The sequence below is a fragment of the Theobroma cacao genome, chromosome 2, assembly GCF_053813885.1.
Source record: "Theobroma cacao isolate CCN51 chromosome 2, ASM5381388v1, whole genome shotgun sequence".
Classification (NCBI taxonomy): Eukaryota; Viridiplantae; Streptophyta; class Magnoliopsida; order Malvales; family Malvaceae; genus Theobroma; species Theobroma cacao.
The window spans coordinates 11,083,226-11,224,181 of record NC_142640.1 but is presented as its reverse complement, the minus strand read 5'-3'; the positions used below and the strand labels follow the sequence as shown (position 1 = coordinate 11,224,181).

Here is a 140,956-nt window from a genome sequence, read left to right as displayed (position 1 = left end):
ATTTCCACTGAAAACCAAGAGCAGAAACAGCAGCAATGTCCTGTATGCAAAGCTGAAGTCTCACATACCACACTGGTGCCGCTTTATGGCAGGGGCCTGACAACTAAGGCATCAAGAGGCAAGACTCCCCAATTTGATGTAGTCATACCAAAGAGGCCTCTTGCTCCTACTCCTAACACTACCAATAGTTCGCAGTTTGCACAGCAATTACATCACCGCGGCTATTCATATCAACCACAAATGTCCTACCCTCAACATGGCAGTTATCCAGCTTCACCACTTCTTAGTCCTGGTGGCATGACGATCAATGTACTGGATCCAGTGACCCGAATGTTTGGTGAAATGGTGTACACGAGGGTATTTGGGAACTCGATTACAAATTTATATACTTATCCAAATTCATACAATCTTGCTGGGAGCACTAGTCCGAGGATCAGAAGGCACGTAATGCAAGCCGATAAGTCACTCAGCAGAATAAGTTTTTTCCTCTTCTGTTGCATAATCCTCTGTCTTCTTTTGTTCTGATCTGTATTTCTCTGCTTCATTCCCATTTTATACTTGTATAGAAGACAAAAGTTATACAAATTCAGCCGGATGTACTAGTACCTTATGAGATGTTGCATCTCCTGTGCTGCGAAATATCATATATGTAATTATGAGTTCTGTGCACCTTTTGTTCTGATATGGTATGATTTCTGTTTCGAGCTTTAAAATCAATGATCTCGTTGGATAACATATTCAACGAATATGTGTCTTGTACAGTGTGGCCAGCCAAACTTGATTCAGAGCTTAAAATTGCCTATGGAATATTTCGATGACCTTTTGTATTGATGGGCGATCAATAAAAGAGACATTATGCTCCTGCCTTGGATTTTGAAAGTAATCAAGACCACATTACATTCAAAGATCCTAGTTGTCACATTGAAGAAATACGTATCTACCGAAAGGATTCAGGTTTGGAATTGCTAATTAAATTTGATATGAGGTTACTTTACCAACACTCATTAGTGTGATGTAGTTTCTTCAATAGGATTGGCACGTTGCTGTTGGGGGGCCAGGATATTGAATATTGGGGTGGCTAAATTCCAGAAGGGTTCTCCTGTCCCTTTGAGTTCTGCAAATAAAAATCAATGGTGGTGGGATTCGGTAGCGGCTGCTATGGGCCACTTGCGGAGAAGCTTCCAAAAACTTTGAGCTTGTTTTTAATTCAATCCTCCTATCGGCTATCGCTGTTAATTTTTGACTCCTCCAGCTAAGATATGGGAAGGGGCCAAAATAGCTCGCTGCCCCCCAGACCATGCCTTCCAAGTCCAAATCGGTCACGCTTTCCTTTAATACGTTACCGTCTACTTCATCTTTCCTCTCTCTCTCTCCTCTGATCTTTCTTCAAGCATGTTTACTGCCAATGAAATCACTGTCCAATTTTGTTGTTTGCTAATTTGGCAGTAAACTTGATTGAGAGGTGAGAAGGATTTGTTACCTTTCAAATATAAATTTTACAAAGACCCTAGACTTGAGCTATTTAAGCTTATTTCCTCACAAGCTTAGCGTCTTCGTAATGCTAAATCAAAATGTTCTTTATATGATATTCCAATTTGATTTCTTCCATAAATTGCACTACACTATGTGCAAAACAGAGTAAATCAACGTCAATTGTCTACGTATAAGTAAATTAGAAGATTTATTTGCAATTATTCACCCTGCTTCTTTTTTTTTTTTTCAGATTTATCACTTAATGAAAATATAATAAAAGATAAGTTTTTAATTTTTAGTTAGAATGAAAGATAAGCTTTAATTGTAAAATTTAAATATCTCCTTTTCAATCCAAGATGATAAATAATCCACTAGACTAAAACTTTACTGACAAAATGGTACATTATATCATATGCTTATCCGCTATCATGGCGTACCTGCTTGGTTTAAAACGTTCCTGTGCCTGCCCATAATATGTTATCCTATTACATAGATATAAGTGGAATAATATTAAAAAAAAAGTTAGCTTATCCCGTGATGGGTCTTATCAAGTTTCTTGGTTGGTAAATGTTCTTGAGCCAGTTGATAGAGAGAGAGACATTACTTGTTTCCCATATCATCATAATGGAGATGATGTGACATGATTTATTGATGGAAGTGGCATCTTCCATCCAGGCGGGTTGGTGGCCTCTCATTTTCTACAGCAGCTACTTAATTTTGGAATGGAGCCAATCGGCCGAGCAAGGGCGTGATGATCCTTTGCTTGCATATTGTTTGATTGCCAACCAGGGAAAGAGAATGGATCAACTGGGAGGGAGAGTACCCATTTTCTGATACGTTACAAAGAAGGATTCCCATTTAAGATCTCATCACAAGGAAACGTGAAGCGGATCACAACGGAAGCATAATGGTTGTACATAATTCATACTGATGCAGTACATTGTGAGATCTTATCTCCTAAGCTGAGTGAAATACAGTAACTACTCCATCCTACCTAAATAAATATCTTCACGGTTGAGGTGCACTAATTTGAAATATATTGAGCTTCTTGTTGATTGAGAATTTGTTGGCATTTCAGCCTTCTTTTCTCCTCCTCGTCAGCTTCCACCTTGTGGAGCGTGGACATGGAGATCATGTTAATTAACCAAGCAAGCATATTTGCATTTGAGCATTACTGCTAAACAGGTTCGGAAAATCAGAATGAACAATTTGGCAGAACTAAGACACTTCACCAAACCTGTTTGTAATCGGTAAGCTGATCGCTTTGTGGCTATAAAAGAAACATGGGTAGATTGGGTTTCGGTAAGTCTGGATGTACAGTTTACTCAAGTCATGCCAATTGCCAAACCAAGTTTTATCAGGATGGGTCTGCATTACTTTGATAAACCAAATTCATCTAACCGAGCAGTTAATCAATGTTCCATTTAATTCTAAATTTATGATTCTTTGGTCAGAACTCAGTAGCCAGGGCTCAAAATATAGTCAGAACAAATTTTAAAATTTTTCTTCATTTGATGCTGAGTGTCGGGACACCAAATTGAAACCAAAATCATAAAGGGTCAAGCTATGTAGGTCCTCGATTTCATTGAGCTTGATTTCAGTAAATCCATAAGAGAAGCATTGCAGTCCTATGGGCTACAAAAAACCAGAGTAGAATGAGTAAGTAAACCTTTCATAACAGCTAAAATCACCTACCTCTTAAAAAGGTTGAGCTTGAGAAGAGAATGCTGAAATGGCCTGGATGGCTGTGATTACCCTTCTGAGCAAGAGTACAATTATGCTCTCTGCAGCAACAATCCGTCCCAACCTGCCCAAAAGGACCACCAAAACATGGGCTCTTTGTGCATCTCCGAAGAAAAAAGCATACACTTGGCACTCGTTAGATGAAAGACACAGAGATTGATGATTGCATAGATGTAGTATGCTTCTGTGATGCTTGTTTCCAACTGCTAGAGGTCTTTCAGTTACCACATTTCATTTCTAAATAAGGGTTGGCACCTTCTAAAATTGGTCAATACCTCCATGAAGTCAACACTGATCGGACATCCTGTTGGGGAAAAAATTGAAACCGTAATTGTGCCAAAATTGCTATTTCTGACATACTAGACATAGTAGAATTTCAGTCACTTGAACAGAAACTTAACAAAATTTTTCATTAAAAAGGCCGCTCCAATGGGGCCATAAACTTGTTATACTTTCAAGGATATCATGTGTTTCTTTGTCAGCAACAAAACCTTCCACTTTCATCTGATCAACAATCTCAGAAACTGTCTGGATGCGACACCTCAGCAATCTATGATACATATCCCTTGTCAAAGGCCCTGAGTTCTTCAATAAACATATCATCTCCTCCATTCCTCTTCCATCTCCTTGCTCTTCCAAGTAATCCAGACAGGCTGCAAATACCATGGACCTTGGCCTCCACCCTCTTCTTCCAACGGACATTGCCTTCTTCAACATCTCAACTGCCTTGGGCATCTGATTATGCTCCATAAACCCCATAGCTCAAACATTCCATGTGCTGGCATATGGCGTTCTTCCTTCCACAGCCTTGTTTACAACTGAATTTGCCTGTTCAAGAAGGCCCTTATTGCAATAAGGAACCAGAAGCCTATTTAATACCCGTAAATCATAAATGGTGCACTGTAACTCCCACTCCCCAAATATCTTCTCAGCTCCATCATGATCATCCAGCTTCGCTAGAGCAGTAATCATGTGGCAATATGATGTATCCACTAGTGCATCTGATGGCTTGTATGTGTTCCAAATTCTGTAAAGTTCATTTTTATTGTTAGTTTTTGCATAAAGATTGAGAAGAACTCAAATGCTAGTTTCCTTCTTTGAAGGGGCATCACATTCTCCATCTTCTTTAGCATCAGCAAAGCTTTCTCCATCATCCCAACATTCAGATACCCACTTGCTGCAATTGAATATTCTTTCCATTCAACCAATAAATTTGAATTGTCTTAGATCTAATTCAAGATCCTTTCCATCTCAGATATGTCAGATGCTGCAACAGCAGCAGCCGTTCTGTTTCTCATCGTGTACTTATCTTGTGGAATTCCATTTCTTGAACCCATATGTCAATCTTGTCATATTCTGCAGTCACTTAGTACAGGTTCATCAACACATTGTAAGGAAAAGATACGATTGCTGTTGGAACGTGGGTTTACCTTTTCAATAGAATATTTTACTCTCTTTCGGATCGAAGAAGTTTACTTTACAAATTTTCATTTGTGTACAATAATTTTTTCACTCTCGTTATTATGAAGTAGTTATTAAAGTCCTTTACAAAGAATTATATGTTTCAAAACTCTCTGATCTTTGATGGTGTCTCAAGAATGAAACGAAAGAAAAAAAGAGAAAAGAAACTTTTTTATTTTTCTGACTTATAGAAGAATTCGCATTCATTCTTTGGCTGTGTGTTAAAATTAGTACGTCTATTCACTATTTATAAACGTATTAGGGATATAGATATAAGATATTATATTTAAAATTAAATAAATTAAATTTAAATACAATGGAAAGATAATTTAAATTTAAACAAATTAAATTTAAATTTATCCTATCTCAAACATTTTTTATTAATTATTCAATTAAGTTATATCAGAACAATATCTAATATTAATCAATTGAATATTAGTTAATTATCCACAAATAACTAATAAAGTTGCATGCTATGTGGATGCACCACATTTAAATGCAACATCTCCTACTTGTACACATTGGCATCAACTTATACCATTCTCAATTTAACTCATTCTCCATTCATTGTCATACAGAGAAAATGGAACGTGTGACCAACGAGAAAATAAAGGTATCGGTGAGTAGTGAGATATTAAGTTACCATCTTACTAACATAACACCGCTCGAGTTCTCGTCATGCCCCAAATCATTTTAATCACATAAGATTTTACATCTCTGATCCTTCCTACATGTAAGAGCTATGCAGAATCTCTTTATGTGTCTAAACTCATGGTTATATCTAAAAATTAATGTTTTTTTTTATAACCACCTGAGCAATGAGTTATAGACCATGTATGTGAGATGTATAATGACTTTTCCTTGGATACTCATGTTAATCCATTAAGATCTGATTGCTTTCCTAGTTATGTTTTGCTAGATCGTAATATTTTTGACCCTTGGAAATCATGCTAAAGTAGTAACACCAAATCTCAACTTCATATCTTAGATCTAAGTCCAAAGGGTATAAAATTTGGACTACATAAGTCCTTAGGGCTCACACAGTGATGAAGTAGGGATCTATCCAATCAATCCTTTCCATCGGTCGACTAATAACACGTACAGTATGAAATGTACGTTATGGTGGATCTTTCATTTAAGGTTTGTCACATCAAAACCACCATACAAATCTTAGTCCAATCCTTACAAAAGGATTGACTTGAATCCCCTAAGATTCAAATTCGACTATCACTGGTTCCATGGAATATGGATAATCTCCATGTTTGACTCTTATGAGCCTTAACCTAACTCTAAGTCAAGGTGACATTGCTAAGATCCTTGCTCACAACTCATGTGACAAGGAGATCACAAAATGCTTGGTACCTTGTGATCGTTTAAGTCTCATCCCACACACTACTGAAGTGTTGGGACGATTATCCCGTGTGAGAGGAATAATCTATAAAGCCAGGTGACAATAATTACCTTAGATATGTGCCTTAATTAATTAACATTTGATCAAATGATTCAAAATAAACTTAATTTATTAATTGTTCAAAAACATTAATACATGAATATCAAATGCGTAATAATCCTAAACCTCTAATATGCTTTTGAAAAGTATTTCGAGCAATATGTTTAGTGAATGGGTCTACTAACATATCAGTTATGGAAATGTACTTCAACACAACAAGTTCTTGTGCAATGATGTCACGAATGTAGTGATAACGAGTATCAATGTGTTTGATTTTTTCATAATACTTAGGATCTTTTGTATAAGTTATGGCAGCTGTGTTGTCATAATAAAGTACAATAGCTTCACTAAGATGCCTAGTAATGTTCAAGCTTTGTAAGAATGTTCTTAAACAAACTACCTTTTGTACTGCAGCACAACATTCTACATACTCTGATTCCATAGTATATAGAGCAGTACAAAGCTGCTTCTTGGTACTCCAGGAAATAGCTCTGCCTCCAAGTATAAAAACATATCCTAAAGTAGACTTTCAATCATCTTTATCACCGGTGTGATCAGCATCATTATATCTAACTAATTTTAGATTTCCACATTGATAACACAAAGCCAAATTAGTGGTTCCTCTTAGATACCATAGTATCCTTTTGACTGCAGCCTAATGGCAGTCCCAGGATTACTTTGGTACCTACTAACTATACCAACCGCAAAGCATATGTCCGGTCGAGTACACATCATAGCGTACATCAGACTTCCAACAGCACTTGCGTATGGTACGTTCGCCATTTGTTTCTTTTCTTCTATGGTTTTAGGACATTGTTCCATGCTGAGATATAAACCTTTCTCCATTGGAGTGTCTATAGGCTTGGAGTTTTGCATACGAAATCGTTTTAAAACTCGTTGAATGTAATTTTCTTGAGACAAACTCAAGAACTTTTTAGGACGATTTCTCGAGATCTTAACCCCGAGGATGTATTCAGCTTGTCCCATGTCTTTCATCTCGAAAGTGGAGGACAACCACTTTTAAGTGGTGACAATTAATTCCATGTCATTCCTAGCTAATAGGATATCATTCGCATATAATGAAAGAATAAGGAACTTATTTCCTAACTCTTTACATATACACAATGGTCCTCTTCAATCATCACAAACCCTAAAGAAATGATGACTTGATGAAAACGAAGATACCATTGTCGGGATGATTGTTTCAAGCCATAGATAGAACGTGTCAAGCTACACACCTTGTGTTCCTTTCCTTTGACTTGAAAACCAATTGGTTGATTCATGTAAATCTCCTCATTGATTTCTCCATTGAGAAATGCAGTTTTCACATCCATTTGGAACAATTCCAAATCTAGATGTGCCACTATAGCCAAGATAAGGCGAATTGACATAAATCTTACCACAGGAGAAAACGTCTCTTCATAATCTACACATTTTTTTGGGTATAGCCTTTTGCCACTAAACGAGCCTTATATTTTTCAATTGATCCATCCGCTTTGTGCTTTACCTTCAGAACCTATTTGTTTCCGATTTCTTTGCACCTAAGTGGAAGGTCAACTAACTCCCATACTTGATTTTCAGTCATGGATTTCATTTCATCTTCCATAGTAGTTAGCCACTTGTCTGATGATGGTGAATTTAAAGCTTCCTCATAGGAAGATGGTTCATCAACATCCACAAGAATACTTAAGAAAGACTGACCTTCTATTTTGAATTGTTTACCGGGTATTTGCCCACGTTCATTTTTTCGTAACTGTGAATCTTGGTGGAGCTCAAACGGTGTACTCCCACTGACCTCAACAGTCTCTTGAATTGGATGTGTTTCCACATTCATTTCTTCATGTTGGGATACATTTTCTTGAGGCTCTTCCATCTCATAAAACTCAAAGTTTTCTTTAACTTCACCTATGGTTGGGAAGTCATCTTCTAGAAAATCAACATCACGAGATTCCATTGCAGTTAGCCCTCAATCAGGGTGTTTCTCCATACATCACGTAGCCCTTTGAATGTTCTGAATATCTAATAAATACACACTTATTAGCTTTAGGACCAAGTTTCCCATACTTATGAGATGAGTGATGTATGTACCCAGCTGATCCCCAAGGACGTAAGCTTTCCAAATTGAGCTTACTTTCATTCCATAACTCATATGGAGTTGTGGGAGTAGATTTTGAGAGCACACGATTGAGGATGTATATTGCAGTCAGAAGGGCATCTCCCCAAAAACTTATTGGAAGGTTGGCTTGTGCCATCATTGACCTAAACATGTCTAACAAGGTACGATTCCTTCTCTCTGCAACATTGTTTTGTTACGGAGTTCCAAGTATCGTTAATTGTCGACGTATTCGCTTTTCCTCACATAATTCTTTGAATTGATTAGATAAGTATTCACGACCTCTATCAGTGTGAAAAACCTTAAGTTTCCTTTCTTTCTGATTCTTAACCTCTGCCATAAAGCGTTTAAAATAATTCAAAGCTTTAGAATGGTGAGACAACAGAAATATGGATCCATATCGTGAGTAATCATCTATGAATGTACTGAAATAGGATGCGTCATTGAGTGCCTGTACATTCATAGGCCCACAAATGTTTGAATGGACAAGTTCTAGAAGATGAGTGGCCCTTTTAGCAGTCCCAAAAGGCTTTCCATTGGACTTACCAACAAGACATGGCTCACATGTAGGAAGCTTAACTTTGGTGATTGAGCCCAATAACCTTTCTCTAGCCAATCTGGACATTATATTTTGCCCAATATGTCCTAATCTAGCAGGCCATTTCACAGAATCATTTATAACATCAGAAGAAGAATTTGAAACAAAAGCAACATCATTATTAGAATCCAAATCTAACATAATCAAACCATCTTTAAAATAACCATGGCCAAAAAACATATTTTCAAGAAAAATAGACAAATTATAATTCTCGAAGGTAAAATTAAATCCTAAACCCATCAATGTTAAAATTGAAAGTAGATTACATCGTACGGATGGAGTATAAAGCACATCATGTAGGAGCCATTTTCGCCCATTGTGCATTATGAGTTGGTAAATTCTTACTCCTAGGACCTCTTCCTGTTCTCCGTTCCCTATCATGACAAAGTGTCTACCCGTTGGTAAGCGATGGTAATCTACATATTCTGCATGATTGCAGGTTATGTGCTTGGTTGCTTTTGTATCTACAATCTAACCAAGGAGAGAATAAGCTATAAACACATGAGAACATACATAAATTCTAAAGTGATTTAAAGGATGAACCTTCTTAGGCTTAGTGCATTCCTGAGCAAAATGTCCCTTATTACCACAGTTAAAGCATTTCAACTTGGACTTATCCTTTTTCCCACCACGCTTGCCTTTTTGGCGCTTGGTGACTCCATCACTTTTGGGCCTTAGATTTCTTGTCATTCCTTTCTTTTGTTGTCTTTTTCGTTAGGGAACATACCCTTTGCAATTTCAGCTTGAGCTATTAGGGAAATGTCACGAATATCTTCTCTACGGTCTGCCTCAAGCTCTAAATGGTGAGAAATATCATTAAAAGTCTTTATCCCTTCATTATGTGTTAATACAAGTTTAACATGTCTCCATGAGGACTCAGGGAGTGACTTGATGACAGCTAAAACCTGCTACTCATCTGTGAGATCATAACTAGCTCTTTTTATCTCTCTTATCATGGTTGACATAGCCCTTGAGTGCTCAGCCATAGTGTGCTTGGAGTCTATCACATATTGATTGAACCTTAGTGTCAAGGCATGAAGCCTCGTAACTGTGGTTCCACCATATTTGAATTTTAGTTGTTCCCACAACTGTTTGGTAGTTGGGAAGTTCTCAAACTCCCTAATGAGATCACCATGCATGCAGCTTAACATGGTAAAACGTGCACTACGGTCTCTCTTATACCAAGTGTCATAGGCCTTTTGGTCACGGTGATGCAGGGTTATGTTTCCAACTTCAGGTGGGTTCATTTCTTTAGTTAGATGATCGAGCAACTCTTGCTCATTGAAAAGATACTGAACCTTCTTATGCCAGATATCATAATTTTTTGCCATCAAGTTTGGCACCTTTGGTCAAATCAGTAATAATTTGTTTTGAAGCCATATCACTACATCATTGTATAAGATTTAATTAGGCACATATCTAATTTTTAAATCAATTAAGATTAGACATATTTAATTTCTACTTATATTACTAGTTCGAAAATTTCGCATGCATGCTAGAAATCATCACCAATAGTATAAGCATAAATTAAAATGTCTAATTTAATTTAATCTTGGATTATGGGAACAACTCCCACTATCTTTAAGCATGGGAACAACTCTCACGTACCACATAATATAATGAGTTCTACTAAGAAACCCTTATGATATGTATAGGTGCCCATATCCAAAAAAATATTTTGCACACAAAAATAGCACTAAATAGATCATATTTTCAAATGCTTCCAAGAAAGACTATAATAGTTTCCTCGACAAAGCACTCTATTTCTGCAGTAATTTTCAGGAAAGGCTAGAAGAGTCACAAACGCTCTCTCTTAAAACCCAATCTCCTTTGACAAAACTATTGAGATATATAATCACCGTGCTGTCTGTTTGCATACAAGTTTACTTAACAAATAAGTAAAATAATTACATCATACATTTTATAATTACATCATGCATTTTATAAATTTTATGTAACAAATAAGTAAAATAATTACATCATGCATTTTATAAATTTTACCTAACAAATAAGTAAAATCATACAAAATATATTTATATGGTACATAATATTTTATAGCATATGTAAAATAATTGAATTAACAAACATTTGCTAAATTCATATATATATTTATATGTTTTGGAAGAAATATAATTTCTAATATACAACATATAAGAAAAAAATGTGGCTAATTAACATATTAATTAACTATATTTATAATGCATGTGAATTTAATAAAATAGTAACATGCTAAAAGCATAAATAATATTCTGAATTTTTTTTAAATTTACCAAAAAAATTTTGGGTCATTTTGTAAAAATAGAAACTCATGGGGCAAAAATGCAATTAAGAAAAATATATCCTTTGGTGTCATGTGGCTGCCACATGAGGCCTTTTATGGTAGTATCTGGACCATTTTGGTCTTTATTATTTGCCGCACTCTTATCTCAAGGATGCTTCATTCGTGTAGCAGTTGAAAGATATTTTTAAAATCTTAATGACCTTTTTAGTGAAGGTTCGAATCTTGCTAGTTGCATTTTCTTTTCTTATTTTTTTTTTTTTTGCCATCCAGAAGGTACCACATGGCTTTAGATCAATGCACCTGTTTGCACTGGATTAAAGCCTACTCCTTTTCATATCAGTTTCAAAATTAATCAGTATCGATAATCATAATCAAAACAAGCTTTCAAAATATATACAAATTAATAAGATGAAAACAAGTCAAAATTTACTCTGATACCACGTTAGGATGTGGGCTTACCTTTTCAACAGAATATTCCACTCCTTTTCGGATCGAAGAAACTTGCCTTACAAATCCTCCTTCTTGCACATAACAATTTCTTCACTCTCATTGTTATGGAGCAGCTACTAGAGTCCTCCACAAAAAATTACATGTTCCAAAACCCTTTGGCCTTTGATGGTGCCTCAAGAATGAAAAGAAAGAAAAAAGAAGAAAAGAGTTTTTTTGGTTTTTTTGACTTACAGAAGAACTCACATTCACTCTTTGCCCGTGTGTTGAAACTAATACGTCTATTCACTATTTATAGACGTATTAAGGATATAGAGATAGGATATTATGTTTAAATTTAAACAAATTAAATTTAAATATAATTAATCTTTATTTAAATTTAAACAAATTAAATTTAAATACAATGGATAGATAATTTAAATTTAAACAAATTAAATTTAAATTTATCCTATCTCAAACATTTATTATTAATTATTCACTTAAGTTATATCAAAACAATATCTAATATTAATCAATTGAATATTAATTAATTATCTACAAATAATTAATAAAGTTGCATGCTATGTGGATGCACCACATTTAAATGCAACAGTTGCCATTTCCATCTCTCTTATTTTCTCCATAACATATTCCACCTTCTCTACAAATTTCTCTCGCACATAGCAACTGAGAAGAGCACCATATAGGTTATATTTTTTTAGATTATTTGAAACATTATGAAAGAAAATCTCTGTATGCTATATTCCATGAACTCTGTGGATTAAGTCCAACATAATTGCTATGTCAGCCAGTGATAACATAAAGTACTAGTGACCAGTCATTCATTGAGAAATTTGAATGGCATGATCATGAAAACAAAAACTATCAGCTAGTTAGTGTAATATAGCAACTATAGGTTGAAATTTTACCTATGACAAATACTACGATTCATCAATTTGCAAGATTACCGCCACTAAGTGAAACATTAAAATTTAATTGAGAAGAGGGTTGTATATGCATCCACTGATAGTGGATGGAATTGTAGTCTCTCCCTCCACATATGACATACCATATCTTGTCTGAATAGTATAGAAGACTTAAATTAAGTCCTTGTGCTGCATAGGCTGCTAAAATATAGATAGATTACATATGAGAGAGATGAAGAATAAAGGAAAAAGAATGAGAAGGATGGCTAATTTTGAAGAGTTTTTCTTGTATGTTCTTCACATCAGGATTACAAGGTTTATATAATAAAGTCGGAGAGGTGTTGCTGTAAAATCTTCCAACGGTCACCATAATTATGGAAACAAAATCAAATATTTTAACATCACGTTGATTGCTTTTTGATTAGTTGCCAACGTTCTTGTACTGACTTTCTTGCTGAAATTTTGCACATTTGCTATCTTATATCTTTGATTCACATTTGTTGTTCTTTGTCTTTGATTCAATGCTATTGTGCAAGTCTTGGCAAGGTTGAGTTATTTCCACACTCCCCCCAAAACTGGTCAAGGGAGGCTTCCATAGACCAAGTTTGATTCGTAAGTTTTCAAAGGTAGATCTAGACAAAAGTTTGTAAAAATGTTAGCTATCAAGGCAATTGATAAAACAAACTTTGTGACAAGGGATCCCAAGACTACTTTTTCTTTAACAAAATGATAGTCGATTTCAATAAGTTTGTTTACAGCATGGAAAACAAGATTGACAGTCATTTGTAGAGCAAAAAGGTTCATAACAAGAGAGTTGGTTGCAATTTATATAAGCCAAGGTCTCAGAGAATGTAAGATATCCATGTAAGTTCAACAACTGTGGAGGTTAATGCCTTGTATTTTGCCTTTACACTTGATCTAGCTATAGTTGATTGTTTCTTTGTGCTCTAAGAGATGCAACTACCACAAAGGAATGTACAATATCTTGTTATAGATCATCTTGTTAGTGGACAACCTGCCCCATCTGCATAAGAATAAGCAGACAACAAGAGTGAATCGGTTAAGAATAATCTAACACCATATGTAATTGTTTCTTTAACATATCCGAGTATTCTTTTTACAAGCTGAAAATGATATTGTGTAGGGGAATGCATGAATTTCACATAATATGTTATGTCAGGTCTTGTAAAAGTAAGTTATTGTTGTCTTCTAACAATACTTCTATCATGTTTGCTATCTAGAAAAGGTTATGTTGAAGTGGGTGCAATTTTAAGAGGTCAAGGGGTGGCACTAGTCTTGCAATCTATTATATTAGCTTTGGCAAGTAATTCAGATGCATATCTAGCTTGATTAAGAAGAAGACCTCAAGAAAATTTATGTACCTCAATACCAAGAAAGTAATGAATGTAACCAAGATCTTTCATAGAGAATTCATTGCTTAATGCATGAATAAAGTCATCAAGATAATGTAAATTACTACCAGTTATAATGATCTCATCTACATATACAAGTAAATATATTGTGCCATGCAAATTTTTTCTAACAAAAAAAAAAAAAGGTTAGCTATGCTACAATTAAAACCAATAGAGAGAAGACAAAGGTTGAAATGGTCAAACCAGGCATGAGGAGCTTGTTTGAGGCCATATAGAGTTTTCTTAAATTTACAAACATAGTTTGTCTTGATGTAATCTTGAAATCCAAAAGGTTATTCAAGGTAGACAAGTTCTAAAAGATAACCATGGAGGAAAGCATTTTTCACATCCAGCTGCTTAATACTCCAATTGTTAGCTAAGACAATGGTGAGCACAATACAAATGGTGGCATGTTTAACAACTGGGGAAAAAGTCTCTGCAAAGTCTAGGCCTTGTACTTGATAATATCCTTTAACAACAAGCTGAGCTTTCAATCTTTCTAAGGACCCATCTACCTTGAGTTTAGTTTTGTAAACCCATTTACATCTAATAACATTCATGTCTATAGTTCTTGGAACAAGGTCCTAAGTGTCATTCTCATGAAGTGTTGTAAGTTGTTCCTTTATTGCTTGTAACCATCTTTGGTGTTAAAGAGCTCTTTTTAAGGTTTTAGGTTCTGTGGCTATTTATGTTAAGAGTGCCTAGGCTAGGGATGCATACTTGGGATTCGGTTTAACAATACCACTTTTAGATTTTGTGGCTATTGTGTTAAATTGCAATTGAGGTAGAAATAACTACTTTTCTTTCTTGTGATCATGTGATGATTGTTGACTTGACATGTAGGTGAGGAAAGGGAATTAGTGTTTGGTGCAATGATACCATGAAGAATTTTGAAGAATTTTAGATAGATTACAAAAGAGAGAAATGAAGAATAAAGGAAGAAGAATGAGAAGGATGGTTAATTTTGAAGAATTTTTCTTGTATGTTCTTTACATTAGGGTTACAAGGTTTATATACACAAAGTATGAGAGATGTTGCTGTAAGATCTTCCAAAGGTCACCATAATTATAGAAACAAAATCAAAGATTTCAACATCACGTTGATTACTGCTTGATTTGTTGCCAATGGTCTTGTGTTGAGTTTCTTGTTGAGATTTTGCACATTTGCTGTCTTTTATCTTTGACTTACGTTTATTGTCCTCTGTCGTTGATTCAATGTTATTGTGAAAATCTTGGTAAGGTTGAGTTATTTCCATGAAGCCAAGAGTTCCTAGTGCAAAAAAGCAAGGTGACTAGAAAACCTTCATAGTCAATAGCCAAAACGAATTGGAAAAGTACACTAATCAAATTTCCAGCACTCTAGGTTTTCATTGCCTGGTATGCCACTATGTTTGCTTCAAGAAATGGGGAGCGTTTAACCCAATTCCATAAATACTTTCATCACTCAACGAAAAACTAGCCATAACCACCCATAATTCATTGATATATCATATAAACACACATTTATATAATCCAAAAACAATTGAATAATCACGCTTCAGGGACTAAAGTTAACACTTAAATAAGAACCCAAAAACCATAGAGCTATTCCTAATCACCCAATAGCTTTAAAATCTAATAAGTTTAGTGTAAGTACTATACATTCATTATAAGAAAAAGAAAAAGAAGGAAAAGAAATAAGGGAGGTCGGAGGAAAAAAAAAAAAAAAACCTCAAGGGCATGGTTATAGCATTGAAAACCCTTTATCTTTTGAACAAGGTGTTAAAGTTCTAGTTTTTCTATGGTTCCTCCTTCCTTAACCCATTGTTGGAGTATAGGGAGAACGAAGACTTTTGGGTCTCTAATGAAGTTGATCTGATCAAACGGAGAACATTTTGACCAAGAAAAAGAAGTAGATAAAAAAGAATGGAATGGTATGTTAGTGGAAAAGAGTGCAATTAAAACGTGAGAAGAGTTATGGTGTTGATTTCGACGTAGAAAGGGAAAGAATTTGGTGGAGAAAAGGAGCTTTATTATAAATTCAAGTTATCTAATATTGTCTCATCCAATTCTCACTGGGTTTACGGTACGCTGAAGTCTAAGCCTTTTTTTAAAATAATCCAATTTTAAATTAGTTTTTGAAATTATTTTTCCATCCAAAAATTGAACCAAACAATTAAAGTTAACATATAGTAAAAACCCAATAAAATTTTTTAGTAAAATACCCTCACCATCCTAAGTTTTGATCATAATTCCACACAGGTCAATTAGTATTGAAAATAGACAATCCATCCCAAAAGAATATCTTTTGCTGGACATTTAAGTCTAGTAGTTGTCAACCGTTAATGTTTCCGTTAGTTTGATGACGTGGTAATTTTTTTGGACAAATTTACCTTTCATTAAATTTAAAGATTACTATTATATAAATTATAATTTTTTATTTTTAAAATTTTTTATTCATAAAAAGATTCTATCTATTGGCCGGTCATTTTTCAATCGGATCTAGTCGAGGAATGCCAAATCTAACCAGATGATCGGCGCTTCCCTAGGGAGCATTGATCTAATGCTCTCTTGAGGAGTCGAGCAGTGCTCCCCAAAAGAGCACTGGTCTAGTGTTCCCTAAGGGAGCACCAATGAGCCTAAACTGGTGCTCTTTTGGGGAGCTGATTTGGTGTTAGCCAACGGAGCACCGATCATGCTTCATTGTGGACCTGAAACCAATGCTTCCCAAGAGAGCACCATCGAATCTAGCATTCCACTACCAAATCTAGCATCGACCAACTTGAAAAAATTGAAAAAAAGGTATTTTAGATATTTTATAGTTAAATATTAACGTCGTTTACTCATTTGGAGCGGAGTGTCTATTTTAAAAACTAATAGACCCTTGTGGAATTACAGTCAAAACTTTGAGAGGTCGGAGTATTTTGCCCAAAATTTTTTATTTCAATAGTCCAATAACAATCTTTTTATTTATTTTTTTCTTTTAACTAAATGAAGGAACTCTTCCCATCACATAAGTTATATAATCTATTGACTCAAAATGTAGATTTGAAACGTTTTTAACAAAAATAAAAACTAATTTTAAGTTCTACTTCTCTTCATAAAATATGGTAACATTTTATTTTTGGGTGACATTGAAGATAAGGAGATGTAAGCTTATTTCTTTTTAGTATTATAGTTAAGCAATTCACAACTAGCCTTAATTTCAACAGTTATTTTACCTTTATTTTTTTTCAAATTTTTTATCTCATAAAATGCCAAATAACTTGTGTTTATTGTTTTTTTATTAAATCACTTTAGGACAATATTAATATAGGAGATTCAAAACTTGGACATCAACCTTATTGACTTGTATTAGAATATGATGTTGATGTAATAGTAGTATATATTAAATAGTAAATAAGATCAAAGTTAGTGAGAGTAGAAAAATTCAACTCAAATCTTGCCAAGTTACTTAGTATGATGAATGCTATCCATTAGGGGAGGCAAGAGAAGATGGGGCGCCATGGCCGCTTGGACCTTCTACATGCATATCCTCCATATAATTATAACCTCTTCTATTCACTTCTCTTTAAAATTTTAGTGGGTAAGTACATGAACATTTTACATTTCTCTTATGATCTTAAACCACAATGTAAAACATGAATTAAGCAAAGATGGTTCTTCTTTCTAAGAAAAATGAATATCAAAACACAGTAAGGAAGATGAACATCATCAGGGAGAACATGGCATGCGTAATGAACACGGCAATGAATGAATGGAGTTGCTTGCATTAACGTTCAAGCGTGCATGTAGAGTTAACGTCTCATCTGATTAGTGCCTCTCATTATTTACACGTTTAGGTTTAGTAGTGACAATGTAAACATCAGCATTCTTCAGGAACTATTTGTCATGATTGATCAGCTAAAACCAAATGTAAGAAAGCCCTGTTTACACTAACAGCCAATCCAAGTAAAACAAATGAATAGAAGAAAAGAACAAAGGATTTATCGAGAAAACAAAAAAAGAACCATAACAGGCTCTGCCCTCAGACCTCAACTCCATCATGACTTCACCCTTAAGTACCTGCTAAACAACCAAAACTATTCATCGGCATCTTATTCTTAAACAACCGTTTTAGTATACATCACCTCTTTTTACTACACAATGCAAATGGTCATCAGTTTATCAGGGGACTAGGTCCGGATGGAGGTACAGGCTGACCTTTAGGAAGCATGGTTCCAAGGGTCCTAAAGCTCGAGTCAAATGTATTCTGAGTTGGAAATCGGGAAACCTTAGCCATAGACAAGGGCCGTGCATGATACTGTGAACCTCCCAGGAGAAAGAGAGCAATCGCTAGAACAATCAGGAAATTCACCAAGGTCTTGGATTGGTTCAAGTTGCCCATTTTTGAGTAGCTTGTATTAGATGAGTAGACTAAAGGTTTATATATAAGGTTGCCAAGCTTTTTTCGTGCATGAAAAGGTGGGCCGGCTTGTCAACTGGGATTTTTGTACAGCCTGTATAGGCAATTTTTCGCTGGATGAATCATGAAATTGCCGGCTGATTTTCTGGGATTACTTATAGTATTTTTTTAGCTTAAAAATTTGTGCGGAATTTCTGTTGGCCGGCTACTTGTTGCTGTTAAAATGGAAGACCCTGATTTTCTTTAGAAGAAGGGGCAACTGTGCTGCGATAGAATTGTATTGGCATTGGCAATGTAGTTTGACAAATCTAAATTCCAATATTTCAGAGTAGGTAACGGGTCACATCCACTTGGAAGTCATTGACTTGCTAAGTTTCACATTTACCTTAGCATCTGTTAAAACCGCCCTCTGTTTCTTAGGTGTTAGTGCTGAAGCATTGTATCAGCCTTCCCCCAACCCCTCAACATAATAGACTTGATCAAAGAAATGCACAGTATCTTGTTCATACAAGTGTTACAACTAGGAAGCAAAATTCTCATTCATCAATTAAAATGTCAGAAAGTAGAGTAAAGGCAAAGACAGGATGTGTTAAAAGTATTCTTCATATCAGGGTCAATACAGCATTGAGTCATTGACTGCCTGTTCATTTACAATGCAGACAGGTGTCAGCAATGTACAACAGGTATTTACAGAGCCCCTTCGGCGAAGGGAATATCCTATTCCACAAGTACTATTCATGGTTTTCATGATGACCATGGCCTTTCACAGGTTACACATATTTGACAACAGAACAACCTAAATGCCACCATCAAGACAATGTGAATTGCCGAATTCATCCAACTAAACTTGTGCCGGATTCATACTTGTCAGCACTGTAGAAATGCAGCAATTTTAGGGGCAATATCTTCTCCTGCAACCAAGAAATCCAACATTAAAATGAATCTAAAGTTTCTTAGTTGTCAATAATATAAATGAAATGGTGAGCAAAAGTCTGGAAACCTGAACCATCTCTCCAGATTGAGAACGAAAATGAAAGCCTGTAGAACAATTCTCCAACATTTCAGGACTTTTCATCCATGCTCTACGAGCATCACTCACTTTAATCTTATATCTGAACATCTGAAAGGACAAGAGAAGCCATGTTCATCAACATAGAGACATGCTGCATAATTTGGATAACATATACGTACTCAGTTCTACTCATTTTGAAAGAAACAAACCCCAGCAAGTTTCCTTGTACAACAGCACCTAATTGTTTTAAGATCCGAAATGCACACCTGAGAAAGAGAGACATCAGGCTTCTCCAGCTCATCACCTTCAACATCAATACCGGTACCTTGACACTCTGGGCAGAGCACAGAAGAAATCAGGGTCCCTGTGGCTTTAGTCTCTCCATCCTTACCCACGTCATTGGATTTGGCTCCATTTTTTCTCCTAGATCTTCGTCTTACTTTTGGATTAACTGAATGGTTCTCAATCCTCTCAACCTCACAAAGAAGTATCCAATGTATAAGGCATGAAGTATGAAATACATGGAATGCCTACATGTGAAAAACAAAATGATAAATGTAAACAAAACTTTAATTGTTTGCACACAACTTAACATGTAATCAATGCCTCAAGCTCAGACTCAGAAATAGGCTACGTGTCAATACGATGCAAATTTAAGGTGCTCCTCATTAACTTAGAAGGTAATCCAGAGCCAAGTTGACTAGAGAATCATACCCCATTAACATTTCTACTACTGCAAACAAGTTTTCCAGTATTCAAGTTCACGAGTGTTGCTACATCTTTCTCAGGAAGCATCTTTTGCTGACAGATATCACACATTCTTTCAGCAGCTATACGTTGTTGGCGCCTCAACTCTCGCCTTATAGCCTTACTTGATATAAACCTTGTGAGCAGAAGCTGATCATCATATCGATCTAATGCCAGCCTTGAAGAAGTAATATTTGAAGCTGAAGAGTCTTCCCCAGATGAATCATACTGATTGCTCAAAGATTCACTTATATCCTCTGGGTCGGAAAATGACTTCTTCCTTTTCCTAGTAGCAGATTCACCATTCTCCAATCCTGTGGGAGACCCAGATGTTAGTAGTGATTTGACATCATCGAGCAATCCCTTTCTGCCTAGATCGCAATTATAGACAAAAGTAACAACAGCAAAGCCATGCTTTGGAACCTTCAACTTGTCATCATTTCTTGGAACCTCTTTCCCCAACCATTCACACCATATTCTGCTAATCTCATTTAAGACTCCATCCTTCTCGCAGAACCTTGCTGCAATTTTCCCAAAACCAATAAATCTCACTTTCAGGTCTGAGATTTCATCCTTGATTAGCACCCCTGGAATCAGCAGATCAGAATCTCCTGCTCTACAGTTCACATTCTTTCTATAGGAACTAACTTCACTGCCAACATATTCCACTATAGCAAGGTTGTCATCATTGTTGTGAAACTCCAACAACCTATTTTCATTACCATGTAGACCTGCTAACCGTTTCTCCTTTTCATTCAACTTACCAAAGAACAGGACACCATCATTGAAAGGCCATGGATTAGTTCCTAGCAATGTAACTTTAGCAGCAGCTAACCTCCCCGAGTGAAGGCTCCCCTTCAGATGATCAAGTAACACCGAATCACTATAACACGGTGCAAGACACAAAGTGCAGAAGAATATGAACCGCTTCCCATCCTCACGGAGCTCTATATATGTATGCCCTTGCGATCTTACATTGTTAAGAGTGGTTCTTGCTAACTGTTCCTTTAAACTACAAGCACTTGTCCTTGGCAGTCCTAACTCCCTCCTTTCCGCCATTCAAATTTCCCCACCAAAACAATATGAATAAAACCCAAACCCTAGTAAATCCTGCAATTCCACAAAATAACCCAAAACTGGAATGCAAATTCAGTTTTCTCTTTTTAGCTTTTCACAAAACAAGAAAAAGCCCCTAACAAATTCAAATCACAACAACTTCGTTAAAAGCCCTAACCTTAAAATTTCTAAGGTTCCTCAACTTCTTCCACACTAGAAAGCTTAAGCATTTTCAGCAATTACATATGAAATCCTAACAAAGGGGCGGTAATTCCACAAAACCCTAAAAATTCAATTCACCGATTCTTTCAAAACAAAAAACTCGTAAATTCTCATAGATTTTATCACAATCACCAGATATCTCTACTTCAATTCTTAGTTCTAGGTTTGAAGCAAAGAAATAGTTAAAAAGTCAACGCAACAAATTTCGAAAAAAAAGACGCTAAAAATAGAAAAACGCTTTAACAAACTCCAACCACAGATATTCGTGGCGTACTAGGTATCGGGTTCTTAGTAAACCGTCGTGTTCGAACAGCGGCAGACAGAGTCTCGAAAGCCACGGAGTGAATAAGATGCGAGCTGCTCGAGCGCGAATACTCCATAGCCATCTCCATTTCTCAAAGCAGCGAAGAGAGGGAAGGAAAAATTAAAGAAGAAGGTGGTTAAGAGGCTGTTTGGATAACGAGAAAAAAGATTCTGTTTTGAAGGAAAAAAAAACCAAGAAAAAGAGATCACAGAAGAAAGCTAGAGAAGATCAGAGTGGGAATTGAAAACAGAATAGAAAGAAACGACTTTCTATCTTAACAGATTTTTGAGAGGATTGTTTTTGAAAAAGGGTATTTCGATTAATTTTTCGAGGGTTTCGAGCCGCGAGATTCGCGTGTCGTGAAATTAATCGACTAAATCAAAATCATGATGTACGGAAACGAAGATGTTTGTAAGTGTTGCTGTTAATTGTAGACCGTTGGATGACTAGGTGTGAGAGTTGTTGATTGTGATGAACGGCAACGATTCAGGTCGTAAAATTATTGAAGTAAGCGAGAGGGACGGATAACGGGTTAGATGCGAATTTTCGGGTAACCGGATACCGCGAACGAGGATATGTGTATCGCTTAGGACAATTTTTTCTTTTTCATTTTATTCAATAAGTAAGGGTATTTTATATTAGGGAAGGGCGAAAGGCTGCTGGCAATTGTTCGGTTGGTGGCTGGTGAGTATTTTGTGAATTTTCATTTCATGACCACTGAAATTTCCTTAATTGAGATTTGGCCCCAACTTTTTTTCTTTATTAATATATACTCATATTTTCCCTTTGAAGTTAAGAAATGAACCCAAAAAAAAAAAAAAAAACCAACACAAGTTGGTGCTGATATTTGTATAGGTTATTAACCCAAACATCTACCCTTTAGGAATCGACTTTTCGTTTATGAATGTTGACATTTTTCTCTACTCGTGAATCAATACTGACATAATCTTAATTTAAACAATTTTGTTTTTCTTTTTCTAGTTAACAAGGTTAAAGGCAGAAGTGACAACTAATTCTAAAATAACATACTGTAGGCTGTTTTGCAAGTGCAATCCCTATCGGTGCCAGCCAATGGAGTGAGATTTGGCTTGTTAATTTACTCGCTATGCTCTTACATCTTGATTAACAATTTTGCGAGGGTTTTGTAAAAACTTTGAACTCTAAGCTTTTGCCCAAGAAAGTGAAGAGGAAATAAACATATATAATTTGCCTGTAGAAGCATGACCAACCGATGAAATGGCCAGCTTAATGACTTAGTCATATCATATATCAACCTCACTAAAAATTACGGAATTATTCTGCTAATTTCCACTCCATCTTTATCTCTTTAGTTTATGTTATTGTTTTTGGTAACCTTTCAATTCATGTAACATTTATATTTGGTCACATGTTTGATACCAACTTTTTTATATTATCATGAAAAGGGATCCATTTAGAAAGAGGGTAATAGAAAAACTGAAAAGGGATGGAAGAGGAGTGATTAATTACATGCAAGAATCATAGAGAGAGCAAGAAAACAAACTAGCTGTTCTTATCATGTTAACTACGTGTTAACGTAACAAATGTCACAATGTGCGCTCTAAGTAAAGAAAAATAGCAATCAATATAACTTTTTTATTTGAGGAAATTGTGGAAAATGAACGTTATAGTAAGGTGATTTTAAAAATAACCGTCTCTATAATTTTAACTGTTTTTAGCCAATTTTTGGCACAACTTGACAAAATACCCTTTAATCCAATTAATCCAAATGAAGACGTGTCTCAGTTTCTTTCTTTCTGCTCTCCCGTCATTCAACTTAAAATTCTAAAATTAAATTCGATTTTGATTTAGCTATCCCTCCGTTTAGCTCTCCAACGCCATCGAGGTCTATATTGGTAGCTAACTTTCTCATGATCCCAAAGTGCAGAGATGACATCAAGATATTTGTTATGGGTTCTTGCGTTTATTTAGGGTTATTCATAGAACGAAAAAATTGATGGGTAAATTATATGAGTTTGAAAACTTAAATCTAGATGGAGGTAGCGAAATCAATCAGTTTATAGGCGATGCGTGAATATTTGTTAGGCATTGAGTCACTGGATATTAGGGTGTGTGACTGGATATTAGGAATTGTTACCTGTTTATTTGGCATTAGGTGCTTGAATATTTGTTGAGCATTGCGTGAGTTCTTTATAGGCATTATGTGACTGAATATATGTTGAGTGTTGCGTGACAGGTATTACGTGACTGAATATTACCTAATTGAATATTTGTTGAGTATTGCGTGAGTTCTTTATAGGCATTACGTGACTTAATATTTGTTAAGCGTTGTGTGACAAGTGTTACGTGACTAAATATTTATTGAGCATTGCGTGACCTGTTTGTAGGTATTGCGTGACTGAATATTTGTTGAGCATTGCGTGACTTGTTTGTAGGCATTGCGTGACTTTAGCTACCTAATGCTGAAGGTGATTATCTACTAATTTAGCCTACTTAATAACAAATTGTGTAAAATTATAAGAGAAATAGGCTAAAGTTGTTTGGTAAACTGTTCAACAAAACAAATTATATAAGCTGTAATTTCGATTAAAATTACCATAAAAGGATAATGAGTGTCATCTTCAATAACCTAATAAGCTCTAACGTAATTCTTAAAGTTTATATATAATTTCAGACTTGTATAGTAGCAATAGTATTAGATTTTGGTTGGTCTACCATGATGCTTAAATTAAAAAAAAAAAAAGAGAAAAGAGGAAACGATAACGAATTTCTTGGAAAAGAGAAAAGAGGTAACATTAAAATCCTTTTTGATTAGTGAAAAAGAGACAAAACCTTTAAGCTGCTTTTTATTAAGAATTTCTTGAAAAATGATGTTTGGCTTGGCTTTTGCTTTTAAAAGGTAGATAAGATGAAAAGGCAAGCGAAACAGGTACTTAATAACCAATTCAGCCCCCTTTTGTTACACTGATATGGGTGTAGAAAACGAAGAGTCAGCTTTCATGCCTATAAATAAAGGGAACCATTAACCATTTGAATCAAATTCAATTATCTTAATCAATCTCAGATAATTGAAAAATGATGTCTAGAGATCCAAGAGTCGAGAAGGGGAAAGAGGCAACCTCCGAAGAGGAGGAGGTGCCTTTGAGTGTGAGGGACCAGTTGCACATATTCCAGCAAGAGATGCAAGTCCTCATTGACAACCTAATGCAAAGGACTTTTGACCTGGAGGCTGCCATCCTGAGCAACGAAAAGATTCTCGCCGAGATAGAGTTCAAAGTAGATGAACTTATGAAGAAATGAACTACAGTTCATTTTTTTGTATCATCTTCTTGTATTTTCGGGGGGGTCTTTTTAATAAAATTTGAATAAAATTTATAGCAATTTTTATTTTCATTGAGCACATATTTTCTTGAGTTATTTTCTTCATTTAAGTTATGTTATGCTGAATAACTTCGTGAGTGGATGTTAGGCATTGGGTGACCTATTATTTGGTATTGGGAAAGTGGGTTATACGCGGTGCGTGAATTGTGTAATGCATATCTTTTGTTAAGATATTGCGTGAGTGGTTTGTATGTATATGAATAGAGTACCTATGGTGACGTGTTGTTATGTATTGTGTGACGTTGGGCCAGTACGTGACTGTTTAAGTTGGCATAACGTGAGTGGATATTAGGCATCGATTGACTTATTATTAGGTATTGCGAGACTGGTGGTGCATGACTTGTGCAATTCACCTCTTGTTTTGAGGCTTATTATTCATTGAGTGACCTATTCTTAGGTGGTGCAAGCCTGGCAGTACGTGACTGACTTGTGCAATTTATGTGTTATTTTGGGGCTTTTGTTCATAGTTTTTTAGGTAGTGCGTGATTGGTTTTTATATATTGCGTTACCTGTTGTAATGAGAGTGGTGGCGTGTGACTTGTGTAATTCATGTGTTATTTTGAGGCTTTTGTTCAGTAGTTTTTTAGGCTTGCGTGACTAGTTTTTATATATTGCGTTACCTGCTGTTATGTATTGCGAGAGTGGTGGCACGTGACTTGTGCAATTCATGTGTTATTTTGAGGCTTTTGTTCAGTAGTTTTTTAGGCTTGAGTGATTGGTTTTTATATATTACGTGACCTGTTGTTATATATTGCGAGAGCGGTGGCGTGTGACTTGTGCAATTCGCTTCTTGTTTAGGGGCGTTTTTTCACTAGTTATTAGGCATTGCATTAATGTGTATTAGACATTACGACACTTAATTTCTGTTAAATTTCTGCAGCTAACCAAATGTGACTTAGGCATTGCGTAAGTGGTTTCTATGCATTGAGGGGCTATTTTTGATAAACTGACTGATCGTGACACTTATTTTCTATTAAATTTTAGCGATCTGCCAAATGTGAAGCTTATGATTACATACGATGGTCATTGGGTCGATGACACTTACAAGGGTGGTGAGTCATGAGTGAGGGGTGTTGGGAGAGATTTGTCATTTTCGGGACTAGTGAAGCTGGTTGAAGAGGTGGGTTTCGCGCGCAGTTATCAGGGATGATGAAGATGTAGCAAGTATTCTACGAGATGAGAGGGCAGTTGTTGTGTTTGTGACAATTAAGGTAGGAAATGCAAACGATATTCCACATGAACACGGTATCCAACATAGTAATAACCAAGAACATAATGTTAATTATTATGACATACCACACCATGCATTTCCTAACAAACAACCATGGCAATCACGTTTGATGTATCCTCATGAGTTTTAGCAGCCCGACGCACATGAGGTGTCTACAAATGATGTCTGCACAATTTCGATCAAAATGTGCATCGAACGAAATACTTGGTACTTTGCAACAAACACAACTGTCGCTGGGAAATGCATTGGGTCTATTGTCATTAGCAAACGACATTGTGATGGTTGTGAGTGATGACGATGCAGCTGATCAAATTGAAGATGATGTTGAAGAGGACAACATGGCGGATCAGAACGATGAGTTGCATGATGACTGTGAAGACGATTACGTTGGTGGACATGAAGACCATTCAGAGGACGACAAGGTTGAGCAGACCGACATTCCTGATTACAATCATGCAGATGGTGGTACAGGTCATACCACAATTATTGTGTTAGAAGAGGTTGAGTTAGACGACCATGGCAAAACTGTTGAATTAGAAGATGTTGAAGGTGCGAACCCTATTTACAAGAACGCCATCGCACTTGAGAACGACATTCGTTCGCCTGATGACAGTAATCAAGAGAGGGTAAATACAGGGGTATCTCGTCAATGGATTATTCCCGGGCTAGATATTATATCCTTCCAAACAGTTAAGAGTGAGGAATCCGGATCAATGGACGACCACTTATATTGCGAAAAAGTGTTTCCATCGAAGGCTGAATTGAAATGAGCTTTGAGCATATTGGCACTAAAAGAGCATTTTGAGTTTAGAGTTAAAAAGTCATGTCACACTCGTTTTGAGGTTGGTTGTAAGGATAAGGCATGCAAGTTTGCTTTGCATGCAACGAAGTTGCCTGAGGGAGAATATTGGTAACTTCGGATGTTGCAGAAGGTACACACGTGTATTATCGATGGTTTGCAATGTAGGTATTGAACTACGAGAGCGAGGGTAATTGGTGAGCTTATCTCCAGCAAGGTGTAAGAAAATTGTGTAACCCCATTGAGACCAAAGGAAATAATGGAAGAGATGAATCGCAAGTGGGGATTGCAATTCCTATATGGTAAAGCCTGGCAAGCGAAGGAGTATGCGGAGAGTCTTGTGTTTGGTCCGCCGGAAGAGTCATTCCAACTTCTCCCCTCATATTTTCATATGTTGGAACTTGAAAATCCCGGTACTATCACATGTGTCGCTACTAATGGGGAACAACGATTCAAATATTGTTTCTGGGCATTCGAGTCATGTATTCGAGGGTTCAGTGCTGTAATGCTCCCTGTAGTCGCTATCGATACCACACATCTGAAAGGTAGATTCAAAGGTATTCTGTTTGTGGCGGTATGCAAAGATGTGAATGTGCAGATATATCCACTTGCATTTGGCATTGGCCTCGTCGAAGACGAAGAGTCTTGGTCGTGGTTTCTTAACCAATTGCATTGTGCAATTGGTTATCTTGAAAATGCAATGTTCATTTCTGATCAGCATCTTGGCATTAAGAATGCAGTTGAGAAAGTGTACAAGGACGCTCATCACAGTCTATGCAATTACCACTTAGGGAAAAACATTAAAAATAGGTTCAAGCGCGAAGATGTTGCAGTGATTTTCACCATGGCCACCAACTGATATAGGGTCATCGATTTTGATAGACATATGAATCAACTAGCTTTGCAAAACCTGTTTATGACAACCTTATGAGATTAGGCCCTGAGAGATGGGCACATGCACGGTCACCAGTAAGGCGATTCAAGCTAATGACATCGAACATTACGGAGTGTATTAACTCTTGCTTAAGGCAAGCAAGAAAAATGCCAATAACGGTGTTGATCGAGTGCATCAGAGGCATGTTTCAACATTGGTTCCATGATCGGCACAATGAGGCATTGAATTTGACCACGCCCCTCAGTTCTTGGGCTACCGATCTATTGAACAGGCGATTCAATGAAGCATGTCACTTTTCCATACAAGCAATCGATCGGGTGGAGTTTCAAGTTATAAGCGGGAGTAAGGACAGAGTGGTGAACCTCTCCACCAAGGAGTGTTCATGCGGTGAGTTCCAGTCCTATCTACTCCCCTGCACGCATGCCATGGTGGCAATAATGTATGAGCAATCATGTTTTGTTATATTGTGCATGATGAATTGAATTTTTACATTGTTCACCAACTGTGATTTCATTGCCTTGGCAGTAAGTGCAAACGTCCAGCCATTGAATTCTGCTCGGACTATTACAAGACTCGATCTTGGGTGAAGGGATATGCGGTTCCCATTCGCTCGGTTGGGCATCCTAATGAGTGGGACATCCTCGATGACATTCAACAAATTATCATTTTGCCACCAAGTTGGCGAGGTTAAGCCGGAAGACCTAGGAGGAAAAGGATTCCATCAATTAGGGAAGGTAGCGGACAACGTAGATGTTCACAATGCAAGAGCTATGGTCATAATAGACAAAATTGTCAAACTCCGTTTGCAGCTCCACCGACAAACGGGGAAACATCATCTACTCAATCGACAGCTCGACAACGACTACCCAAGGGATGTACAATTTGCAAACAACCTGAGCACACACGAAACCGTTGTCTAATGCCCTCTACAAACTCTGATAACGTTATAGGTGTCGTACTTGAAGATAGTGGCCCTTCAAACATTAGTTGTTAGGGATTGTTTCGAACTGGCCATTGATATTTGCATTCAATGATACTATTTCAACTTGAGTTTGACAGAGTCTGCAGATGATATTTGCAACACATGATGTTGCAGCAGCTGTGACCAGAACAACGAAGCAAAATGACTGTTGTGATTGGGGGACAAGCAAATCTAAAACACAAGATGTTGTAGCAGTTGTGACCAGTACAACGAAGCAAATTGAGTGCGGTAACTGGGGGACAAGCAAATCTAAAACACAAGATGTCTCTCTCAAAGTGGATGGAACTTGTATGAAAGAGCAAACTGAACTATCTGATTGGGGAATGAAAAGTTAGATACACAAGATGTCCATATGTATGACAAAACCTTCAAGTTTAATGGTGGGAATGGTGGAACTAGTTGGGGAACAATGGAGGAAGAATGTGAAAAAGCTTATGCTAGTGATGCACTGCCACAGTCTGGTTAGGGAACAGAAGATGTCATTCTTTCGAAAACCTTGGACTACTCTTCCAAATCTAGTGGCTGGGAACAACAAAAGTCACCAGAATGTTATGAAGGTTAGGGCTCTCTTGATGAGTCAAATCAACCAACAAGTTCAAATGGTTGGGATACACCAAATGGTTTGGGTAGCACTCAAAGTGAAAAACAGCATCAGTCACGTGACAATGTAGGGGCTCACGTCGTTGGGCTTCAGATGCTAGTAAAAAGAATCATCCTCTGAAGTCATCTAAACTCATGAATGATGATTCCAATATGACGGCAATGAACACTGCTACAACACAAAGATTAGACATGTTTACTTCTGAGCAAGAAGATATATTATAAGGCGTTTTTGAAGTCACCTTACTACGAAGGTCATTTATCACAATTTCCATAAATATATCGATAGTTGTCGTTCCATCTTCGAACCGTTCCAAACTTAGTTTAAAGGTGAAAAAAAGTTGAACCACTAAAGTTGAGGAAAGCTTGAGGGTGACTTATTTTCGTTATTTGACATCCAACTAGTGAGAAAAAGTATTGAGAAAAGACTTTTGAGGATCTTTGAGGTGAAAAAGTGAAAGAACACAAAAAATCCTAAGAAAGTTATGGAGGTTTGAAAAAGTGTACCAAAGCATGAGAATTGAAGTTACTTTGAGAAAGTTATGGAGGTTTCAAGGGATGGCTTCCATGTAATATGGAAAACGTTTATTGAGGAAGAAGGATGGGAAGAAGAAGAAAAAGCTATTGGAAGTGAGGAGAAAGTGCTGGAAAAAATTAGATATTTATCCTATAGTTGACTATAGTTCCCCTTATTTATAAAAATACCATTGCATAGTTGGATCATCGAATTCCAATTATAGTACTTAGCCCATTTGTTGGATCATCAAATTCATTGTACTCCTTAATAATTTGTTTTTCTTTGTAAACCATTAAATAAAGCACAAAATATTTAATAATATTTGCGTGATTGATTTTGGCATCTTGCATCATATTTTTGCCCATAAAATGATATATAATAATCGTAATAGTTGTTCTAATGTCGACCGCTGTAATAAAAAAACATAAAGGGCATAAGATAGCTTCCAACCGTTTCTTTCATATTCCAATCTTCCAAATATCTATCAATAGCTGTCGTTTCATCTTTCAACCGTTCCAAACTTAGTTTAAGGGTGAAGAAAAGTTGAACCACAAAAGCTGAATCGTCCTACACTGTCTTAAGCAATGGCTGCATCTTCGAGCATACCTAATGTCTGTGGCGATGGCGACCAAAGTATGGGTGATGATGAATACTCTAGCCAACGATCAAGGAAGAAATGGAAACTAGATCTTCAACTGTCTACCGCATCAATTGGTTTATCAATTGAACCAGGTAATGATCTGTGCTCTCCCTTATGGTTTAGGGACATATCACATGGTGGCAGGTATTGGGTAATAGAGAATGCCATGATATCGTGCGAGAAAGTGACAGATTAGGAAAGCTTAAAGGAAAACATATACCTTGAGGGTGACTTATTTTTGTTTTTTGACATGGGTAAACTTAAGGGTCTAAGTACCTTTCCATATTTTGACTATAGCCCGACTCTTGTTAGGGAATTTTACTTCGGCATTCGCCTGAGTGAAAATGAATTTGAAAATTCTAGAGATTTTGACTCATTTGTTTTGAACATGTTTTTGGGATGAATAAAGTTTACAGTGACTTCTTTTGATATTGGAAGCTCTTAAAAATGGAGTATACACATGGATAATACAAACCTCCCCCATCATATGACCCATCCCACATATGGGCCCAAGTGACAAGCAGAAAAGAACCATACACCACAGAGTCATGTTCTGCTTGTCATTTGAATTCTACACCAAATAGGCTGGTACATAAGTTTCTTGCGTCCACATTACAAGGAAAGATCAGTAGTTTAAAACATGTTAGCGCTGAGGATCTGTGGATGATGGAAACAATTGGAAGCTAGTTTGGCGTTAATATTGCAGAATATATGATCATGAGAATGAGACAAGTTGCCATGCAGAAAAAGACGACCCTTTCATACGGGAACATCATATCGACTTTAGTTAAGAAGAAAGGGATATGGAGTAATAGGTATCTAGCTGATTGGACTAGTCGCAGGCCTCGTACTCTCTCCTTTCGATGGCTCGTGAAAAGGGGATATGACTTGAGTCTTGATGAGCCATTGAACTCTATCAAAGGTAGCCCAGTTCATCTTGCCCATGATACTCCATCTAGACAACCGTTTAGAGTTCCTGTTTCTAATGATGTGATGTATAATATGCTTTTGAGGATTGATGAGAAACTCAGTAATCAAACTGCTACAATGCAGGCATTAGAATTGAGGATACAGAATGTTGAGAATCTTCTAATGCAAAGAACAGATACAGCAGTTCGGGCAGCAGAAGCGAGGCAGAATTGACTGTCCTCAGATGAGTTTCTTCAACATTAACCTTAGAGAAAAAGAAAGTCAGTTGTCATTGGTTCTGGCTAAGTCAACCATACTAGATGAACATTCATATTTGAGAGTTGTTTGTATAACTGGATTATGGATGCTGTAGTTTGTATTTCTCATAATTAACTTGTGGTATTTTGTTTTCTTTAAATTCCCTCAACATGTGCTTTAACTTTCATATGGTTGAGGGTTTAGGGTGTTCAACTCGATTTTTTGTTATGATGGTACTTGAGGTTGAGTTCTAGTTTGATATTGTCCATGATAATTGGCTTACCCTTATTCGAAGAACATGACATACAATAGGTGAGTCATGCGATGCAAGCTCAACTAGTCACGCGATTCAACAAGAATTCGTAACGCCATTCCATATATACTACTCATGCGACTCCACATCAACTAGTAAAGCAATTCCATAATATCCAATCATGGGACTCCATTTTTCTACTCATGCGATTTTAGAATAAAAACTCATGCCACTCCATAATAACTAGTAACGCCACTCCACATATATTACTCACGCGAGTCAATATCAACGAGTGATGCGATTCCACAAAAAAGTCATGTCACATTCTTCCATATTAACTAGTAACGCTACTCCATATTTACTACTAACGAGAGTCAATATCAAATACTCACACGATTCTAAATCTTAACGGTTCATGCAATCCATATTCACTACTCACACGATTCCATGTGGATTAGTGACGTGATTCCATGTTAACTATCGACGTGATTCAAAATTTAGTACTTGCGTGACTCCATAACAAATACTCTCGCGAATCAATATCAAATAGTGACTCAATTCCATATTAACTACCGATGTGATTCAACATTTAGTACTCGCGTGACTCCATAACAAATACTTTCGCGAATCAATATCAACTAGTGACGCGATTCCATATTAACTACCGACATGATTCAACATTTAGTACTCGCGTGACTCCATAACAAATACTCCCACGAATCAATATCAACTAGTGACGCGATTCCATATTAACTACCGACGTGATTCAACATTTAGTACTCGTGTGACTTCATAACAAATACTCTAGTGAATCAATATCAATTGGTGACGCGATTCCATTCTCACCATTCATGCAATTCAATAGCAACTGCTTACAACCCTATGTCACGCAATGCAATTTAACATGTCATATAGGCTATAAAGTAAAGAAGTAAAAAGGGGTTGGCATATGCAAACGAATGAACGCTGTCATGTAAATTGTGTAAAATACTAACAAACTTTACAATATGAATAAGAAAAAAATAATGTCGTTTTTATTGGACCCGTATGCTTATCACATGAATGAATACAAAGAATAATATGTAAATGATACAATAAAGAATAATATGGAAAAGATACAAAATAATGTTAATTTTATTTACAGATTGAAAAAGAATAAACAAATTAAAAAATTTAACAACTTAAGCTATTAGCAAAAATCTCAAGGGCAAACTTTGTTTGAATGCCTTCTATGGCGTTTGCCTTCAGCGTCTGATCCTCCGAGCCGATCAACCACTGCAACGATGCTATAACCCAATCCCCACAACTGTGCGAATCTTGCTGTATCGGGGTCTTCTCATTTAACCTATATTTCATCCGCGTCAAAGCTCACTTTTGACGGCATGAGCTGACAAAGTACCCCGCCTGGTGGCATATAATGGGAAATAATAATGTTAGTGGACTCATCTGTGTATCACGTGCTTCTTTTCGACTGTACGATGAGTCCACTAACATCATAGTCCATTTCAGCAAGTTAACATGCACTACCACCCAATGGCCGTCGAAAAAACATAGTACAAGAATTGAGTCAACCTCATGCCATGGCAAACCCCACGGAGGTCTCCCACCCTTTGCATAAGCAAACACATCGTCTGGCAAAATCACCTCACTCAGCTTGAATGTCTTCTCGATGAGGGAAGGCCGCATTTCTTGGTTCAGATGGAGCAAAATAAGCTATCAATTACGTTATGCACAATAGTTAGATGCAATAAAGTAACCCTAAACCCCATACATTTGAATAATTACAACTCAGTAAAATATAATATACTTACATAGAATGTGGTGTCAACAATGCATATTCTCTGCTCGTAGTGTTGTGGATGGTGCTCATGCACCCGCTTACACAACACACTGATGCATGCATCAATCTGTTGGGTGTCCATCAACTCTGTCGGCATCTCCAATTGCCGAAAAAAATCAGGGCCCTATTGCCCTTCGATGCCCAGAATGTTAACCCTGCATATTTAAAATAGTGTTAAATTTAAATTATAGTGAAGTTACCTTACTACCAAGGTCATTCCTCACGATTTCCACATAATAATACCCATGTCAAAAGGTCTATGTATGTAATAAATACCCTAGAACTGTTAACCCTAATATGGTCTATTGTTTTCATTTTACTTGTCTTGGTCGTTTTTCAGAAAGGACTCATACATGTCCTTCAAATAGTCCTTCGCTTTGCGCTGAACTAATAGCGGGTTAACGTACGGGCTTCGAAGGTATTTGCTGGCCAAGATCACACGTGCATCTTTGGGCTCAAGTGGAGGTGGAGCCTTAGCAAAAGGTGTGATCTCACCATGCAGAGAGGCCTCTGCTGGAGTTGGGACAAGAGCAGGACGTGCGAAAGTTGTAGTTCCACTACTCAGAGGATGAGGTCCCTCTTCGAGCTCAGACGGAGGAAGTGGAGCCTAAGTGTGGGCTGAGAATGCTGGGCTACCTCTACCGGAGATGGGATAAGCGCAGGATGATGTTTAATCGAGCTACGAGGAGGTGAGATTCGACCCTAAACGATCAAAAAAGTCAAACACATTAGAACAGTGTATACATCGTGCATGTTATAACTCACACAATAAATAATATAAAACCTCATACCTCAAAATGATCGATCAATCGATCGATAATTCGATTCTCCAGCCCTTGCAGTGAGTGCTGGATATGCTCATGCAGTGACTGCGTCTGCATCTGCATCGCCCGCTGGATCTTCAACTACATTGACTGCTGGATCTCCAACTGCATTAACTGCATTTGCATCGCTTGCTGGATCTCTAACTGTATTGATTGCTGGATCTCGAATTGCATTGACTGCATCTGTATCTGCATATTCATCTGTAATGATTGGAGGTCTTTCTTCCACTGTGTCCGCATATTTTGCAGCTCTTGCTTAATGCTAGTAGTCATTTGAGGACGTAGTGCCCATTTGCGCGGCTCAGCATAAAGGGCAACACTTGAAGCAGAAGAAGGGGCAACAGTAGAAGTAGAAAGAGGAGGAGCAGGAGTAGCAGCATGATGAGCAGCAGGAGAAGCACCATGAACAGCTGCAAGAGGAGAATGAGGTGCCTTAGCAGCACCAAAATCGGAATGGACCTCCTCTTCTACTGTGCGTCTCCGCTTAACGGCTTATCGTACTGGACTTTTCCTTTTACGGTCCATTATTTTCCTCCTTTGCTGAGGATCGAATTCTGGGCGACCCTCCAACTTTCATAATGGAATGTATTGCTACCCCTCGAAGATATTGACCTCAATGTTTGCCCATTATGCGGTCAACATTTCCTCTGCCGTTGGCTCCAATGTTCTCACTGCCCACAACTTCACCAAAACATACATTGCCATTAGGTATAAGCCTCGTTACCCTATGACAATAAATATAAAATTTAATAAAAAAAATATGGTTTCTGTACTCACCTTGCCGTCTCTCTCCAAACTTGCAATATTGGCATGGAAACTTGTAGGCCTCTCGTCACATTGCCATTTAAGCATTCTTGGCCAAACCTGTCTGGACTGCCGCTGCCTTTTCAACAAGCTTCTGATTTCAGGTATTGCTTCCAACGCCCAAAACTGCACATCAATTGTGTAACATTTTTACTCACCTCATAAATTCTTATGCGAAAACAATAATGATAATGATAAACATTAGGCTATGGCAGACTACCTGAAACGCCCATATGAATCCATAAAGGTGGTAGCGCTTCTTATCTGCTTCACCTGCAGCAAGAGGTTCGAAACCCCTCAACAAGTAATCCACGGTCAGACTCCACAAGTATGTGTCCCATGAGAATGCATTCCACTCGTCCATGTTCTCGACCAGCGACAACAACCATGGAACCACAGATCATCTATAGTCTTGACCAAATAAAACATTGATCGCGATCAAGACGAGGGCCGTCTTGCTTGTGTCTCCCTTTTGCTGAAACTGCGCTCCCTTGAAGGTATCTAAAACCTGTTGGATCTTCACCTCCTTCCCAAGTCCCCAATATCATAGGTGAATTCCTCTAGGGAGGGCCTTGTAGGGATTGACAATGAAGGTCGGTAGGGGACCAAACTTCAGTCCTGTCACCAGACAAAACTCCCTCTTAGAAAAATGAGCCTTCGTTTTCCCTATTGCGAACCATAACTCTGCCTCCGTGGTATCAGGTTTGTTGATTTTGCGCAGCATTAGAATGTGCACAAGACTGACGCAGAATAAACTCTTGTTTGCTTCGACATCCAGCATGTGCCCGAAGCATGTTCTCTTAAAGTTTTCCAGCTCGTTCACTTGACACAGCATCTCGCGTATCACGTGCAGATGCAACCACTTATAGTGGATGTTAACGCCCGCATTGAACCCCCACCGGTGCCTCAGCACACAAAGCAAGGACTCCACTTTTTCCTGCTCTGTTTCTGTGTTGGCCATCTACAACATAAAACAGAAAACATTCTCATTTTAGTCATGTCAATACCATCATTGTAGATTAACAAAAAAACGACAAGAATTTCTTAGAAATAGCCCTCCTTATAAGCTCACTCAAAATATAACCCTAATAATATTTTTAATTATTTTTAGACAACCTTGAAACAGAATAATTAATCCAAGTGTGGAGCATGGATTATTAAGTAAATCAACATATACACATTAAAGAATTACAGTTGACCCAAAATAATACAGAATGAACCCATGCAGATAAATTTCATACAGTTATGACACTCGTGCAATTTCCTACAACAATAGTCACGCAATGCCTAATCAATTAGTCACGCAATTACTAACATTAAATCATGCAATGATTTACAAACAAGTCATGCAATTCTAAGAACAACTAATCGAATCACGCACACACTAACCGACGTCATGCCTGAACAATATTCACGCAATAACCTAGAAACCAGTCACGCAATGACCTATCAATCAGTCACGCAAAGTTAAGCCTTTTTACAATCACGCAAATCCTACGTGACCCCATGCAAAAATCCACTCACGCAAAAAGTGCCAACCACCTAAGCACGCCCTCACTCACGCAATATCTAACAAAGGGTTATAACACATATATATCAACCAGTCATGCATGACCGGTCACTTTTCCATCCAAACAACACCAACAATACCACTTTCATGTTTATATTAAAAAATTTTAAACAATAACAATATCGATATGAACAAGCAATATGTATAGGTTTATGCTCAAACCTTAACCCTAAACATGAACAATAGCCATTCTATCAAAAACCTCCATATAGTTCAAAATAAAATAAAAAATTCATAAAAAAATATTATACCTTTCTTAACGTAATGTCAACTTCTTCATACTGCTCAATATGTGAACTACCTTTATGCAAGTAATAACCACTTCAAAAAGCTCTTACCATTGCCAAAATGCTCGGAAGTTGAACTGTCTATGAATGCTTTTGACAGACTTGCTTCTGATGATATGTACGGTCTCTCGATGAAAATCGAAGAGTTGTGATCCATATAAAAGACATACTTGACCCGTTAATAGATTTCGGATTGAGGCGCGAAGCCTAGCAAATTGATCGGTTTCATTAAGGATAATTTTGTTCAATTTTTTTTTCTCTTGGTTAAAAACAGATAAAATTATACGAAAGACTATTATCAAAAACGCCTTATACCTGAGACCCATTTATAAAAAATACTCTTTTTATTTAAATGTGATTTCGCACTCCATTGAATTTATCATTTTTAATGAATTTGATTTAAATTTATTAAAAAAAATTCTTATCCATAAAATAAATTTAAGTTTATGAATACGATTATATGTGAGAAAGGCATTAACACTACTCTTGCATTGTCCATTCAAATAAACCTACCAATTAGTCATGTATTACCTTATTTTTATCATTGACAAAATAGTCAGTCACTTCTTTTCTTTCTCTTCCCATTATTCAGATATTGAAAACCTTTTCTAAGTTTTCCCAACTTTTTTTATGAAAACTGAGGAGAATCTCCTTGTTTAAAATTAGAATATTTAAGAAAATAACTTATTAACTGCCTCCAACCATTTGCACGGTATGCTATCAAATAGGTACCTACTCTACTCCCCATATATAAAGGGCAGAACACATTCCAAAAGGTATGATCTCACACACTCTCTCTCAGGATCTCCTCCTTCTTCCTCAAGCGTTAAGGAGAAAATCATCGAAAACCATCAAACCAACTAGAAGAACCAGTCAAGCCGAATAGAAACCCTTTCAATCGATCCAGTTCCTCTCTTCTTATTGACCTCTACACACGACACACCTGAACTTGTGAGAATCATATACCCCATAGCAATTAAGTTATTTGATCTCTAAATCATAATCATTGCAAAATTCCTGCAATTTGCACTGATTAGAACAAGGCTAGTTTTGCTAGTTCCTGGTAGTGCATACAACAGGTACCCTTTTTCCGAGCTCTTCCAATCCTCTTGTAAAAATCGTGCATGCTAATAAACTTTTGCAAGTCGTCTCCCCAACACAAATCCTGTTTTAGATTTGGAAAAAGTAAAATGTAGCATAGCATTGATTCAGAAATAATTTGTTAGTTAGTTTTAACCATGAGCCTTCTACTAAAGAACTTCACCTGGATGGGCCTATCAAGGCAAAGCAACCAAACAACCCAACGCAATTCAGACTTTAAAACTATAAAAAGTCAATTTGAATACATGCAAAAGTATGCAAAATGCTAGTATTTAGACAAAGAAACTTGCTTAGAAATGGAGTAAAGTATAATATATTATAATAAAGATTTGAATCAAATGTGGTGCTCCTAATTTATAAATGCTATAGCTTACATTCATCGAACAAGTTAAGCCACTTTAGCTACTTTACTAGCTCTCTCGACGCTCGAGCTTATTCTAATACTATATATGCGTCTATGCCTTTGTATATAGACAGTCTACAAGTTTGACAAAGTTGTGTGGTTAATTTCTCTATTCACACTGAGCTTACGGAATCAAGACTTAAGGGTCCCAACTCTTCCCAATCAAATGGTAGAGTACAGCTCAAGCCAATTGGTAGAAGAAGCGTCAATGCGTCATATTCCCTGAAAGTTGCAACGTTGCCAGGAATGGACCCAATGGTTGCCCTCTTCTTTTAACCAGCATTTTCGATAATGACTAAATCTACCCCGAAAAGTAAAACAGAGAAACGACTAGGTAATGCCTAAGCAGGAATTATTAGCATTATCCTATCGCAGAAAGACAAGTTATCAGTTTATTCAAACTCACGGAATTTTTTTTTTTTTTTTGGGGATAATCCTTATAAAATTGTAGGAAAAATAAAGAATTGTACACTCCTTTACATTTTAGAGCCAAACAGAAACAATAACTAAAATCTCAAAATAATCAGAGATGTAATCGACAACAACAACAACAAAGATTAACTCATGAAAAGCTAAATCAGATTAAAAGAAGACGAAACAGCAAACAGAACCAAACCCTTTAAAGTTTTAAACAAAAACCCCCCCAACAAAGGACAATGACTGAGATCTTTACATGAGAAAACTCAAACCTAAAAAACCAAGGAAAACGCGAATAAAAAAAAGATGTGGGTATTGAAATATAGATCAGGATCAAACATGGTGGAGCATATTCATCAGCCTCTGATATGCTTGACCTTGTACCAGCCTTTCTTGCATGAATCTCCCACGATCTTCACACCCTTCTTGAGCAAAACCTTGAGTTCCTTGGCTCTCTCCTTTACTCGCTGCTCGAACCCAGCCATTGAGAGAAAGACGAAGAGATGAATGGGAGTTTAAAAGCTGTAGTAGGGATTTGCGTAGATTAAGGTAGTCTGTTTGTTAAGCTGTGTGTGTTGTGTAAACCGCTGGAAGTGGGAACAAACTCTAGGCTCCTTTTATGCTGACGAGGAGCTGAGCTTGACCTCGTGGGATCCAACGCATCAAGGGACGCGTGGCGGACATCTAGTGGCAATGTCATGGGTGATCAACACGTTTATTACGGGATAAGCATGAGATTGAGATGGCTACGTGAAGTGTTGATTGGTCCTTCGGTTTCCTGTGGGCCCAGACTGGAGAGTATTTTGTTTCAAGTAAACTGGCTTTGGACCAAACCCATTAAATAAATCTGGAGTTTACTAATGTTAAATTGTTGAAAATTATTAGAAAATTAATAACACTTAGATGGGCCTTTGACAGTTGGCTAAAAGTTAAAGCCCCCCACAAAGGGAGTCTATTACAGAAGTAAGGGCGCCCAAATGGTTTAAAATTAAACTTTGAGACAGTGTTGATTACCAATAGTTGGCATTGATTAAGCCAAACGCTGGCACAGCTCATGGCATGTTAAAGTGATTAACCAGCTGGACTTAGCTAAAGGCCGCAAGTATGTACGATTATATATGTATATGTATATGTATATGAGCTCTCTTATACTTGCAAATCAAATGCTAACATGAGTCTAGTTTTGGATTACTGGGAGCCAGCCAGCAGGGTTAAGGCGGGCCCTAGCTCAAAATTGCCGGGACTGTTTTTATAGCTAATCCTGTTTATTGTTGGAAATTTTAGGAATTTTCTCAAAATATTGACAAAAATCCTAACACTGCTAAACGTGCCTGTCAATCCAACATGCATACCATGCTTTTGAAGATTTGGGGACCATAGTCCTTTTTCTTTTTTTTTTTTGAGTATTCATTTGCTATCAAGTTTTACGGCATGATTGCTAGTTGGTATCACACAGAAAATGACCTCAACATTTGAGGCAAATGTCGGGAACAAAAGAAAGAGAATGGGATTTCTATGGCAGAAATTCTGAAAGAAATACTAATTGTGTCTCCTTAAAATCACCAAGTCTTCATGTGGAAGCTTCATCAGTGGCACACGTTGCCCTTTTCATGGGGAACTTAAATAATGAGCAGCTTCCCTTTATTAAAATATCTAATATAGAATCCCCATGCAATTTGAAAATGTTTATATTTTGCAAGAACTCTTAAAAGAAACACCATGCACAGTTAACCACTCAGTGTACGCTGTCATTTTTGGAATGCCGAAAAAATATAGATTATAGTGATGTGGTTTGCATATGCAAGGGATAGTATTATCAAAAGCCTCGCAGACTCATATATATATATATATTACATATTTAAAAAGAAGCCCCATACCACGGCTCAACTTAGACAGAGGTCACGTTTCATGTTGGCTTCCCGATGCTTTGCTTCTCCATGTTTTAACAAATGGAGTCTGTTGGGATGAGCTCTGCAATCAATTGGAATTGATTGGAGTTTGATTCCAATCATGCAATAGTGTCATTCATATTGAATGATTAAAAGTTTTTTTTCATCAATAAAATATTAATTATAATGAGTTATAAATCTAATTGGATGAAGTTTATGAGATTAATATGCCTAACAAGAAAACTGTAATGGGTTACAGTTGTGAGATTCATATACATCAAAGCATAATTTCAAAATGTTCTTGGTCAATGTATCATTGAGACTGAACATCAATGATGCTTAGAGACTGGTATATTTTATGTTCCTTACTTTGAAAGTAAGCAATCGATCTCGTAGATTGAAATATAGAGATACTTGAAACTATAATATAAGTGCTTGCCTAAGAGAGCAACTTTACTGAACATGACCCGCCATGAGAAGTGCATTTGGTAATACAATCTAGTGTATATGCAACACTTCTCATGTGTCAGTTGTGTAAATACTCCATAGACTTGAGACACCAAGTTGTCTTATGTGTAGAGTGCTATACTTTGATTTCATCCTTATGGGTGCCTAACCAAGGATTCCAAAACAAGATGTTTTTGGGTATAATATGAAGCATGTGAAGGCAAATGAGTGATCAAGATAAGAATCATCACCTCAAGTGTTTTAAAGGACATATCCTATCAGTTCTTGGTTAACATTAGTTTATTGAAGTCCTTGGCCAATGCGACATAGAGATTATAAAAAAGGTTTCATAACCCTCTATAAAGCTAATACTATAATTGCATAAACAAATATGAAGGTCAATAAGAGTAGACACTGTACCAAGCTCTTATCATCTCCGGGATATATAATGAGGGAATGAATTACACTGATAGACTATACACTGAAAGGTTGTCAAAGAACCCTTTAACTCTCCCAACAATTGGATGGCCATGATACATTGCTAGATGTCAATCTTGTCTATGGAATTGATTATAAATTAATTGATTGAAATTTATATTAATCAATTAAGTCATTAATCAATTCCATTTCCAACATGTTGGAAACCTAATGGGTCATACATAATGATTCCATTTGAATTAAATTGAGAGAGTGATGATTTAAGTTAGATTTAACTCACATGCTAGATAATTAACTTTTATAAACTTAATTAAAAGAGTTTAATTAAGTTTTAAACATAATTATAAATAATTATAATTATAAGGCCTTGATTGCAAAATATAAAAGAAATTAATTTTGATTTTAATTTTTAAGGACTTAATTAAAAGAGTTTAATTAAGTAATGAGCCCAATATTATAATGTGTTATAATATTGAGGGCTTAATTATAAAATTGAAGTTATTTTAACCTAACTATATAAGTAACATTTTAACTATTTTCCATATGAGAGTTTTTCACAATTGAAAAAAATATAGTTTTTGTTAGAAAAAGAGAAACGTTTTCTTTCTTTGCCACCACTCCCTTTGTGTGAAAGAGAAAATTGCTCATAAGCAATTTTCGAGAAAGGTTCGACTAAAGTTGTGAAAATGAAGAAAAGGACAATTGTTGTCCTCTTTGCTAGCACAAAATATAGTTAAAAATTTTTTCTTTGTTGAAGGATCAAGTGCAATCGTGTGTACTACCATTAGAGGTCAAGTACTTGATTGGTTAGGGTTTTTGCTCCTTGTGGTGTTCGCGAGATTGTTTCGAAAAGTACCATCGTGATTACGAAATTACATGGCAAAGTAACTTTCTAAACAATAATTTATTTTATACTTTTATGTGTTAAATATCACCAAGATGATCCATGGGTAGAAACATGTTTTGTTGTTTAGTTATAAAATTTTTAATTTTCTTTCCGCTGTGTATTTTAAGGATACCATCCATAGCCAAACCCATCAGAGTCTTGAGAAGGGAGATGGGGATTAGCGGTTGACATGTGATGGGTTGGGGTCAAAGGAGTTGAATTTGTAGTTAAGGTGTAGAGGCTAGAAAAATTAGGGATAAAATGGGAAGAAAAAGAAGAATAAGAAAAAAATTTTGAAAAAAAGATTGGATGAAAAAATTAAATTTGATATAAAAGGAATAGGTAAAGAAAAGGGTAAAAGAAAGGGATGGAGATATGTACGTATACGAGAGAGAGGTAAGTTTAAGTTCAGAGAGAGATGTGGGAGGAAAAAATAGAAAAAAAAAATAAAAAAAATTGAGAAAAAAGAATGGGTGGCTTTTTTAATTTAATTTTTAATTGAGAAAAAAATTGAGATTCAATTTTTTGTAGTTTTTCTCTCTTTTTTATTTTTTGTTATTATTTTTTTAATATTTAATTTTTTTACTGATTATATTTATAATTTTATCTTTTTTATAACTTTTTTATTACAATGCAAAAACTAACACAAAAAAATCCTAACAATACACTAAATAGACCTGATAGTAATAGTATTACCTACACATGATAGTCCTGTGAAAGATCAAATAAGTTCAAGTTTGATAAACAAGTTCATTTTGAATAAGTTTAATACATCATTACAATATCTTTTGACTTTTAAAAATTTATTTTGACACATTACAATATAATTACCCAAATCCAAGCATCATTGACCTAACAACTTTTTAAACTATAATCACGTGATTTTCAAAAGCTTAAGCTCAAGTTACTAATAGTGAATGACTTAAACTCTTATATAGATCTTAAGAATCTCATTCATATCTCATAGGAGATGGGGTATCACATGCTACTCTTAGAAAATGTTAAAAATCTCACAACTTCTAATTATATCTACCCACCCACGAATGCATAGTTGAGAGAGGACCGAAGTAGCTTAGTTTATCAAGTGGCTTATATATTGTAGAACAGTCCCAAGGTGTTTTTCCTATCATGGGCTGTGTAATGTAGATAGTACATGTGTCAAACTGTTGATAACACGAGGCAGTAGAGAAACCAGAGAAGATATCAAATGGCTTAAATTTTATACTTAAGATGAAAAAGTTATAATCAATGTCAAGGCATTATACAAAGAATGTATGACAATGGAAGATCTCAAGTTTCCAGTTCCACAATAAGAGCACCCAAGGATGCACCCAACGACAAACAATTGTAAAAAGTTCTCACCAGAGAAGTGAGCTGCACTAAAGATGGCTGCGCTAAGGACAACTGCTTGTTGCCAGCTCATTGTTGAGACAAGAGATGCCAACAGAAATCCTCTGTAAACCATTTCTTCCAAGGGAGGAGTGATGATGCAGTAAACAATAACACAAGCAACTTTCGAGATGTCACTACTTAGAAGCATTTCCTTCAGTATGGGGTTATTCACATCCTAAATTTTAGATTGAAAAAAAAAAAGATGCACAAGTCACATATCTTAGAGACATAATAATGTATTGGCAGGAAATGCTGGGGCAAAATTTCAGAGAGAAGAATGCCACACGCTTATGATGACATATAAATGCATATAATTGAAGCAAACAACACATTCTGAAACAATTTTAACATGATGGGGTTAACTTTAACAAAACTCAGCATCTTTTGAACTAGAAGTGCTAACACATCAATAATTTCTGTGCTTTTTTCTGGTTAAATCAGTTAACCTACTGCGGCCAGCTTAATAAATCAGCAAAAATATTCCATTACCACTAAGTCTCATAAAACTATTTCGTGTTCAGGGCTGAACAACATATCTGATAAAGAATATTAAAAGCAATGAAGAGGAAGAAACCAACCTTTACCCCATATAATCTGTCAGCAAGAATTGATGTAAGGAAAACGAACAAAATAAGTATCCCAAAACCCAGTGCTGATGCCAATACCCAGTTCCTCTCTATCGATAACTCGCTAGATTTGAAGAAGTTCATAAGCCCATTTTTTGGCTTAATGGTACTCTTTAGCAGAAGGAGAGTTGAGATGAGTTCCAAAATATCAAGTAGAAGCAGTGATAGTGACTGCAGCAAAGATCGAATCAAACTAGAGAAGCAACTTTAAGAGTATGTACATGTTTACAAGTAACCCATCCACCCAAAATGATTTCTTCTTTAAGGGCACAAGTAAGACTAGAAAACGTAAGTTTAAGTGGACATTTGTGCAATGAACCATCAAAAAAGCACATATCACTATCTTCAACAAACCACTCTCCCAATTTTTTACAGACATGTAAACTTCTTTTTAGCCAAAAGCCTAGGAAGTTAAAAGAAGGCAGTTTTTTTTTTTCTCGTAAGTGGAAAGCAGAAGTTTATCAAGAGATTACTGAAAGAAGGTAGAATTATTTACAGGATAACTGATTAACTGCTTTTGAGATTTAAATTATCTCCAAAATGTTCTTTCTAGATCAGTCTTGTGATTAGAGTAAGCTTATTAATACATAACAACCTCTATTCATAGAGCCAAGCCCGCAAAATCAAATCCTATTTGTTTACAGACATTAAAACTCTCGTCCCAAGTCAAAAGCTCAGCAGACATTTGAGTTTACAAAAAAAAAAAATTTCTGGTCATCAGCCTTACCTCACCTCTAATATCACGCACTAAAGCTCCCATTTATCTAATTACAAACCGGAAAAAGCAACAAAGCTCAGAAAATGGGAGCAAAAAATGGTGGCAAGGTTACATAAATGAGCAGGGAGCTCAGTTACAGAGTGCCCTCTTTCCTTGCTATTCCAATTGGATAGAAGAATTATATGCCATATATATAAAAAAAAAATTAAAAACCAATAAAGGCCGTATTACCTGAGTCTGGGGATCAAGGACAGGTTGATTCAAGATATAAGCAACAATCGACAAGCCTCCAAAACCCAGAGGAATATGCAAATTGAACATATACACAGCCATGGCGCTCCATAAACTCCCTGTCTTCCATGGAATATCTGATGTCAACACTGAAAACCCCTGTTCATCCCCAAATTAGAAAACCCATTTCCAGAATTTGATCAGAAAGCACCTTAAAAATAGTTTGGTGAGTTAGATTTAACTTGTAAACATATAAAACATGCAAGTCAGAGAACTTACCTGAGTGGATTTGTCTGTACTTTTGTCTTCGGTGCAGTGACACTTGAGAACAGTAAAACTGGAACTGAATTTGGAGCTATAAAAGTAGTAGAGAAAAGGATTGGTGGATAAAGCGAGTCGTCTGCTAAAAGGGCGGCGAAATGTAGGTGTGGGATTAACCTTAGGCCGAGCAAAAATCATTTTTGTTTTCCCCTCTTATTATCTCCAGTTTCTCAACTGAATGGCCATTTGTATCAAGAAAGCCAAAGGAAATTGACAAAATAGATAGAATTCTGTGGTTTTGTTTTTCTAATAGATAATTAATTTCAGCACAAGGAAATTGGATTGATTTTTCTTTTATATTACTTTACATGATTAGATAGATTTATACTAGTAAACTTAGACTGCCCGTCAAAAAGGTCCAAAATTTATCCAAAAAAAGAAAGTATCCAAATTCATTGAAAATTGATCCAAAATCTGTCAGAAATGGATTCAAAATTCATCAGGAATAAGCCTCAAATCCGTCAGAAATGAACCCAAAATCCTTTGAAAAAGAGTCCAACATCCGTCAAAAACAGCCCTAATTTTGTGACAATTGAGCTTAATTTTCTTCAAATTAAAAAATTTTATATTTATAATTAATTTAAAAGTATTTATTCAATTAAATGATATATTAAAAATATAATTGAAAATTCACTTTTATTAACTGTACTATGCAAAATAGTTCACATAACTTTTTTTTTTTTAAGTTGGAATAACTTTGAAGGTCAGCTTCTTGTTAGTATTTTATTAAGTGCTCGTTTGACTTGATTTATTTTTAACTTATCTATTACTTAAAAGTAAAAATTGGGTCAAACAAAATTTCATGAAAAGTAATTTAAAAAAAATAACTTTTTTTTAAAAATAAAATATAAAAAAAAGCTTTAAAAAAACTTCAATTAAGAGCTTTCTTTTTTAAAAAAAAAAAACACACCAGCTTATTAGAAGAGATTTTTTTTTTCAAAAATATCTTCTCTCAAAAAAATACTCCCTCTCCCTATCGATCTCCCTCTTCTCCCTCTTTTCTACAAATCATCATTCTAGGTTTTTTTTTGTTCTTATAAAAATTAAGAAAAAAAAATCTAAAATTCAAAACTGCATTCAGGTATTATTTTTTCTTTTTCTTTCTATTTTGTTTTGCATTTTACTTTCTATCATTTTTTTGGACTTTGAAAACTCTCTTTATTGGTTGATTTTTTTCAATTTATTGTTTGATATGATAATTATATAATGTTTATTTATTCTTAACTTCTTTATGATGTATATAATATTTGATGATTATGATTGAAATAATTAATCAAATAAGTCAATGGTTCTTAGATAAATTAGATGAAAATTGAGATAATATTTATTGATTATGGTTGTTAAGATAATATTATTTATAGAGGTGAACTTTGTTGATAAGGACATGAATAGCTAAACATGATTTTTCTAAATTATTACTCCCACTTTATACTTCTCTTTTTATTTTTTAAGTTCTCCTCTATTGTTAGAGTTAAGGCTTGTAGTAGTGGACTCCTTGGTTTCTTTCATCTCTTTTTTTATAATTTATTATTAATTATAAACTTTATATTATATAAAAATCTTTTTCATAATTTCAAAATTTTATTTTAAATAAATAAAAAATAAAGTTAATTTTTTTATTTTGAACAAAGAAATTAGTGATTAATAAAAAGTTATTTATTAAATACCTTTTATAGTAATTTTAATTAAAATTAGAGTTTATATAAGTTATTTTGTCAAACAATTTATTTATAAAATAGAGCTTATAAAAAGTAAATTTACCAAACAATTTTAGCTTAATTTTAAAAGCTATTATTTTTCATAAAAGTTTGATAATAGTTTTTAAGTTAAAAAAAAAAAAGCTAGGTCAAACATGCTCTAAAAATGAGAATTAGAAGTATACTAGCGAGGATGAGATAAACCTTACCTCTAGAAGTACGTGAGAAAAATAAAAAAATATTCTTAATGAAAATACTACTTCCTTTTACATGAAAACATGAATTAAGTAATATTGCTTACTTACAATAAGAAAATCAATAAGGCTTACTACTCCCTTACAATTATTTGAATCTAATATAAAGTAAGTTAATTTTATCCAATTTTAAGATACCTTGTAGTTCACTTAAAGCTTGATGAAACATTTGGAGGCCTTGATGAGAATATTCATGGTTTGACAAAAAAATTGACAATTTGGTTACCTTATCGATAAATGCAAGAAATTTTATAAAAAAAGTTTGCAAACATTTTTGTATATTGGTAAGGATGTAACGAATATCATAAGAACCTTGGCTCCCGCCTTTATCATATGCATAATTACCTTAGCATCCATTTCAATCCAAACATTAGAAAAAGTGTGATCTTGGCATAAAAGCAGACACTTTTGTAGAGCAAGTAATTTGGCTTTCAGGGTATTATTAAGATCAAAGTTTTTAGAAAATCTAAATATAAGCATACCTGTATGATCAGCAGCACTCCTCTTGCAGTGTTTTGAAATTGGTCCTTAGAACTACCATTGACATTTAACTTAACTTCCTCTATCAAGGGTTTCACCTATTTAATTATTTTGGGTGGTATAGGAGACTCTTTTGTAAATCCGAACCTCCATAAGTTTGCAATTTGTTTGTCATCTTTCCACTGCCATCTTTGTAGGAGATTTCCTTTCTGAAACTGCATCAATAAATTCATGATGTGCCATATTACTCTGTTAGGATAGATATTTAGGTTTATGTGTTTTGCATCATTGCATTCAATCCACAAAAACCAACAAATAAATATAGATAATAAAACCAGAATATGTCCCTTTTTTGTATAATCTCCTGAGTAGTACTTGTACAATATTCTGAGGCCGAATGACATTGATTAGGAAAAATTTAGCAAAGGGATTCCAAACTTGTTGTGCCACCAGACTTTGCCATAAAACATGGACCAATGTTTCCTCTGCGTGACAATATTAGCCAATTTTTAATTTAACTGGTATCCAACCATGCACCAACTGCCACAAAAAAAAAAATGAAGTATTGAGAGGAATACTTTTGTAAATAAAATTGAAAACATTGTCTACTAGTTATTGTCGACGAATCAATTCCCATGCACTTTTAATGGTAAAGTCACCATGAGAAGTAGACACCCAATAAGCAATATCATCTTTAGAGTTTTCAACAGGAATTTTCATAATGTCCTCAATCAAAAAATCAATGAGTACTGCTCAAAGTTTTTCCCTCATCCTATCCTTCATTGTCATAAAAGAAAGAAAGTTTACCAAAGGTTGTTCTCCCATCCAACAATCATGCCAAAAACAAATTTTGCCCCTACCAACCTTACAATGAATATTTTCTTCAATAATGCTGTGGGCATTTTTCAATCGCTTCCATGATTGAGAGTCATGTAGTATAACATTGGTTTGCATTGGTACTTGGCTAGTACAGTACTTAGCTTTAATGAAACGTGTCCGTAAGTTATCAACGGTGCGAAAACGCCATCAAAGTTTGATAAAAAAAGCTTCAAAGACATTTATCAAACTCTTAATGTGTAATCCATTTTTGATGTAAGGGAAGCAAATTTTTTCCACGATACCTAGTGCATACGTTTCGAATCTATAGAATCACCCACTATTGAATAATCGTTCAATTTTTTCCACAACACAGATTTATGATTTGAGTACGTATTTGTTACAAAAATAAAATTAAGATGTAAAAAAACCCAATAATATAAATGCATGAGAATGTGCATCATCGTCATCATGTCAACAAATAATTTGTTATCATTTCAGTAACGTGTGGTCTCACTTTTGAAATCATCGTGGTCATAGTAATAAAATCATTAAAATCATTTTAATGATTTTAGATTAGGTTTATTTTACAATTTATTTTATTTTATTTTATTTTATTTTTTAATGTGTCTAGTTTAATAGAAACTTCTTCCCATTTCTCTTACATTTCTTACTTACTATATACAGTACAGTGTAGTCATATATTTTTTTTTCTCTTATTTCCTTTACTGGGGTGTAGAGCAAAATAAACCAAAAAAAAAATTGAAAAATTAAAAAGAATGCCTTGGCTTTAACAATATATAGCTAATACAGAAACTCAACTGTTTAACTTGACTACTTAAATATACAAACAAGAGTTGGATTTGCCTGGATTGGGAAGGGCAAACGACAGGGAAACATGGAGAGCGGAGCCTTGGTGGTGGTGGAGCTCCGAAGGAACTCAACAAGTTTTGAAAAGGTAGTAAAAGAGATTGTGAAGATGGAGAAAAAGATTTTCCCCAAGCACGAGTCACTTGCTAGATCCTTCGATGAAGAGCTGAGAAAGAACAACGCTGGGTTGCTTTACACAACAGATCTTCATGGAGAAGTGGTCGGCTATGTCATGTATTCCTGGCCCTCTTCACTCTCCGCTTCCATATCAAAGCTTGCAGGTGTTTTTTATCCCCTCGTCTTTTAATATCTTGCATTCTTCCTTCTAACACTGGCCGGTAACCTGCTCGAGTAAAGTACCAAGTTACCTCATTTTGTTTAATGAATATGCCATGTCAAATCTATGTCTTTCTTGTACAGCTGTTTGTTTCTACTTCCGTGATTTATTTCTTTGTTTCTGGATTGGTTGCTGTACATTAACGGAATAGTGAAGGAGAGTCATAGAAGGCAAGGCCATGGAGAGGCATTACTAAAAGCGGCAATTGAAAAATGCAGGACCAGAAATGTCCATCGGATATCACTTCACGTTGATCCTTTGAGAAGTGCTGCCATGGGTCTTTACAAGAAGCTTGGTTTTCAAGTTGATAGCTTGATCAAGAGTTACTACTCCGCTGATCGAGATGCCTATAGAATGTATTTGGATTTCGATCCAAAGTAGTAGTGGAATAGAGCTTGAAACACTTGTCTCTGTAATTTATTTGGGTTCAACGAGCAAGAAGCTAATATTGAAACGTGCATCATTCAATTGAAGAACAAACCATTTTTGTCTTTGCTTCTTTTGAGGAAATAAAGGTTAACCGTCACTCTGTACGTCTTGTATAATTGTCTTCTGAGTAAATAAACAAGGAAAATGGGTGACAAAAATGTACATAAACAAGTAAAATGAGTGATAAAAATGAAACTCAATGCTTTGATGCTGCCCAGGATCGAACTGGGGACCTTTAGTGTGTAAGACTAACGTGATAACCACTACACCACAGCATCGGGATGCAGAGAGCTATTCGTCTAAACATACAAATTACTTATTTTCTCATAACCATTCCTTCCACGCCGGTGACTATAAAAGGCGTTTCAAAACTCCCGCATAAAAGAGCCCATAACCCCGTTCAATCAAAATTTTCTCAGCGTACTACTCACGCGCCTAAGCCCTAGATTAACAAATCTAGGCTTCCATCCAGGTTTTTGCTGCAGATTTGATGAATTAGATCGAAATTGGGCAAATCTTTTATCAATAGAGCATCAAAAATGGTGAGAGTGGTAAGGAGCTGCGTACAATCAATATTGAAGCTGGTGAATTCAATCATAGGAATGGTTGGTACGGCTATGATTCTGTATGCAATTTGGTTAATTAGGGTTTGGCAAAGAGAAATTGGGGATTTTTTTCCGTTTGAAGGCTCTGATTATGCAGCTCCATGGTATGTTCTCTATCTTGGGGTTAATGGGGAAGCCTGGGATTTCAAAAAAGTCGATCTTTTTGGTTTTTCTTGGGTTATGAAATGTGAAAAGAAATGTGTTTTATATTTGATTTGATGAATTTTTTTTTTGTTGTTTTCTGTGTTTTTGAATCATTATTAGTTTCCATTTTCTGTTTGGTTGATGGGAAAATGAAGGAAAGTTAAAAATATAAATAGAAGCTTTTAGTTATTCAGTTAGTGTTCTTTTAATTCTCTCTTGTTTTGGACGGACCACAATTCGATTTTTCTGCTAAAAACAAATCTCCTTTGTTTTTGGGTGAATTGTAGGTTTATCTACACTTTCCTTGGCCTGGGTGTTACTTTGTGTGTGATTACATGTTCTGGGCATATTGCTGCTGAAACTGCAAATGGCTGTTGCCTTTATTTTGTATCCTTTTTCTTGATTCAGTTAAACTAGATATCAATGCCCCATAATTATCTGGAATTTTACTCAAATTTCGTTCTAGAAGTGCAATGTTACATTGTGGAGTGTTTTGTTTATGGCTTACAGTTTCTTATTATTATTATACACATATAACTAACTAGCCCTTCTCAGTTTTTTTGTTCTTTGCCACTATGATGATGAATATGCTTTACTGCTTCACAAACTCAAACCACAACTTAATGGGATGGTAAATTTGTTGTTGACCTTAAATGCATTAGTATATGGCCTTCACCTTTTTACTTCTTATGCTGGAGGCTGCAGTGACGACTGATGTATTTCTGAATAATGACTGGGAGGAGGTATATCACATACAAAAGCTGATAATTGAATAAATTTTGTACAGCTTACTACATTTGCTTGTCAAAACTTAATGTGATCACTATGCTGATTTTTATACCAGGACTTTCCAGTGGATCCAAGTGGGAGTTTTAATAAGTTCAAAAATTTCATCAGGTCGAACTTCGAATTCTGCAAGTGGATAGGCTTTTCTGTCGTGTCTGTACAGGTTAATATCTTTCTTGGACTGAAAGTGATGGGAAATTGTACAGTGCATTTCACATGATTAACTACAGTGAAATTAGCATGCTCAGTTGTTGGGTTTAAATATGTCATTTGGTTATTTGTCCTTGCAATGCAAATGATTTGAATGCATGTTTATGATTGGCTGTATCCCACATAGACAAATAGCTAGTTACGCTCTGTGCACTTGAGGGTTGTTGAAGTTACCATGCGGTTTCACTTATAGAAGCAATTTCCTAAATGCTCCTGGGTAAACTGGAAAATATGAAATGGAATTGAAGCAGAAGCATACAGGTATAGTTAAGGGTTTACGTTTTCATGGCCTGTTTTCAGCTTCACTCTATTGTTTTCAAAGCTTCCCTCTCTCCCTCCTCTTTCTTGGTTCTCCTTTTGAGTTTTTCCCATTTCTAATGTGAAAGTTTGTCTAGGTTAGAGGAGTAAGATTAGCATGCCATGGTTATCATATGCTTGACCGTCTACCTTCTTCTTTTGCAGGGACTATGTATCCTATTGGCAATGATCCTTAAAGCTCTTGGGCCGCATCAATATTATGAGAGTGATGATGATATTGATCCTGCGAGGGTTCCACTCCTGAAGAATGCTGTTCACCCACCTTATGTCGTTGGCAGCCCTGCATATGGATCCCATAGTCATGCCTGAAATATGAGAATTAAGTGTATGGTAAAAATTATGTGCTTAAACCTGGGATTGAGAGCTGTTTGCTTAGCGTCCCGGGGTCGAGTGTTGAGTTACTGATGTAAAGAATGAGGTATCAAGTTTTGCGAATCAAGCTCCTGTTGGGTTTGGAAGGGTATACCTTGGCTGCTCATTTGGATGGTGCTTTGCATCCAAATCTCCTCATTACTAAAATATATTTCTGCGTTTCAAAAATAAAAGTAAAAAGTAAAAGATTAAATACAAAATTTAGGACCCGACTTTGGGTTTAATGTGCAATATAGAAACTCTAATTTTGTGTAATTAAGAAAATAATGTTACCATAAAGAAATCTGCCGATAGTAAACCGTCTATGTCATTATTGGATGTGACATTACATGACAAAATTGAACTATGGGTATGCTTGGTTCATGAAACAAATATGAATGGAATAAAATACTTATTGTGTGTGAATAAAATAGTTATTATGTAATTTGGTACAGTGAAGAGAATAGGGATAGGAGTTGCTATTATGATTTATTGCAATGCTTAGCTAGTAAAAAAAAACTTTTGAATAAGAAAAGAATAGGTCATAAAAAGATAAAAATACTTTTCATTATATTAGTATTTATTTTCAACAAAATAATGCATTGTATTACTTTCATCAAAATTATACATTTTATATATTATTTTGATGCAAAGTTTGGCCTTGGCACAAACAAAAAGGAAAGAGAAATTTCTTGATGTCACGGTCCTCAAGTGGACGTAAATCTTATATTATCGAAATAATGCTCTCAGTGGGCCAAGCTATAAAGTCCCACATCGAAGAGAAACTCCTAATGGTAGAGTAAGGATGGATGTTATGATCTTAGAGAGGGGAATTATGAATCCCACATTGGTTATATACTAGAGTGATATTAGGCATATAAAAGTTCACACCACTTTTAACCTGTGAGGTGCCTTTTATGGGACAAAACTGTGAGGTCAATAGGTAAAAGCAAACAATACCTCACATGGGTTGGTGTGGACCGAAACAATTGGTATTAGAGCAGACTCTAAGTATTAGTAATGTGCCATTAAGGACATGGACTCTTGTTGAAGTGAGGGAGCCATGGCTTTATGCTAGATTGATATTGGGCATATAAGGATTCACACCACTTTTAACCTAATCCCTTTTACCTAATCCCTTTTGTGGGACACAACCATAATACCTCACAAAGGTTGATCCTAATCCCTTTTACCTAATCCCTTTTGTGGGACACAACCGTAATACTTCACAAAGGTTGATGTGGATCGTGAGAAAAACACCTCGAAACTTATATAAGTAATATTTTCTTCTAAATAATATTTTTGATGTACAATATTTGATAAAAAGAAAACTCACTAAAGAAGAAGTTTTCCCCATTATGCAAAATGTTATGCACCTTTTAATAATTTTGGTCAATTCAATGAAGAGAGTTGCAAGCCCAAGGCATTAAATAAAGAACAAAAAATAGGACAATAGCAAACTAAGCTTAAAACATTATACAATAAACAAAAAACAAAACACTTGAGCATATTCAATTCAATCTATTTTCCTTTACATCCAATATGTACATGATCACAGGCGGAGTTGGACAAGTGGATGGTGGATGAGAGTAACGCAACTAGAAAGTTGGACTAGAGAGAAGTGATAGTGATTGGCGGAGTTGGAAACAGTGGAAGAGAACAATGTGGCTGGAAGAGAAAGAGGGAGAAGAGGAAGAGAGAGAAAATTTGATTTTATATGGGTAAGGTTGTAATTTTCTAAACTTATGAGAGGTAATTTTGTTTTTATGATTTTGAAAGTTATTCCTTCAGACATGGAATAGTTAATACCAAGAAAATTGAATTTAATTAAAGATGATTTTTTATTGATTTTGAGGATTAGGTAAAACTTAACAATGCGTTTGGTAGGGGGAATAGCATAGCTATTCCCCCTCTATTCCCATGCCATTCCATTTCCCTTGTTTGGTTGGCAAACAAGTGCGGAATAGGTATTCCGGAGGAATAGAAATTCCTCAAATTTGGCTTTTGGATGGGAATGGCTAATATCCGTCTCCCCCCCCCCCCTGGTATTATCTATTTTGTGATCGGGGGAATAAGTTTGAAATGTAATTTGACTAAAATACCCTTAACTGATTAAGAAAATCACCACTTTGTCCCATATAAAATGTAATTTTTTTTCTCTCTCTTCCTCCTTCCCCCATCTTCCTCAGCAGTTTCAGTCGTTCTTCCCTTGAAAAGCCTCTTCTCTCTCAACCGATCTTCGACCGTCTTCCTCTCTTCTATCAGTCGCCTTTCCCCCGTCTTCATCTCCTTTCTTAGTTGGTCTTCTTCCTCTCTCTCAATTGGTCTTCCCCTCTCTCTCAGCCACTCTCACCCGTCTTCCCCTCTCTCTCAGCCGTCCATAGTCGAGGTAGTTGCTTCAAATCCTTCAGGCAACAAAATTTTAATTTAATTGTTGTGATTTTGTGATTACTTGTGATTATTGTTAGTAGATCTAATTTAAGGGTTTTTATTGTTAGTAGATCTGATTTACTTGTGATTTTGTGTTGTGATTTTTATGAATTTTGATTCTGAGTAGTTGGAATTTATGGGAAAAAATTGTTGTTTGAATTTTTTTTTTGATGATTAAAAACCAGTAATCAGGGCACCTACTCGAAAACCCGCTCTATATTCCCTCTAACTGCCCGCCAGGGCCCTTCATTCTACAGCTGTCTAGTTGGTTCTCTGCTATACCCTAGAGGATACCATCTTTAGTCTCTCTACTTTCAATTAGTACACAATATGAAGAGAATAAACAAGCATGTCAAATGATTGAAACACTTGATTTCTGTTGGAGTCTGGAAGGTTTTTTTTCTATAAGTTACAATGATGGCAGCAATAATGGTAGTACTAGGGTCTTTGTTTTGTATTAGAGCATATCATCATCCAATGTACTCGTTTCGTTTGTGAAAACATACTAGCAGTTTTTTTCATTGATTTTACCTTTGTAGTTTATTGTCTTTTTATCCTCTAGTTAAAATTTTTTTGAGTTTGCACATATTATGCTAATTGATGTAATATCCCTTTTGTAGACTAGCATCTACACCAGCATCAGACAGTACACATACGAAAAAAGTGGCATCTTTTGATCCATTCTATGCGAACATTACAATAACAGGTTGTTTTTTTGGTAGCAGAGTATATAGAGATTACACATGCTCGAAAATAATCATTTCTGCTTGGAAGGATTTCCTTTTGTTTACAAATAGAATATTTTTCTAATATCTTTTTTAATTGGTAAACTTTTATCTTGTGAGCAGCTAGTCATCTTGGTAAGGCGGTGATGTTTGAGTTCTCCACTATTGCTAAAGGTCTTGGGGAAGCTGATGTGAATGGCATGATGAAACCTGTTCTAGATATGTTTCACAAATTATGGTTGAAGGCCACAAGGATGGAGTCAGAGGGGCGTGAAGAGTCCATGAGCCCTCCAAAGCCCTGAGAAATTCTTTCTTAACGCTACTTATGTAGAGCCAATGGTAAGAACTTGACTGAAGCTTTATCTCGTATGTATTTGATAGTATTATAGTTTGTTCAAAGAATTAAAATGAAACAGTTTTATCATTTGATATATATAGATAAAATGAGTCTTTACTTTAATCTCTCTGCAGCCTAAAGTCTAATATATTAAAGTAATTATATGTGTTTTGTGATACTATATTAAAGTAAATTATAAATCCATTTCTTTCCTATTCAGGCTGAAATATTGTAAGTAAATACTGTTTTAAATGCCATTCTCAAAGCATCTTTGCAAAAGTTAAATAACTTATTATTGAAACTAATTCAAAAAAATACTGCCACTGCCACTTCCTGGTGCTATACCCAAAAACTCACTTGTCTTTTTCTGCTTGCAGGAGATATATCATGAACCAAATGGAGTTTGCTACTTTTTACCAAAATAAACAATTTCACTACAACTTTGTTATACTAAATATATTTATAATTGATAAGATAGGGAACTGTGTACTTTGTGTGTGAACTATGTTTCTTTAGAGTTGTATACCCAGGTAAATTTATAGCATCTCCATGCTAATATACTTTAGTTATGCTTGTAAATTGTTATTTTCTTCCCAGATATGGAATGCTTATCTAAATTGAAAAACACGTTATTTCTCTTTTTGCCATTTATGTTTCCTCAGCATCAAATGCTGGGTTCAAAGAAATGATTTTCTTCTTTTTTTAAAAGGTAATATGAATTTGTATTTAATCTATCAAAAGACATAATTTACATTTTTTTGGGAAAAAAAATTGAAGGTCATCATTTAATTTTAGCTAGATATGATTTTATATTTCATATATCAAAAGACATATCTTACCTTTTTTTTTAGAAAAAAATGGAAGACTATCTTTTTAATTTCAAAGATATGATTTTCTATTTAATATATCAAAAAACATGATTCTCTATTTCTACTAGTATTTTCATTTTTTTCTCAAATATTTCTTCTTTGATATTTTTTCTAAACAATATTTGGAAAATGATTCATAGTATATGAAGAATTGGCTAAAAAAAAACATCTATACACAAATTTAATTGATTATGATGGATAAAATATAATATAATTAAATTATATTTTAAATAATTATCCATTTATAAAAATATGTGACTAAATTATAATTATTTTTAGTAATTGGGAGAAAATATAATTATGATGGATAATTGTCTTTTGGGATAAATGTGTATTTAAATGATAATAAGGATAATTTTATTTTTTTTATGAAAATAATTGTTAATATGGTCAAGGGTAAATTTGTCTTTTTATCACCTATTCCTTTCTTATTCCAATCTTATTTCTACCAACCAAACACTGCAATAAGTCATAATAGCAATTCCTGCTCTACTCCATTCACAATACCAAACAAAGTAATAACTATTCTATTCTATTCCTTCTTTATTCTATTTTCACAGAATAGCAATTCTATTCCATTTCTGCCTATTCCGCGAACCAAACGTGCAATAAGAATTGCTATCTTTTACCAACTTGCCAACCAAACAAGGGGAGCAAATAGTAGCTAGGAATAAAGAGGAACAAACGTGTTGTATATGTATGATAATCAATGTGGCAGTTAGTTAAGATGATGTGAATGTATTCTAATGCATAATTGATGAAAATTTCACGGTTCCTTTTGGATAGTCACATCTTTTCCCATTTCAATGAAGGTATATTATTTTTAGTGACATATAGCTAGTATTTCAGAGTTGATTTTGATAATAAATATCTTTCACTTTAAACTATTGAGTCTCAAGATTTTATCCTACAAAAAATATTTTACTAATTGAAAATAGTGTGAATATTTAAGATTCTTAATCTTATTTTAATACATAATCAAGGTGAGATTCACAATTCCCTCAACCCTCAACTGCAGCCGGAAAGAAGTAAATATATTCAAGGTAAGCAACAATTCTCAAACTAGTGAGCACTATCCTTTCTAACATGGCCGGTTTCCCTTCCTTCGCAATCAGTTAGGCTATTCTTTGATGCAAAGGCCTTGGAGCTATGCATCTTATTGCTCACTTCAAGTTTGTAATATGTTCTACGTCTTGTGTGTGGAAGAGGGCTTGTAAGGCATTCTTTTTTTTTTTTGGTGATTATAAAATAAACTAAAGAGGAAATTGTGAGAAAATGACCTCGTGATAAGGTGATTTCAGAAATAACTACCCATATAAAGTTATCTGTTTCTACTCAAAAATAAACATGAGTAGACCAAAATGCCCTTAAAAATATCGTTTCAAATAAATGCTTAACTGTTTGAGCTATCTGCCTCCCGTTAGAGAGAAAATGAAAAACATTAAAAATAAATGCTCGCAACTGTTTGGGCTCGGTCATCTTTCTCTGTCTCAACTCTGGCAAGTCTCTGATGAGCACCATCGTTGTCAGCTCTCTCAGATCTTTGAACTGTATGAGCTCTATCAACTCTCTGTTGAGCACCATCGTCATCAGGCTGTGATCTATATCTCAGCATCTGGCCGCATTATCGTAGATTAACACACCCTATAACAAAGATGACATCAAGGTATATGTTATTGGGTTTATTTCTGCAACACACTTAAATTTCTGAAACATTTGATGTAAATGATTAGATGGATTAGAAACATTGCCCAGAGTTGTTACACGCCACGCATCTATAACATGAGTTAGAGTTATTTTAGCGTGTCACGACTGTTCCTGGCATGTTGTGGGTTAACTAGTTATTTGGGTTGTTAGCGTGTCACGACTGTTCCTAAGGTGTGGTGGGTTAATTGAATTTATGGGTTTTTGGTGTGTCACGGTTGTTCCTGGCATGTCGTGGGTTAACTGGTTTTTTGGGTTTTTAGCGTGTCACGGATGTTGGTGTAACCAGTCAGTAATTACAGTGATTGACGTGTCACGACAGTGATGCATGGCGTGTAACGATGCTGATGCATGGCGTGTCACAACATTTGACTTGATATGCATGGCGTGTTACAACATTTTACGTTATATGCATGGCATGTAACAACACGACTAACAAATTTTTGATCATGGCATGTATTGTGTAAAATGATTGACAATATTTTTTTTTTCAAAATTTCAGTGGGGTTCCAATTATGCGACTTGTGATAAGACACGGTGGTTAGTGGGTAGATGGCATTTACAAGGGTGGTGAGTCACGAATGCGGGGGGTTATGAGTGATTTGTCGTTTGTGGGCTTGATGAAGCTGGTTGAAGATGTTATTGGGGTAAACTCAGAAATTGACGAGATTGAGTTACATGCATTGATCAGTACACCCGGAGAGCTATCACGGCCAATTATCAAGGACGATGAAGATGTTGCATTAATTTTCCTAGAACAGAGGAATGTTTCGGCTGTGTATGTCAACATTAAGGGATGCCAAACAAATGTTATGTCACATGGAGAAGTTGGACAACATGGTAATCAACTCAATCAAAATGAGATTTACAATGCTTCACATATACCACAGCATTTGGTCTGTAACCCACAACAATGGCAATTGAGGTATGCATAAGAGTTTGTGCAGCCCGGTAGACAGACGGCATTCACAGAACAGTTGGCTGCACAATTCCGATCAGGATGTGCATAAAACCAATTTCTTGCTTCTCTTGAACATGTGCAACGATTGGGTGAAACTGTAGAGTGTGTAATGCCATTGTCAAATGAGAATACGATAGTTGAGGACAACAATGTGAGGCTGGAGGGTGACATTGCGACGCTGGAGTATAATACTACATTTGATAAGGGAAATGAGGATTTGTTCGCTGCAAGTGAAGATAGATTTGATCACACTTCAAATGATGGGCTTGAACAATCGCAAGGTGACAGTTCAGACGATGATTGCCTTTATGATAGTGACATTCCAATTTGCAATAATGTTAAAGGCGAAACGGAACCTGTTGGAGGTGTTGATGTAGGAGATGTTCAGTGTGATGACCCCATATACAATAACCCATCGCTGGTGAGAACGCGATTCGTTGCCTTGATACATTGCTCGATGACAGTGATAAGGAAAAGGGAAATGCAGGGATATCTCGTACGTGGGTAATTGCAGATGCAGAAAGGTTCTCCTTCCAAACAATTATCACTGAGGAGTCGACATGTGTCAAAGATCGTTTATACAAAGGAAGAATGTTTTCGTCGAAGGCCGAGTTGAAACGAGCTTTGAACATGTTGGTTATAAAATAGAAGTTTGCGATAAGAGTAAAAAGGTCATGTAAAGCTCGTTATGAGGTTGGTTGCAAGGACAAGGCATGCAAGTTCAATGTTCGTGCAACGAAATTACTTGATAGAGGAGAATATTGGAAAGTTCGGACATTCCACAAAGTACACACTTGTACCGTTGATGGTTTGCAAGGGTGGTTTCCAACTACGAGTGCGAAGATGATTGGTGAACTTATGTCACACAAGATTCGGGCTAATGGAGTAGCATTGAAACCTAAGGACATAATTTGTGAGATGAGGGTTCAGTGGGGATTGGAATGCTTGTATGGTAAGGCTTGACAAGCGAAGGAATATGCAGAAAGGCTTGTTTTCGATCCATCGGAGGAGTCATTTCAACTACTACCATCGTATTTTTAAATGTTGGAACAAGAAAATCCTGGCACAGTGACTATAGTGGCTACTGATGAGGAAGAGAGATTCAAATATTGTTTCTGGTCATACGGGACTTGTATTCGGGGGTTTAGGGATGTAATGCGTCCTACGATTGTAATTGATGCGACACATCTGAAAGGCAGGTTCAAAGGTGTTCTGTTTGTCGTTGTATGCAAAGATGTGAACGAGTGCGTATATCCAGTTGCGTTTGGCATCGGCCATGTTGAGGATGAAGACTCGTGGACGTGGTTTCTTAGCCAGTTGCGTGATGCGGTTGGTTGTCCTGAAAACACTATGTTCATTTTTGATCAACATCTCGGAATTAAGAAAGCAATCCAAAATGCATACCCAGAACCGCACCATGGTTTATGCAGTTACCACTTGAAAAAAAACTTTAAAAACAAGTTCAAACGCGACGATGTTTGTATGTTTTTCACCCTTACTTGAGATTGCTATAAGGTGGCCGATTTCAACAGACATATGAACCAGATACAGCAGATTCACTTGGGAACCCACGCGAACCTTATGAGAATAGGGTCTGAGAAATGGGCACTTGCATGTTCACTGGCTAGGTGATACCAAATGATGACATCCAACATTGCGAAATGTGTTAACTCATGCTTGAAGCATGCAAGACAAATGCCGATCACTGTTTTGATCGAGTTCATTAGAGACATGTTCTAGCGTTGGTTCCATGAACGGTACGAAGATATCGTCAAAGTGACCACGCCCCTCAGCCCTTGGGTTGCCAGGTAGTTGAGTAAAAGGTTCAATGATGCGCATCGCTTTCTAGTTAAGCCTATCAATCGAGTGAAGTTCGAAGTTAAAGACGAAAAGATGGACGGGCTTGTAAACCTGTCCAGGAAGACGTGTTCATGTTGTGAGTTCCAAACAGATTTACTGCCATGTAGCCATGCCATTGCAGCAATAAGGTCAGAATATCTTTATTTTTTATTTGAACCGTAATTAACATAGCATTTACATTGTGCTTGAAGATTGAGTTTTTAGTGTTTTTCAGTAAATGCAATCGTGAAGCCATTGAATTCTGCGCTGACTACTATAAGACAATCGTTTTCGTGGAGGGTTATTCAGGATCCATTAGGCCGGTAGGGCATCCTAGTGAGTGGGATATCCTCCCTCATGTGAAACAAATTGTCGTCTTGCCCCCACCTTTGCGAGGCCAAGCAAGAAGACTTAGGAGGAGAAGGATTCCATCAGCTGGTGAAGGCAGTCGAGCACGAAGATGTTCGCAATACAAGAGGTACGGGCATAATAGACAGAATTGCCCATCCCCATTTGCAATTCCATCCACAAATCTGGCACCATCTCCAAGTCAATCGACGACTCCATGACTGCGTCGACCCAAAGCATGTTCAAGTTGCAGACAAACCAGTCACACACGCAACAACTGTCCAATACGAAGGACAATGTCTAAAAATGTAGAGTGTGTTGTGAATGAAGACAACCTGACCACTTAACTAAATGTGTCTGAAAATTGTAGTTGAATTCGTTTTGCTTTATGGATTTGTCTGCTCGGTCATTCTATGAGGCACTTTTAGTTACGAACTTTGTTGCCAAACATTTCAGGCAGATAAGCTTGTCAAGGCCTCTGTCTGATCAAGATCGTGTTAAAGTACATTCTTACATTGTTTGTAAAAATGTTTCCGATTACAATCTCCATCAGACATGAGCCATGTATTTGCTTATCTGCCTGAAATGTTTGGCAACAAAGTCCATAACTAAAAGTGCCTCATAGAATGACCAAGCAGACAAAATGTCAAGATCCTCATACTATATGCGTTGGATCTGCAAACCATTGCACAGATGCACCAGTGAGTTAAGCCATAATGTGCAACAAGGTATAGAAAAGAAATAAACAAGGAAAAAATATGAGACACGCCATGCATAACAAGTAAACTGTTGTGACACGCCGTGCATATCAAATAAAATATTGTGACACGCCATGCATAACAAGAAAAATGAAATGACACGCCATACATAACAAGTAAAATGCTGTGACATGTCATGCATAACAAGAAAAATGAAATGACACACCATACATAACAAGTAAAATGTTGTGACACGCCATGCATAACAAGTAAATTGTGCTGACACGCCATGCATAACAAGTTAAACGTTGTGACACGCCATGCATAACAATTAAATTGTTCTGACCCGCCATGCATAACAAGTAAAATGTTGTGACACGTCATGCATAACAAGTAAATTGTGCTGACACGCCATGCATAACAATTAAATTGTTCTGACCCGTCATGCATAACAAGTTCTGGTGTGTAAATTTAGACGTACTATTTTATAATGGTAGGATAGAATTTTGGCCTGGAAACAACTGGAAAAATAAATGAGGATGGATACAAAACAATTTTATGCTGGAAGCAATTAGATGGATGGAAAAATCTATATATTCAATGTTAATCAATGTAATGTTGGGCTAGTGCAGCCGGCGTGCCTGGAAGAGAAAGACGACGAACTTGGAAATTAATTAATGCCAACCTAGGTTGAGTGCAGAGACCATCGGAGTGACCGAGGGATAATTACAAGTTGCTAATTCTGATCAATGGGAATTATATATGTCGCCGTCAGAATCGGATTCGCCTAAAGTGATCCTGGCACCTCTGTTTATGATTTCTACAATATATAATAAGTGTTTAAAATGAAAATTGGCCTTAGCATATTCCCATTTAGTCATTTAGGGTTTAGGAATTAATTCAGTTAAAGTCGAAACGGTTTTTTTTTAAACTTCAGGGGAATTCGAAACGATTACCATGGTGTGTTAGCTGTTGAAGCAATAACGTGTCACAGTCTTCTCACATATTCTAACCGTGGCATGTCATAAATTCTTAACCCTGTTGTTTCACAGTCGTGACCTGATGAGTGTAAGCAGATTTATGGCGTTACACGGCAAACTTGATGCAGTATCGTGGGGTCACACGCGACGGCCCAATTCTTATGACTCACCGACTGGAAGCAGATTAATGGCGTCACACGCTGAGTATCTGGAAATTTATGGCCTGACATGGCATGGCCCAATTGTTTTAACACGTTGAGTGGAAGTAGATTTATCGGCTGACACACCGAGTGTTAGTGGATTTACGACGTCACACGCTGACTTATTGCAGATTTTTAGGGTGACACGCTGAGTGCAAGCAGATGTATGTGGGGACACGCTGAGTGGTATCATGTTTATGGCGTCAAACGCTGACTTCTTGTGACTGTGTATCAAATTAAATATATTGTATATAGAAAAGGAAAAAAATTCTTGGTATCAAAATAATTGTGTATAGGCAAAAAAATTAATTGTGTATAAAATAATTGTACAAAGTATATTGTGTATACAGAAATAATTATTTATGTTTACAATGAATTGTATACAATAAATTGTGTATATAAAAAATGTGTATAAAATGAATTGTATACAAAAATTTTTGTATACCAAAAAAATTATACAAACAAGGGCCTATGTGTTCAGGGTTTGCTCTCACAACTGTTGGAAAAAATTTTCAGAGCATATTGCGATGCATTTTTGCAATCATATTCTGCTTAATTTCTATCTTTTCTGATTGCAAAATATGCTCAATGTACCCTATCATGAACATACTGCAACTGACACTATCATTCTGCCGATGCACTTTAGCTTTTGGTAAATGAATATCCAATGGCATCTGCATCAAATCTCGTCTTTTTTGACGTATGTTGTTGAAAAAACCGACTTGGTGGTAGATGAATGGCATTGTTGTCAAGGGTGTCATCTGACTTGGACGAACTCCGTTATCCTTAGCATCCGAAGTTCTTGCTGAGTCCACCACCTTGATCGTCCACCTAACCAAGTCGATCTACGCAACCACCCAATGCCCACCAACGTTGCAAGGCGCGAGGATGAAATCCACATCTTCCCATTTTTTGGTGTACGTTGGCCTTTCACCCTCCACATAGCCCCGCAACTCATCTGAAATTTGCATTATGGCTCGGGCATCTTCTGTTCAAAATTTGGTGTGTAGCATACGGATGGTGTCCTATGAAACATGTAAACATTAGCTTACACTTCATGCAATAAAAAACTTAGTATTTATAGAATTGAACAATTTTTAAATAAACTTACGAAGAATATCGTGTCAACCACGCATGCACAGGTAGTGTACAGCTTCCACTTCGGCCCTGTCATTCGCTTGTAGAGTAGGCTGAGGCATGTGTCGATATGTTCACTTGTCATTTCCTCATTGGGATCCTCTAAGGTTATGAAAAAGTCAGCCCCTTGATCCTCTAAGATGCCAACGTTACGCCTACATATGTAACATAATGAATTTCATAAGTCTTGGTGGATAACTATTTCATTAAAAAACAATATTTGCAATTTTATTTACGAGCTTACCTCGCGGACTCCTCTTTCTCGAAAGCTTCGTAGTCTTCTACAATTTTATCCCTCACATCTCGACAGGTCACTAAGGGGTCGACAAATGGGCTTGCCATGTATTTGCTCGCCATTTTCAACCGTGCCCTCTCAGTTGGGTCTGAAATTTCTACTGCACCATGATGGACAATAGATGACTCTGGTGACGACGACCGTATCTCAACTGTATCAAGAGTGCTCCCACGATAAAAAAAAATAGCTCCTGCTGCTGCGTCGACGAATGCATCGGTCGGAGGAAGATGTCTCCTTCAGCATCACCTAACTGAAGGGTGACATTCACTGCCACAGCTTCTTCGATGATGTCATCGACATGAATTACGTGCTCTCCGTCAGCACCAAGAATGTCATCGTCAATGTCAACACCAAGTTCATGATGTTGTCCATCATCGTGCTCCAGACCAGCACCGTGAGATGGACTGCCCTACAAAATTGAAAAAACCATTAGTTACCTCATAAAATACCACAAACCATAAACAGTAAAATGTTGTCACACGCCATGCAAAACAATTAAAATGTTGTGACACGCCATGCATAACAAGATAAACTTAGTGACATGTCAAGGATAATGAGGATAATGTTGTGACACACCATGCAAAACAATTAAAATGTTGTGACACGCTATGCATAACAAGATAAACTTGGTGACACGCCAAGGATAATGAGGAAAATGTTGTGACACGCCATGCAAAATAATTAAAATGTTGTGACACACCATGCATAACAAGATAAACTTGGTGACACGCCAAGGATAACAAGCAAAATGTTCTGACACGCCATGCATATCAAATCAAACGTTGTGACACGTTATAAATAACAAGTAAAATGTTGTGACACACTAAAACTGACATGGCAATAACTAACTATAATACAAATGCCTAACCTGTTAATGACAAAAAACCAGTTAAACCACTACCACTTAACCCCAAAAACCATCAAACCATCAAGAAAACACAGTCTAAACAGTTGCTAAACGTAAACCATCAAAATACAAGCAAAGATAAAATAACGTACTTGTGATTTAAGGTCGTCAAGAATCCAACCAACGATACGATCCTCAAGCGTCTGCATTGCTACACTCAATAATTGAATTGAAGCCTTTAGCTCCAACATCTCTTTTTCATGCTTGCGCATGATCCGTTGGAGCTGGCGGGTTGTGACTGCTCCCTCATTGACTGTTCTTGACTGGGTCAACTATAATAACATATATAACTGTGTTATTCAATAATCATATGGAATTGTTGAACATTAACCGTTACAACTTTAATATCCTAACCGGTGGCTTGTTAGCAGTCTGCAGTGGAGCCAGACCGATCGTTGCTTCAGGACTTGTCGTCGCTTCCGCATACTGCAATTACATATATAACTATGTTATTCAATAATCATGTATGGAATTGTTGAACATTAACCGTTACAACTTTAATATCCTTACCGTCAGCTCGTTAGCTATCTGCGGTGGAGTCGGACCGATCGGTGCTTCAAGACCTGTCGTCACTTTCGTAAATTGCAATTACATATATAATTGTGTTATTCAATAATCATGTATGAAATTGTTGAACATTAACCGTTACAATTTTAATATCCTTATTGTTGGCTCGTTAGCTGTTTACAGTTGAGCTGGACCGATCGGTGCTTGAGGACCTGTCGTGGCTTTCGTAAACTGCAATTACAAAAATTACTGTGTTACTCAATAAACATATGTGGGAATGTAGAACACAAACCGTTAGAACCGATCTTACCAGCTGTTGTTTCCACTCTGCATTTGAGGAGGACAAGTGGGTGGTTCTAGAGCTGCCGGCTCATGGTCCAACTACAAACACAAAAATGTTATTCAATAATCACAAATGGAATTGGAGAACACAAAACCATTACAATTGTCCTTACCGGATGTTCACTGCCTTGACCATGGTCGTCCCCTTCATCCATCAACTCATCAACTAAAGCAGCGGTGGTACGCATCCGTTTCGTGCCACCAAAGGCTATTTTCTCATTCAAGCTTCTCTTTTTTTGCCTCGCACCTAAGCCCCAATCCGACCGATCCTCCATGTGCCCTACTGGCACGTACTCGTGGCCCTCCGATAACGGGACATCAAGGTCCACAAAATACTCCCGAAGGGCCTCATTCGCGGTGGGTTCCAACGTCTCTAGTGCCCACAACTACAAATAAACAAATAAAATGTTGTCATTATCGAATAAGGAAAATTATTTTACAAATATAACGTAAAAATTAGTAGCTATTCACTTACTTGGTCAGATGACTCTAACTTTTGAATTGCCTTGTAGAAGTCTTTTGGCTTCTGATTGCAATCCCATTTGCACATTCGTGGGTGAACGTTGTCCTTCGGACCAGAGGGGGCAACTATTTTTCGGAGCGTCGGAATTGCCTCCATTACCCATAACTGCATGTCAAATGTAACCATTATCAGACCGTCAATCATAAACGACTGCACCCATAAATTTTTTGTTCGAAAGGAAACTGAAAAACGTTACGTTATAGTACTTGTATCACCCATGCGAATCTGTAAATGTTGTAGAGTAACCGAGTTTCCTTTGTCACGCTAAAGTCAGGAACTTCGAACCCCTTCAAAAGATAATCCAAGGTCAGCTTCCAAACATAGTGTCCCCGTGGGAAGACATTCCAAGCGTCACTAGTCTATGGTAGTCTTGACCAAATAAAATGTTATTCGCAATCAAGACGAATGCCATCTTGGTCGCGTCTCCTGGTCGCTGAAAGTTACCCCCGGTGAAGGTATCAAACAAAGCTTACAGCTTAACGTTGTTCTGCCCGTTCCAGTATCTTGCATGAATTCCCTCCGCAGCAACCTCGTACGGTCGTCTAAACACATCGGGCATTAGACCAAACTTCAGCTTGATGATGAGGCAGAACTCCTGCTTTGATAGCCGCGCCTTGCTCTTACCAATGGCAAACCATAGCTCGTGGTCCATTGACTGGCTCTCAGTGATCTGACAAATCATGATGCTGTGCAAGAGACCGGCACAAAAGTACCCCTGTGGATAAACGTCCAGGAGCATTCCGAAGCAGGTACGCTTAACTAGATCGTACTCCCCTTTCTGTTAGAGAGACTTTGTGATGTAATGCAACTGCGACCACTTACAGTGGGTGTTAATTGCAACGTTGAACGCCCACTTCTCTCTCGGCACGATCAGCAAACTGTCAAGATCCTCATACTGTCTGCGCTGGATCTGCAAAACATAGCACACATGCTCCAGTGAGTTAAGCAGTCATGTGCAACAAGGTACACTGAAGACATAAATAAGGAATAAATGTTGTGACGCGCCATGCATTGCAATCAAAATGTTATGACACGCCATGCATAACAAGTAAAATGTTGTGACAGACCATGCATAGCAAGTTAAACGTTATGACACGCCATGCATATCAAGTAAAATGCTATCACATGCCATGCATAACAAGTAAAATTCTGTGACACGACATGCATATCAAGTAAAATGTTGTCACACACCATGCATATCAAGTAAAATGCTGTCACACGCTATGCGTATCAAGTAAAATGCTGTCACACATCAATAACTAACTATAATAACAATGACATCACACGGTAAACACCCAAAACCCCTAAACCATTACGACTTAACCACAACAACCACCAAACCAGCAAGAAAACACAATATAAACATTTGTAAAACAAAACAAAAAACCCGAACATATCAAACAAACCCAAGAAAAAACTAAAAAATTAACGAACACAAGAATGTTGCGAATTTGAGACTCACTGACCTCTTCATTCATGGCCGACATTTTTTTGCTAGTGTTGTGGTTTTGTTCCGCTTGCAAAGAGCCTTCTCGAACACTCCGGTACCAGCGAGAATGAGAAATGAATCATACAAACGTTACGAATTCTGAATAGTAACTGTTTAAAATGAAAAATGGCCTTCTAATATTCTTATTTATTCTGAAAAAGGGGAATTAATTCAGTGGAAGTCCAAACGATTACCACGTTAACTGCCCACTTTTTTTTTCCTTTCTCTCTTTCAAACCATGACGTGTCAACTGCTCAAGCACTGCCATGTCACACACTCTAAACCATGACCATGGCGTGTCAGCTTTTCAAGCAATGCCGTGTCAGCTTTTCAAGCAATGTCGTGTCACACACTCTAAACATGACCATGGCATGTCACCAACTCTAAACTCTAGCGTGTCACAGATTCCCTTCATGGCGACTCACCAACTCTGAACGCTGACGTGTCACAGATTCCCTCCATGGCGTGTCACCAACTCTTAACTTTGGCGTCTCACAGATTCAATCCATGGCGTCTCACCAACTCTGATCGTTGGCGTGTCACAGATTCCCTCCATGCCGTGTCACAGATTCCCTCCATGGCGTTTCACCAACTCTGAACGCTGCCGTATCACAGATTCTCACCATGGCCTGTCATCAACTCTTAACTCTAGCGTCTCACAGATTTCCTCCATGGAGTCTCACCAACTATGAGCGGTGTCGTGTCACACATTCCCAACATGACGTTTCACAAACTCTAATTCCTGCCCTGCGACAGCCATCTAACATATGTCCTGCTATAGCAGGACCATTTCCTGCTTTGGATTCACATCTTTCTCCTTTCAATTCACCACCGTATCAAGGATTTCTGGTTTCACATCATTAGCCAAGCTTTCCATTCATGACGACCGGTTCCTCGTTCAATTTAATATATCTCTTCTCTTATTATCTGAATGTTATGTCCCAAATCTCTGAAAACCCATCTCATGCAACATTATTTTGTTTTGCACAACCTTCAGAAAAAAAATTTAGGTATTTTGCACAACCAATCTTTGCATATTTATTTTTTTTCTCCCATTTTTCGCCTGTTTGATAATGCATGCTAACGAAGACAGCTCATTAAGGGCATTTTTATCCCAAAATCTTTTCTGGTGGCTAAAAACAGTTAAAAGTATCCCAACAGTTATTTACAAAAACACGTTATTTTTAAAGGCTAAAAAAAAAGTATCCCCTAAACTAAAGAGTAAAAGACAGGGTAAAAAATATGAAAATGAACTCTTGTCGAAATGAAAGGCAGCTTACCTTAGGGTAGAGGAAATTACTTTAGAATGGGTGAGATGTGGCTCCAATTTTGGATTCTGATAAATCGAGTTCGGTTAGAAAAGCACAGGCAACTGATTCATTTAAAAAAAGCTTAGAGAATACATTGATCTAATCAAGTCTGTTAACTAGGTGAAGAGTGAATCAGAAATCATGTCAGTAAATCTGTTGCTTTCAGGATTGGAGAATCACAACTTCTTTGACAGGAATCCCTTTATAAATCATCAAAAATGGCATGTGCTAAACAACTCAATGCAAAATCAAACATAACCAAAGCACCCTAGCATGGATTTATAAATTTTTCATACAGCTCGTGAAGAGACTTTACAACTACCAGATACTCTACTTTACTAGAGAAGCTACAGAAAACATGACAACAAAGGTAAGATCTTATAAAGTAATTTGAAGTATAGCTTTACTCGAGCTTTTCCCTTCTCTCCCCTCCATGGATGTTTGCCTTTCTTAAAGCTTGATTCAGGCACTCATTCATGCTTTATTCTGGAATATTTATGTGTGTATAATAGTAGTTAATTGAGGAGCAATAGCGCTTAAATGTATGCGCATTAAAATAATGAAGGCCAGTTTGTGCTGTAAGCTGAATGGATTCACATGGTATCTTCTTCAACGGTAGCTGCTTTAACTACCAAATAATCATTCTTTATTAAAGCATAATTAAAATTTATTTTGTCCTTAACTTTTTTTAAGCCATCGTGTGTCTTTATGTTGTAAAATATTTGTTAATTAACAGGTTTGCTGCACTTTTTGCTACATGCCCTCATTACAAAGTACGAAAATTTGGGTTTAAACCTTTAAACCCAACATGGACAAGTGAAGCTAGCTAGCTGATGATGGAGCATTAACAACGCCATATTTTCTGACCACGGTTTTCTCTCATCTGCTCTTTTTGTGTACAGCATTCCATAAGAACATTCTTCTCAGACGGTCAAAGACTGCTTTTCATTTCTTTTCTTCTTTTTTTTTTTTTTTAATTTCTCTTTCATAAAGATTTATTCAGATCTTCTTTTGAGAGCACTTGCTCTTTATTTAATTATTTGGGTGCAAATTGCTTTTAAGTCTTCACATTGCAGCGTTAATTCTAAAGCACCACCAGTCAAACAACGATTATCAATGACTTTTAGAATATCTTATCATTGGAATTTATGCACCATCACAGGCAGCATTATGCATCAATTAAAAAAATAAAATATATACTCTGATTGCTTGATTGAGTTTGGAAATGAGCATGAGATTCGAGAACTCCAGGTGGAGTCAATCAGTGTTTATTAATTCGTGTTTCGCGTGAGCTTAGGGAAATTACGATTGTAGCTGCAATTCAATCATTCAAAGAAATTTATATTTGTAAAAAAAATAGAGAATATTGATGTTCATCTAATTCTGTGGAGAAGAAAAAAACAAGCATTCAGAAGTTTTGTTTTCTTTGTCCATCTCTGTTTTCTTTGCCAGGTTCACATTAATCTTCAATTAGAAGGGTTTTTTTTTTCTTTGAATATAGCATATACCCATTTGGAAATACTTTGCAAATTTGTCAGGGCAATCACAAAAACTAGTATGCTAATGTTGAAAATCAAGTATATCAGAATTAATATATATATATATATATATATATATATTCTGCCAAAATAGAATAGTAGAACTAGAGTTGAAAATGTGCGAACAGAGCAGAGTCTGCAGACGATCCTTGTGAATAAGACGTACGCGGGCAAGTGGTCACAACTCACATGCAATGTCTGTGCTTGCAGACAAAGAAGAATTTTTATGCAAACCCTCTTTTGAAATTTGATGACATTTTCTTTTGTACGTATTTATGTTTGAGAAATGCGTGGAGTAATTCCTCCCCCTTGAAATTTGTGGAGAGTTTTCTCTTCCTGAATTGTTAGGTCTTGGATCAGCCCCCACAAAGAAACCCATCATTTTCAACATAAAAATAAAAAAGAAGCTAACAAACAAAAGAGCAAAACTTTTTAAACTCATCAGTGACAGGAAGCTGCTTTTTCCAACAAATGAAGTTTGCTTGATCCACTAAATTACATGTAACTTCGGTGGAGGGAGCAATATCATTAGTGGCAATAATATCGCCAAACCCTTGACAACTTAAAAAAAATGGAGAAGCAATAGCATAATAAGGATTTTGGAATCAGAATTGATCTGATTTCAAATCTTTGATTCATCCACAATTTTAATTAGAATTCAGTTTGAAAAAGAATCCACAGCATTGGCATTTGCAGGTTTGTCTCTTCGTACATGGACTGGAGAGGCACTGTGTGGTTAAGATATGAGTCAGAGTCATGTTACAGTGAGTAACAGATGGCGGGCTCACATCGTTAGTTTTGTTTACAAACAAATTAAATACGATTCATTTGTTTGGTGTATCCCCCCATGATGAGTTGAGTGGTCCACTTGTGGAACAGAAAAGGGTATTATTAAGCAAAGGCTAGACAATGTTTTTGCCTGATACATAGGGCCACCAATAATTCAACACTTGGGCTTGCCCTCTCAACTCACCAAGGACATCTGTGCTTGGATATACAAATTTATTTCTTCTCTTCGATAAAAGGAGAATATATATATATATATATATATATATATATATATATATATTTCTTTTTTGTTTGTGAAAGGTCTCTTTTAAAAAAGATATATAGTCACGTGGGTTTGGCCTCCCTAGCTCGCTAGTGTGTGTGTAGAATCAGAATCTCTATGGATTCTTTGCTTGAGGGCATGTTTGGAGAATAAACAGTTGCTGCACAATTATGGATTGAAATAACAGAAAATGGATCTCATCCCACTACTCACCAATTTGCCCCAAGATAATTATGTTGTCCTTGTAAGCAAAAAATTCATTTCATTTCATCTTTGATGAGAGGACAATGATAGATATCTTTTTCTTCTTTCCTTTTGTTCTGTCTTGTAATTACACTACATTCTGAGTCACATCCTTCTTTTTCTTTAATCCCTTTATTACATAGCGCAAACAGAATTCAAATTTGTTTTATAATCATTAAAACTTTTTATTTATCCAAAGGAGCAAGAAAACTGAAAATCTTCTACATATGACTAAGAAACCATAAATCGTTTTGAGGAAAACAATCGGCAAGATGCAAAAAGACAACACAGTCAAATTAAAACTATCCTTCCCAAGCCAAGTAATAGACTTCAATTTTAAGTCAGTAATATATGACTCTATTATTAACTAAATGATTGGAGATATGTTCCAGGTTAGAATTTAAGGTTCAATTTCAGAATCTTCAATTCAAATTCTATGATGGTTATAATGAGATTATTTTATATTGTATAGTATAATAATACTATATGTACAAAAGAATTTTAAATTATTAGTACATCAAAATTGACACAAATTAATTTTTATATAAGTCACGTTAATTAGTTGCATGTGAAATTCATAAACCACGTAATTTAAAGAATATGAGTAAAAAAAAAAACCACAAATTTCCGTTTGCTACGGTACGATGTGATTATGATCAAGTGCCATTTAAACCCCTAAATCCTTAAGCCAAAAAGTTTAGTTGAATCCAAGACATAAATTCATTAATTCTCAAAGACAAATAGGTCAATAAAATCAGGCTAAACATTTTTCACATTCCAGGACACAACGCGAAAAAGAAAACATGTTCCGAGGCAAAACATTGTAGCTTATGGTACAAAGGCAAAGCGATCCATTTTTGGCATGTTGAAATGCCCACACGACATCGTTTTTCCTGCACCAATAAGACCCGAACGGCTAACCATCACATGGCCCTATTAAAAAAAAAAAAAACAACAATATTAACGGTCGAATACCCAAATGACCAAAACACCCATCAGGCTCCCTTCCAGGTACGGTCACGCGGAATTAACGCCTTAACCGTCGGTGGGCCCCCCTCAACCCTAATGGCACGTAAGTAAATAAAGCCAAAACTAGTGGATCCCATAGTCATACAAAAAATAAATTAAAAGTAAAAAAAAAAGCACACATAACTTTTCCTCTGCTTCTATATATGTATGGAAGTCTGAACACTGTCTTCAGTCTATGATGCTCGATGCAACTAAAAACTGTCGGCAGAACAAGCTAGCTCTATTGCCTGCATTTTTCTAGCTAGTTTTTCTTTTATTTTTGCGTTTCATCTTAATTTTGCAAAATTCAAGGCTGAAACAAGTGGTGGCGCCGCCAGTTGACACAATGCAGCGCCGCCGTGGATTCATTGGGGTTGTTGCATTATGTTGCCTAGTGTTGTTGGAGTGTTTGATGGTGTCTGGTAAGGTTCCAGCTCCGGGAAAAGTTTCTGACCTACATTGGCATCCTGCCACCGCCACTTGGTACGGCAGTCCTGACGGAGATGGTAGCGACGGTAACTGCCCACCACTGGCTTCCATTCCCGTAATGTCACATGTTTTTAGATCTGCAACAGGGTTTTCTTGCATATTATATTAGCTGCTTTACAGTTTTTCTCGAGTGGACTAGTAGAGTTCCGAGTCGACTCAAGCTAATTAATCCGCTTTAAATGTTAAATTTCATGCTCAATTTTGTCTTAATTTTACTTTTCTAAGGTGAATTATCGAGTCAAAGTATCTCGCTTCGATTTTTCGGCCTAGTAATTGAAGTGTCAGGATATTTATGTACAGAATGTCGAGTGAAGTAAGGATTCTTGTGATTTTGTGCAGGAGGGGCATGTGGGTACGGTTCGTTAGTTGACGTGAAGCCACTTAGGGCCAGGGTGGGAGCAGTGAGCCCAGTGCTGTTCAAGAGCGGGGAAGGGTGTGGGGCATGCTACAAAGTTAGGTGCCTAGACAAGAGCATATGCTCAAGGAGGGCCGTGACCATCATTGTAACCGACGAGTGCCCCGGAGGGTACTGCGCCAATGGCCGCACCCACTTCGACCTGAGTGGTGCAGCCTTTGGCCGCATGGCTATAAACGGTGAGAGTGCACAGCTCAGGAACCGAGGCGAACTCCCAGTCGTTTATAGAAGGTATGCCGTCTGCCTTGCTCTGTACCATGTTCTTATTCCTTGGTTCCTTCGACGGTCTTTCTTTTTTATTGTCACTTCTATTTTGTCACTTTTCCTGTCTTTCTTTCTTGGTTTTATTTTGGGTTTAATTCCGTTATTGCTTTTACTACTAAGGAGTCTAGTAACTTTTTTGTAACCCTAATTACTACCTGGCAGCATGGCTAAAGGTTTTTTATTTTCTTAATTTTGATGAAAATTGCCAGAAGCTCATAGCCCCGTAACTTTAGCGTCGTATCATATTTGTGGGAAAGAGTTTGTTTCTTTGTGAGGGAATTAAAAGAAAAAGAAAAAAAAAACCTAAGATCCGGATAAATTATTACGGCTGTCTCGATTTCACACGTAAATGGGTATTGACCGTACTTTTGACCTTTTACCACTGAAAATTCAAAGAACAGAAGCCAAGCCCTGTTTGGGCTTCTGAAGCAAAGAATTCAAGGCCCAACGGTAAATTTGTTATAATTTGCCTCAATCTTTTTACCACTTTTGTCTCCAACAGCATTGCTTTCTTATATTAAATATTGTGATTTAAATTGTAGGACCCCGTGTAAATATCCTGGGAAGAACATTGCCTTCCATGTTAATGAAGGTTCAACTGATTATTGGCTATCTCTTCTGGTGGAATTTGAGGATGGAGATGGAGATGTTGGGTCAATGCATATAAGAGAAGTAAGTGCTATTTTCTTCTCTACAATTTTAACTGTTCATTTGGTTAGAAAAGTTTTACGAAGAAAGTTATTTTGGTTTCAATGCATAAATTCTTCGTGACTTCCATGGCCCAATAAAGGCAAAAGCAGAAAGCAAAAAGCCCCTCTTTAGGCTCCACGAAATTCAGATATGACTAACTTTAGGAAAATTCTTAGTGCTACATCAATAAAGTGCAAAAGATACAATGCCTTTGCCTGCATCTTCAAAAGCCAGGCACTTTCACATTTACAATGAAAAAAGCTGCGTAAACTTGTTCAAAAAATTAGTATCAAGGTAGTGTCCATACCTCAAAAAAAGGTAATGGCGGGATGTTTTAAAATCACTAATTATTATTAACCTTTTTTTAAAAGATAGGCAGTTCCTAATATCATGGATTTGTCTGCTTAATCAGATGTCATTAACCCAACATATGGACATCTTATTAGAAAACATTGCCCTTTGCTTTGTCTACACAAACAATTAGGCTATTTTAATCAGTATTAGTAATATTTTTGTGCTTATGGTTTGCCTAATGGCTCCAATGTGCAAAGTGCTGAAAAGCACTTTTTCTACTGTTACTTTCCCTTCCATGGACTACTTAAAACATATTCTTGAATCTTGACTCAAATGCATGTGATATAGGGGCCAGGCCACGCTCAAAAATGTCCCATCCTTATAGTATGTTCAAAATTATTATTATTGTTATTTTTGTCATTTCTTTTCTTTTTCCTCCAAACCCATGAGGCAAAAGAATATCGTTTGGAAATTGTGACATTAGCATGTAAGTTGCTTTCCATTCGCACTATCTGATTAGGGTATCCACAAGCTATGGACAATAACCAAGTCTCAGCCACTTTTTGTTCTTAGCTTTTAACCCATTTTTTCCCAAGTTTGAAGGTGAAAAAACACTTGCAAAAGTTCAAAGACTCGAAGTCAACAAAACTAGATTGAGAGATAAGCTGGGTTACGTTCATATGCTAAATTGCAAAGACTAATGTATTTTTTGACATATGGATGCTGGCAGGCAAATTCTAATGAGTGGTTAGAGATGAATCATCTATGGGGAGCAAATTGGTGCATAATTAGGGGACCCTTGAAAGGACCATTCTCGGTGAAACTAACAACACTAGCAACAGGAAGAGCGCTCTCTGCAAGGGATGTCATTCCAAGAAATTGGTCGCCAAAAGCAACTTACACCTCTCGCCTTAACTTCTTCTAACTGTGGAAAGTAACACCAATTGGGTCATTGCACCCTAGTCCCCATGACACAAAAAGTATTCGTTGTCCCCCTCCTTTTTTTTTAAAAGAAAAGGTAATCGTTGGACAGCGTAGTAGCATCCAAGGGGTCTTTCTATTTCTATTTGCCCTTTTTTTTTTGGTTCAATAGTTTTCTCTACTTTTGTAGTGTGCAAGTGGTTGTAGATGTAGCCCTCTCCAAAGGAGAGAGTGCGTTTAGTATCGTTACTGCCATTCCTGTTTGAATGTAAGCTTGCGGCCCAATGGATTTTAATGAAATTTGGAGCATTGAATGTAGTAGTACTAGTATTTATTGTGTGTCAATTTGTGCACGAACTTATCTTGCCTCTCCCAGGATCTTTATTCAAAATCTTACATACTTCAATCCGATTGAAGTTCAAATTTTTGTGGCTAAGAATATAAGATGGTGAGCACGTTATTTTAATCAGCAAGATTATGAAAATAAGAAATGAGATTCGGTAATAATTGTTAATAATTATTATTAATAAAATAATTACAAGATAACTGAATCTTGTGAGAATTTTTAACATAAAAAAACAAAAAAAAAAAAGATTCGGTAACAAACTAAATTTTTGACATGAGAATATCTCAAAGAAATCTTAGAATATCTGTATGCATAATATTCATAATAATTGTCAACTTAATTATTACAATATTTTTGAAACAGAGTATCATAATAAAGTTATCTATTTTGTACATATTCTTATCTGAAACACCATCTTGGCATTGTTAAAGCCAGATCTAACTTTCACAAAAAATGACCACCAATCAACTTCACAGTCACTATACCACCAGAAATCTTGGTATTCGCTAATTACATTGTTTTGAGTTGTGATGAATCCAGGTTACCTTTGGAGTACCGCACCGCACCGCACCCTGTCTCTTTTTAATCCGTCCATCAGACGTCGCATGGGTCCTCACTCTTCATGCGCCCATGTGCTTGCTATGTGTCGACGTCATCCGCCATGCCATCCTGCCTAGTCCGCAAGAGTACTTGTGCGTTGGTTCACACTATGTAGTCACATGCAAAGTGTTCCAATGTCGTAGCTCTAGCCGTAGCAAAGCAGCTACTGAGTGCTGACAAGAGGTATGCGACCACCACACACGTGGAGCATATCCCGTTTGAATCCTCATAGAAAGACCCTTGTAATTGAAAACACAAAAGAAGAAAAATAAAAAGGGCATCTTGTTTCCCCTCGAAGCCTAATGTCTTTATTGTCACGTGGGAGGCCACATGTTTGATGTGGATAGAATTAATAGTAGATCATAACAACGACATCTCCTTTGCAAATTCTAAAATATATATATACATATATAAGAATGTTTTCCCTTGTAATGTTGATGGGAAATTCTAATCCGCTCTTTTAAACTGGTGTTGTGATCAATCTAACATATTGCCAACAAAAATTAGAGATATTGAATGCTAGTGGCAGTTTAAGTTTGATAAAATAGGAGGTAGACTATATGGAAACTAAAGCAATGGCCAACTATACTCACGATCTAATCTTTCAATTTTTGTTTTGTTACATTTTACTCTTTTTTTACTTTTATTTTGATCGTTATATTGCATCGTTAATCTTGATCGTTGATAAACAGGTTGGAGATATAGGAATAAATAAAGGGATGATCGGCAACCTCCAGGATTTGGATTGATGGTGCTTTTTTTATTGAAGACAGTTGGCAATTATGTCCTTTATCTTGAAGAATAAACAAATAGAAAACGTTAGTGATATTAAAAGCAAAAACAAACATTCATTCGATACTTTTTCAGAGTAATGGCTCGCTCAAGAGTCATGTAGCACAGGCAGGGACTTGGATTGATGAATGTAGTACTAAATAGCGGAAGAAAAGCCTTGCTAGATAACAAGAGGAAGCAATAGAAAATCTTCGCTTATATATAGTGCCTACAAATTACAATTTCAAAATCAAGTTAGGAAGAAAGCTCTCTGCTGCTCACGCTGCAGATTTCAAAGCCATCTGCGGGTCTCCGCTCTTATTCTCCATCAGGAATGGTTAAGCCAAGCTTAAAAATAAACCAAAGAAATTATAAACACGAGAAAAGGATAAAAGAAATTTGGTTGTCATCACTTGGAAGCATCAGCATCAGGTTTAGCAGTATTATCAGCCTCAGCTGGAGCTGGAGTCTCTGGTTTTGGTTCTTCCGGAGCACCGTCAGCAGCGGGATCTTTACCTTGTGAAGCAGGTTTATTTTCAGCAGGAGTACCGGAATCAGTTGGAGTTGAAGTTTTGTCATTCTTGGCATCCTTCCCTTCTTTTGCATCTTTTCCATCTTTCTCCTCTTTTCCATTCTTGCCATCCTTGCCATCTTTCGGTGGAGGCATCATATGAGGTGGAGGGTTCTGTTTCAGCTTCAAGAAAATTTGCCTCATTCTAGAAAGATCAGTAGGCTTCCCAGGCTTTGGACCTTGAATGACCACAACGGAAGGCTTCTTGTCAGGATCTTTCTTCCCTCTCTTCTTCTCAATAATAGGGACCTCACGAGGAATGAGCTCAGCAATTGCTTTCCAGTAGTGCTCGTGAGCTTCTTTGTGGAACTTTTCTTGGTTAGCCAAGTACAGCTGCATAACAACACAAAACTGATTTAGTTTAGTCTTGTAAGGCAAAGAGAAGAGAAAGGCAGGGAAAGGTTAATGAGTAACAGCATTGCTGATTTCTAAACTTTCTAGTTTCTACCTTCTCTCTTTCTCTGTTATTAGCCTTGTTGGTTTCACAATTTTGATTCTTTTTCTCATAAAAAGATCGCTTGTATTCTTCTGCTTCAGCAATGATCTGATTCCGCATCTCCTTCTCTCTTTTCTCCTTTTCCTCTAGATGGATGGCGTTTAGGCTAAATCAAAGGAATTGAAAAAGAGTAGAATCAACAGATTTGATATTCCATGATTGGCAAATAAAGAACAATTCGGAAATGAGATTTAATATAATTGTACCACGATTTCCTCAAACCCCAGAACCATGCAAATCACTGATGTTTTAGTCACCTAATAAGATATCATACAGTGCACCAGAACATTCAAGTTCCCATTTCTCCTGTGCCTAATCTAGAAGCAGAGAATTAAGCATCTTTTACATTGGAAAAGAATGGTGGAGGAATGGATCTTGGCAGATAATTAAAGAAACAAGTTACACCACGAATTAAACTGCAAAGATGGAAACCCAGGCTTAATTATATCAAGTTTGAAAAGCCATATCAAGGCTGAAAAAAGGTAAATGACAAGTTTACGTTTCACCTGGAGATCACAAGATTTCAAAAGGATAATTTATTCTCCACCAATTCCATTTATAATTGAGGTTTGTGGTTTTCTGCACTCAGGAGAAAGAAGAATGTAGCATAAGCATGGCGTTAATTGCATAATGTGCCAAACATCATGCTTAGTCAACTTAAAAATCTAGCTTTACCTTCATATGCATATTAGTCAACTAAATTAAAGCAACGCTACCAGAAGTACAGGATAGTTGAAGACAAAGAAGAAGGGGTGGAAGATTTTGCATTATGAAACTATACTCTAAATGCTGACAGGTAAAAGGGGCTGAAGAACAGAGTACCAAAGCAATGGGCTTGGCTTATGGGAACTTGCAAAACTTAAAATCCCATGTATGTTATCACATGACCCACAAGAGAAATGCAGTCTTCTTGAATCAAGTGGCAAGGGAAGAATTACCAAGACGCATAGACTTTAAGAAAAAATAAAGAGAGAGAAAGGGAGAGAGAGGAGAAGGAACATCCATGCATATTAAATGGCAAACTTCTCATAGTATCATAAGACTTAAGGAATTCTTATTTGACTTCCCTATAACGCTCATTGTGCCTCTTAACTTCAACTCCAAAGGGAAAAAAGTTGATCATTATGAATGTAACCATTGTTCATGTTGCAAACCAGGAAGCTATGTTGCCAGCAGCTTTCTCAAATCTTTTTCCTAAAATTAATGAAGACGCTAGCTTCTCAAAACCGTATTCATGTGTTATATATCTACTACTTAGTTAAATCACAAACAAAACCCATTCATTTAGCATCCTCAAGCGTAAACGCATCTTATGGTCATATCAAATTCCAACTGCTTAGATCCTACATGCAAATGCACGTATAAAAAAGATGTATATTCTTCTTTCTGTAAACCTAAGAAACAAAGAAACATATGGTCCCAGAGAACAAGGTAAAGATAACAAACCGGCGCCATTCACGTCGCGCGATGCCTTCCTCTCGCATCTGTTCAGGTGGAGGCAACATCGGCCCATCAGAGGCAAAAATCCCATCATCATCATCACCACCACCAATTGCACCACCATCAACATCTCCAACTCCATCCTTCAGAGACGTATCAAAAGGCGTCGAGTAGTCAGTGTCGGTCGCGGGCATCCCGAACCCGTAAACATCCGGGGAGTGCGGGTCATTGTTGTTGGTAGGGTCAAAATAATCATTGGTGTCGTGAGCAGGATCATTGGCGAGATTATCGGAAGGGAAAGCATGGTGAGAAGGGAAAGAGGAGGAGTCGTAGCCCATGTAGGCGGCGTCGTCGTCGTCGTCGAGGGGGCGAGAGAAGGAATTCATGTGATCTTCTCCCCCGTCATTGCTCATCGTGTCGAAGGACGCCATGTTGAATGGGAGAGATAGAGGGAGCTTCGGTTATGTTGGTGGGTTTCTGTGGGAGTGTGGGGGTATCAGGTATGAGCTATTTTTGCTCGGGATAGATCGTTGGGTTCGGATCGAGAGAGGGAAGAGGGAGTTCGTTGGGTTAGGGGTGGATATCAGGTACTAGTCATTAGAATGGTTAATATGTTTGGTAGGATGGCAACCTTAACTTGATAGCAACTCGAATCAAACGTGTTGAGTTCTACCTCAATAACATAAGAAGCTAGTTGGGAGTTAGGACTTAGGATTATACACACTTTCCAAAATGTAATGTATTAGTAATGGCTATTGCTCTAAATTCTAATCCTGTACTAGTCACTCTAACCAACTACCATATGTATTGTTCTCATCAGCTTAGAAACAAAATATAACTACCTTGAAAGTAGAATTTTTGAAGAAAAAAAGGATTTATGATATTACTAATTCTTTATATTTGTTTAATTCATTTTTGAAATTTAGATTCGGTCTGAGACAATGCTCTACCTCTCTTCTTTCAAATCTTGAGAATCCTAGACAGGAAAATAGTTGCAGCAAATATGGGAAAAAAATGAAAAGACTATATGAATATGTAATTTTAAAAATCACACTTAAAGCATATGCGGGGATAGCTCAGTTGGGAGAGCGTCAGACTGAAGATCTGAAGGTCGCGTGTTCGATCCACGCTCACCGCATTTAATTCATTTTTCGGCTTTTTAATTTTTAGATGGACCTTTTTATCTTTAATTTTTAACTCTTTATCTTTTTTTTTGCATTCAAATAAGTTTTTAAACTCTTATTTTGAGTTAAATAAGCCTCTTTTTTTAAGTATTAATTAACAAAATTATATCAAGAAAGTCAATTTAACCCATATCTTTTTTATGATGTTCAAATAAATCTTTAAATTCTTATTTTGGATCAAATAAGTTTTTCTTTTTAACTGTTGATTCAATGGTATAGTTAACAATTTATAAGTTTCAAAACTTTTATTTTGAGTCAAATAAGCTCCTTTTTTTAAGTGTTAACTAACAAAATTATATCAAAAAAGTCAATTTAGCCCATATTTTTTCATTGTGTTCAAATAAGTCCTTAAATTTTTATTTTGAATCAAATAAACTTTTCGTTCTAACTGTTGACTCAGTGGCATAGTCAACAATTTTTTATACTATATCATCTATCACGTAACATGTTGACGTGTTATCTTAATAATGTCAATGTCACATGACAAATAATGTGATATAAAAAAATTATTGACTAAGAATTGGGCTTTTCCTTTAAACCCATTCAAATGTTCCAAAATTATTAATTAGAGATTTGAAACAAAAAATTTAAAAAAAATTAATTGCTTTAAACTGATTATAATTATTTCTTAATTGATTACCATATTCTTAATTGAAGTTATCATTTCTAACAAAAAAAAAACTTAATCCAACTTTTCCAATTAAACCCATTGTTGTTTTTGTGAAAGTTGATATAAAAAAATCCAAAAATACTCAGAAACGATTTTAAGAAAATGATAGCTAATATAAAATTGTTGTGTTTGGGATTTTTAAAAAAGATTTTTGGGTGACAATAAGAAAATGGAAAACTTTTATAGAGAAAGGGGGGTAATCAAAGATTTGCAAAATATGGGAAGCAAAGAAAACACTAATTATGAGATGAATCTCAAGTGTAAAACCTGTGCCTCCCAACTCTTGTAAGTATCCTTTTACCAAAATTATTTTGGGTATTTTTGGATTTTTTACACTAACTTTTAGTAGAAGAACAATAACTTCAATCAAATTGAAAAAGTTAGATTAATTTTTTTAGAAAAGATGGTTTCAATTAAGAAAATAATAATTAGCTAAGAAACAATGATAATCAATGTGAAACAATTAGGTTTTTTTTAATTTTTTGTTTTAAATTCCTAATCAATAATTATTGGATATTTAGATGGGTAATTAAAAGGAAAAAACTCAATTCTTAATCGACAATTTTTTTATGCCACGTTATATACTTACGTGACATTAATATAATTAAGATGACACATCAACATAACACGTGATAAATGACGTAACATAAAAAATTGTTGATTGTACAATTGAATAACAGAAGTCAGTCAACGGTTAGAAAGAGAGATTTATTTAATTTAAAATAAAAATTTAGAGACTTATTTGAATATAATAAAATGATATAGGTTAAATTGAATTTCTTGATATAATAAGAGGATATATTTTGATATTTAGCCATATTCTTTTTAAGCCTTTATCTTTAATTTTCTGAACCAATCTTTTTTCTAAACTAACAGATGGACTTTTTTTATCTTTAATTTTCTGAACCGATCTTTTTTCTGAATGACAGATGAGAGCCCCCAGCCTGACCGAAACCTTAGCAACGTGGAGGCAGATCTTTGCTTCTCGCAATACAAGCCAGTTTCTTAAAACTCACAAGTCAACCACTTCAAACTTCCATCTCTCTCTCTTTCTCTCTCCCCTCCTTATCTGAGCATTTCGATGCTGCGAGAAGAACAGGAATAACAATGGCGGATCGTTTCTTTCCGAATGTGCTGCCAGACTTCGTATCCGAAACAACGGAACAAAAAGAAGAAGTCGGAGATACTCTGATGAAACTCCTATCCATGCCCTACTCTTCTCTCTCTCAACATTTCAAACGCGCCGCTTTGGACCTCAAAGAAACCGTTGCCTCCCTCTTTTCCATTTCTTTCTTTCTTCTAGCTTTTCGGTGCCTTGTTCATTAACTTGAAAACCTCACCAAATGTTTGTCTTATTGACGCAGGTAACGCTGGACACATGGGGGTTGACAGGGCAGAAAGTGTCAGACTTTACCCTTTATTGTGGCACTCTGGGCACCGCTTTCTTACTCTTCAAATCCTATCAACTTGCCAACAACACCAACGATCTCTCCCTCTGCTTAGCCATCGTTGATGCTTGCAACTCCGCTTCCTTTTCTTCTCGGTACACCAATCTACCTTTGCTCGATACTTAATTGGGTTAAATTCAGTTTATTGATATAACTTAAAAACAGAGATGTAACCTTTTTGTGTGGTCGAGCGGGTGTTTGTGCTCTTGGTGCTGTAGCTGCAAAGCATGCTGGAAATCAAGAGTTACTTGATTACTACTTAAGCCAGTTCAAAGAGGTATTTTTCTGATAATTTTTCAATATTTTGGTAGCATTTCTACATGTTAATTTTTACTTATATGATTGATGGAACAGATTAAGCTCTCAAGTAATCTCCCTGATGAGTTACTGTATGGAAGAGCTGGGTTTTTATGGGCTTGTGTGTTCTTGAACAAGCATCTAGGTGAAGGGACTATTCCTTCTACAACCACTGTAAGTATATATGTTAATAGATTATTATCTCTAAAGGAGGGTGAATCAGAATTGAATCTCTTTGGGTTTTTATTGTTTAGCGTGCAGTTGTTGATGAGGTCATCAAGAATGGAAGGCAGTTAGCGAAGAAAGGAGGAGGAAGCCCTTTGATGTTTGAATTCTATGGAGAAAAGTATTGGGGTGCTGCACATGGATTGGCAGGTATTATGCATGTTTTAATGGACATGGAGTTGGAACCAGATGAGATTATGGATGTAAAGGGCACTCTTAAATACATGATTAGGAACCGATTCCCGAGTGGGAACTACCCTGCAAGTGAACAAGATAGAAAGAGGGATGTTCTTGTGCATTGGTGTCATGGAGCTCCAGGGATCGCCCTCACTCTGGTTAAGGCTGCTGAGGTAAGATTTAATTTATCTAGTTCAGTGAAACTATTTGAAGCCCTCTATTGAAACTATATTTAAATGTAGTCAAATATTGTGTTATTCTTTAGAGGTCCTGTTCATGGAAATCACTAGATTCTCAGCAAAAGAATTAAAATTTGCAGCAAGCAACGATTTGTGGACTACGAAAAAAATTAGAATTGGTTAGGAGCACCCTTTTGCTACTGCTTTGCCAAGAATTTCTGTGTTCTTTAGGTTTTTGGAGATGATGAATTTCTGGAAGCAGCTGTGGATGCAGCAGAGGTGGTTTTCAACCGCGGGTTGCTGAAGCGAGTTGGAATTTGCCATGGCATTAGTGGGAATGCTTATGTTTTCCTCTCACTCTACCGAAAAACAGGCAATGTGGAGTTCTTATACAGGGCTAAAGCATTTGCTTGCTTGCTGCTTGATCGGGCTCACAAGCTTATATCCAAGGGAGAGATGCATGGAGGCGATAGGCCCTATTCCCTGTTTGAAGGGATAGGGGGTATGGCGTATCTTTTCCTAGACATGATTGAGCCCTTGGGGGCCAGATTCCCTGCATATGAGTTTTAAGTTGTAGACTGATTTAAATAAGTGTTGCATGTGGTAGCACCACTTACCTTGAATAGATATGTGTACGAAGACGAGTTCATATCACCTACAATGAATCGTATGCAATTATGAAATCTCAAGCATGTATGAGTTCGGGAACATTTGGGCTTTTTGTATAGTTATCATGATGAATGGTTAGGGATTAAATAATTTTAGAATTATAATGAAAAATAGTTGCAAGTGATTATGAACCGATGATAATGTTCTGTAGTTAACTTTCAAAAAAAAAAATGTGCTGTAGTTTCAAAAAAATAATTACCTCAATCTAGGAAATTTAGTGGCAGTTTTTTTTTTTTTTTCTTTTTCGTTGTATTCTACCGAGGATTGTAATAGTTGTTATAGTGCAATAAGTAGTATATGAAGTATTTGAGTTGTCTAGATTCAGGAACAAATTTAGAAATCAACGTACACGCCTTGTTTTTGAATGGCCCACATTAAATAAATACCACATGGCCTAAGGTCTCGTAACAATGTTGGTCACCCACGATAAAGCATTCTTGGAGTCAAATTCAAAAAATAAGTGAGAACTTGCAAAGGAGGAGCAGGGAGAAAACACGCAGTGCATGAAGAATGGCCATAAGCTTTGCAAAGTTGGAGTCTTGGATGCCAAGTGTGCTAACGAAAACACCCACCACATAACCATCAAAGTTGCGTAAGATTCCATCGCATCCTACTAGCCCAGTTTACCCTTTGCTGAGTCATTAACATTGAATTTAAACTCACCTTGAGATGGAAGTATCCAAGAGACCCCTATTCGTGAGTGGAGGGAGGATCGTCTAATAGATGTGTTTCAGGGTTCGAATCACCAGCCGATATCATTAATTGCATTAATTCCTTCACATGCACGCACCTAGAGCATAAATCACATTCTAAAAAGAAAAAAATATTTCGAACCCATCACATACTTTGCTGTTAAAAACCAACTCTTTATGAGCCAACCACAAAGACCAAAACATAGCACCACAAACCAGGGCCGAACTCAGAAATTTTTCTTAGTGGTGTTATGGGATGATACTTAAATTTTTTTTTTTTATCCAAGATCTATTGGGAGAGTACTTAGATCAAATTCAACATGACTTTGCATAAAAAATATTGTTGAATTCCATCATTAGTAGAATTTTATTGTTGTTACTTGGGATTTGAGTTTTGTAAGACAATTTCTTTTCTTTTGAAATATCTTTTCATGGCTTATTTATCTAAAATTATAAAACTTGTTAAAAATTATTACTCTTTAGCATAAACTAAAATGTTAGAATTAAATAAAATATGATTTTACATAACAAATTATCAAGTTTAGTCACTAATAATATGACAATTTTCTATTCATTGATATCAAAACTAAATATAAGCATTTTAAATACAAAAATCAAATAATATATCTATAAAATAAATAAAAAAAACTCATAATTTTAATATATTATTTGACATGCAATACTATTTTTTATTAGCTAGATTATAATTATGAACTCAAATTATCTAATTAATCAAAAAATATTTAGATATGAAGTATTTAAAAACTTAATTTGATTTAAAAATTACTTTAAAAATCGAGAAGATGAAAGACTTGAATTTTTAGATAAGAAGAGTAGTTTAAGTTTTGACCTTTTTTTATTAAAATCTTAAATTATAGAAGAAAATTTTTTCATCTTTTTTTGTAGTATTTAAGTATTAATATATAAATTATTTTTTGATAAATCACTTTTATTTGAAATCTTTGACCCCTATCATTATAAAATTACAAAAAAAAAAAGAGTTCATCAATATATTAATTATTCTAAATTTTAGATAAATAGAATAAAAATTAAAATATTTTAAAAAATAAATAATGTCACGTGACATCACTCTCTCCAAAGTGAATCTGCCCACGCCACAAACTATCATCCACTGCTTGTGTGTCTCGATTGCCGAGGTACAACCAGCTCGAGATTGCCAAAAGGACGATATAATCCAAGGTGAAGACCATGACATCCCTAGCATTGAAGAACAAGGCCCCATACTGTCAAATTATTAAATATCTGTCACCGCAACATGTTTGACACCCGGCCTCTAAAATTTCCAGTTTCGTTGTACAATTAAATATTAATTCCTCAGTTTGGGGGGATTGCTTTCCAATGTATATCGGCTGGTTTGATTCATTGTGATCTTTCCCATAATTTGGTTATTATAGAATTCCGATGGAGTTTCAGATTCACCTTTTTATTTTGTTTGGAGTTATAGGTTTATGTTCATTATTTTTCCATCCTAACTGGATGGTCGAATGTATCTACTTCCTGTGGACTTAAATTCCTTTTGCCTTGCCTTTCAACTAGAAATGCTGGTGCAAGAGAGTAATTTAGGTACCGGTATGACTCAACAATGGTGAATAACACATTTAATTAAACTGAAATGCAGATATTCTTCTAATACATTCAACGTCGACCTTACTGAGGTCATTATTCTTGTAGGAGATGAGCTCCTTTATTCACAGTGCAAACGCAGGATTCCTGTACAAGGACCTGCCATAGCCATCTGCAGCAAATAAGGGTGATAAAAGTAGCAACTGAATTTCTACCTACGTACTAGCTCCAGCTCCTTTAATCGCAGTGTTTGTTGAGGAAGGAAATGATGAGTTGATTCACCTCCTCAGGAGCTTGTTCTTGAACGAAATGGTTTCCTTCTGACATAAATGTGACATCCAAATTGGGCACAGACTCCTTAATTTTGCCACTCCTAATGTAGTCTTCCAACCCTGGGAATTTCATGATATAGTCTTTCTCTCCCATGATTACAAGTCCTGGAGCTGTGATTTTCCGATCATCCAGACCACAAGGAACCATCATAGTCCTGCACGTAATAGAATATTCGAATAAAATTACGTCAGGCATAACATAGTGAATTTGACTGTAGTTCTCATGGATCTCGAAGCGAGTCTTTGGGGGTCTGATTGGAACATAATAAGCACCCATGTGAAAGAAATATTATTAACAGCTCTTCTCGGTGCCAGAAAATTATTCATTTTTCTTCAATGTTGAAGGTTGACTTGGGAAACACTTTTCTGTTTACCTGTATGGAACTTGCAATGCAGTACGGAAGCCGCATTTCTCGTATAAAGATCCATACTCTGCGAGATCCTCCTCACTGAACCATGGTGGTAGAGGAGCAGAGGAGTCAACCAAGTCCATAATCTCCTGATTATCAGCAGCAACTGGGGGTAGAATTCCAGAGAACATACTATAAACCTTTCGTATCACAGTCTTCGCGTCAAAGCGGCCAAAATCTGCTTCAGCTTTTCCTGGAATCTGGGAATTTACAGGGCACTTGCTAAGACATCATGTGGAAACAAGCTTAGCAATCCATGGAGAAAGCATCAACGAGACATATGATGGCAGATGAAACTCACCATCCACCTTAACATATAAAAGCCTGGTGGAATGAGAGGAAGTTGACTCTGAAGAGGAGAGAGACCTGGTAGTAGGAAAGGAACGCCCAGTAAGACAATGCTGGACACCCTATCAGGGTAGAGAATAGCCAGCATGGCTGCTACGAAGGCTCCGAAATCCTTTGCAACAAAATGAGCCTGGTGGTTTCAACAATTAAAATTAACATGGATTCAATTAATGAAGTGTCTGGAAGTAATTAAATTCACATATCAAAGTCAGTAAAATGAAACGCGACCTTAGTAATGCCCAAAGAATCAAGAAGGGCAACAACATCGTCAACAAAGTCATTGAAGGTTGCCTTCTCTGGCTCTGATGGATGCTCTGAGAGTCCATAACCTCTAAAATCAACAGAAATTGCTCGGTAGCCAGCATTAGCCACGGCGATCATCTGGTGCCTCCATGAATACCAAATTTCTGGGAATCCATGCAAGAATACCACCACCTTAGGACCTGCGCAGAATTTAACCCCACCGTTGTTAGAAAGCTATTAATTAGTAAAGCATGATGTACGATATGATAAGCAAATGAAATGACTTCAACAGAATATTCTCCAGCGTATCAGGACCAGACTTGCATATATAAATTTCTAACCAGTTCCAATCTCGGCCACATGAAGCTTAAGTCCTTTCGCTTGAACATGGCTGTGCTGAATCTTTTCCATTGTATAGAGAGATCAAGTTCACTGAGATGACGCCTGGGTGAGAGTGAAGTTAAGAGCATCTTTTAGATCACGCTATTTAAAGGGTAATGATCGAAATATCTGTCTTCTAACTAGTGGTCACAAGTGAAGCTACATAAAATATATTTAAGGAAGCACAAGGCTTATTTTTTTTTTTTAAAAAAAGATATTGTTCCTTCCACTCCTGCCACGTTCGTTCCTGCTCCAGAAGACAAGAACTGCACAGGCAATGAATTAATTGCAAGTGGGGACTCGCCTTAAACAATAATTTCAATCCTTGTACATGTGCAAAATGGGAGTAGAGGCTAAATACTCCTTTAAATGTTTTAATATAATTGATGCATACTCGTAAATTTTGAAAAGGACTGATGCTTTTGGTACTCAACTACTCTCATTCAAGAGTACTGATTGTTTGATTCCGATTGTAAATATTTTAGCATATATTTGTGATGATTAATTAACCATCATATGCTAATATATAATATGCTTTTTGTTATATGAAATCAGAAATTTGTTATCTTCTTCAACGGAGACTTGTCACCTTATCAACAAAATTTCTAAATAGTTTTTTGCATTTGACTTTGACATGATTAAAATAAAAGTTACCATTATGATTTATATTTAAAATATACTGTCTTTGTCTCAATTTTATTGTCATTATCTAATTATTTTAAAGAGTTTAAGAGAAGAAATTTTCTTTAAAGTATTTTATATTAAAATTTTAATTTTTTCTTATAAAATTAATGTTCCATAACTTCTAATGACTAAAAGTAAAAAAAAAAATCACATTCGAGTATTTGATTCATTAAAAAGTAAGATTCGAGTATCTCTTTTCTCAATATAAAAAAAATCATGAAAATAATTTTAAAATATTAAAAAAAAGTAAGTGTATTAGCCTATTACTACGTCTTTAAAAACAAAAAAGAGAGAAAACATAATTTTGAAACATTAAAAAATGAAAATGAATAAACAAAATTAGATAAAATCAGTAAAATTTTTATTAATTTTTAATAAAAAATATATAATATAAAAAATAAAAATATTAAAAAAAGGGCAACGAATACAGACAACAAGTTAAAAGCTTATAAAATAGGAGTATTATTTACTTTTATCTTATGGATGGAAAATGAAAAGTGTGGCATGCTTGAAACTAGTAAGAGATGAGATAGATTTTGTATATATAAATATAAATCTTTCATCATTTATCAAGTATGTTTTTTGGATTTGAAAATATAAACACCTGACAATTAATATTAGAGTTAAATTTAAATTTTCACTAATATGGGATCTCATTGAAAATACAAAGATTGAGGTTGACTTACATTAATATATTTAGACATGTCTTTTGAATTAAAAAACATACCCATAACACTAGTAGCTTAGATACAACATTTACACTTTTTCTAGACTTGATTGGATTCATGTATTTAAATTAACTCTGCATTGCTCTTCGACAAATAACTTTGAGGTCGCTTAAGCATCAGATTAATTGCATTATTTTGTCTCGCAATAACCTTCTTTTTTTTTTATGAATTTGTTTTGGGAGAAATCACATTTTGCATCTAATTAATCTGAAATGTGTCTCTTAGTACAGCTAATGATGGAATCCCGAGTCTGATTTTCAATATCAATAAAGATTTAAATTGTTAATTTGGCAGGGCACATCACATGGACCCTTCCAGACTGGCTTCATCAGATAAGGCTAAAGGGAATCGAATCACAATCATGTTCACCAATTTGTCGTTTAGGAATTAGGAGGTACAACTTGAGTAGGGTGTGAACATCATTTTTAAATGCTTTTTCCCCATATATATCCATACCGTAATTAAGCATAAATATATGCAACATGTGACAAACGTTTCTATCTCGTGCTTAACTTTTGTCTTTTTGTTTTTCAGCCAATCATGCGTCATCACACCTGATCTCTTGTTTCTTTGTTTCTTTCCATGACAACTGTTGGGTATCCTTCCACTCTTCACATCTGAGTGTAGAAAACCATCCTTCTTTGGTTTTTTTGCCCTTTTTAGGTGGGTGGGGCATTGGGGCTTGGGGGTGGACGACTGTACGTCGATGGTATTAGCATCTTAGTCTTATTCATTGCAGAATGAAGTTCTCCATCACTACATCTTGAGTTGTATGCTAGTATTTTCAGGACAAAGAATTATGTGATGTTGTAAAGGGTAACCCTGTAAACATCAGACATTTTCCTCAAATTTTTGAACTTTAAGACTTCTAATGAAAAATTATGGTTTCAAAAACTATCCATTCTTCTTGGAGTGGAATCACCTACTTATTACTTAATCTTCTTACCTATCATGTTAATTTGGACGATTTCAATAAGCTTAGCCAATCCTCGAGATGCTAGCTTGTCAGTGGTGACCCTGAGTTGCACTTGCACCAAACTCTTGCACTAGTTTTTGCTCCTTTCTCTACGTTGGTGTAGCTGTAGCCTTGTAATGTGAATTGCAGGTTCCTTATATTACAGTTGGCTGTATTGGGAAATCACGGGTTCTTCAGTTTGCCAATTCCCAAAATTAGCTCTGGATAACCAACTATCCAAATTTTAAGTTGGAAGCGGAAATGGATTCACTTTTAATTTTAGTTTCAATACTCTCTTGCAAGTGTGGATGAATAATTCATGTGATTTAAGTATATCATTTGATGCCAAAGCCAGGAAGATAAGTCAGATACATATGCATCAAACTTTCAATCAATTTCGGGTATGTGAATGGGGCATCAAAACCACAAATTAAGATCAGGGGTAAGGCAAGTTGTCTTAGTAGCTGTTAAGGCTTGGCCTTTAGCACAAGCAAAGGGGGCTGACTCTTCTCACTTTTGACTCCTCTGTGCCACAAAAGATGTTCATAAACCAGCTTCATCAAACAAAATGTTTGTTGAGGAAAGTGATGATGAGCTCATTCACCTGCTCTGGAAGTTGCTCTTGAACAAAGTGATTCCCTTCTGGCATAAAGGTGATGTCCAGATTGGGCATAAACTGCTTCACTATCCCTTTCCTCATGTAGTCCTCCATCCCCGGGAATTTTATAAAACAGTCCTTCTCACCCATGATCAGTAATGGAGCTGTGACTTTTGGATTGATTACACCATAATCCAATGGAGAGCACCTGTAGTTGAGGACAAGCAAGTTTGGTCACAGCTCTGTCTACTATATGGTAATAACTTTGTAGCTGATGATGTTCTGACTTTCAAGGAAAATAGGCCCCAAATTTAGGGTCACAGAACAAGAATTTTCTACCGAGTCGAGATAGTGTTTGTAGCATTTCCTTTTGTAATGAACATTGCAAACAGTTACTTTGGATGTTATTTAAGGAGGCAGGCAGTTCATTGTTTTGTTTACCTGTAAGGAACCTGCAGTGCAGCTCGAAAGCCAGAATTTCTATATAAAGTTGCATAGACATCAAGATCGTCCTCTGTGAACCATGGTGGCAGAGGAGTAGATGGATCAACCAAGTCCATTATCTCCTGATCATCACCAGCTACTTGTAGCTCACTTCCAGAGAAGAGAATGTAAATGTTTCTTACCACTGTCTTAACATCAAAACGGCCAAAATCTGCTTCTGCTCTCCCTGGTTCCTGCAGTTATTCATCAAATTCTCATCACCATCAAGTATAGATTTATAATGAATTATGTGGCCATTGCAAGAAGTTAATTACCGCCCATCTTAATATGTAGAAGCCTTTCGGGAGGAGATCAAATTGGATACCAACAGGACCTGGTATCAGGAAAGGAATGCCTAGTGTTATCACACCTGACACCGTATCAGGGTGGACAACAGCTAGCAGGAATGCAGGCACAGCTCCAAAGTCCTTCCCAACAAGAAAAGCCTATATATGTTTTACCATACGGTTAAAGTTAACTGGCATGATTAATCTATAAACATAACATGCTTATAAAACTACCAATTTATATGCACAAGAGCAAACAATAGTTGTCACTTTGCTAAGTGGTAATCAAGTCCAAAGACTTGTCTGAATTAGGCATGTGGCGTTCAAAGTGTAAATGTTAAGACAGCTGAGAGCTGAAAGTGATAACTGGTAGCCTAAAATGGAAACCGAAGATAGGGTTTACTTTTTTTTTTGCTTTAACTGCCCACGTGAATCGGTGTCCTACTTGCCCAAAAACATTTGACATTGTTTTAATGCAACTTATTAAATTTCCTTTCGCAAGAGTGAAGTTGCGAAATCCTCTCCTGCTCGCCTAATCTGCCTTATCAGACCTTACCTAATTTATCCTCTGGATTATGACCCTTCACCAGTTGTTGGCAGTTCTCTACTGGTAAATGTGATTGGTTAAAATGCCTCACATAAAAACTTTTTTTATCTTTCGGCCTAAAGTAAAAATCTTTATTAATAATTCAGACCAAACGAATGAGAGCCAAATAGTTTGTGTTTGGTACTGAGAATATTACTCTATCTTGTAAATGTACATTCCGCTAGGCCAGCAGGGTAGAAGAGCACATGCAAACAAGAAAAACAAGCATCATTGAGGAACAAACATCAGACTCTCGATCCGAAGCTTCAGCAACTTACAGAAATAAACTTAAGTTCAACGTCAGATTCAACTGTTGAGATCCTTAGTAATTAGCCTGATATATGAAAAATCTGGGAATCATCTCTAAATGAAATTATGCGCCGTAAATATAGCTACTGAAAAAAGATTATGATCAAGATGCGGAAAGGGGGTCAAAATCTTATGTAGTCTTGCCTTCACGATCGTATTTTCGCCGGAGGCAACGAAACACACAGAAGACAGTAGTAATTCAAAAGAGAGCTTAGCATTATTTATAAGTAATTAATATGTCGAAATGAAGCTGAGTGAAGTAATGTTACCTTACTGATGCCCAAAAGTGTCGAGAAGCGCAACATCATCATCCACAAGGTTATTGAAATTTGCTTTTTCGGGTTCCGATGGCTGGTCTGAGAGTCCATAGCCCCTGAAATCAATAGCAATTGCTCGGTAGCCAGCATTAGCCACCGCAATCATCTGGTGCCTCCATGAGTACCAAATTTCTGGGAATCCATGCAGGAAAAGCACCACCTTTGGACCTGCACAGAATCATCCCCATAATCATGGCAAAATGCATTTAGTAAGACAGAACAACGAATTGACTTTAGATAAATCTAGTTTACATTAAACGCAAATTTTATATGTCTAACCAGCTCCACTTTCCGCCAAGTGAAGCTTTAGTCCTCTCACTTGTACATGCCTGTGCTGAATCTTTTCCATTCTCTAATCAGAAAGCTGAGAAAGAGAAGAGCTATGTTGGGTGGGAGGATATCACCAGAAAAGTACTGACTTCTAAGATTGATTCCTGTACCTTCAACTATTCTCAAAATAAAGATCAGTAAATCATTTTTAGGTATACTAGTACCAAATACGTATTTAGTAGTTTAAAACCATCCACCGCCAAGAGTATACCATCTATACTTGACTTGGTTTTTGCTGGTGCATGCGCCTTCTTTTGTCTTTTTCTTGGAGGGCATTCTTAGGCAAAGGCGGTGAAATCAGTGCATCCTATTGCCGGACCATTTACCTTTTGAAGCAAGCTTTCTTTTTCGTTTCGAATATGAAGTGAAATTTTGTAGAAACAAGCTCATTCTTTTAACAAGGCTAGTATCACATCAAAGGGAAAACCCCTTTCTTACCGACTCTATGCACAAACTCTACGCGTCCATAATTTTCCCATACGATGGGGAGAAATGTAACTTCATTTTGACCCTGTCAGACGCCTTTTTCTCAATTTGTCTTTCATTTTTCAAACCAACAGACAAAGATAGCTAACTCTGTTTATAAGCTTAAGCAATTAGAGTTCATTGCTGAATCTTGGGATTAAAATTTTGGTTTTATTAACACCTAACCTACCCTTTAGCATAGAAATTTCTCGGACAAACTCATGGACTTGAAATTAAAGACTAAATAAATTAATGTCACTGCCACCTGATCTTAGTTTAGGTAGTGTGAGAGATCTAAAACTAAAGTCCACCAGTACATTATAATATGTGTTTATTAAGAAAGAAAATTGTTAGAACATGGAATTGGAAAATCAAGAAATAACTTTTAGGCGTGTAACAATGCCATTTTTCTTAAGATTTTATTCGTCTCCACTTGTAATATGTAAAAGAGTTATTGACATATAAATCTGGAAGATACAATGAAGCTAAGTGATTGATGTCATTTTGCACTAACGAAATCAATTCACCAAGCACTCACAGGAAAGATTATCAAACTTCTATAAGATTTTCTTACAACAAAACGATAGAGAAGAAAACTTGAAGAATATGGAAAAAAAGATATTGTTGTTTTGTTGTTTTCTATATGTTCTGTTGTTCCAAAGAAAATCTTTTTATAGGCATAGGTGCTTATTCTTAACAGACACTGTTGTGTCTATTTCAAATAGTCACTACTGTTGGTTTTTTCTAACAGTCATGACTTTTCTTTTATTTTTCAATTTCCAACAGATATAACTTTTATTTGAAAATGTTTAACAATCCCCCACTAATTTCAAATTAATCTAAAATTTTGATAATATCGAAAATTGATTACATAAATGAAGGTGTCTTCCGATTGAACCTTCATTTAGTGAAAACATGTTAAAGTTAACTGTAATTGTATAATAGACTATATTTTGAACCAACTATTCCATTTGGTTAATTGAACCCATCTTACATAATGATTTCAACACCAATGAATGCATAGTATCCGATGACACTTATATGGTCATGCGTCTGTATCCTCTTTTCATGAGTGCTATTAGAGCCAAGCTCTTGAGTTCTTAAAAGCGACCACACGATACACTCATATAGGTAGATCCCATCAAGAATGCCACCGTAACTAAAGCATTCTAACAAATTAATGTTATGGTTCTGTTAAAAGTGTATAACTCATTCTTTCTTTACCATTAATGGTACCTAACACTTTACTTGAGATGAAATATAATATATTATATTATAGTGCTACCAGCCACGTACAAATAGTATACTTTGTCTCATTGAACTCAAGACTTGACGTTATACCAAGTGTTGAGTCAAGTTTCCACCCTAGGTCACTTTCAATTTTTTAGGTTGAGTTCTATCCCCTTTAAAGTCTTATATACAAAATCTCTAGTAAGACTTTTTGTGTAAGGATTTATCAAACTTTTACTAGACCTCATAAAAGTTATAGCAATCACTCTATCAAAAATTAATTGTCGAATATAGCTATGTCTTAATCTAATATTTCTAGACTTTTCACTATACACTTGGCTATATGTTTTTACTAAAGTTGCTTCACTATCACAATGGATAGAAATTGGAGAGATTGGTTTAGGCCACAAAGGTATACCATATAGTAAATTTCTTAGCCATTTGGCTTCTTTAATGGCAGCAACCAATGCAATAAATTCAACTGCCATGGTAGAATCCGTTATACATGTTTGTTTCTTAGACCTTCAAGAAATAGCACCCCCACCAAGCATGAAGATCCATCTGTTTGTGGAAGTATGATCTTCTAAACTTGTAATCCAACTAGCATCTAAATATCCTTTTAGCACTGGTGGATATCCATTATAGCAAAGTTCATAATTGATTATTTTCCTTAAGTACCTTAGTACTCTATTTATGGCTTGCCAATGTAAAATACTTCGATTACATGTGTACCTGCTTTACTTTCCAACAACAAATGCTATATCTAGCCTTGTACATGTCATTGCATACATTAAGCAACCAATCACTCTTACATATTATAATTAATCAATCGCTCTACTAGCATTAGATATTAATTTAATTTAAAGATCCATGGATGTAGATGCTAATATACAATTATGAGAATCAAATTTTTTTATCACCTTTTCAATGTAATGTGATTGTGACAAGTTATGTCATTTTCATCTCAAAATATTTTAATTCTTAAGAAGACATCCACTACACCGATATCTTTCATTACAAAGTTATTTGACAAAAATTTCTTCGTCTCATTGACTTGTTCCAAATCTGTGCCAAAAATTAACATATCATCCACATATAAGCAAATTATAACACCTTTACCATTTGAAATTTGCTATATGAGTACTTGTCAAATTCATTTATGTTGTAGCCATTGGCTAAGACGAGTTCATTAAATTTTTGATGCCATTCTTTTAGTGTTTGTTTAAGCTTATACAATGATTTGACAAGCTTACAAACTTTATGTTCTTGTCTTGAAACAATAAACCTTTTCGATTGTTCCATGTAAACTTCTTATTCTAATTCATCATTTAAAAATGATCTTTTGACATCCATTTGGTGAATTACCAACTTATAAATTGATGCAAGAGAGATTAGAAGTCTAATTGTAGCGATTCTTACTATTGGAGCATAAGTATCAAATTAGTCAATCCCTTACTTTTGTGTAAAGTCTTTGACTACTAATCTTGCTTTAAACTTGTCTATGGTTCATCCACCTTCATTTTCCTTTTGAAAATCCATTTACAACTTATTGGTTTGGAACCTAGTGGAAGATTAACCAAAATTCAAGTATTATTTCCCATTATTAAGTCCATCTCATCATTGATTGCTTCCTTTCAAAATGTAAAATCTTGAAACTTCATTGCCTTGTCATATGTAAAAGGGTCCAATTCCAAATTAAAACAATAAGGAATTTTATTGTCTATATTTTCTCCTGTTTATTCTACAAAGAACATATAAAAGTCTATATCAAAATCTTTTACCTTTTTACCCTTTTGCTTTTCCTTATTTCTAGACTAGATTCATCATTATTTCCATTTTGTTCCAATGGAATGTCATTCGATTGAACTGATTGTAGTGGTTGTAATTGTCTTGAGATAGATTTGAATATTTTTTTCATCAAATATTGCATCTATTGATTCAAAAACAGTGTTGATTGGAATTGAATCATTTGACTTAATTACCATGAACCTATACGCTTAACTATATTGTGTAGATCTTACGAATGTGCATTATATTCCTCTTTCACCTAATTTCTTATTTTTAGGTTTCGAAATTTTAACTATAGCTCTACATCCCCAAACCTTCAAATAACTAAGGTTTCATCTCCTTTTCTTTTGTTGCTAATACGAAGTTATTTTAGTTTCTTTTTTAGGAACTTTATTTAATATATGAAAAGATGTTAATAAAACTTCTCCTCAAAAACCTTTTCCAAGACCTGAATATGATAACAAGCATTTACCATTTCAATCAAGACGTTATTTGTCCTTTTTGCCATATGTGGTGTGTAAGGTGCTGAAATATGATGAACTATCTCGATGGAAGCAAAATAACTTGGACTATAATATTATCTACATCTTAAACACTTGATAAAAGACTCACATTACAATTCAACTTATGATTTATAAACCTTAAATTTATCAAGCACTTTATTTTTTATAATGCAGTAAATATACATAACAATATCTCAAGAAATCATTAATGAATATGACAAAATATTTCTTTCCAGCTAATGTAGGTGCACTATGATATCACAAACATAATTATATATTAGTTCAAGAATATTAGTATTTCTTTTAACTTTAGGAAAAGGATTTCTAGTTGTTTTTGTTAGAGTGCATGTATTTATCAATATTTTGATTAAATTTTGAAATTTAGTCTTTTTTATACATACCATCCAATCTTCTATAATCTAAATAGCCTAATCTATGATGTCATAAATAAAAAGATTCAACCATATAAGCAGAAACAATGGTCTTATTCTTATTATTATTAATAATATTTAGTTTGAACATTCCCTCACACATGTAACCTATTCCAACAAATATTCCCCCTTTGGAAAGAATGAATTTATCCGCCTCAAATACAAACTTGAAACCAAACTTGTTCAATAGACTTTCAAACTAAATTCTTTTTAACTTCTGAAGCATAGTATATATCTTTCAAAGTTAAAAATTTTCCATAAGTAAACTTAAGTTCGAAGGTCCTTTTTCCTTTAATTGTTGCTGCAGAAGAATTTTTCATACATAGGAAATTTCCACACTCACTCGGTGAAAATTTCTAGAACAGACTCTTGTCATTAAACACATGCTTTGTTGTTCTTGAATCAACCCACCAAGCATCATTTTCTTCAAGTACATTGATTTCAGAAATCATGGCCATAAAATTTTCATAAGCATCTCTACTTGAAGAAGCATTTTCCTTTTTCAACAATCAACATTCTTTCTTGAAATATCTTGGCTTTTTGCAATGGAAGCATGTGGCGTTGTTCTTTTTTTTTTTTTTGAATTTTTGACCAATGACAATTTGTTTGAACTTACTTTTGGCAAATTTAATAGCTTGTCCTTTCTCTACAACATGTACTTTGGCTTCATCAGAGATAGCAACATGTTCTTATTTTCGATATTCTTCTTCAATTCGAAGATGATTTGTCAAAGCTTCAAGAGTTTTTTCCTCTTAATTATGTTTCAGACTTCTTTTAAAATTTTTTATGATGGATGAAGTTTGTCTATAATGGACTACACAACTATAGTTTCATCCATGTTCATCTTATATTGCTTAAATGGATTAAGCATCCTTTCAATTTCACACAATTGTTCAATAATAGAATGTTTACCAACCATTTGATAATTATGAAAGCGACTAGCAAGAAATTTCTTATTTGTGGCATCATCTGTCATGTACCTGGTTTCCAATTTGTCCCATAATTCTTTTACAGTAGCCTCATTATGGTATGTATCAAATAAGCCATCTGTCGTAATGTGCGGGTCCGAGAACCCGATCACCAGACGCGAGAGTGAAAACTCTAAAAATTTAGAAGTAGCCACCAATCTTTTTTACTAAGTGCGATTGGCCACCTATTGACTCGATTCTAATCGACGAGGCCTTAAATTAATTTTAAGTCCGCCGATGAGAACCTTAAATTGGTCTACAAATTTCTAGATCTAGGTTCGGGAGTACGGTTACTCTCGAGGAAGGATTAGTACCCCCGGGATGCCCGTTCCATGAACGGTACCATTTTTTAGGTTATCCTATTAGGCTTTAATTTTTAATTTCACTATATTTTCTTAGTTGTTATTCTCTTATTTTATTTTCTATTTAACCTAAAATGGAATGCAAATGTGAGGCAAGATAAAATGCATGGTATGAGATGAAAAATGTAGGACGAATAACCTTTTATCGAGGACGTTCTCTCGGATCCGCCCATCATACTGGTGGGATCCAGGGCATTCTCTCACCTAAAAAATTATCCGAGAAATTTACCTTCGCAAATTCCACGAATAAATCCCATCATCAGGGATATCGTACGTTTTTTCTTTAAAAAATAATATTTTCATGAATAATGAACCTAATACGGGCAAAAGCCTTTTATTAAAGATGTTTTTCGAGCCCTCCCATCATACTGGTGGGACCCGAGGACATCTTTTCACCTAGAAAATTTTTCTAGAAATATTCATCTTCGCAAGATCTTCAAAAAATCTCATCATCAAGACTTATGCTCGCAAACAAAAATATCTATATGCAATGATATGCATGATGCAATATATATATATATATATATATATATATATATATGTAATTGTCTATTTTTTACTTATTGTCATTTATTATTATTTTATTATTATTTTACTTCATTTTATTTTTTTATTTTTTAGTATCATATTTTCTATTTATTTTCTTATCATTATTTTTTCATACTTTATTCTAAATTTCTCTTATATTTTTCTTTTATAATTAGATAAATTGTTTATAATTCCCTGTTATTTTAGTGAACAAAATTTTATTTTTCTTTTGCATAACATTTTATTAATCATGGTTATACTATTAGATATTTAATGATAAATTTTAAATTAGCTATTGTTTTGGGCCCTTTTTTTTTTCTTATTTTTATTTATTTATTTTGTCTATTTATTTAATGTCATGGATATTAACTTTTCATAAATTTATTATATATATATATATATATATTTGAATCATTATTATTTTTTTATTATTATGTTTTTTTTATATATTTTTTCCTTTTCTCTTTTTTTATCTATTATTTGCTTATTTATTATTTTATTTATTATGTATTTTTTTTATGATTTTGTGTTATTAATTTTTTTATTTATAAAACTTTCGAGATCTCGAAATCGAGGCTCTCCCATCGTACTAGTGGAGCCTTAATTCGGATTTCGAACCTAGAGAAAATGAGCCTAGGATTGCGACTTCTCGCGTCCCGACCAACCATCCCATCATCGGTGTATTATACTTGTAGTTAATGTCATGGTATTTTTTATTATTATTTATTTTATTTATGTTTTATGTATATATATATATATATATATTTTAAGAGTTATTTTTATTTGTAGTAAATATTCTCCTAAGCTTACGTTCTTCGTATAACTAAACTTTTTCTAAAATGTTTTTACTTTTATCATTTTTACATATATTTTGTTATCCTTATTTTTACATTATTCTATCTTTTAATAATTTTTTGACCCTAAGAATATTATCTAAGAAATTTTAGAACATTATCCTAGCATAGTTTAAAATTAATCCTACATCATTAATGCTTAAACTAAGTAGATAAGGTTAAATCCTAAGAAAGCAATATCACAACAGCCCAAGTAACCCAAATCACCACAGATCAGTTTCGTAAAGGAATGAGATTTTTACCTGATTGGGCTAAACTAGCCCAAATAGTCGACCTGACTCGTGGTCCCTCTAAAGCCCACTGTCCAGTCTCCTGCCCAACAGCCTCCAAGTGCTAAAACTACGTCGTTTTGATGTCCTAACCCTAAGTATAAAAAGGCTTTTCTTCACCCTTTTTTCATTTTCTCTCTTCAACTTCTCTCTCTAAAACCCAAACTCTCTCCCTTCTCTCTACCAAGCCGCCGGCCAACTCCTTCTCTTCCCTCTCTACCGTCAGCTCCAAAACTCTCTCCTCTCTCCCTTGCGTCGGCAGCTCTTTCTCTCTACCAAGCTGTCGGCAGCTCCCTTTCTTCCATCTCTACCGCAACTCAGCCTCTCTCTCTTCTCTTCCTTGTACCGGCAGCTCTTTCTCTCTACCAAGCCGCCAGTAGTTCTCTCTCTTCCCTCTCTACCGTCGGTGCCAAAACTCTCTCCTTTAAAGCTTTCCTTTGCTTCCGATCGAGCAGCTCTCTCTCTTTTTTTGGGTTATCACCTGCAGCGTTAAACCCTCTGGCTGCCCACCCATTATTTCGTTGGCGGTGGCAAGGCCCCAAAACCAACCAAAAAAAAACCCCAGATCTCTTTCTACAAAAATCGGCGGCAGCCCAAAAATCCCCTAAATCTCTCTAAAACCCAACTAAAAATTCCCTAAAAAACATAGTCGTTCTCCTCATTTCATTGCGAATTTTTTATTGATTTTTTGGGTATTTTTTTGTATATTTTTTGATTTGTGGTTTGTTATTGTTGGCTGCTTAAACTAGGGATTTTATCTGCAGGTTACTAAGGATTTCTTAGGGTTTTTGCTTCCGATTGCTCCCCTTTTTGATTGCAACAGTGCCTCCTTTATACTGAGTTGAAGGGGGCACGCTCCCACTACTCTGCCAGACGCGAATTTTTCGCGTCTGGCAAGGTGAGGGTGGTGACTGGCAGGGTGCGTCCGCACCCTGCCAGTCGTACCTCTCTCTCCTCTTTTTTATTTATATTTTTATTATTTTTTTGTTTGTTGTTTATCTTTTGTTTATTATTATTATTTATTTACATGATATCATATATTTATTATTTATTATATATATATATTTTTTAAAACACCAAAAATATGGCGTCTACACCATCAACCAAACCATTTAAGATGGGACCATTGCTCTCATTTTTGCCTTTCTCTAGTTGAAACAACAAACTCATTGTCACCCTCTTCTAGTCTAGGCGTTGTCAAGACATAGACAACTTTCAATGTTGACAGTTGCAAATACATCTTTTTCTACCATCTTAGAAAGTTGTCACCATTAAAACGGTCCAATTTTACAAAGTTAGAAGCTAATTCCTTTAGTGTTCCACTTGCGGCAATCATGTTATAATGAATTAAAACCTTAAAATTGTTAGAACATGGAATTGGAAAATCAAGAAATGGTTTCAAGGCGTGTAACATTAATGCCACTTTCCTTAAGGTTTTATTCGCCCTCACTTGTAATGTGCAAAAGAGTTATCGATATATAAATCTCAAAAATACAATGAAGCCCAGTGACTGACGTCGTTTTGCAGTAATGAAATCAATCCACTGAGCACTCACCTGAATATGACAAGATTATCAAACTTCTAAAAGATTTTTCTGCAGTAAAATGATATAGAAGAAAACTTGAATAATTTGGAGAAAAAAAGGAAAGATTGTTGTTTTGTTGTTTTATGTGTATTCTATTGTTTTAGAGGAAGTCTTTTTATACGCATAAGTGCCTATTTTCAACAAACACAGTTGTGTATATTTCAAACAGCCACTACTATTGGTTTTTTCTAACAGTCATGACTTTTCTTTTATTTTTTAATTTCTAACAGACATGACTTTTCTTTTATTTGAAAATATCCAAAATAATAACAAGTACTCTACAAAAAAATTGTTGGATTTAGTCTCTATATATACTCCATGTGAATCAAGTTCTTATACTTTTTAAATTTGTTAATATCAATCCAATCGATAACATCATCATCTTTCATTAAAGTTGTTAATAGGTACCTTGATTTGGTTATTTTTGCTATTTGTATCAAGTTTTGCATAACCTTGATTGTTATAAGAACATCAAAAAACAAAAGGTTATGTAATGCAAGGAGAATCAAGAGAAATGGGAAAGAATCTAGAGAAAGACTTTGAAGAAAGGTTAAAAAAATTCGATTGTGTTTAATAGAGAATTTGATAGATGTAGAAGGGAATCAAAACTTATGTGATGTAGAGAGAGAATTGAAGAATATAGAGGTAAAGTGAAATCTAAAGCAAAGTTTAGTTAGTACAAGAAATTGTTGTTTGTTATGAATATTTTTGTGAATATCTATTTATTCTATCTATATCTAGGTTTGAGGTAAATTAGATTAGCTTAGGATTTAATCCATCTAATCTCTAAGTGTTATCTTCATCTTGTAAATTCTACCAAGATAAGGAGGTTATTTGCCTATAAATAAGGCTTCTCAATTCATTTGTAAATACACACTTCAATAAGATCTCTTTTCTCCCCCTAAATACTTTCTTTCTTTTCTTTAATTATTCTTTCAGTTATCTTTACTTGTTCTTTTAAGTTATTTCTCATAACATGTTATCAACACGATTCTCTAATCTCTCACACTTAAGCTTCACAAAGTCGAAGTTCAATTTTTCTTCAGGTAATTTTTGTCTATTATCACTTTATTGTTTTGCCCAAATTTTACCAATTTATAATAAGTCAGTTTTTAATTTTATATTAATTGTTTTTCATCAGTCAATTTATTATTTTGCTTGCCAATTACGATATATTCTGTAAAACTAACATTTATATTTTTCTTTTAAGCTATCACAATGTCAAATCTTACAAAACTTGAATTTGTGGCTCTTGATATTACTGGCAAAAACTATCTATCTTGGATTTTACATGTTGAAATCCATTTAGATGCTATGGGTCTTGGAGACACAATTAAAGAAGAAAATAAAGCATCCAATCAGGATAAGGCAAAAAAGATGATTTTCCTTCGCCACCATCTTCATAAAGGATTAAAAATTGAATATCTCACAATAAAAGATTCAGTCGATCTTTCGAAAAGTCTAAAGAAGAGATATGACCACAAAAAAACAATAATTCTACCAAAAGCTCGTTATGATTGAATGCATCTGCGATTGCAAGATTTTAAAACTGTAAGTGAGTATAACTCAGCATTATATAGAATTAGTTCTAAACTAAAATTGTGTGGAGAAAATGTGACTGATGTTGATTTGTTATAAAAAAACATTCTTTACTTTTCACACTTAAAACGTGCTCTTGCAGCAGCAATATCATGAAAAAGGCTTTAAGAAATACTCTAAACTGATTTCATGTCTCTTTGTGACTGAGGAAAATAACGAGCTATTGATGAAAAATCATGAATCTCACCAAACTGGTTCTACTCCATTCCTTGAAGTGAATGCGACATTATTTAGAAATTCTGACTGTGGTCGTGGTCGTAATCGTGGACATGAAAAAGGTCGTCATAATTATAGCAATCGTGGTGGTTATACAAATTATTATTTTGACAATAAGAATACCCACTAGAAGTGGATGAATAATGAAGAGATACAAGAAAAAGACAAAGGTGGACAAAGTAAAAGGAATATAGAAAATGTTTTGGCATGAAAGGCCATTGGTCATGTACTTGTCGTACACCAAAACATCTTATTGAAATTTATCAAGCATCACTAAAAGATAAAGGAAAACATATTGAAACAAATTTTGTTGAAGATGATAACGAAGTTGATATAACACACTTAAATATTACTGATTTTTTTGCTCACCCTGAAGGACGGATTGATCATTTGATTGGTGATGGAAATCCTAATAATGAAATTTCTTAAATTATTTGTTGATGTGTTTTAGTACAACTCTATTAGGAGCTTGGTATGTTTAGTATAATTCTATTAAGAAGTTAATATGTTTTAATATGCTTATTAGGAAATTTTTTTTTGTATTTTAATAACAAAGTTTATATTTAATGTTCTCTTATATAAGTTTCTTACTATATATGTTTTATTTTCTTGAAGAAAATATGAATATTCATATGGTTAGATCCAAGATCAATGATGAAGATATATGTCTAATAGATAGTGCTACAACGCACACTGTATTTAAAGACAAGAAATATTTTTCTCACTTGACAATGGAAGAAGTTAATGTCAATACAATATCTGGTAGTACAAGATTAATTGAAAGATCTAGAAGAACCAATATTTTACTACCTAAAGGAACAAAGTTTATAATAAAAGATGCATTATTTTCTACTAGGTTTCAAAGAAACTTATTAAGTTAAAAGATATTCGTTTGAATGGATATCATATTGAGACAACGAATAAAATAGACACTAAATATCTTTATATTACATCTATTATATTGGGTAAAAAAATGTGTATTTAAAAAATTACCCGTTTTGTCCTCTAGAATGCACTACACAAAAATTAAAATGATTGAAACTTATGTAAACCAGAAGTTTACTGATAGTTTTAATGTTTGGCATAATTGGTTAGGTCATCCCGGATCAATAATGATGCGAAAAATTATTGAAAATTCATGTGATCATCCATTGAAAAACCATAAGATTTTTCAATCTAATGAATTCTCATGTGCTGCATGCTTTCAAGGTAAATTAATTATAAGACCATCACTAGCTAAAGTTGGGATTGAATCCCCTATGTTTTTGAAACGTATTCAGGGTGATATATGTGGACATATACATCCATCATGTGGACCATTAAGATATTTTATGGTTTAAATCGATGCATCAACAAGATGGTCACATGTGTGCTTGTTATCAACTCGCAATTTGGCATTTGCAAGATTGTTTGCACAAATAATTCGTTTGCAAGCACATTTTTATGATTATGCAATCAAGACAATTCATCTTGACAATGCTGGTGAATTTATGCCTCAAACTTTTAATGAATATTGCATGTCTATTGGAATAAATGTTGAAAAATCTGTTAGTCATGTTCATACACAAAATGGTCTAGCAGAATCATTTATCAAACGCCTTAAACTAATTGCAAGGCCATTACTTATGAAATCCAAACTCTCAATTTCTGCTCTGGGACATGCCATTTTGCATGCAGTAGCACTTGTATGCATTAGGCCAACAAGTTATCACAAATTCTCCTCTATACAATTGGTTTATGATTAGGAACAAAATATTTCCCATCTAAGAATTTTTGGATGTGCGGTATATGTTCCAATTTCTCCACCACAACACACAAAGATGGGTCCTCAAAGGAGGTTAGGAATATATGTTGGATATGAATCTCCATCTATAATTAAATATCTAGAACCCTCAACAGGAGATTTATTCACTGCAAGGTTCACTGATTGTCATTTTGATGAAACAATTTTTTCAACATTAGGGGGAGAAAATAAGCAGTCGGAAAAAGAAATATCTTGGAATACATTATCATTATCTACTTTTGATCCTTACACAAATCAATGTTAACAAGAAGTTCAAAAGATAATTTATTTTCAAAATATAACAAATCAGTTACCAGACGCATTTACTGACCTACAAAGAGTAACTAAATCTCATATACCAGCTGCAAATGCTCCAATCAAAATTGATGTAGGACAATCTGTTGTTGCTAATGAGTCTAAGACATGCTAGAAGCATGGAAGACTAATTGGTTCCAAAGATAAAAATCCTCGAAAAAGAAAAAGAGCAAATATTCAAGATGGTCAAGAAGAGGAAACAAAAACTCCCGAAAAGATCCTTGACATAATTTTAGAAGAAATTCAAGTACCTGAAATTAGTGAAAATAAAAAGATCTCAATAAATTATGTCATGATGGGAAAAAGATGGAACCGAAATAAAATAAACGTCAACGATATTTTTGCATGCAATGTAACGCTTAATATTATGAAAGAAAATGAGGATCTTGAACCTACATCTGTTGAAGAATGCAAATATAGAAATGATTGGCCAATGTGAAAAGACGCAATCAAAGTGGAATTAAATTCACTTACAAAACGTGAAGTTTTTGTACCCGTAGTCCGTACGCCAAATGGCGTAAAACTAATGGGATATAAATGGGTATTTGTGCGAAAACGAAATGAGAAAGATGAGATTGTGAGATATAAAACACGGCTTGTCGCACAAGGTTTTGCCCAAAAGCCTGGTATTAATTATGAAAAGACATATTCTCCTGTGGTGGATGCAATTACATTTCGATATTTAATTAGTCTGGCAATACATGAAAAGCTTGAAATGCGTTTGATGGATGTAGTTATAGTCTATTTATACGGCTCACTTGATAATGATATTTATATGAAAATCCCTGAAGGATTTAAGTTGCCTGAAGCACAAAATTTGAAATCCCAAGAGATTTATTCGATCAAATTAAATAAATCTTTATACGAATTAAAATAATCCAGACGCATGTGGTATAATCGCCTTAGTGAATATTTATCAAAAAAAGGCTATAAAAATGATCCTATATACCCATGTGTTTTTATAAAAAGATTCGAATCTAAATTTGTGATAATTGTTGTTTATGTTGATGATCTAAACATTATTAGAACTCCTGTAGAGTTATCAAAAGCTGTGGATTATTTAAAGAAAGAATTTGAGATGAAAGACTTTGGAAAAATAAAGTTTTGTTTGGGTCTTCAGATTGAACACTTGACAAATGGAATTTTTGTCCATCAATCTAATTATATAGCGAAAGTTTTAAAACGATTTTATATGGACAAAGCACATCCATTGAGTTCACCAATGGTTGTAAGATCATTTCATGTGAAAAAAGACCATTTCCGACCTCGTGAGGATAATGAAGAACTTCTTGGTCCTGAAGTACCATATCTTAGTGCAATTTGAGCATTAATGTATCTTGCTAGTAATACACAACTTGATATTTCATTTGCTGTGAATTTATTAGTAAGATATAGTTCTTCTCCAACTCGAAAACATTGGAATGGAATTAAACATATACTTCTATATCTTCGAGGAACAATGGATATGGGCTTATACTATTCAAATGCATTAAAATTAGATTTAATTGGTTATGCAGATGCAAGATATTTATCAAATCCACATAAAGCTCGATCCTAAACAAGTTACTTATTCACATATGGAGATACAAATATTTCATGGCGTTTTGTAAAGCAAACTATAGTTGCTACTTCTTCTAACCATGCAGAAATTTTAGCAATTCATGAGACAAGTTGTGAATGTGTTTGGTTAAGATTTGTAACTCAACATATTCGAGAAATGTGTGGTTTGTCAATCAAGAAAGAAATTCCAACAACATCATACGAGGATAATACTACTTGCATAGCACAGTTAAAGAAGAATATATTAAAGACGATCGAACAAAACATATTTCGTCAAAATTCTTTTTCACTCATGACTTCCAAGAAAATGGTGATATTAGTGTTCAACAAATTCGTTCAAGTGACAATCTAGTAGATTTGTTTACTAAAGCCCTTCCTACTGCAACATTCGAAAAGTTGGTACAAAAGATTAGGATGTGCCGTTTTAAAGATCTTAAATAATGCAATTGTCAATGGGAGTTAAATACGCACTATACTATTTTCCTTCATCAAGGTTTTTTCCATTGGGTTTTTCTTGATAAAGTTTTTAATGAGGCAGTATTTCATAAACGTATTCTTGAAAAGAATTATGTACTCTTTTTCCTTCACTCGAATTTTTTTCCCATGAGGTTTTTTCCTTGTAAAGTTTTAACAATGCATATTCTTAATACAATGAATATTCAAGGGAGAGTGTTATAAATTTTTTGTGAATATCCATTTATTCTATCTATATCTAGATTTGATGTAAATTAGATTGAATTAGGATTTAATCTATCTAATCTCTAAGTGTTTTCTTCATCTTGTAAATTCTATCAAAATAGGAGGTTATTTGCCTATAAATAGGCTCCCTCAGTTCATTTGTAAACACACACTTTAATAAGATCTCTTTTCTCTTCCTAAATACTTTCTTTTTTCTCTTTAATTATTCTTTCAATTATCTTTATTTGTTCTTTTAAGTTATTTTTCATAACATTGTTAACTTTTTTATATTTTTATTTGGTTGTTATTGTTTGTGGCCTTATCATTATTCAGAAAGTTCATAATAGTATGGATCAATATCATGTCAACATTGGTACGTCAAAAACTTTAATGAAAAAAAATTTATCGTGTTAACAATTGGATTGCATTAGCAAATTTTATAAGTTGGACTCGATTTATACGAATTATAATAGAGGGGTTAAATCTAATATTTTGATAAAATATAAAAACTTAATCAAATGTTTTGGTAGAATACAAAAACTAAATCTAACATTTTGATAAAATATAAAAACTAAATTCAAAATTTGACTACTAAAATCCTAAAAAAGTTTCATATCAACAATAATCAATACTATACCAATACCAATCAACATTGCGTCAACATGATCAATGTCAAATTTATTATTTTAATAGAAAAAACTAGACATTATTAACAATTCGACGAACATTAATAACGTTTAAAAGTATGAAAACTTGATCTATTCAAATTATAGTAAATGTATTAAATTAAATCTAACATTTTAATAAAGTAAATGAACTAAATTTAAAATTTGACTAAAGAGAAACCACACACGCACGCACCAGCCATTAATTTTTTACATCTTAAACTTTTAAGTCGTGGAGAGGTTGCAAAACCAGAAGAGCTAATATCTCAAAGTATGATTTAAAATGGGCAAAGACTACAGGGATAGAAACATGATGAAGGATAACCGTATCCGTTTCCGTCCATGCGGATGGTAAACTTTATTACGATTTGTCTGAGAAAATCAAATATTGATACAGGGAAGTTGGCTAGAATCCAAGCTATAACTTTAACATGAATACAATTTTGTCATGGATCTGAAGTTTATGCAACCATATAAGAAGAGATGTAGAACAAAAAAGCTTCAGGCATGCTTCTAAGTGCAATAGTGCTACACAAATTACACTATACTTCCTCCTTTTAATTACCAACTCATAGAGCTTTCAATTGCAGAAACCTAACGTGCTAGGAAGCTTTCTCTTTTGAAATCCAACTCTTGCATGATGATGCACAATGATAGCTTAGTGAATGATGTATATTTTCATAATGGTTCCTGCTTCTTCCCCCTTCAATCACTAAACCATAAGAATTACCAGATTCCACCTTTAAAAATGCACCTGCCAAGCACCAATTACTCATGCTTTCTGTACTAGATGCTCAGAGTCTCCCAGCTCCAGTTCACTTCCTTGCCATTCATTTTGATCTTGGAAAAGCAGCTCAATCTGTTCCAATGATTTTCCCTTCGTCTCTGGAACACATTTGTAAACAAAGAGAACGGAAAGAGCTGACAGTACTGAAAAGTTGAAAAAGGTTCCAGCCACTGAAATTGTACGAGAGAGAGAGAGGAACGACATGGCAACAAGGCCACTGCATACCCTGTTACCTACAGCCCCAAGAGCAGATGCTTGAGCTCGCAACCTCAAGGGAAAGATTTCGGATGTCAAAATCCAGCAAATAGGACCCATTCCCACAGAAAAAAATGCTACATTCCCACAAACGCACAAAACTGCCAATGCAATTCCAAGCTGCCCATTCCCCAGTAAGGCAAGGCTAAGGCTTAAAGTCAACAAACAGACAGTCATTCCAATTGTGCTCACGTAGAGCAACGGCTTCCTCCCAACTCTGTCAACTAGAAATGTAGCAAACAATATAAAAGCAGTCTTTGTGACACCCACAGCAACTGTCGCAGCAAGAAGCTTAGAATTACTCTCAATCCCAGCATTCTTAAAGATTTCAGGGCTATAATACACAGTTGCATCTATTCCGGTGATTTGCTGGAAACACTGGATTCCAAAGCCAGTGATCAGCATCCGACGAAGTGAAGGAGAAGGGCTTAACAGTTCACGCCACACAGCTTTCTCTTCATTCTTGTCTCCATTAGACATTCCAGCTGCTGCTACTATTTCTGAGAGCCTCTCGTCTACCTCTTTCTCATCTTCATTAGTTTTTAATAGAACAGATCTTGCTTCTTCAACTCTGTTCTGCATGACCAACCACCTGGGTGATTCAGGGATAATGAAAAGTGCAAACCCTATAAAGACTGAAGGCAAAATTCCAACAGCCAGCATTACCCTCCAGTTTGTATGTACTGAAAGACCTGAAAATGCATAGTTTGAGACATACCCAAGCAAAATTCCTAGATTTATGAAAATCTCTGGGAAGGAAGTAAGAGAGCCTCTATGAACTGTTGGTGATATCTCAGCAATATAGACTGGAGCAATCATGACTCCAAAGCCTATACCAACCCCAGCCAAAATTCGTCCTATCATTAGTACTTGGAATGAGGGTGCCAGGGTCATTATAGCTGCACCAATTTGAAATACAACAGCAGCAAAGCCCATTGTCCACTTTCTACCAATAATATCTGACGTCCTCCCACCAGCTAAGCTACCCAAAAGTGAAATGATGCTCAAAATACCAACAAGAACTTCTTCCTGCACCTCAGTGATCTTCAAATCTTCCTGTATAAATATAATGGCTCCACTCATGACACCTACATCTGCAAAGAAAAGACAAAATTTCTAAGCTGCAAGGTGATATAAAACTGATTGTTAGGTGTAACATTATCAAAGTAAGCAGTTGAAAATGAATTTATTCTTAGCAATTGTAGCAGATAATTTTTTGCAGGTATGAATCATGAGGATCTGTGATAAATTTTAAGATCAAAGCTAGAGCTTCTATGGATGGAGTAGCCAAGAAAAGGAATACAAACAACAGGATTTCTTGGCAATGTCCCTAAGTTCATGGATTACTTTTATTCAGAGAATTCAGTGGATTGAATATGAAGCCCTTGTTGCAAGCACATTTACACTGAATTTGAAAACTATTGTTCACTAACCTTATGTTGTACATCCTGCACTGATTAGAAGAAAAAGAGGGAAAGGAGTTTTACAATACTTATGAGAACCATCACACACAAAAATAGATATACTTCCTGCAAATTGTGTTATATGGAAGCACCCATTAGTGTAAAAGATATTGTTAAACGGTTCCATAACAACTAGTGGAAAGACAGAATTCCCCAAATAAATTTGAGTTTCATTATTCGAGCAGGTCAAATTTAACAGCATTTTGCTCTCTTTAAGTCTAAGGTTATTCCAAAACAAATATGGAAGCACAAATGAGTTAGCTGAGGCCATGTAAAATATGAAAGCATACTTTTCCTGAATGTTCAACTCCGTGATCTCCATTAATGATTTGCAAGCCCAAAATTGATCACCGATGTTTTGTTTGGGCAACGAAGACTAGATGAATAAGATGTCCAGGGTAGACAAACTAAGATCTGTTTCTGATTATAGATTGAAAGAAGTAGATTTTGAGCCAAAGTAATGAAAGCTTAAGCATCCCAAGGAGCTTAACAGCCGCAAAGATGACAATCAACCACTCACCCTGATTAAAATTCTAAATTGCTACTTTTCTCTCACAAGATAAGAAAATATTTGTTGATCTTTTATGCCTTTATTATCCGGTTCTATGTAGAACAATATCAATGAACTTTATGATGCTAAGGCATTCCAAGGATTTGAAGTTTCCATTCTTTTCCTTCTAAATTGCGCAGGTCAATAAAGATAAAAGAACAACTATCAAAATTCCAATATTCCCAGAAAGAAAAAACAGCTGCCTGAAGCAACCAAAGCACATAGAAAATATGATAGATGAAGAGAGAATAACTTACCATAGCCAAGAAGTACATTGTTGAGCGATGCAAAAATGGCACAAACAAGAACATATTTGGTGGTACTTCTCTTCCTCTCCAGTTGATGATGATGTCGTGAAGCATTCACATCATCATCAAAATCATCTGATAGCTCAGAATCCATTCTCTTGTACTTATTCTTGTTCCCCAAAGACAAAGCCATTTCCCCGTTCCCATTTTCTTGGACACCCACCAGCCCCATAGCTCTCCTTCCTTTGTTTCCTTCCCCCTTGCGTTTTAACTCAGAAAACAGGAAAAAGAACAAAACAGGCCCCGAAGTTCCTTTCTGGCTAACAACAAGGATTAAACCATGGATTAGGTTTTAGATCTAAAACCAGAAGGGAGAAAAAGAAAGTCCGATGAGAAAGTGGGTCCTTTCTTTTTGTTACGCAAGCAGGCCACTTGGTATTTTCTTAAGCTTACTTACATGTGCAAATGAAAAATGGTTAACATCACAAAGTCTAAACAAAGGTCATATGATGTTTTCAAGGTAACAGTACAGCTCCGGAAGTATGTAAAATATGCAAGATTCCTACAATTTGTCAAATCTTTTGATAGGCGGTCTCTCAACTTACATTAAAAGTTAAATAACAATGGCAGCAGCTTTGAAGTTTCTTTTTTTAATTTTTAATTTTTGGGTTCATCTATGGTTGTGAGGTTAAAGCAAAATGGAGTTAAGGGAAATGCCCTTTTCAAAGCAATCCTTGGGTTGCTTTCAGCATAAAAATGTCTCCAAATTGTCTGAATTAGATTCCGTGATTTAGAATGTAACATATGAGAGATCTGATTGTATGACATAATTTCAGTAATAGAAACAAATAAAGACTTCAGGAGGAGTTCTATGGTTTTTGTTCAAATTTTTACCGTCAACAACATCTACTGCCTTATTTTGTTTCATTCCTTGTAAGGCATACTTTTCAATTGTCATAACCCTCCTTGTCCTTTTGGGCGCTCATTTTGGTGGGGTTTTACTTGGTCATCCTTTGACAAAGCAGCCTGATTTTAAAATTCAACCCTCTGAGTTTGAATTTGGAGTAAAGTCTAATTAAATTCGCCATAAATTATGGTGGAATGAAACTCATTAGCTGACGTTGCACATGAGAATTCTCCGATGCCAATTTCATGAAGAGTAGTGCAATTTCGCGTGTGCAACCCACTCCCCTGGCTTGGGGGCACTCTGCCTTTGATTGGCAAATCAAACATGGCACGCAATTAATTTTACCATTCAATTCCGGAACGTAGAAAAACCAAAAGAAAAAAGGTTGTCGAGAATTTTTAGACAAAAAAACATTGATTAGCAATTCTTAAAAGTTTTATTTATCCATCTTTGTTTTAAACATTTGGCTATTATAATATTTAGTTTGCTTTTGTCACACCGACAGCCCTTTTTTGTCAATTTCCATGTCTAGCACGCACACGAGCCATAAATTACGAAAAAAGACAAAAACTTGGTTTCATCCGCAACATTATTAAAATAAAATAAAACACTAAACTAAAATATTTTACTAAATTTTTCTTAAATTCTATTTCGTATAAACTTTAACCTTTTAATTGACCCAACATAAATGATTCCATGTGTTACCTTCATTGATGGTACTTGTAAACATTAGGCAACATCAATTTATATATTCCAATATTAAAAACATGTTTGATCCGATTGAAACTTTTGTAAAAAATGTTGTTTGAGTTTAGTTATTTTCAAAGTTATATAAAGAAAAAATAAAATAAGATTTGACAAACTTAATACGCAAATATTGAAAGATTAGTGGCGGATTCAGGATTTTGTATGAGGGATTACGAGTAATCATATAAGGTCATGAATCGGATCAATGATTCAGTTTGGAATAAAAAATTAATCACTTTTGAAATAAAATTAAATTATAATATAAAATTTTATTAAACATTTAAATATAAGTTTTTTGATTTACCAATATAAATATACATAAAGTAAAAAGAAAAATTAATATTAGATTTTCACATTAAGCATCATAAGCTGTGCTCGATGTGTTTTCATACTTTCAAATTCATCTATAACTAAATTCTTGTTAAAGGTCCTAACAATCTATTTCTCAATATAAATGATAAGTGAATTAGTAAGAAAATCATTCTCTATCTTATTACATAACCTCATCTTTACAATTTTTCTAATTGAAAATGCACATTCTGTAGTTACTATAAAACCTGAAAGAGTTAAGATAAATCGAATTAAACGATCTAGGAATTTGGATTAAGGAAAAAAAATAATTCCAACAACCTCATCTTTACAATTTTTCTAACTAAAAATGAACATTCTGTTGTTGCTATAAAAACTGAAAGAATTAAGATAAAGATAAGTCGAACCAAACGATTGAGAAATTTGAGTTAAGAAAAAAAATTCCAACAATCTCGTCTCTACAATTTTTCTAACTGAAAATGCATATTTTGCAGCTCCTATAAAAATTGAAAGAATTAAGATAAGTCGAACCAAACAATTTAGGAATTTGGGTTAAGGAAAAAATATAAGTCGAACCAAATGATCTAGGAATTTGGGTTATTTTTCTAATTGAAAATGCATGTTTTGTAGTTGTTATAAAAACTGAAAGAGTTCAGATAAGTCGAACCAAATGATCTAAGTATTTGGGTTAAGGAAAATTAATAATTTCAAAATTTAAGCTTAGAAGGGATTGAATCAAGGCATTCAAAATTTGGCTTAAATTCCTTAACACTACTCCAAATTAGTTTTTTTGATTTGTTTTGGGGTGGCAAAGTTGTATAATGTTTTAATTTATTTTTAATAATTTAAAACTTTATTAAATAAAATTATAAGTTTAGAATAATAGAAATAAAAAATAAAATAATCTTGTATTAATTAAAAATAATAAAATCAAAATTTAAGCTTAGAAGGGATTGAATCTAGGCATTCAAAATTTGGCTTAAATTCCTTAACACTACTCCAAATTAGTTTTTTTGATTTGTTTTGGGGTGGCAAAGTTGTATAATGTTTTAATTTATTTTTAATAATTTAAAACTTTATTAAATAAAATTATAAGTTTAGAATAATAGAAATAAAAAATAAAATAATCTTGTATTAATTAAAAATAATAAAATCAAAATTTAAGCTTAGAAGGGATTGAATCTAGGCATTCAAAATTTGGCTTAAATTCCTTAACACTACTCCAAATTAGTTTTTTTTTATTTGTTTTGGGGTGGCAAAGTTGTATAATGTTTTAATTTATTTTTAATAATTTAAAACTTTATTAAATAAAATTATAAGTTTAGAATAATAGAAATAAAAAATAAAATAATCTTGTATTAATTAAAAATAATAAAATCAAAATTTAAGCTTAGAAGGGATTGAATCTAGGCATTCAAAATTTGGCTTAAATTCCTTAACACTACTCCAAATTAGTTTTTTTGATTTGTTTTGGGGTGGCAAAGTTGTATAATGTTTTAATTTATTTTTAATAATTTAAAACTTTATTAAATAAAATTATAAGTTTAGAATAATAGAAATAAAAAATAAAATAATCTTGTATTAATTAAAAATAATAAAATCAAAATTTAAGCTTAGAAGGGATTGAATCTAGGCATTCAAAATTTGGCTTAAATTCCTTAACACTACTCCAAATTAGTTTTTTTTGATTTGTTTTGGGGTGGCAAAGTTGTATAATGTTTTAATTTATTTTTAATAATTTAAAACTTTATTAAATAAAATTATAAGTTTAGAATAATAGAAATAAAAAATAAAATAATCTTGTATTAATTAAAAATAATAAAATCAAAAGCTTAGAAGGGATTGAATCTAGGCATTCAAAATTTGGCTTAAATTCCTTAACACTACTCCAAATTAGTTTTTTTGATTTGTTTTGGGGTGGCAAAGTTGTATAATGTTTTAATTTATTTTTAATAATTTAAAACTTTATTAAATAAAATTATAAGTTTAGAATAATAGAAATAAAAAATAAAATAATCTTGTATTAATTAAAAATAATAAAATCAAGAGAAACAATTGAATCAAATGGAAAAGATAAATATGAAAAAAAATAATTCTCTATATAATTTTATTAATTATTAAAGAATAAAGTGAGAATATCAAGAAATCCTATTAGATGTTAAATATTATATTTTAACGCTTTAAAATTTTGAGAGTCAAACACTTTACTTCTGCTTTTGTAATAGAAAAACTCTTCTGAAAGTTAGGTTAAATATTCACTAAATATTTCCAAAAAATTGAATTTTTTTGAATTTTTAAAATTTCATTTGTTTTTGTTACATGTTATAATGGCCTTTAAATGTAACAGTTGATATTTTCTTTTCACAAGAGAAAAGAAATTTGACTTGATATTAGTTTTTAATTTTGCAATTACATGAAAGTACTTTTCAAATAAACATAGCTTATCTTTAATTGAGATAATAATGTAGTCATTTTTAATTAGTTTTAATAAAAGATTTTGTAGTTTTTTTTTCTAAAGTCTAATAAAAATGAGGATTTTTTTTTGAATGAATGATGATAAAATTTTTTTACTAAATTAATTACAATTATTTTCTTCTAAATATCATTATTAGTAGTTAGAATTTATTTTGTTATTATTAATTACCTTGAATCATTCTTAACTAGAAAATCACCTGCACTATGCAGGCAGTTTCAAAAATTTTTTCAAAAATTTATAAGCAATTGTGTTAAAGATAGTTTAAAAAAATTGAAATCAACAGTTATTAAGGGAGAATAACAAATTTTAATATCTAACTCATTATGGTTATCGAATCTTTCAAACTTTCCTGATTCTATCCATTCAAGAATATTTAGACTTCCATTCCCAATTGATATTACCATATAGTATTCAAAAGCAAACAACTAATCAAACAATGTAAGATGATATCATACCACTTCTTCTAAAGTCATATAAAAAAAAACTTTTTTATGATATTAACATACATGACAATTTAGTTAGTTCATAGATGCAATCTTTTATTCAAATCACTAATCATTATGTGTGAAAATGATATTGAATAAAAATTAAAAAATGCTAATTTCCTCAAAGAAATTCTTTTCTTCCCTAAAGATATCCACTCACACCAACCTAAAGAAAAAGCACATAAATCTTAATAAAAAAAACCCAATTTGGAATTTATGGCCATGGTCTTAAAGGATAAAATATAGATTCAAAAAAACTCCAAACTTGTATAACCTATATAGGCAAAAATGAAGATAACCTGATGAAGAATCTCTAACTTCTTTGAATGAAGAAAGAAACTAGTTTAGAGTGCCAAACACTTAGGGCATACAAAAATGCATCAAAGCCTAGTGTTCAGTGAGATTGTTCTATATAGGTGTACCAATCATCAACAACCATCTTGGCATAAGAAAGCGATCACTAAGGACATTATATAGACATTGTTAAGGTCTACAAATTAGAATGTCTTATTTCATCAACCTAGATCAAACTTATAGAGAAATTAATACATAAGCAACAATATCATAAATAAAGTGATTCATAGAAGAACATGAAAGATATATCAAGCTATCTTAACTACGATGGAAGGATTTTTAAACCTTCGAGCATCATCAATTATAGCATATGCCAAGCTATTTGAGAAAGAAAATCTTAATCCATCAATGCTATGTAGTATGTTCAAAACCAAAATAACACAATAATAATTTTGCTAGATTTTAAACAAAACGGTAATTTTAATCTTTTAAGCAAAAAACTCAGATTGGATAACAACTTCTCCTCTACATGGGCCTTGAAACGAACAAAACCAAAAGAAAAAAGAAAAAGGTTGAGAAATAATGGCCAAAAATTAGGGAAAGATGAAAGAGAAAAACAAAAATTAGAAGAAGAAGAAGAAAAGAGCAAGAGAAAAACCTAAAACAGGGCCATGGTTGGCTTCATCAATGCTAATAATGCAAGGCGTAGAGACCCATTTGGGGAGAAGAACTTCTGATCCTATAAATCTAATGAAAAATTATATAGAAAAGATTACTAGTAATTTTTTTCCATAATTATATATCTTTTTAAAGTTCAGATAACATGATTTAAAGTCAAACACCATTACAACATAATTCTCTTGCAGACAGAATCCTATAATTTTCATCAGACCTTGTTCCATTGCATATAGCCAAACTAAAGCAAAACAGTTAAAATGCAAAGAAAGTGATAAGTCGATGCTTGGTAATAAAAATAGATATTTAGGTTAATGCAAATACTATATTAATACTAATACGAAGAAATTGATAAGTCGTTGCTTGCTAATAAAATAGATATATTGCTAATACTATACTAATACTAATGCAAAGAAAGTGATAAGTTGTGCAACTGCCATACCTGACATGAAGTAGAATTCTTAATATCTAAGTTTGATTTTGAATAGAAACAATAATTTGTCGAAGGAAGCTAAATAAAACAAGACAACAACTAAACAACTTTGAATAAGATTTTAATCAAAATTACACATAATAAATATCGACAAACGAAGTTGCTAAATTTTGGCAAATAAATTTGTAGCAAGAGAAAAGATTTTATATTATGCACCCAAACTAAGAGAAACTTTATTAGCATATGAAATCTAAATAACAAAAGTAAAGTTGGGAAAAAATGAAAAGAAATAGGAAAATATTTACTAAAAACTAGGGGAACATAGAAAAACATTACAGCTGTAAAAGGGTTGATAGTTTAGGTTAGAGTTTTGAAGTGCTTTTATAATTTGAATGAGCTTTACTTTTGTATAAATCCCATTTAATATTGTTGCTTTTGTGCTTTCTCTCTCTCTCAAAAAAAAAAAAATTTTAAAGTGGTGATTCTCTTTAAAGTAAAAATATAGCTAAACAGTAGGCAATAAATGATTCCAAGTTTAGCAGATACACTATTGCATCCATGCCCAACCTTTCGGATGATTGGTAGCCCTTTTGAGAGTTACAGGTCCTTCCTTAAATGGATCATATTCACTTCTTATGGAAAACATAGTATGATGCAATCATCAAGCTCATTGCTGCTAATTTGGCTTCGAAGGATCTTTCAGTTCTTGACATTATCAAAATCAATTCTAAACGGATTTCATCTGCTAATAATTTCAGTTCTTTTGGAGATGATTTATTATTACGTGTGCTTAAAGCATAAGCATATACAAGGATTGTAACGCTCAGAACACAAACCTTGATAGTTAATTTATTTAAGAGGATACGGTTTTAAACCACATCAAGTATAGGCGTAGAGACTTTCTCCTAGAACAAATGATCAATATAAGGCAAAGAACATATTTGTGTAAGCAATAGATAGTTTTTTGTAGAAAAAAAAATGTAGAGCAAGCCAAACAATGAAGATAAGAAATCTTACTGATTGTGTTGAAAAAAAAAGAGCAAATGGAAGCTTAAGACAAATTAAATTGAATGTGAAAAGGGGAGAAATATGTACAACCGAGACCTAAATCAAGGGAGCATGATAGAATCCACCCAAATCAAAAATAGGGAGAGAGCAATGGAACTAAAGACTTAGTCATAACACAAAAATGGATTGTGCAAAAGTGATAATGAAGAAAGAAAGACCTAAGCTACAGAAGTAAGAAAGAAGAAGAAAGATAAGGAAAAAAAGAAAAAAAAAAAGAGAAAGAGAAAAAGTAGTGTATTGGGAAGCTTCCAGACAATAACAATGGTAGTAAAAGTGAGAGAGAAAATAAGACTGAAACACCTAGAATTCCTTTGACATTTTAAACCAAGAGCGAAAAACACCGTTATGTTACGTTTGGTTCGCGGAATAGATATAAATGAAATAAAATAATTATTATGTGAAAATAGAATAAGATAAGAATATAATAGAATAGTTATTATGCAGTTTGATATGATAAATAAAATAAAGTAGAAATAATTATTATAATTTATTATAGTGTTTGGTTGGTAAAAATAACTTTGGAATAAGAATAGAATAAAGGATAAAATGACAAAAATATCTTTTATTATATATATTTTTTATTTTATTTTATTTTTTAAATAGTAATATTTTATTTATAATCTAATCATTAACATTATAAAATACTAATATTTTATTTATAATTTAAATGCTATTATGATTATTTATTTTTAAATTATTTTATTTTTAAAATATTAATAATTTATAATTTATTTAAAATATTAAAAATTGATCCTTTAAATATTAATATTTTATTTATAATTTAATCATTAATATTTAAAATAATAATATTTAATTTATAATTTAAATGTTACTATAAGTATTTATTTTTATTTTATTTTACTTTTAAATATTAATGATTTTTCATTTAAATATTAATATTTTATTTATAATTTAAATGTTATTATGATTATTTATTTTTATTTGATTTTATCTTTTAATTATTAATAATTTATATTTTTATTTAAAATATTAATGATGGATCATTTAAATATTAATATTTTATTTATAATTTAATAGTTAATATTGTAAAATGCTAATATTTTATTTATAATTTAAATGTTATTATGATTATTTATTTTTATTTTATTTTGTTTTTTAAATATTAAAAATTTATAATTGATTTAAGATATTGATAATTGGTAATTTAAATATTAATATTTTATTTATAATTTAATCATTAAAATTTTAAGATATTAATATTTATTTATAATTTAAATATTATTAGGATTAAAATATTGATACCTTTAATTAATTTTTAAATTCAAAATATTTTATAATATTTAATGAAAGACTTAAACTTTTTATCATAATAAGATTTATTTTTTCTCTATTCACATTTTTCATTTTTTAATTTACATTTTCACTTAATAATTTAAAAATAATATTTAAAATATTAATATTTTATTTATAATTTAATTATACTATAATTAAAATATTAGTAATTTTTTAATTTTTATTTCAAAATATTTTATAATATTAAATGAAAGACTTAAACTTTCATTATAATAAGATTTATTTTTTCTCTATTTGCAATTTTCATTTTTAAATTTATATTTTCACTTTATAATTTAAAAAATAATATTTTATTTATAATTTAAATATACTATAATTAAAATATTAATAATTTTTTAATTTTTAATTTAAAATATTAATTTTATGAGGTTAAGTTTGTAATTTTTAAAAGTAAGTAATGACATTTTAGTCTAAAATGCTTGGACTTTATTCTCATAGATGTGAAATAGCTAATACCATGAGAAGGTGGTATTAGTTATTCCAAGCTTTTATCAAATTTTGAGGAATAGTCATTCCTTTGGAAGGACTATTGTTCTTTCAAAAAACAAACCAAATGAGGGGAGAAAATTTTTTAATGAATAGAGGAGGAATGGCTTAGCCAAGCAAACATGCCATCATTGTTATAAATGAAAAGTCTAAAACACCCTCAAAATGTCAGGACGTGCCATGGTCGCGTATTAGTTCATTGAAAACCGAAAAATGTCCCTTAGAAACTCAAAAATGACAAACTCATATGTCGCGCTCTGAGAGAAGTATGTATGTTAGGTAAGATTACAAATTCAATAATGACTTTTTAATAAATTTATTACAACTCTTGGTAGCTATATAAACACAAGCTTTTACCTAGACACAATTGGTCTTTCTTCACTTACATTTTAACGAGGTTTTGATTTTTTTTGTAATGCTCTGGTGGAGAGGTAGTTTCCCTTCCCCTGTTTTTGTGAAAGATGACGAGGCCCAAAACTACCTGATCTCGGATCTCCTTGCTGGTAAGACCTAATCCACTCAAAACGCACGCCAGGGCTCATGCTGGCCCATGAGTACTCCTAAACCCAAACGACTTTCGTGCTCAACACCGACGTTTCCATGTCTTACGATCTAACCAATTTTCCACAACACTGGCTCAGAAACCCAGTCGAAAAAGATGGTTTTCGTTGCAACCCCAAATTCCAAAACTGTTTCTCTGAATCTAAATCCTAAAACCACCACTCTACTTTCCCTTCAACAATCCATTCAACTCCACACCCAAATCCCTATTTCCCACCAAAACCTTCTCCTCTCTCCAAATCCCCGCTCTCTCCTTCTCAGTTCCCAGAACCCCGACTCTGTCCTCCTCTCCCAACTCCACATCACCCCTTACTCTACCTTATTCCTTCATGTCCCCCTCCGCGGCGGTACCCAACCTGGCCCCGGCGGTGCCGCCCCACCCAAACCACGCTTAGATTTTCTCAACTCCAAGCCTCCTCCTAATTATGTTGCTGGGCTTGGCCGCGGTGCCACGGGCTTCACCACCCGATCCGATATCGGTCCGGCTCGTGCTGCTCCTGACTTACCTGACCGCTCAGCTACCACAATCGGTGGTGCTGCGGCGTCGTCTGGGCTTGGCCGTGGCCGTGGAAAGCCTGGTGAAGATGAAGATGAAGATGAAGGGGATGATAAGGGATACGATGAGAACCAGAAATTCGATGAATTTGAAGGGAATGACGTGGGTCTTTTCGCCTCCGCGGAGTACGATGAAGATGACAAAGAAGCTGATGCTGTTTGGGAAGCCATCGATAAGAGGATGGATTCAAGGAGAAAAGATCGAAGAGAGGCCAGATTAAAGCAAGAAATTGAGAAGTATCGTGCTTCGAACCCGAAAATTACGGAGCAATTCGCTGATTTGAAAAGAAAATTGCATACTATGTCAGCTCAAGAGTGGGAGAGTATTCCGGAAATTGGAGACTATTCATTGAGGAATAAGAAAAGAAGGTTCGAGAGTTTTGTGCCGGTTCCTGACACTCTTTTGGAGAAGGCAAGACAGGAACAAGAGCATGTTACGGCTTTGGACCCGAAGAGCAGGGCTGCGGGTGGGACAGAGACCCCATGGGCGCAAACCCCTGTAACGGATTTAACTGCTGTTGGTGAAGGGAGAGGTACCGTGTTGTCATTGAAGTTGGATAGGTTATCGGATTCCGTTTCAGGTTTAACTGTGGTGGACCCGAAAGGGTATTTAACTGATTTGAAGAGTATGAAGATTACTAGTGATGCGGAGATTTCGGATATTAAGAAGGCTAGGTTGTTGTTGAAAAGTGTTACACAGACAAATCCGAAACATCCACCTGGCTGGATTGCTGCAGCAAGGTTGGAGGAAGTGGCTGGGAAGATCCAGGCAGCTAGGCAATTGATTCAGAAAGGGTGTGAGGAGTGTCCCAAGAATGAGGATGTTTGGTTGGAGGCTTGTAGGCTATCCAGCCCAGATGAGGCCAAGGCTGTGATTGCTAGGGGCGTGAAGTCAATTCCCAATTCAGTGAAGTTGTGGCTGCAAGCTGCAAAATTGGAGCATGATGATGTGAATAAGAGCAGGGTTTTGAGAAGGGGTTTGGAGCATATACCGGATTCAGTAAGGTTATGGAAGGCAGTTGTGGAGCTTGCAAATGAGGAGGATGCGGTGTTGTTGCTTGAGAGGGCTGTAGAGTGTTGTCCTTTGCATGTGGAGTTGTGGTTGGCACTTGCCAGGTTAAGGGATTATGACAAAGCTAAGAAAGTGCTTAATAGGGCAAGGGAGAAGTTGCCTAAGGAGCCTGCTATATGGATTACGGCTGCAAAGTTGGAGGAGGCTAATGGAAATAATGCTATGGTGGGAAAGATTATTGAGAGGTGTATAAGGGCATTGCAAAGAGAAGGGTTGGTGATTGACAGGGAGGCCTGGATGAAGGAGGCTGAGGCTGCAGAGAGGGCTGGGTCTGTGGTGACATGCCAGGCAATTATTCGAAATACAATTGGGATTGGAGTGGAGGAAGAGGATAGAAAGAGAACTTGGGTGGCTGATGCTGAGGAATGCAAGAAGCGTGGTTCTATTGAGACTGCTCGAGCTATTTATGCTCATGCTCTTACCGTGTTTTTGACAAAGAAGAGCATTTGGCTGAAAGCAGCTCAGCTTGAGAAGAGTCATGGGACTAGGGAATCGCTTGATGCTCTTCTACGTAGAGCAGTTACTTATCGGCCGCAGGCTGAGGTTCTTTGGCTTATGGGTGCCAAGGAGAAATGGCTTGCTGGGGATGTGCCTGCTGCTCGAGCTATTCTTCAAGAAGCTTATGCTGCGATACCAAACTCTGAGGAGATTTGGCTTGCTGCATTTAAGCTTGAATTTGAAAATCATGAGCCTGAGAGAGCAAGAATGCTTCTTGCTAAGGCTCGAGAAAGAGGAGGCACAGAGAGAGTATGGATGAAATCAGCCATTGTGGAGAGAGAATTAGGGAACACTGAGGAAGAGAGGAGGTTGCTTGATGAAGGATTGAAGCAATTCCCATCATTCTTCAAACTGTGGTTAATGCTTGGGCAGCTAGAAGAAGGGCTTGGTAACTTGGAGAAAGCCAAGGAAGTTTATGAATCAGGTTTAAAGCACTGCCCAAGTTGTATACCGCTTTGGGTTTCTCTTGCCATTCTTGAAGAGAAAATGAATGGTATAGCTAAGGCTCGAGCTGTACTCACATTGGCGAGGAAGAAGAATCCACAACAGCCTGAACTCTGGCTTGCTGCCATACGTGCTGAATCAAGACATGGCTACAAGAGGGAAGCTGATATTTTGATGGCAAAGGCGTTGCAAGAGTGTCCAAATAGTGGTATATTGTGGGCAGTGTCTATTGAGATGGTTCCACGGCCTCAACGTAAAACCAAGAGCATGGATGCCCTCAAGAAATGTGATCATGATCCCCATGTTATTGCAGCTGTGGCCAAGTTATTTTGGCATGATAGGAAGGTGGATAAAGCTAGGACTTGGCTCAACAGGGCTGTGACTCTTGCTCCTGATATTGGGGATTTCTGGGCATTGTACTACAAATTTGAACTTCAGCATGGTAGTGAGGAGAACCAGAAAGATGTGATGAAAAGGTGTGTTGCTGCAGAACCAAAGCATGGTGAGAAATGGCAAGCAATTTCAAAGGCTGTGGAGAACTCTCACCAGCCAACCGAAGCCATTTTGAAGAAAGTAGTTGTTGCACTGGGAAAGGAAGAGAGTGCTGCGGAAAACAATAGTAAACACTAATTACTTTTAAGGTTGTAGTTTCTGATTGTTACTCTGTTCAGGTTTTGTTGTAGAATACTTTTACTAAGGGTAGTGCCCTACTGGTCTCTCACTTGAATGAAATTTTGATTTCTTTAATGAATGTGGACAGCTGAATTAATGCTGAAGCATGTTTACTTTGATTTTTGGTTGCAATGGTGAAAATTGTGTTTTATCTTGATGTTTAAGCATTTAGAATATATTTATTGGTTATTACTGCCTCATGTTACTTATCACTGTGTCAAGATACTATGGAATTGGGTTCTGTGACCCTCTAATTTATATCTCAGTGTAGACTGATCTCATGACAGTTTGAAATTATCATTGGGATAGACTACTAACTCTTGCAAGGTTTAGGGTATCTATAATATGAAGTATCAAGAATGATCTCTGGAATGCGAATTGTCGGGTAAATGTTTTTATTGTGTTCTGAAGCACAAAACTTTCATTATTTACTTGAGTGACAACATTACATTCTATTTTTAGCTGTCTGTTGTCGTTTTGGTGCCTATTTAGGCCAAACCAACAAGCTTCTCGCTTATCTCCCACAGTTTTTGTGCCTTCTCTGCATCACTTGCCTCTTTAGAGAGCTGGTTTTCGAATGAATCTGAGTTCTTGTTCCAGCTCCAGTAAACACCTGATTTTGTCAGACTTGGATCACTCACAACCTGCAACATAGAAGGCTTGTTTGGTTATCATGCAATGTAACACTTAGCTGCTGTACATGTGAGCATAAAATGAAGACTTTTTTTTTTTCAATTTACTTCCATTCACCTGTGCTAGTCTATTCCCAGCTTCCTCTTCTGAAACATAGCCTCTGGTAATGTACTTCTGAAATGGTGGAAAGAGAAGCCTGAACAAGGGAATGTGCTCCCTGAACAGACCTGTTGTTGCGATGCAACCAGGATAAAGAGAGGCAAAGGTGATACCTGTTTCCTCATGGTAGCGCCTGTGCAACTCTTGCATAGTGAGCATATTACAAACTTTGCTGTCTTTATATGCCTTTGCACCATCAAAGTCTCCTCCATCTATCATGGGCGAACTCTCTAGTCCATTCAAACCTCCAACAAGACCTCTAAGATCTCCAAGGTTAGCCTTTGGGGGAACATTTCCAGCCAAGGTGTTTGTGTTCCCTGCAATTGCATTGAGGGGAAGGGGACAATTAGAACATTTATTATCAAATCATATCACTGTTGATATTGGTGATACACCTTCTCATATTTTCAAGTCCTAAAAATATCAAGTTTATGATTTATTGCTTTCCAAAATATGCGATCATGGTAAGAGTTATGATGAACTTTTTCATCATTCATAAATAAATTCGCAATATGCTCAATTGTCATGATTAAACCTTTTGCAAGTTTAATAAGCACTGGCTCCATATATCCCTCAATTAACCTGGTAGAATAAGGTTCTTGAAATGTATTTAGAACTTCTGCTCAGTGAGAGCTACGTTGGTACCTGTGATGGAACCGACAATAATGAGACGTTTTGATGGGTAGTCTGACTGCTTCAGGTCATCTAAGAGTAGCCTTGCGAGGAGGAAGTGACCAAGATGGTTTGTTCCTACACTGAGTTCAAATCCTTCAGCGGTATAAGTTGGTTCCTTAGCTGTAGGTAAGTATACAGCGGCATTGCAAACGAGGACATCGAGCGGCCTGCCGGAGCGACGGAAATTATCCGCAAATTGCCTCACACTATCCAGTGAGGCAAGGTCGAGATGCATTATGGCATAGTTCTCCTTAGCAATGCCAACCGATTTGGCTGCTTTCTCAGCCTTGAGAAAATTTCTACATGCCATAATTACGTGCCATCTCCCTGTTTCAGCGAGAGACTTGGCTGTGGCTAGGCCCAAGCCAGAGGAGGCGCCGGTTATTATCACAGTACCTTTTCTCAAGGTCTTCTTTCCTTGCGATGCAGCCTGATCAACTGCTGGAGTTGTAGCAGCTGTTTGGGCTCGAATTATACCGGCAGGTACTTCCTTTTTCCTAAGTTCCTAAAAGTGAAGTCCATTAAGCACACCAAATGCAAAAACTGACAGTTCAAGGAGGGAAAACAGGGCAAATGGTTTTCAATGGTCATATTTATAGACATTTGAAAGGAAAACTAACCAGTTCTGTGGTAAGGCCTAGGGCATTTTTGGGTGTGTCTGACACTGTAATTAAAATGAATTCAATTTGGAAACTAAAAGAGTCTGAATTAATTATTCTAGGAGTAATTATCTAGCTGAATTCATTAATTTGTACGGCCATTGGCTCAGACATCTTTTTATCTGCTATTCGCAGCATTTGGGAAACAAAATGCCTCTCTGACACAGTATAAGTTGCCTAAACTTGTTGCCTTAAGTTCTGTGGAGAATAAATAATGGAATTCAAAATGAAACTTGTCATTTCGGAATTGTCTGAATAAGGCTAAAATACTTGTCTCTTTAACTGTGTGCTAGGATGTGTCATGCATGTCGGCAATAATTTCATATCTCAGAACGTAAACTTGGGAATCCAGAAGAAAAGCATTAATTTTGGAGACAGAAAGGTATTTGCCTGTTACCTGACCTATTGCCAGAGGAGAGCGGAGTTCAGTCTTGAGATGGGTTGAGAATGGAACACCGAATACACTTGTCTCCTTAAGAGAAGCACTGGATTTGGCCTGTCAATAAAACACGCGCAAGGATGAACCAAATATATCAAATGAGAGCGATAACGCTAAATAGCTTCTTGAATATCACTACTATGCAGCAACTAACTAACCTCTTTGTGGATAGTGATGGTAGCTGGGAGTAATGAGGCTGCTTGGAGAGCCATGAAGCTGCTAATCTGATTTGTGAAATTGAATATGTGCCAGGTAGATTTACCTGCAATCTTTGTTCCTCTACAGGGACGGATAAGATTACTTCTCCGCAGCTTGACCGAACAGGCCGCGTCAGCTGCTATTGTCCAATGAGGTTTCGAGTTTTGGGATTCTGTTGATCTCTCTTGCTAGCTTTTCGTTGGTCCAAAAGCAGGTTGGGCTTTGCCGTCTGAAGTCCTCCATAAACAGTTTCTCTCTGGGCCTATTCTGCCCACTGTTTGAATAGCAACAATCCGGTTCAGTGACATTATTCGGTTTTAGCAGGATTCAAGGTGTTTATGGATGTAGTTAGATTGATACTTTAAAACTTAGGATGGGATTGAAATACCTTCAACTTTATTAATATAATATATTGAGTCTAAATTTAAGAAATTCATATCTGTAATCTAATAAATAGAAGCTGTCATAAAACTTCATTCTTTAGAGAATAAAAATTTTACTAACCAAGACACTCAAAATTTGAACTTTTAAAAGAAATTCTGATGGTTCTGTTCATAAATTGTGTAACCCAAAACGTGAAGCTATGGAATCATTTAAAATCCCAATATTGGGTTGAAGTTATACTTAGCTTCCACCTTGAGCTTTGATTATTATTGAAAATTTGGTTGTTTTAATATACATACATAGATATGTCCAAGTGCGGCCTGACTATCTTCCCAAAGATGTTGGAGAAGCGGCTGAAACAAGAAGTGGAGGATTGGTATGGTTAAAAGTGATGAGTGTTGTTGTAAGCACTCATACCAAATCCCAAATTTGTCTTTTACTTGTTCATCCTTTTCACCAAGCAAAAATAATTATAATAATAACACCCATCACTAAGTTTAATAGATATTTATCAGCTAAAGAAGTTTGCAGCAGCCGCGTACTGACATCAAAGTTGGGTTTGGTAAAGAGAAAATGTCAGCAGCTAATTTACTAAAACATTGCTAAGATATTTTCAATTTTCTAAATATTTTAGTTAACTCGGGCATCATTTCTAATTATATTAGATTCTTATCGGCGGATCATCATTATCGTGCCGTCGCAAATAAGAAATGTAGATGATCTCATGGGCCGGTGACTGGTCCCACCTTTCACCATCACCGTCAGTCAATATAAACTATCTCCAAAGGCTTTGATTCCATAATTAAGGTGGAAAGGTGTTTGTTAAGTATGTTGCTTTGGGTTGGTTCCCCTCGTTGTTAAGACCAAGGTGCGGTACACTTAGTCGGCTGGGATGAAGTTCCAAAGCTGTCCCATCCCCAGTACTTGCGTATTCCGGTTGAGTGGTTTTCAGTTCTGGGGGTTTAAGATATTAAGAAACATGAGTTTGTTTCTCTTTCTCTCTCTGTCTTTTTTTTTTTAATTTAATTTTATTTTAATGAAAATTCTTTGTATTGCACCCTATCATCACTTTCACTTTTGAGTAGACGACATGCTTATTGTAATTCCACCAAACAAAACAGGGATAAAAACAAAGCATCGGCTAAGAACCTGGTTTTTATATTTATTTGCATTCAATTTAAAAAGAAATTCATTGTTGGAATGTCTCTTTTGTTTATAAAATTTCAGTGTCACCTTCTCGTTTAAATATTATCACTCAACACAAATTCAGGCTACTCCTGCTCTGCTCTTTAACATCTAGGCATATTTGTTTTCAAATTCTAAGGACGGTTTGTTGGACTGAAGTTTGACGTGGGCCAAGCCATCTAAATGTCCCTTTGGTTACAGCAATAACATATTCAGGATCATAGCTGATTGCTGAATGCAAGCATTATTTTATCAAGCAGCAAAAACAACAAGACTAGAAGAGAACAAACTAGTATGATTTGTGACTAATGGTAATGCTGCAAATTGCTTAATTCATCATGACATGTACTGTTACAAGAAAAAGAGTAAAAATGGAAGTTAACAAACTCCACAATGTACAGAACCACAAGTTGATTCCATGCTCGGAGCAGAAAAATAAAGCTCGAGATGGATGGACCAATTGAGAAGGAGATCACCAAACTGTCTCCCTCTATGCTGGTCCTGCACTCAAATTGGCTCATAGCTACTACATCTGCAGCATTACATCAACAGACAAGAAAAACAACTAAAAAGCTTGCTTATTAACATGGAAAGGACACTATCTAGTGATATACTGGATACTACTAGCGCTAAAAACGTAGTGCAAGACTAAAAGCTGAAAGGCATGAGCAAACCTAAATTGTCTCTGCTAAAAAAGGCCTGAAAAATACGCCACTTTTTTGCAGGTGTGATGAAGTGGATAAAGAATCCGAGGGAAAAAGATTTTGAAAATATGAATCATTTGAAGCAAACAAAGTGGAGCTGAAGCTAAAGGATAAGAAAGCTACGAAGGAACCACAGGTTGGTTTGGTGAAAAATCTGCAACCAGCGAGAAATAAAAAGATCAGAAAACGGACAATTAAAAATCTCCTAAGCCTAGGGGAAACAAAAAAGGAGAGTGAAAGTCAGAGGCTGGTTCCTGAAAAATCTGCAACCAGTGAAAGAAAATCTAAGGGGGGTGGTCTAAAAACCCTCCTCAGCAAAAATCCAAAATAGACACACACACACACACACACACAATGACACGGAAAAGAAAAGTAGAAGCACAGAGATCTGTCCTTAAGGCTATACCGCTAAAAGCTGGATTTTCTGGATGACCTATCAATCTTGATCTTTCCAAAAGAAGGGTTTCATTGGACAAGAAGTGGAAGAAGAAGAAGCACAACTATCTTGCTGTTTCTGGATATCAGAATCACTCAAGTCCTGCTGGTTTTGATTGGCGAAAGGAAGATTTGAGGGGATAAGAAGATTGTTTGTGGTGTCTAAATCATCCCACACAGGACTACCAGGACCCCAACCTGCTGGAATTGCATTGAACCAAGCCTCTGCCATATCTCCCCAAACCAATTCCTGAGACCCCGAAACGCCTTCCCCTGCTCCAGAACCCTCTGCTGTCATCTGCACCTCATCACTGGCAGTAGCCTCACTGGATCCCAACCCTGAATCACTGTCAGGATTATCTCCTTGAGGCTGTGCTGGTGGTGGCATCATTTCTATTTTCGCAGACTGCAAGTTCAGGCCTTCCTGTTCTTGTTGTGGTAGATTCTGATTCTGGTTTGGCTTTGAACTTTCACGGGGAGTTTGTGGAGAGGAAACTGTTGAACTTGGTGCTGTGGACGTATCTTTATCCTTATTGAGGAAAAGCTCAGGGAAATTGAGCCTTGCATTCTCTCCTCTCAACTTGAATGCCTCGCGATCATAGGCTAAGGCAGCGTCTTCAGCTGTGTCAAATGTGCCAAGCCAAAGGCGAGTCCTGTTTCGAGGAAGACGAATTTCAGCTACCCATTTGCCCCAATGCCTCTGCCTCACACCACGATAAAGCTTGGTAGTATTTATAGGCTGCACTGGCGGCCTAAACAATTGTCTACCATCCTGCCCCAATCTGCTCATCATCATCATCCTCCCCCTCGGACTCAAATTCAATGCATCACTCCAGTATTGAAGAAGTTGCTGCTGCTGTTGCTGAGGTGGTAAGGTTGATTCTCCAGCGAAAAATGGCGGATAAACAAAGCCATGTTGCTGCTGCTGAGGACTAAAGGAAATCATGTGTTGCTGATTCTGTGGTGGGCGGAAAATTGGCATGAGAGTTGGAGTATTTCCATATTGCTGAGGAAAGTGCATTGGCTGCTGAGATGCATCAAAAGCAAAAGGAAAAACAAGTCTGGAAGATGGCAAAGTGGCATTAGAAGAAGAAGAAGAAGAAGGTGGGAAAAGAGTGAGAGAAGAAGGCGAACTAGTAGAAACAGAGGAGGGAGCAGAGAACGAAGACGACTGATGAGCCAAAGAAACAGAGGATTGAACAGGGTCTTGACGTTCAGGGCTACGGATCTTCTTGAGAGGTCTTTGTGACATGAAAGCTTCATCAAAAACTGGCTTCCATTGCCGCCTCTCGAACCCAAAATCAAGATCTTTGCCTTTGTCAATCTCCCAATCTTGGCTTGTTGTCATCTTTTCTGTCTCATCAACAACACCCTTCTTGGATTTGCCACTATTTTTTGCTGCAGCCATTGATAGTACTAAGCACCGGCTCGCTCTCTCTATATAAATAAAACCTTTGATAAATTCTATGCGGGAGATTAAATTCGAGATGGGACAATATAGAAAAATAACTATGATGGAAAGATTCGAAATCAAATGTATATATCAAGCGGAAAAAAAGGAGGTGGACAAAGATAATCTTGAATACCCCCAGATTCAAATTTGGTCAGAGGATTTAAAAAAAGGGAGACATTTTAGAATCTGGTAGCAGAATTTAATAGCTAATCCTATGGAACCAAAAAAACAGAATCAGATACGATTTCAAGATCCTAGACCCCATCCCAAAATTCCCCAAACTCTGCCCTGGAGATAAAAGAGAGAGAGCGAGCTCTATTTCAATGATGCAACAAGCAAATCCAAAACGGGCGCTCAGCTGCTGTTTACGGTACAATAGTAAGGTGTTGGTTTCGCTTTTCCAGCGTAAATTTGATAGCTTTTGGAGTGGAGAAGCGAAGGTGAAAGAAGAAAAATGAAAGTAAAAGCAGGGAGGGTCTCTGTGTTTGAGAGAGAGGTAGAAGAAATGCAGGGGAGCGGGGGGGGCTTATAAGAGAGCGAAAAAAGATTTAGAGAGAGAGAGAGAGAGAGAGAAGTGGAGAATTTGTGGAAGTCTCCTCGTTCTTGGTTGGGTGGTTTTTCCTGGACCCCAGGCGGCCTTTTTCTAATTTCTTTACTTCCACTCCAATTTCTATCTGCTCTTCCCCACTAACACTCCCATCTTCTTTGGCTTTGCTATGTGTTACTGATTTAATAATAAAACATGTTTGTATCAGATAAAAGTTACTAAGTTTTAGACATTTATTCTTGAGATTCTGTAATGGGTACCTTATGCATATCAGTTGCTTATTAAAGGTCATATGGGGGATTACCAGAGGCAGGCAATACATGGTGTGCGAGAGTGTCAAATATAGTTACGTAAAATTTGTGTGCTCCGTGCAGTGGCGTGGCAGTGTGTGGTTGAATGTTGGTGGTGGACGGTGGTTTGAGAAGACTATGGTGCGCTGCGTTGCATTGTAAATATGCTGATTGACCACTGTTGCTCGATGCTCCTCCCTCTTTGGATGCTACTACGATAATTTACCAAGTCCAACGATGTGATATCCAGGAGCGTTCCTATTCTACAAAGCTTGTGCTCCTTTTATATTTATTATTATTATTATTATTTTGTTAAAAGGGCCGCCGGCTGGCCGTGACATCTTTTCCATACATTACATAAGACAAACTTGGCAGCATCTGACACAATTCACCAACAATCAATAAATATTACTACTAATTTCCTTTTGTTCTTTTATTTTCATTGAAATATAAAAGAATGTGATAGTTATTAATCAAAGTTAGCTGCAATTTCATGACCCATGTCACGCCAGAATCTTGAAGTGTGTTACATCCACGTATGAGGATAGTTAATATTGGGAGAGATTTGTGGTTAGAGAGTATTCCACAAAATTGAATAGGGAAATGTTAGAACAACTCTTTGGGCAATACCCATTGAGATTATCGCTCATCAAAATTGAATAGGATTGCCAAGATCGGTTCTAAGGGCAATTCTAATTAATGTGCACCAGGCACACCTCACAAAGCCTAATAAAACCAGCCCACTAGATATATAACAAAACGTCTCCAATCTAGTAAACCCTAGTGTCTCTCTTTCTGCTTTATGTTTCCATCTTCTTTAATTCTAGCTTGACCATCAGACCTAGCCCGGTAGGCCTAAGTGAATTCTTTTCGACTCTTGCAAGTGCCAATCTCTGTACACCCTTATACGGTAACAACAGTATATGTTTGTATGAAAACCTTTTTAAACGTTTTCATTTATCAACGCCTAATGAGAGGGTTAGGCTGGTCCTATGACGGATTTAATTAGTGGGGGAGGTACTGGATTATGGTCAGGTCAACTTGCTTTGACCATTCATAACCGACCATTTTTCTTTTTTGTTTGGAAGAGCGCGTATTCCATACCAGATATTTTTAAAGCTGTATTCATCATGCATACGATTTCATCATATCATTAATTTATATTGACTTCTTGACATAAAAAGGTTAAAGCTACAAATAGAACGCACTCCACATTTACTTCATCTTAACCACCACGTTATTAATGAAAGGAAAAAACAAGAGTTTGGGCAAGACCCCTCGTGACTATGAATTCTTATTGCTAGATTCAGCGTATGCCTCCGACATGAATGTCTTTTCATCAATTTCTTCGCTTTCACGATTGTCAGACACAGCTTTAAAAGTAAACTACTTACTAAAAAAGAAAAGGGGGCTCCAAAGCACGAAAAAGAATTCATTTGGCTAATTAACCAAATAGTCGACATCCAAATTAAAAATGGAATAACTTGAATCTCCAAATGTGTGATTTACTCAACTCATTGTTCAGCGAAAACCTGGGTGGATCATGCAAAACCTATCGATCACCAGGCAATTGCAAATTCTGCCCTTAATTGGCACGACTTACTAAAACTGATCTCTCAGCAACATTGAGACCATAATCAAATACTAGTAATGAATTAACACCATCATGTATAAAAAGAGAAAAAAAAACATAATAACACCATCTCAGCAATCAAATGCTATTAATGGCATGCATTTTTTATGGATAAAAGAGCTTATTATATAGTAATAGAAATAACATTGCCAAGGAACAAAAAGGCGTATAAATTCATTTATGTTTTTTCTTAATTAGACTTGACTAAAACGAAAGTGACAATGTAATAAAGGCATAAGGATTAAGAAGTAGCAAGTTAGCTTAATTTGGAATTGAAAAGTTTGGGGTACTACAAAAATGTGCACAGTAAAATGTGCAAGTGTTCCACGTTAGGGCTTCACTTTCGGTGGAACGAAGGATTCAGCCAAAAAATAAAAAAAACACACAAGAAAAGAAATAATAAAGCAAGGGTCGATCCGTTTGTCGTCACAAAGTCAACAGCATAACGGTGTCATTGAAAAGTCGGTGCAAATCGGCACGTGTCGGTGGTCCACCCAATCACTTCCTCCCACATCATCATCTTTCTTTTATATTTTCCCTTCATATATCTGACTTTGGTCTAACAAAAATATCTGACTCGAACCTTTACTTTGAGGCCAAGGTTATTTCACAAGGACATACTCATTGGCTCTAGACGCAAGCTCTCCTTTAATTAGATGCGTGCATGCCGAAATTAACGCTTCACCCTCATTATTTAATTTTTTTTTCTTTTCTCAATTAAGAGATATATTCACTTATTGTGTGTATATATAAATAATATTAAATCTTTAAAAAATTTAATTATTAATTAAATTTAAGAGATTAAAAATAATTTTTAAATATTTACGAGTACCACAACCATTGTATTTACTAGATGAAAAAGAGAGAGTAAAGAAAGGCGTAAAAAAAATTAAAAAATTGTTTTCTCTTTTTTGAAAAGAGATGCATTTTGATGGAAACTACATATATATATATATATATATTTTTAAAATAATCAATTTCAGTTTAAGAGATAAATAAAAGAAAAAAAAACTTGTTCAATTAATTAAAACTAATCTCTTTACTTTTACAACATCATTCTCCAATTTTATTTTTATTTTCATCCCTTAAATTGAATAGCATTGCGAATGACAAATAATTAAGACTCTTTACAGATTTAAACTATTTATTGGTTTACTAAATTTTAATATGTTGACTTGATTTAATTTGTTGAAAAATTTATAAATGGTTATACTAGTTATTTCATCACTTTTATCTTAATTAAATATTTGTATATCTTCATAGGACATACAGTTATTGAATAAATTTAACATAAAATTATCAATTCATGTGTAAGTCAATTAATTTAAAAATAAAATTTATAATCAAATCAATAAGCTATTACCATATATCAAATGAGATAAATGTATATTAAAATACAAATAAAGAGATGAATAGTATTTTTCATTTAAAAAACAAGTCAATTATAGACAGTTCTTCCTTCCACGGGAGGTGCAAGCCCTGGGAGGAGAAATATCAACAACTTGGATGCTAGAATGCCGAAGAAGTTTCCTTTAAACGTGGTGATCCATGAGGTTGACACGTGGTACCAGTCCTGAGTTGTGGTTTGCTTCACTATCTGTCTCGAAAGACTGAAAAAATCTCTCTTTCTCTCTCTTTGAGGTATTCAAGTCCATATAAGTGGCCGGACAAAGATGGGGACATCCTTTATCCCTTTCACCCCAAACAAGCAATCAGCCACCAATATCTCTTTGCCCTTTCGTCACAAATCTGGGGACACCATGCATGAATATGTCATAGAATTCCCAAGGCTCTTTCGACATCAACAGTTGCTAGCAAATGGAAACTTGCATAAGTGTGTCGCAAATTATAGGGCTCTTTCCACATCTTTTGATTCAGCATATTGCATCATATTTGCTTTGACAAGGAAGCAGCTGTGTCTCTTTTTTGATTGTTTCGTCTTGTTTTGAGACATTGGAAAATGGTTTAGGGGATTTTCAGCACGTCCACCAATTTGGGGCACTACTATATTGTGGATGGTCCGGCCATCCTTGTAATTTGTAGGTGTACATTGTGGGAAAAACATTAATATAGAAGAATCCAATGAAAGGAATCCTCTTCCTTGACTTCATTCTCTCTATCAAATGTGAAATTTTCCATGAAGATTATAGGTGAGGACACGTGTAACTTCGAGATTTTGACTAGTAAAGTTTTGTATCAAACTCTTGAAAATTGGAGTATACAGATATGCAAGGTGTTGGGGTTGGATGGATTGAGGAAATGAAAGGTTATTCCATTAAAGGACCTGGTTATCGCTTAAACCAGGAAAAAAGTGGAAGAGTTTGTAAGTTGAACAAATGTTACATGTATGAAATCGAAAGATTCTCTTCCATATTTGAACTTTCCATGCTATAGAAACAGGTAAGAAAAAGTTTAGTTTCAAATGAAATTCTTATGAGAATTCGCTTTCAAATTAAAATTCGTCATGCTTTGTTGGAAAGAATAATTGTAAAACGGAGAAAGTAGATTCAGCAGAAACGGAAGCAGTGTAGTATGTGGTCACATGATATATAATAGGTTTGCTCAATGATTTTTCTTGTATTGTATCATCACTATCATGAGAGAACTGGATTGCACCGCTTTCGTAAAGAGATGTGAGCTTAATTATAGGGAGGAGAAAAATTTTGAATCGGGCAACTTGATAGACCAGACATGCAAACACTCAGATTACATGAATTCCCATTTTTATTTAAGTTTCAACTTTGAAGAGTCCTCCATCAACAAGAAAGCTATAGATCTGGTAAAGAGGGGTTTTGACAAAAACAGATAATGTCAGACGTGAATATCTTAGTGTTATCAAGCTAGCTAACCAATCAGCAGCTTCCTCTTCCATAAATTATATAATTCTATTTTGTTAGTATAATAATGAGTGGTGAGCACGCGGAAAATGTTTCACATCACGACCATTGAGGTGGACTACCATTTGCCAGAAAACTATAGTTTGATCATATATATATATTTATATCTTATTCTTTGCTAATATATAGTGGCTCCAAGCCTATATTCAAACGGCTGATATCCTCCAATGA

At 35.3% G+C, this 140,956-nt stretch overlaps 16 protein-coding genes, 1 long non-coding RNA gene and 2 other non-coding genes across 26 annotated transcripts in view; 8 read left to right on the top strand and 11 right to left on the bottom strand.

The window, feature by feature from the left end:
• Nucleotides 1-669, top strand: part of RMA1 (RING membrane-anchor 1) — a 3,127-nt gene extending 2,458 nt beyond the window's left edge. The window contains exon 2 of the mRNA XM_007043520.3: nt 1-669. This exon is cut by the window's left edge and continues 250 nt beyond it. Within this exon, the coding sequence (XP_007043582.1) occupies nt 1-525 (525 nt within the window). The 3' untranslated portion in view covers nt 526-669.
• Nucleotides 670-3,401: 2,732 nt separating this feature from the next.
• Nucleotides 3,402-4,686, top strand: LOC148764036 (uncharacterized). The gene is made up of 2 exons (XR_016024513.1): nt 3,402-4,227; nt 4,472-4,686. It is a non-coding gene; the product is annotated as an uncharacterized LOC148764036 (long non-coding RNA).
• A 14,165-nt stretch (nt 4,687-18,851) lies between these two features.
• LOC18608696 (acyl-UDP-N-acetylglucosamine O-acyltransferase) lies at nt 18,852-22,171 on the bottom strand. 2 transcript variants are annotated; one of them, XR_016024728.1, is made up of 4 exons: nt 19,993-22,171; nt 19,545-19,808; nt 19,267-19,429; nt 18,852-19,177 (listed from the first exon to the last, which is right to left on the bottom strand). XR_016024728.1 is itself a non-coding variant. In XM_018116264.2 (4 exons), the coding sequence occupies exons 1-4, from the start codon at nt 21,082-21,084 to the stop codon at nt 19,100-19,102; spliced, it is 1,554 nt and encodes a 517-aa protein (XP_017971753.2). In that variant the 5' UTR covers nt 21,085-22,158; the 3' UTR covers nt 18,852-19,099. The 2 variants fall into 2 exon arrangements, 1 of the variants encoding a protein (XP_017971753.2); XM_018116264.2 differs by having other exon boundaries at nt 19,267-19,386; nt 19,993-22,158.
• A 10,994-nt stretch (nt 22,172-33,165) lies between these two features.
• On the bottom strand, nt 33,166-36,472 carry LOC18608695 (transmembrane protein, putative (DUF1985)). 3 transcript variants are annotated; one of them, XR_016024693.1, is made up of 6 exons: nt 35,740-36,472; nt 35,493-35,645; nt 34,683-35,396; nt 34,245-34,593; nt 33,863-34,046; nt 33,166-33,764 (listed from the first exon to the last, which is right to left on the bottom strand). XR_016024693.1 is itself a non-coding variant. In XM_088803853.1 (5 exons), exons 1-3 carry the CDS (start codon nt 35,881-35,883, stop codon nt 35,343-35,345), a joined length of 351 nt encoding a protein of 116 aa, XP_088659979.1. In that variant the 5' UTR covers nt 35,884-36,472; the 3' UTR covers nt 33,166-33,764; nt 33,863-34,593; nt 34,683-35,342. The 3 variants fall into 3 exon arrangements, 2 of the variants coding, with proteins under 2 accessions (XP_088659979.1, XP_088659980.1); XM_088803853.1 differs by having other exon boundaries at nt 33,863-34,593; XM_088803854.1 differs by having other exon boundaries at nt 33,166-33,739; nt 33,863-34,593.
• A 1,819-nt stretch (nt 36,473-38,291) lies between these two features.
• LOC18608693 (CAAX amino terminal protease family protein) lies at nt 38,292-46,523 on the bottom strand. Of its 4 annotated transcripts, none has more exons than XM_088803968.1 (5): nt 46,204-46,521; nt 45,925-46,083; nt 44,928-45,146; nt 44,320-44,524; nt 38,292-38,541 (listed from the first exon to the last, which is right to left on the bottom strand). In XM_088803968.1, the coding sequence occupies exons 1-5, from the start codon at nt 46,381-46,383 to the stop codon at nt 38,504-38,506; spliced, it is 801 nt and encodes a 266-aa protein (XP_088660094.1). In that variant the 5' UTR covers nt 46,384-46,521; the 3' UTR covers nt 38,292-38,503. The 4 variants fall into 4 exon arrangements, with proteins under 4 accessions (XP_088660094.1, XP_088660095.1, XP_017970091.2 ...); XM_088803969.1 differs by lacking the exon at nt 38,292-38,541 and adding an exon at nt 41,109-41,268 and having other exon boundaries at nt 46,204-46,520; XM_018114602.2 differs by lacking the exon at nt 38,292-38,541 and having other exon boundaries at nt 44,159-44,524; nt 44,928-45,086; nt 46,204-46,523.
• A 3,718-nt stretch (nt 46,524-50,241) lies between these two features.
• LOC18608692 (Acyl-CoA N-acyltransferases (NAT) superfamily protein) lies at nt 50,242-51,179 on the top strand. Its single transcript, XM_007043505.3, has 2 exons — nt 50,242-50,643; nt 50,851-51,179. The coding sequence occupies exons 1-2, from the start codon at nt 50,391-50,393 to the stop codon at nt 51,078-51,080; spliced, it is 483 nt and encodes a 160-aa protein (XP_007043567.1). The 5' UTR covers nt 50,242-50,390; the 3' UTR covers nt 51,081-51,179.
• Nucleotides 51,180-51,333: 154 nt separating this feature from the next.
• On the bottom strand, nt 51,334-51,406 carry TRNAV-UAC (transfer RNA valine (anticodon UAC)). Its single transcript has one exon. It is a non-coding gene; the product is annotated as a tRNA-Val (tRNA).
• Nucleotides 51,407-51,489: 83 nt separating this feature from the next.
• On the top strand, nt 51,490-53,654 carry LOC18608691 (Tetraspanin family protein). The gene is made up of 5 exons (XM_007043504.3): nt 51,490-51,837; nt 52,165-52,264; nt 52,540-52,620; nt 52,722-52,826; nt 53,336-53,654. Exons 1-5 carry the CDS (start codon nt 51,668-51,670, stop codon nt 53,498-53,500), a joined length of 621 nt encoding a protein of 206 aa, XP_007043566.3. The 5' UTR covers nt 51,490-51,667; the 3' UTR covers nt 53,501-53,654.
• A 21,520-nt stretch (nt 53,655-75,174) lies between these two features.
• On the top strand, nt 75,175-78,262 carry LOC18608689 (expansin-B3-like). Its single transcript, XM_007043501.3, has 4 exons — nt 75,175-75,498; nt 75,812-76,118; nt 76,694-76,823; nt 77,866-78,262. The coding sequence occupies exons 1-4, from the start codon at nt 75,330-75,332 to the stop codon at nt 78,058-78,060; spliced, it is 801 nt and encodes a 266-aa protein (XP_007043563.1). The 5' UTR covers nt 75,175-75,329; the 3' UTR covers nt 78,061-78,262.
• Nucleotides 78,263-79,861: 1,599 nt separating this feature from the next.
• On the bottom strand, nt 79,862-82,874 carry LOC18608688 (Clathrin light chain protein). Its single transcript, XM_007043500.3, has 3 exons — nt 82,287-82,874; nt 80,793-80,946; nt 79,862-80,677 (listed from the first exon to the last, which is right to left on the bottom strand). Exons 1-3 carry the CDS (start codon nt 82,709-82,711, stop codon nt 80,183-80,185), a joined length of 1,074 nt encoding a protein of 357 aa, XP_007043562.3. The 5' UTR covers nt 82,712-82,874; the 3' UTR covers nt 79,862-80,182.
• Nucleotides 82,875-83,345: 471 nt separating this feature from the next.
• On the top strand, nt 83,346-83,418 carry TRNAF-GAA (transfer RNA phenylalanine (anticodon GAA)). Its single transcript has one exon. It is a non-coding gene; the product is annotated as a tRNA-Phe (tRNA).
• Nucleotides 83,419-85,000: 1,582 nt separating this feature from the next.
• Nucleotides 85,001-87,143, top strand: GCL2 (GCR2-like 2). Of its 2 annotated transcripts, none has more exons than XM_018116541.2 (6): nt 85,001-85,400; nt 85,499-85,677; nt 85,748-85,859; nt 85,937-86,053; nt 86,134-86,454; nt 86,692-87,143. In XM_018116541.2, exons 1-6 carry the CDS (start codon nt 85,242-85,244, stop codon nt 87,028-87,030), a joined length of 1,227 nt encoding a protein of 408 aa, XP_017972030.1. In that variant the 5' UTR covers nt 85,001-85,241; the 3' UTR covers nt 87,031-87,143. The 2 variants fall into 2 exon arrangements, with proteins under 2 accessions (XP_017972030.1, XP_017972031.1); XM_018116542.2 differs by having other exon boundaries at nt 86,601-86,830.
• A 2,271-nt stretch (nt 87,144-89,414) lies between these two features.
• Nucleotides 89,415-91,259, bottom strand: LOC18608686 (epoxide hydrolase 2-like). Its single transcript, XM_007043496.3, has 5 exons — nt 91,080-91,259; nt 90,724-90,938; nt 90,449-90,625; nt 90,112-90,347; nt 89,415-89,892 (listed from the first exon to the last, which is right to left on the bottom strand). The coding sequence occupies exons 1-5, from the start codon at nt 91,147-91,149 to the stop codon at nt 89,643-89,645; spliced, it is 948 nt and encodes a 315-aa protein (XP_007043558.2). The 5' UTR covers nt 91,150-91,259; the 3' UTR covers nt 89,415-89,642.
• A 2,565-nt stretch (nt 91,260-93,824) lies between these two features.
• Nucleotides 93,825-95,007, bottom strand: LOC148764035 (epoxide hydrolase 3-like). Its single transcript, XM_018114701.2, has 3 exons — nt 94,843-95,007; nt 94,526-94,761; nt 93,825-94,292 (listed from the first exon to the last, which is right to left on the bottom strand). Exons 2-3 carry the CDS (start codon nt 94,642-94,644, stop codon nt 94,046-94,048), a joined length of 366 nt encoding a protein of 121 aa, XP_017970190.2. The 5' UTR covers nt 94,645-94,761; nt 94,843-95,007; the 3' UTR covers nt 93,825-94,045.
• Nucleotides 94,875-96,533, bottom strand: LOC18608685 (epoxide hydrolase 1-like). The gene is made up of 3 exons (XM_088803796.1): nt 96,346-96,533; nt 96,019-96,234; nt 94,875-95,013 (listed from the first exon to the last, which is right to left on the bottom strand). The coding sequence occupies exons 1-2, from the start codon at nt 96,413-96,415 to the stop codon at nt 96,020-96,022; spliced, it is 285 nt and encodes a 94-aa protein (XP_088659922.1). The 5' UTR covers nt 96,416-96,533; the 3' UTR covers nt 94,875-95,013; nt 96,019.
• A 15,976-nt stretch (nt 96,534-112,509) lies between these two features.
• Nucleotides 112,510-115,973, bottom strand: LOC18608684 (Major facilitator superfamily protein). Its single transcript, XM_007043492.3, has 2 exons — nt 115,508-115,973; nt 112,510-114,331 (listed from the first exon to the last, which is right to left on the bottom strand). Exons 1-2 carry the CDS (start codon nt 115,728-115,730, stop codon nt 112,968-112,970), a joined length of 1,587 nt encoding a protein of 528 aa, XP_007043554.3. The 5' UTR covers nt 115,731-115,973; the 3' UTR covers nt 112,510-112,967.
• A 9,293-nt stretch (nt 115,974-125,266) lies between these two features.
• EMB2770 (pre-mRNA splicing factor-like protein) lies at nt 125,267-128,651 on the top strand. The gene has a single exon (XM_007043491.3). It carries the CDS (start codon nt 125,351-125,353, stop codon nt 128,450-128,452), a length of 3,102 nt encoding a protein of 1,033 aa, XP_007043553.3. The 5' UTR covers nt 125,267-125,350; the 3' UTR covers nt 128,453-128,651.
• Nucleotides 128,652-128,872: 221 nt separating this feature from the next.
• Nucleotides 128,873-131,375, bottom strand: LOC18608682 (protochlorophyllide oxidoreductase C). Its single transcript, XM_007043490.3, has 5 exons — nt 131,218-131,375; nt 131,018-131,116; nt 129,932-130,466; nt 129,245-129,603; nt 128,873-129,138 (listed from the first exon to the last, which is right to left on the bottom strand). The coding sequence occupies exons 1-5, from the start codon at nt 131,269-131,271 to the stop codon at nt 128,983-128,985; spliced, it is 1,203 nt and encodes a 400-aa protein (XP_007043552.3). The 5' UTR covers nt 131,272-131,375; the 3' UTR covers nt 128,873-128,982.
• Nucleotides 131,376-133,141: 1,766 nt separating this feature from the next.
• Nucleotides 133,142-135,973, bottom strand: ERF53 (Integrase-type DNA-binding superfamily protein). Its single transcript, XM_088803761.1, has one exon. It carries the CDS (start codon nt 135,371-135,373, stop codon nt 133,967-133,969), a length of 1,407 nt encoding a protein of 468 aa, XP_088659887.1. The 5' UTR covers nt 135,374-135,973; the 3' UTR covers nt 133,142-133,966.
• Between the last annotated feature and the right edge of the window lie 4,983 nt (nt 135,974-140,956).

Coding starts and splice junctions, on each gene's coding strand:
- LOC18608696 (XM_018116264.2), bottom strand. CDS start 21,084: ATGGCGGAAAGGAGGGAGTTAGGACTGCCAAGGACAAGTGCTTGTAGT. Junction 19,809..19,992: donor GTAGTAGAAATGTTAATGGG/GTATGATTCTCT, acceptor TTTCACATGTAG/GCATTCCATGTATTTCATAC. Junction 19,178..19,266: donor AATCTGGAGAGATGGTTCAG/GTTTCCAGACTT, acceptor TCTTGGTTGCAG/GAGAAGATATTGCCCCTAAA.
- LOC18608695 (XM_088803853.1), bottom strand. CDS start 35,883: ATGGACGAGTGGAATGCATTCTCATGGGACACATACTTGTGGAGTCTG. Junction 35,646..35,739: donor GATTCATATGGGCGTTTCAG/GTAGTCTGCCAT, acceptor ATTGATGTGCAG/TTTTGGGCGTTGGAAGCAAT. Junction 35,397..35,492: donor GTTTGGAGAGAGACGGCAAG/GTGAGTACAGAA, acceptor GTTTTGGTGAAG/TTGTGGGCAGTGAGAACATT.
- LOC18608693 (XM_007043506.3), bottom strand. CDS start 46,383: ATGATTTTTGCTCGGCCTAAGGTTAATCCCACACCTACATTTCGCCGC. Junction 46,084..46,203: donor GTACAGACAAATCCACTCAG/GTAAGTTCTCTG, acceptor GGGGATGAACAG/GGGTTTTCAGTGTTGACATC. Junction 44,525..44,927: donor ACAGATTATATGGGGTAAAG/GTTGGTTTCTTC, acceptor TCTAAAATTTAG/GATGTGAATAACCCCATACT.
- LOC18608692 (XM_007043505.3), top strand. CDS start 50,391: ATGGAGAGCGGAGCCTTGGTGGTGGTGGAGCTCCGAAGGAACTCAACA. Junction 50,644..50,850: donor TTCCATATCAAAGCTTGCAG/GTGTTTTTTATC, acceptor TTAACGGAATAG/TGAAGGAGAGTCATAGAAGG.
- LOC18608691 (XM_007043504.3), top strand. CDS start 51,668: ATGGTGAGAGTGGTAAGGAGCTGCGTACAATCAATATTGAAGCTGGTG. Junction 52,265..52,539: donor ATGGCTGTTGCCTTTATTTT/GTATCCTTTTTC, acceptor TAAATGCATTAG/TATATGGCCTTCACCTTTTT. Junction 52,827..53,335: donor TTTCTGTCGTGTCTGTACAG/GTTAATATCTTT, acceptor CTTCTTTTGCAG/GGACTATGTATCCTATTGGC.
- LOC18608689 (XM_007043501.3), top strand. CDS start 75,330: ATGCAGCGCCGCCGTGGATTCATTGGGGTTGTTGCATTATGTTGCCTA. Junction 75,499..75,811: donor TGACGGAGATGGTAGCGACG/GTAACTGCCCAC, acceptor GATTTTGTGCAG/GAGGGGCATGTGGGTACGGT. Junction 76,824..77,865: donor GGTCAATGCATATAAGAGAA/GTAAGTGCTATT, acceptor GGATGCTGGCAG/GCAAATTCTAATGAGTGGTT.
- LOC18608688 (XM_007043500.3), bottom strand. CDS start 82,711: ATGGCGTCCTTCGACACGATGAGCAATGACGGGGGAGAAGATCACATG. Junction 80,947..82,286: donor GCGCGACGTGAATGGCGCCG/GTTTGTTATCTT, acceptor CCTTTGATTTAG/CCTAAACGCCATCCATCTAG. Junction 80,678..80,792: donor ATAACAGAGAAAGAGAGAAG/GTAGAAACTAGA, acceptor GTTGTTATGCAG/CTGTACTTGGCTAACCAAGA.
- GCL2 (XM_018116541.2), top strand. CDS start 85,242: ATGGCGGATCGTTTCTTTCCGAATGTGCTGCCAGACTTCGTATCCGAA. Junction 85,678..85,747: donor TCCGCTTCCTTTTCTTCTCG/GTACACCAATCT, acceptor ACTTAAAAACAG/AGATGTAACCTTTTTGTGTG. Junction 86,455..86,691: donor CTCTGGTTAAGGCTGCTGAG/GTAAGATTTAAT, acceptor TGTGTTCTTTAG/GTTTTTGGAGATGATGAATT.
- LOC18608686 (XM_007043496.3), bottom strand. CDS start 91,149: ATGGAAAAGATTCAGCACAGCCATGTTCAAGCGAAAGGACTTAAGCTT. Junction 90,348..90,448: donor TTTATATGTTAAGGTGGATG/GTGAGTTTCATC, acceptor GTAAATTCCCAG/ATTCCAGGAAAAGCTGAAGC. Junction 89,893..90,111: donor GCATTGCAAGTTCCATACAG/GTAAACAGAAAA, acceptor TATTACGTGCAG/GACTATGATGGTTCCTTGTG.
- LOC148764035 (XM_018114701.2), bottom strand. CDS start 94,644: ATGGACTTGGTTGATCCATCTACTCCTCTGCCACCATGGTTCACAGAG. Junction 94,293..94,525: donor GCACTGCAGGTTCCTTACAG/GTAAACAAAACA, acceptor CCTCAACTACAG/GTGCTCTCCATTGGATTATG.
- LOC18608685 (XM_088803796.1), bottom strand. CDS start 96,415: ATGGAAAAGATTCAGCACAGGCATGTACAAGTGAGAGGACTAAAGCTT. Junction 96,235..96,345: donor CTTGGCGGAAAGTGGAGCTG/GTTAGACATATA, acceptor GATTCTGTGCAG/GTCCAAAGGTGGTGCTTTTC.
- LOC18608684 (XM_007043492.3), bottom strand. CDS start 115,730: ATGGGGCTGGTGGGTGTCCAAGAAAATGGGAACGGGGAAATGGCTTTG. Junction 114,332..115,507: donor CAATGTACTTCTTGGCTATG/GTAAGTTATTCT, acceptor TTTTCTTTGCAG/ATGTAGGTGTCATGAGTGGA.
- EMB2770 (XM_007043491.3), top strand. CDS start 125,351: ATGGTTTTCGTTGCAACCCCAAATTCCAAAACTGTTTCTCTGAATCTA.
- LOC18608682 (XM_007043490.3), bottom strand. CDS start 131,271: ATGGCTCTCCAAGCAGCCTCATTACTCCCAGCTACCATCACTATCCAC. Junction 131,117..131,217: donor CCATCACTATCCACAAAGAG/GTTAGTTAGTTG, acceptor TTTTATTGACAG/GCCAAATCCAGTGCTTCTCT. Junction 129,604..129,931: donor TATTGTCGGTTCCATCACAG/GTACCAACGTAG, acceptor ATGCAATTGCAG/GGAACACAAACACCTTGGCT.
- ERF53 (XM_088803761.1), bottom strand. CDS start 135,373: ATGGCTGCAGCAAAAAATAGTGGCAAATCCAAGAAGGGTGTTGTTGAT.